This window comes from Polypterus senegalus, chromosome 9 (genome assembly GCF_016835505.1).
Source record: "Polypterus senegalus isolate Bchr_013 chromosome 9, ASM1683550v1, whole genome shotgun sequence".
Classification (NCBI taxonomy): Eukaryota; Metazoa; Chordata; class Cladistia; order Polypteriformes; family Polypteridae; genus Polypterus; species Polypterus senegalus.
In genome coordinates this window covers 69,862,478-70,000,737 of record NC_053162.1, presented here as the reverse complement: position 1 = coordinate 70,000,737, position 138,260 = coordinate 69,862,478, and the positions used below count along the sequence as shown (strand labels likewise).

General features: G+C 36.8%; 3 protein-coding genes across 3 annotated transcripts; all 3 read right to left on the bottom strand.

The window, feature by feature from the left end:
* Positions 1-22,526: 22,526 nt before the first annotated feature.
* katnb1 (katanin p80 (WD repeat containing) subunit B 1) lies at positions 22,527-68,167 on the bottom strand. Its single transcript, XM_039763213.1, has 20 exons — positions 67,787-68,167; positions 65,277-65,488; positions 62,965-63,095; positions 55,681-55,798; positions 55,223-55,323; positions 53,745-53,786; positions 52,265-52,348; positions 49,149-49,264; positions 44,949-45,020; positions 39,558-39,708; positions 38,295-38,482; positions 36,221-36,372; positions 35,882-35,932; positions 33,517-33,581; positions 28,991-29,176; positions 28,739-28,888; positions 28,429-28,505; positions 24,306-24,380; positions 24,051-24,167; positions 22,527-23,967 (listed from the first exon to the last, which is right to left on the bottom strand). Exons 2-20 carry the CDS (start codon positions 65,314-65,316, stop codon positions 23,835-23,837), a joined length of 2,049 nt encoding a protein of 682 aa, XP_039619147.1. The 5' UTR covers positions 65,317-65,488; positions 67,787-68,167; the 3' UTR covers positions 22,527-23,834.
* A 7,883-nt stretch (positions 68,168-76,050) lies between these two features.
* On the bottom strand, positions 76,051-89,440 carry tmem208 (transmembrane protein 208). The gene is made up of 6 exons (XM_039763212.1): positions 89,300-89,440; positions 88,103-88,198; positions 86,762-86,821; positions 85,411-85,547; positions 83,073-83,157; positions 76,051-78,290 (listed from the first exon to the last, which is right to left on the bottom strand). The coding sequence occupies exons 1-6, from the start codon at positions 89,303-89,305 to the stop codon at positions 78,150-78,152; spliced, it is 525 nt and encodes a 174-aa protein (XP_039619146.1). The 5' UTR covers positions 89,306-89,440; the 3' UTR covers positions 76,051-78,149.
* A 7,473-nt stretch (positions 89,441-96,913) lies between these two features.
* Positions 96,914-127,325, bottom strand: cngb1a (cyclic nucleotide gated channel subunit beta 1a). Its single transcript, XM_039762459.1, has 14 exons — positions 127,226-127,325; positions 125,076-125,284; positions 121,398-121,448; positions 121,119-121,205; positions 117,952-118,016; positions 113,635-113,757; positions 110,859-111,000; positions 110,607-110,766; positions 109,053-109,150; positions 108,890-108,973; positions 108,121-108,239; positions 106,033-106,179; positions 103,091-103,271; positions 96,914-96,992 (listed from the first exon to the last, which is right to left on the bottom strand). Exons 1-13 carry the CDS (start codon positions 127,308-127,310, stop codon positions 103,115-103,117), a joined length of 1,527 nt encoding a protein of 508 aa, XP_039618393.1. The 5' UTR covers positions 127,311-127,325; the 3' UTR covers positions 96,914-96,992; positions 103,091-103,114.
* Between the last annotated feature and the right edge of the window lie 10,935 nt (positions 127,326-138,260).

Sequence of the window (138,260 nt, the reverse complement as noted above, 5' to 3'; positions counted from 1 at the left end):
GTTTGAAAAAGTCTATGGTCAAAAGCCAGCAAAATCGTTAAACCAAAATACCAATGCCCAATGGTGAAATCAAATATCAAAGCTGAGAATCGCAAGCAAAGTTCTAACACCCCCCAGATTTATTTGGATAGCTAAATACAATACAATACAATTTATTTTTGTATAGCCCAAAATCAAACAGGAAGTGCCGCAATGGGCTTTAACAGGCCCTGCCTCTTGACAGCCCCCCAGCCTTGACTCTCTGAGAAGACAAGGAAAAAACTCCCAAAAAAACCTTGTAGGGAAAAATGGAAGAAACCTTGGGAAGGCAGTTCAAAGAGAGACCCCTTTCCAGGTAGGTTGGGCGTGCAGTGGGTGTCAAAAGAAGGGGGTCAATACAATACAATACACAGAACAGAACAAATCCTTAATACAGCAAAAAAATAAAAATTTTATAAGTACGGAGCAGAATTTAACAGTAGATGATATCACATAATAAGATTTGGATATTTTTAGAGTCCTGGAGACCTCATCCATCAAGCCGCCTCCCCCATTTGGCCATTCCACGGCTAAAACAGTGCTGGGCCAGCCAATCAGATGAAAGGATCCCTCTATCCCATGATTCCTGCTATTAAATATATTAAATATGCTGCAAATATTGATCACAATATCGAGAAACCTGGACACCGAGAGGAGTGTGACCATCTTTTACAGGTGTGGAGCAATGACATAATCCTATACATAGTCAGCAACTATAAACAATATGGCTGATGCAAAATGCAAAAATACACAAAACGACAATGCCTTTGGTTTACGAAAAAAAATAAAACTACAGTCCAAGAAATAAACATAAAAATAAAAAAATATTCATCAGTTGAATACAGAACTGAACTGAAATCTGTACTTGTCAAAACCCCAAATCAAGACACATTTAGTTAAATGCTGCTTAAGAATTTGACCTAGGATGCTTGAATACTAGCATACCTCACATTAACTGATGCTGAAACTACAAATCCATCCATCCATCCATTTTCTAACCCGCTGAATCCGAATACAGGGTCACGGGTGTCTGCTGGAGCCAATCCCAGCCAACACAGGGCACAAGTCAGGGACCAATCCCGGGCAGGGTGCCAAACCACCGCAGGACACACACAAACACACCAAGCACACACTATGGCCAATTTAGAATCACCACTCCACCTAACCTGCATGTCTTTGGATTGTGGGAGGAAACCCACACAGACACGGGGAGAACATGCAAACTCCACGCAGGGAGGACCCGGGAAGCAAACCCAGGTCTCCTAACTGCGAGGCAGCAGCGCTACCACTGTGCCACCGTGCTGCCCACTACAAATCCTCTGTTAGATTAATTTGTTACTTTTACAAATGTGGCGTACATTGGTGATTATGCCCCTGATCGATACAAATGGAACAAAATAGCCACTGGAAGATCTTCCAACCAGTACGTTGACCATTGTTGTCATGTAGATTGGGAGACAGTAGTAGTAAATTGAAGAATAAATCAATTGAAATGGAACCAGATGAAACCAAGAAACAATCTATGCAATTACACATACACACACACACATATATGTATATATATATGTTACATAGTGCCTGCCAAATACAGTCAATTCTTGATTATCCATCACTCAGTTAACCATCAGTCTCTGTTAACTGTAAGGGACAAAAAAAAAAGCATTGAGCAGGCCATCACCTACCTATTACTGTACTATTACTGCTGTGCTGTACGCTGCAAACTGTGCACATTAGAAAAACTCTCCCTTGTGCTAGCACATAGTGGTCTTCCCCAATATCACGTATCATGATGCATTTTGAAATCACAGTGTCAGTTACGTACCTCTTTAATAGTTTTAATAGTTTCACAGCTTTTCTCTTTTGTTGTAATTAATCTAGAATGCGTGTGATGTTGGAATTGTCACAAAAAAACTTAATTATTAAACATTTATGAAACAGCAAAAGTCTCTCAAGTATTGCTTCAGTTTTCTGAGTAGGAAGAACAACAGTGAACAATAAAAAGTGTGATGCCGACAAAACTGAAAAACGTGTTGAAAATAAAAAAAAACACTGGCAGTAATGTCATTCTGTATTAAAGTTCATGTTCTTCTGTATTGTAATTTCCTTTTTAAATTCTGTTATTTTATGTTTTGTTAGTATATTGTGGCATGTAGGCAGCTTGAGATGCGTTGTGTGGGAGCAAAAAAGGTGGAATGAGTGCTGTAAGTGATGGGACTGGATGAAGGGCTTCTGTTCCATAAGGGTGGGTACACCTCTTAAGAGATGAGTGACAGGAGAAGTTAGGAGAACAGGAAGATGAGGCGGAAGGAAGTTTTGAGTAGGGACTCAGGAGTGTTTGCAGTATAGAGAAGTAATGTGAGTGGCAGGAGGTAGATAGATAGATAGATAGGTAAACTGATTGGTAGGGAAAGCTTTCTTTTATTGTTTTGGAGGAGAGCACCGTAACCTAGATAACGGAGTATAAGACAGGACACTGTTTGTTACGGAAAGAAAACTCTAGTACCTCTGAGCTGTATTTGCTTTTTACGCTGGCTGTTACAATATTATATGAATTAGTCCATTTTTTAATACTGTATTTTGTTAATTTAATTTTGTTTTGTAAATAAATATGACTATTCACTAAACACATTTAATGTAAAGTATATTATTTTCAAGATAGCAGTTCTCTTATCCGTCTTTTCTCTTATACGTCACAGCCTCGGTCCCGACCTACCCTGTATGACGGATAATCAATGTTTTACTGTAATACAAAGAGTAAGTGAGACGTGTTTCACCCTACTTGGGGCTATCAGATGTATGCAGCTTTGCTTTTAGGGATCAAATCTCGGACGTCAGCGCCTGAGGCAATGCCTCAGTCGTTGCACCACAGCAGCTGGTTCACTTACTTGACAGGGTGTTGATTGGAGTATTATATCCATAAATCTGAATCACAATCTGATTATTTGGGTGGTCACAAGCGTTACCTGGTGATTCAGACCTATGGATATACACACACATACACACTCACATGTAGTAGTGAAACAGGACAAACTTTAAAAACTAATAAACAAACAGGTATCGCTAGCTAAGCAGAAGAAAGGTACACTCCAATACGTAGCCAGAGGTAGACTGATTCTAATGGAAGCTGGCCTGTGAGTGAGGAGGGCCCCTCTCAGCTCCCCACTATTGACGTCACACCTCCCTCTCCCCTCTGCCCGCAGCCTCTCAGATTAGCGCAGATATATCGCTCCTGCAAGCGAACTATAACACTTAGCAGAATGACAGAGTCACAAAATTAACCAGAATGTTCAACCAAATTATAAAAAAAAAGATCTAAATCCGTTAAGTAGTTCTCTTGTGAAAAGCGGACAGGCATACAGACAGATGATGGATTTTATATATATAGAGATATACATACATACAAAATAGAATGTCTGTCTGTTTGAACTTCACATTATTTCTCATGTAGTCTACCTTAGAATATATTCTAATATTTTCAACATATAAATATCCAAAAAAAAAAAAAAAGTGAGACAACATCATAAAAAGTTACCATTTTCACTGGACCTGGAGATCTGTACTTTTATCAATAGTAACAAAAGTCTTTTGAGGCAGAGGGAGTGGAGGAAGGTGTGTGTGCTGCTTGACTCTCATTTGTCTCTCAGTATTTTATGACTGTGGTGCATTCTGCACTCTCTATTATATTTCACTATTATTACTGATTTGCAAATTTTTCTTGATGCAAAATGAATTGCATTTCTTGAAATTTACTTACTCTTACTCCTAATTTTACTCTTAGTTTTTCTTACTCTTAATTTTACAGTCACATTTTACAATGGCTTAATAAGATCAAAAGCACTACTAGGTTCTAATTAATACTAAAAAAAAGTTGTTTCTGCTATTTTGAGGAGGTCATAACTGTCAGATCTGCTTTTTATTTATTTTATGCATATAAGGTACATTTAATCACTGGTCCCAGCGAAGCCAGGTAGAAAAGCTAGTTGTATCAATATAACTGATGTGGAATGTGGCCCAGACACAGACAGACGGACAACGGTTTGTCACCCCGCACACACATGTTTATTATATACAATATTTACAAGTTTATCAGTCCGTGCACAAACCCAGTGCTTTCAGCAACGATTCCCCAAAATCCAGGCCTTACAGTCCAGTGCCTGTCTTCTGGCCGCCTCCACTCCTCTCTCACCAGACTCCAGTCTACTTCCACCCGACTCTTGACTCCGAGTGAATGGAGGCAGCCCCTTTTATAGCTCCAGCTGCTCCCCGGCACTCCTCCACGGACACTCCCCTGTGTGGCGGAAGTGCCAGCTGCGCACCCGGAAGCCCTCCGGGTGTTGCCAGTCTTCTTCCCCCCAGCACTTCCTGGTGTGGCGGACCAGGGCTCTTCAGGCACCGGGGCGCCCCCTGGTAGTGACCACTGACCCCTACAGGGTTGAGCTTCCAAGCTCTGCACCTGTGGTCCCCAGTGCAACCAGGGCGGTTGCCCCCTCATGGTCTGAAGGAGGTGTAAGCCCTCCTCTGGCCCTCCTGGGCATCCTGGCTGGGTACCACCCCCAGCTGTCCGCCTCAACACTGTACAGCAAAACCCAATCGTTTTCTGAGACAGATGTCATAATGGACACAGTAAATGAAGTTTCACCTTTGCAGGCCAGTTTCCCATGGTCTATATTAGCTGGCATTCTTGGGAGGTTCTACATTTCTGTAGATGGTAGTAAGAACAATCAATGTTACCCCTGTCAAGGAGATGCTTCCTCATGCTCCTATGGTTCATCCCTTTCCAGTTAATATCTTTTTATGAGCGTGGTGAATACAATGGTAACCAATCTTAATCATTGCCTTCCTGAGTATGTTGATCATTTTCATAGCTGGATAATAAACAGTCCCTGTTTTGATAAACAAACCAGGAGAGAACAAGCAAATATTTACCTACATGACTAAATATCGCTATTGCTTTGCTCTTCTCTTTTTTGTACTCCTGTCTTTTTTTTTCACATATCCATTACAGGAAAACCTAATAGAACATAACATTTTTGCACCACTTCTAATGAAGGATTTTAAGAAATGAACATGCAGTATTAGTTCAAGTTGTCTGTCCTTTTTTACTTATTGTGTCATATTATTTTAGATAAAATAATCAGAGTGCCACAGCTTTGTACAATAGTGTATTTTGTTATTAGAGCATATTGCAGTGATTATCACTGCCGACAAATGGATACAGAAACCTGGATATACATTCTGTACCTGGGGTCTTTTTTATAAAGCTTGTGTGTGCACAAAAAGAATCTTGAAATGAAACTTGACAGGGAATGTGTGTATATTTACAGCAGCTTTGACCTGTGCATAGTAGGGAAATGCAGCACAATCAGATAAATGGCGACTTGCATGCATCATTCATCTCACTTACCTGTTATCGAAATGTGTGTTAAAGTGAATATTAAAGCTCAGATTTAATGAATATGATGCAGAGTGTATTTTAGTTCCATTTCAAGAGGACTAATGCTGTGTATTTGAACTGAAGAAACTTTTTGTTTTGTTTCATGACTTCAGACTACCTGCTGTCACTTCTCTGGGCACTGGTCGGCAGGTCAGGAGTATCTCAGCCAAGTTTCACTCCATCATGAACTCTGTGCTGGAAGCCTTTAACCGACCGATGAAGTGCTACAAACAGTTTTTATATGGCATGGGTGCATATACGTATAACATATTCTAACCAATATTCTGTAAAAATACAACTCACACCAGAATCAATTTTCCTAATGTAAATTTTAAAACACTCCTATTACAATAAGGATACCTAACAAGAATGAAGCTGCTTTTGTTAACTGTAAGCAGTGACATTCTATCAACATACAAGTCATCTATGATGTTAAGATAAGATTCACAATTATCAGGACTGCTTTGGATGCCATTCACAGATTGAAATCAGAGAGCGAAGATATGTTTTTTTGCCTCCTCCCATTACACGCACACTCTGCTGGTGACTAATAACTGGACCTTTTTTTTATTTCAGGCATTGTCAATGTCAATATCAATTTATTTATATAGCACATTTAAAACAACATAGGAATGCTGTGGCCATGTGCTTTACAATAATAGAATAAAAGAAAAACATACAATTAACATGAATAGCATAAACAGAAATAAAATAAATGAGCATAAATAAAATAAATAATAAATTGAAGTCAGATTACATAATCACAATGAAGAAACCATCAGTATGCAAGTGAATATAAATGAGTCTTTAATCTTGTTTTGAACAGTTCAATTGTAGACGACTCCTTTATGTGATGAGGTAAAGAGTTCCACATGCGAGGAGCAGCAGCTGTAAAAGCCCTGTCCCCCTTGGTTTTACACTTAGTATGAGGGACAACAAGAGACAACTGACCAGAAGATCTAAGCACTCTAGATGGCTGGTGTAAAACACACAATTCAGATAAATAGGCAGGAACAAGCCTAGGGAAAGATTTAAAAAGCTAGTAATAAGATTTTAAAAACAATTTGAAAACTGACAGGCAGCCAGTGTAAAGAAGCTAATATTGAAGAAACAGAATCAGACTTTCTTCACCCAACCAGAAAGCGAGCAGCAGCATTCTGGACCAACTGTAACCTGCGTATCTGGGATTTGAATACAACGAGTTGCAGTAATCAAGGTGAGAAAAGATAAAAGCATGAGTAGTTTTCTCAAGATCCCTAGAAAATAAAAAAGGCTTGATCTTACCTAAAAGACGAAGCTGGAAAAAGCAACTCTTAAGTACAGAATTAATCTGTTTCTCAAAAGAGAGGTTACTGTCAAAAATAACACCAAGATTGCGGATTTGAGGTTTGCAAAAAAGAGCTGAGAAGTCCAAGGCCAATTTGTGCTTTAGCTGATGGACACACTATAAGCACCTCCATTTTATTTTGATTCAGATCAAGAAAATTATTAGCCATCCTGGATCTTAGTTCAAAAAGACAGTTGTGCAGTTGATTCATTGCAGAGTTGCAGACGGGAATATAAACCTCTGTATCATCAGCATAGCAATGAAAAGAAATGTTAAATGTTCTTAGTAATAGCTCCAACAGGGTGAAGGTATATAGAGAATAACATAGGACCCAAAATGTGACTGGAGCTCATGGCATTAACAGCAACAGTAACATGTTGCCATTCAAAATATTTGTACTTCTTGCTGACACACTTAGGCTACCAAATAAAGGTTCTTTTTGTGCCTCTAATGTAGTATGGAGAATTGTTTATCTCACACTACTGGATATGATAAGTGGCTGTACTATCAGCCAGTAAAGGTCTGCAATATCGTGATTGCATATGTATGAGGTTGACTAGCATGGTTCATATATGGCTGTTTCAGAATAGAACCAGGTAGGATTTGAGGCACATTCACAAACACACATTTACAAGAAGACTGTGATTTATAAAGGGGAAATTGCATAGAAATGTGTGTATGCCAGTTTTAATAAATCAGATTTTTTTGGCAAATGCATTTGCCTGTTTCATGTCATAGGCGTATTTTCTTGCTTGAAATCATCTAATGTTTTATTAACGAGGCCTCTGGTCTTTGCCTGTGTGGAGTTGGCATGTTCTTGCCTTATATGCACAGGTTTATGCTGGGTCTCCAGTTTTCTTCCCATATCCCCAAAGATATGCATGCTATGTTAATTGCTCACTGGGCAAACAAGTGGACATACAGCAGACTAGCTTCCCATGCTACCAAGGTAAAGTCCAGGAGTGCACTCTTAAAAGTAAAGATTCCAGAGTAGTTCTTCAGAATGATGCCATAGGGGTACCTTTTCTGGTTCTCAAAAGACCCATCCACATAATGGATCTAGAAAGAATCTTTCCTTATTTAGATCCTTAATAGACTCCACACAGTAAATAACAATGAATAGATGTTAAATGATATGTGAAATGCCACTAAATCATGATTTTAAAAGGACTGTTGCTGCATACAATAACACAGGCTAAATCCAGATTTTCTTATTCTGTTAATGTCTTGCTAGGCAGCCTACCATATATTAAAGATTTCAGTTTTTTTTCAATATATTAGAAAGTTTTTCAAAGCACAAAGAACCAACTTCAACCCTTACCATAACAAAATGGTGTTTCGTCAAACAATAGTTCAACAAGGAACCACAAAACCATAAAATGCCATTAAAGAATCCTTATTTTTAAGTGTGTGGATTAAGTGAATTTGAGAACATTATGTATTACTAATAGAGCATGAAGAAAAAAATAAAAGAGGCACAAATGCTATTAGTTCCTTCCAGGACCCTCTTGAACCTACAACCGCTTGTATCATAGTCGGGCAGATGAGGACACATACATCCAGACAATGGGTAGGTGCATAAAGTGATTAATGCTTTTATTTAATATCCAAAATCTTGATTTTTTTTAATTTTGTGTTTTTTTTTTCTCCTTTCTATTCATTTTGCTGTAAATAATTGTATCTGTTATTATTATTTGTTTAATTCAGGAGCATGCCTTTGTAATGTTCTATTTTTTGAAAATAAAATTAAGGAAAAAAAAAGAAATGTGCACCTGGTCAGCCAAACACCAAAAAGGCAGGGAAGGGCTAAAGTTCATTAATGGATGCACACATGAGCGTGTCTGTGAAGACTATGCTGATTCATCCTAAGCCAGTCTTCCTTTCCATTCCCCTAGTGGTGATCATTGTTTACCTGAATGATTCTGACATTTATAGTCCCATAACTTCACCGAAATCAGTTCATTAAGTTCTTTCTGAATCTTAATCTGGTATTTTACCCTTACTTAACTTCTTCTGCTTAAGACCTCTTTGTATTTCTTCACTGCAGCTCTGCCTTGCCTCAATAGTTCTGTTTGTGCTTAACTGTGCATCATATTTTTATATGTGTTCTATTGGAATGATCTGACAGACCTGCACACATATTTACAAAACAATAACCAGGGGTAAACATTCCAATTTTATTTGATAATTTCATTTGGCTCAATTAACAATGTAAATATATGGATGAACATGCAGTATGCAATGACTGATTGAAAAAGGTTTAAAGACTGTATCTGTCATTTCACTTATGAATTTCCCTTGAGTTTGAGGACCCTTTGTTTTTCAAAGTACATTCCTTCAGACATACGTTTCTATAAGGGCAATAAAAAATTGACAAAGGTAGAAAAATGTCATCAACTTCTGAATAATTGTAGTAGTTTTCATCAAAAAATAATTTTAATGTAGTAAATGAATCATCAACTCACAGCTAAAAAAGAACCGAAGAGCTAAATTATTTAGCATGATAATTTAAGGAATAAACAGAGACCAGTACCAGTGTATATTTACAACACATTGAATCCCCCGCTACCAACACACACGAATTCATAAATTTCAAAACATATCAGTCATCGACAGGAGAACCTTCCAAAAGTAAATACAATTTTGCAGAATAATTTTCATGGCGTTGGGGATGTGATTTTAGAGGCATTCTCTGCCTTATTATAAATGCATTCTATTCGTGAGTGTTCGTCTTGTACTGTTTCTGTGCCTTTTGATTACTCAACTTTAGTGTATTACTTGAAACCAACATCTGAATCATCGATTGTTTTCTTCTTCTCCTTATTATTCTTTACACTTATATAACGCTTTTCTTATACCTCAGAGCGCCCTCAACACTAACAGTAGATCTTCGTACTGGGAGACAGCAGTACTACCACTGCGCCACCTTCGTGGATTTGCGAGCTGGGTTACAAAAGTATGTTGTTCGTCAACAATTAAACGTACAAGGTCATTGGTTCCCTGCAATATTTGTAAACAAATAAATAAATGTATAAAATAGATCTGAAAACACAACAGTATTTAGGGTTTCTCACCTGATCACAGATTTCATATTTCCTTTTAATCCAAGCAGCTCTAAAGGTGACAATTTTCAAGTGAGAATTGAGGGGGAAAAGCTGCTGGTACATAAAAGTCACTCGTTCCCCAAGTGATTTATAACATTTATCTTATCTAAGGATGTTGAAATAAGGTGCTTTGTTTGTAAATATCCTGGAAGGCAAAACCTATCTGACCAAAAATAACATAACTAAATATATATGCTTCCTTCCATGCTAATTATCAGAGATAAATTGATACTTCCAGGATTTCTGCTTGTATCATGTAGGTAAATACATAAAACAATGCAAGTAGTGTTTGGACATGCCTATATTATATATAAACTAAATTGAAATTGAAAAAAAAAAGAGAAAATAAAGTTCTAAACCATAGTTGTAATTATTACCGGAGAATTTTGACTTTTCACTTTTTAAATACACTAACGTCGTGTTGTATTTGCCCTGCCGCGTCAACTGTAGTGTGGCGTGATTGCCAGTTGGGATGAAATTCCCACGTTTATACTGCGCGCGAGCTAATAGCTCTTGACTGCGCAGGCTGCACCTGTTTTTGTCGAGGTATGCAAAATAACACGCCGTCGCCCCGCCCCCTGCACTTGTGCTTTTATCCCAATTGGTCCGCAGGGAGTTTATGCTAATCAGCACTGATCCTTTCTGCACCTGAGTCGTTTTTACTCTGCTGGAGTATATGAAGCCAAGGCATGCAAGAAATATCCGCTACTGATTCATCCTCCTACCCATCTGATTTCAACCGGCAGGCCTGTTCCGTGATTTCAATAACATGGGCTCTTTCAGCGGACAGAAAACGAAGCGAGAGACAACAGAATAAAAAAATGTCAAGGTCTTTTCCTGTAAAGAAGCACCTGAATTAGAAAAAGCCAAATTATACCTGGATGCGCAAAAAGGAGGTAAGGATTGATTTAAGGGTGGTTCATTTCAAGCTGAATGCGTCAAATTTAAAGTGACAACTTTCTGAATGACGACTGAGCTTATACTCAAACTCTCAGTGGAAGAAATCCACATCATTCTCGCCGACACACTGAAAAAATCAGGTCGCTGTTTTACCGTTACAGTGGGACGTCTTGTTTTACTTTAGCTTTTTGTAGTTTTACTATATAATCTTCTTTTTAAAAAATTCTGAATTAAAAAAAAAAAATTCTGATGCATAATGCAAACGCTGCAGTTCAGCAGGTGCCAAATCTCTCCACAAAAGCTGGTCTCACCGGGGCAGCTTGCTTTGGGATTCTCAAGGGCTCTGTTAACTGAGCTGAAGAGGCTGATCCGCAGCTATTTGGGGGCCTTTTTCCACATATAACGCTGGGAGAAACACGTTTTGTACACATTTCGTTCATTGTGCTTGCTTTATTTTTTCTGAAAAATTATTTTAAAATAGGAAACAGCAGAAAACCCTCCCTGATTTACAGAAGGGACGCTTTAATAAAGGCTACTAATTACTATAGTATAGTTCAGGGAGCTCGACATAATTTACGTTTGATTCTGCCAATGGCTATGTCTTTGGGAAAATTCTCACTATTAAAAAGAAAAAGAAGTCTAATAAAAAAAAAAGGAGAGAGACAAGGCATTTTGTAGAGATTTATAAAATTGGTCCTTATTAGGTATTTCTTTTTATAGACAAGAAAACCTTTGCCACAAATCATAATTGGTCATCTGGTTAAAGCCATTCATATCATCTGTGTATTTTCTATGATTTTCATAAAATTCTTAAATGAAAAAAGCCAAATTTTAACCATCTATGTGTTAACAATAGTGCTCCGTTATTACTAAATTTAAATCTTTTTCCACCCTCAAGGGAGTCCCAATACACAACACTGAATGTACATATCAAGCAATAGACTGGACGTTTTTTTTTTTTGCCAATGCTAAATCAATGTTGCTCAAAGTATTTTTTACTATTTTGAATAAATGGTTAGTCTCATAAGAGTCCCTCCCTCTTCTATCCTTACCAGGAATAATGTTATGCTGTGAATGCGGGGTATGTGCACAATGGCACTATGGTCAGTGACAAGTCCAGATCTATTAAGTAAGTGGTCAACACACATCTTAATCTGTGCAAGGAAACGCATGCATTACATTCATTACATGCTTTTTAATTATATATATATATATATATATATATATATATATATATATATATATATACTGCTCAAAAGAATTAAATGAACACTTTTAATCAGAGTATAGCATAAAGTCAATGAAACTTATGGGATATTAATCTGGTCAGTTAAGTAGCAGAGGGGTTGTTAATCAGTTTCAGCTGCTGTGGTGTTAATGAAATTAACAACAGATGCACTAGAGGGGCAACAATGAGATGACCCTAAAACAGGAATGGTTTAACAGGTGGAGGCCACTGACATTTTTCCCTCCTCATCTTTTCTGACTGTTTCTTCACTAGTTTTGCATTTGGCTACAGTCAGTGTCACTACTGGTAGCATGAGGCGATACCTGGACCCTACAGAGGTTGCACAGGTAGTCCAACTTCTCCAGGATGGCACATCAATACGTGTCATTGCCAGAAGATTTGCTGTGTCTCCCTCCACAGTCTCAAGGGCATGGAGGAGATTCTAGGAGACAAGCAGTTACTCTAGGAGAGCTGGAGAGGGCCATAGAAGGTCCATAACCCATCAGCAGGACCAGTATCTGCTCCTTTGGGCAAGGAGGAACAGGATGAGCACTGCCAGAGCCCTACAAAATGACCTCCAGCAGGCCACTGGTGTGAATGTCTCTGACCAAACAACCAGAAAGACTTCATGAGGGTGACCCAAGGGCCCCATGTCCTCTAATGGGCCCTGAGCTCACTGCCCAGCAGCATGCAGTTTGATTGGCATTCGCCATAGAATACCAGAATTGGCAGATGCACCACTGGTGCCCTGTGCTTTTTACAGATGAGAGCAGGTTCACCCTGAGCACGTGACAGAAGTGAAAGGGTCTGGAGAAACCATGGAGAACATTTTGCTGCCTGTAACATCATTCAGCATGAGCAGTTTGGTGGTGGGTTAATGATTGTCTGGGGAGGCATATCCATGGAGGGTCACACAGACCGCTACAGGCTTGACAAAGGCACCTTGGCTGCCATTAGGTATCAGGATGAAATCCTTGGACCCATTGTCAGACCCTATGCTGGTACAGTGGCTCCTGGTGCACGACAATTCCTGGCCTCATGTGGTGAGAGTATGCAGGCAGTTCTGGAGGATGAAGGAATTGATACCATTGACTGGCCACCACACTTTCCTGACCTAAATCCAATAGAACACCTCTGGGACATTATGTTTTGGTCCATCCAATGCCACCAGGTTGCACCTCAGACTGTCCAGGAGCTCGGTGATGCCCTGGTCCAGATCTGGGAGGAGATCCCCCACAACACCATCTGTCATCTCATTAGAAGCATGCACCGATGTTGTCAGGCATGTATACAAGAACACAGGGGCCATACAAAGTGCTGCGTACAATTTTGAGTTGCTGCAATTAAATTTTGGCAAAATGGACTAGCCTGCCACATAATTTTTTCACTCTGATTTTTGGGGCGTCTTTGAATTCAGGGCTCTGTAGGTTGATCATTTTCATTTCCATCAAACGATGTGGCATCCTTTCATTCCTAACACATTACCCAGTCTATATCAGTATAGATATCCAGGAGGATTTCTTTTTCCCATTGAGATCTGATGTGTTTTCAAAGTGTTCCTTTAATTTTTTGAATAGTTTATATATATATATATATATATATATATATATATATATATATATATATATATATGTAGGGCCAGGGTGGTATATTCCAATAAGTGTCCTCAAGTAGGCTCTTTTGTAGGTTAAACCTTTAAATACTATTCCACACAAAACATTAATCCTAATGTTACAAACTTTGGGTACCTATTCGGGTATAAATTACATTGTGACCTGAGTAGCTGAAAGGAATCACTCAATATATATAAAGACAGAAAACTCAAGCAGAGAAAACTCATGACAGTATAAGGTATGGAGTAAGGCAGCGTCATCTCTGCTGCACCATGAGCAGCACTGAAGGATGCCCCCGTGACCAGTGGTCTCAGTAATGTATACAAAAGAATGTGAGCACTAGCAACTCATGCTCGATATTTGACAGAAGGTGAGGGTGTATGTGAGTGAGTCCTGTAATGACCGGGCCATCCAATTCAGTTTGGGGTTTTCCGCCTTGTACCTGATGGTGCAGAGAAAGCTCCAGTCCTTGTGACTAATTGGATTAAGTCAGTGGGAGAACACAATGTTATGTAAATCAGGGTTGGGGCTGTGATTGATTGTACAAGAAACATCATTACCAAGGGCCAAAAGTGAAGACTTCAGCTGCTTGTTAAGGTTGAGGACACTCCTGCTGATACATTCATTTTTCTTCCAGAAACACTTTTCCAAAGACCTTTGAAAGATCTCTAATCGCTCACATTTCATACGCTGTTCCCACCAAATACTGCTGGCATTGAATCCATGAATGCCCAGGCGCGGAGCCCATGTGTCTCCACAGGCTCAAATCACAAGTGACATGCAGGTCCATTATGCAGACCCAGCTAGAGCTGATCAACCTGCTGACTCTTGGCAGCATTTCAAAGTAGGCAGTGCTGCTCTCCGAGATACTCTTAGCAATCTGAACTGTGCTACAGAACCGTTTAAAGAGAACTGTAGACTCCCAGGGCCCATCCCACCATCGGAGCATAGAGATCTTCACATCAGTGTCCAGGGCAAATTTCAATGCTTTGACTGCCATAAGGCTTATTATTGGTCTGGCCAAACGCTGACAGCTACAGTGTGAGTGGCATTGTCTCAAGTATTTCAACTGTAAGTATTGTGACAAGGAGTATGTCAGCCTGGGTGCACTGAAGATGCACATCCGCACACACACACTGCCATGTGTGTGTAAGCTCTGTGGTAAGGCCTTCTCTCGACCCTGGCTATTGCAAGGACATATTGGCACCCACACAGGTAAGATTTTGTAGCTTATTATAATAACCTGCAATGTATCCTTTACAGACTTGTTTCTGATTTTAATGTGATGTCTAGTGAAGAGTACTTTTGTAAATATAATGAACATTCAGGAAACATTGAGTACTTTTGAAAAAATTAAATGTTAACACAGAGTAGTGGCATGATGATTTCTGCCACCTTGGAGCATGCAGACCCTGCTTTAAATTCTGAACAACATAGTGTTACTATGTGACCAGCCTGCAGAACGAGGTTCAAAATACCTGCAACTGCCAAAAATATCTATCAAAGAAAAATTATATAGCTGTATATTTTATAGAGTCCATTAAAAGAAGCAAAATGAATGCCACAGTTTAATGAGCCCTTGAATTGTTTTCATGTTCAATGATAAACATTGCAAAGCTGGCAATGAATGGTGACTTTTAACACCAATGTCTACAATGACACATTCAAACATTTGTACAGAAACTCTGCCGAGGGTGGTTGAGGGTACAACTATTGCCTATCAGATACTGTTTTAATGTAATTAGATATGTTGTTAAATAATTTAATTTGTTTCCTTGAGTTCTGAGGTCATACTAAGTAGGTATGACAGATATAGACTGACCAATGTCAGCTGATAAATGTAGTTATCCATCCACTCATTTATCAAACCTATTTAATCCAAGTCAGGAAGTAAGGGTTGGAGCCTAACCCAATACAGCAAGAATCAACTCCTGATGGGATATCAGTCTGACCAGTAGCTGTGAGCAGATGAACATAACAGTTCTATCACTTCTTCACATGGTCTCCCCGCAGCTTGATGCCCTTCTTATATCATTCCACTTCTTTCTTAATTCCTTGGGAGAAGAAACTTTTCGTTTGCCCACTTAGCCTCTTCATTAGAGGTGAACCTGCAATCATGTGGAGCCTCTAAGTGGACTGAAGATGTGATAGTCACATGGTGCTAGGTCATGCCTGTAATGGGGATCTGGAGGACATTCAAACAGCTGTTGCATTGTCTCCACCACTGTGGCCGCTACATGAGGACAGGCATCCTCGTGGAACAGCAAAACTGTTTTTGATGCATTCCTCTTCTTTTGCTAGAAATAGCAGGCTTCATGAACTCTCTAAGCATAGCACAGTACATAGCACTGGTCAGTGACAGTCCTGGAAAAGCACCAAAGTAGGATCCTTCATGTCTCAAAACAAAGTTATCATATTTTTTTTGGTGGAGCACTGAAGTTTGAAGTTCTTCTTTACTGGAGAAGACGGGTGTTTCCACAGCATGCTTTGTCTCCTTTTTTCCAGCTCACAATGATGGACCCATTTGTCATCTCTAGTGACAATCCACTCCAAAACACTCGGATCTTCTTCATAATGTTTCAGGAATTTGGTCACAACCTCCACACACTGTTGCCTGTACAAATCAGTAAGCTGCTTAAGTGCCCCAAGCCATCATGCACTATGGCATGTGCACATCCATAGCTGATATCGAAATGTGCAGCAACAGTAGGCAACATAATCAGTCAGTCTTCTTTGATGAAGATATTTGTCACATCAATGATGTTGATGGGTGACCAGACTAAGCTTTGTCAGTTAAATTTGTTCTTTCCACTTTAAACCTTTCTACAAATTCATAAACCTTTCATTGAGTCATGCGGTTTTAACTTCACTGAATTTCAGCAGGTTTCACTCCCTGTGCCCAAAGAAATCTCACTAAGGCACGTTGTTCAACAAAGGTGCAATCACACAGAGGAGTGTCCATGGCTTTGACTAGACCAATGACAGAGTGCTGTGCTGTGTGTGTTCTATCTACCCATAAGCCCCTGCAAATGTGTTGTATTCCATCAGCTCCTATAAATTGTGGTTACCATGTAATTTTGACATTGCCTTTGCTTTTTGATTTACTCTCATACATAAACCAGTTACTCCCTGTGTCTCCAGGAGTGTCATTTCCATTCAATGGTCCCACAAAATGTAGCTCTTGTAGACTGGATAACTTAACGTATACAAAGCCGGATACTTTATGGAAAGCTGCTCTCAATATGTGATCTTTTCTAGTGTTTCAGCTACAAGTGTTTAAACTGTCAAGAGGGTTGTACTTCACAAGCCCTAAAATCAAGTGGCTCTCCACTGGATGACGGCCTGCTGCATGTACTCCATGTGTGCGGTGACCTAAAAATGATACTTTGTTTTTATGTAACTAATATTGTAGCTACCATTTATTAGTGTGTATCTTTAAGATTTTATGAGGTCCTGCACAAACCTCCTCAAAAGATTTTTAGGCTGGGTCGTCATTCTTTCTTCCCTTGTCGTCTTTTTTTTTTTTTTCTTTTACTCCAAGCTGTTTTATTGTTCTTCAGACACTGCTGAGTCATAGTGATGTATCCAAGCTTCACCCCCATATTCTTAAATGACTCCTTCTCTGAATCATTACCTCAAGGTTCTATTTAGAACACTAGATGTGGTAACGATTCATTCCAGTATATACAGCCTTTCTCCATCGTTTGGATGTAAAGTCACCAAATTAAGTCAGATATCTCAAATACAGCGATGTAGTTACAACAATGTCAGACGTGCTCACTGAACCTCTGAATGATTTCTCATTCATGTTACAGAATTCTCTTCACTTTTCACAGAACTAATACATGGAAAAATGACGGCACAAAGTGCAGATTTCGCCCGACAGTTATCTGTGTACAGTCTTCTCGTCTTCTGAAGCTAAAGAAATCGGCAGCAGCTGCAATGGCTCGTCTACTCTCTGGGACAATGCAGAGATACAAAGCTATTGCCTTGCAATGCAGTATGAAACTACACAAACAAAAAGGGGCACACATTTATTAGGCTGTCGTACACACAAAAAGAGGCTCGAACCAGTCATGCGTATGCAACCTCCCAAGAAAATGTCAGAATTTATAAAAGAAAACTTGACAGGGGAACAGCCGTGTATATTTACGGCAACTTGGACCCATGTTTACACAACTGGGAAATGGCGACACCTTTGATCAAGTAGGGAAATGCAGCTCAATCAGATAAATGATGACTCGCATGCATCATTCATATCACTTACCTGTTACTGTAATGTGTGTTGACATGGCAAACATATTAAAGCACAAATGTGATGAATATCATGCACACTGTATTTTGGTTCCATTTCAAGAGGACCAATACTGCGTATTCTTGTTTTGTTTCAAGAGTTCAGACTACCTGCTGTCACTTCTCTGGGTACTGGCCGACAGGTCAGCAGTATCTCAGCCAAGCTTCACTTTATAATGAACTCTGTGCTGGAAGCCTTTAACCAACCAACAAAGTGCTACGTCAGGTTTTTATATGGTGTAGGTGCATATACAGTACAGGCCAAAAGTTTGGACACACCTCCTCATTCAATGTGTTTTCTTTATTTTCATGACCATTTACATTGGTAGATTCTCACTGAAGGCATCAAAACTATGAATGAACACATATGGAGTTATGTACTTAACAAAAAAAGGTGAAATAACTGAAAACATGTTTTATATTGTAGTTTCTTCAAAATAGCCACCCTTTGCTCTGATTACTGCTTTGCACACTCTTGGCATTCTCTCGATGAGCTTCAACAGGTAGTCACCTGAAATGGCTTTCACTTCACAGGTGTGCCTTATCAGGGTTATTTAGTGGAATTTCTTGCTTTATCAATGGGGTTGGGACCAGCAGTTGTGTTGTGCAGAAGTCGGGTTAGTTGGACGATCATTTATTTTTCGACAGGACAATGACCCCAAACACACCTCCAGGCTGTGTAAGGGCTATTTGACCAAGAAGGAGAGTGATGGTGATGGAGTGCTGTAAATGGTCATGAAAATAAAGAAAACACATTGAATGAGGAGGTGTGTCCAAACTTTTCGCCTGTACTGTACGTATAACATAGTATGTTGAAAAACAATATAAAAAGGCAATCTGCATCAGTGTCCATTTTCTTCACATGCATTTTAATAAACTCATATTGTAATAAGGGCACCTAGAGAGAATGAAGCTGCTTGTGTTAACTGTAAGCATTGATATTCTATTACAGTGGTGCTTGAAAGTTTGTGAACCCTTTAGAATTTTCTATATTTCTGAATAAATATGACCTAAATCATCATCAGATTTTCACTTGAGTCCTAAAAGTAGATAAAGAGAAACCAGTTAAACAAATGAGACAAAAATATTATACTTGGGTCATTTATTTATTGAGGAAAATGATCGAATATTACATATTTGTGAGTGGCAAAAGTATGTGAACCTCTAGGATTAGCAGTTAGTTTGAATTTTGAAATTAGAGTCAGGTGTTTTCAATCAATGGGATGACAATCAGGTGTGAGTGAGCACCCAGTGTTATGTAATGAACAGGGATCTATCAAAGTCTGCTCTTCACAACACATTTGTGGAAGTGTATCATGGCACGAACAAAGGAGGTTTCTGAGGACCTCAGAAAAAGAGTTGTTGATGCTCATCAGGCTGGAAAAGGTTACAAAACCATCTCTAAAGAGTTTGGACTCCACCAATCCACAGTAAGACAGATTGTGTACAAATGGAGAAAATTCAAGACCAGTGTTGCCCTCCCCAGGAGTGGTTGACCAACAAAGATCACTCCAACAGCAAGGCTGTAATACTCGGCGAGGTCACAAAGGACCCCAGGGTAACTTCAAAGCAACTGAAGACCACTCTCATATTGGCTAATGTTCATGAGTCCACCATCAGGAGAACACTGAACAACAATGGTGTGCATGGCAGGGTTGCAAGGAGAAAGCCACTGCTCTCCAAAAAACAAAATTGCTGCTCGTCTGCAGTTTGCTAAAGATCATGTGGACAAACCAGAAGGCTATTGGAAGAATGTTCTGTGGACGGATGAGACCAAAATAGAACTTTTTGGCTTAGGTCAAAAGCATTATGTTTGGAGAATGGAAAACACTGCATTCCAGCATAAGAACCTTATCCCATCTGTGAAACACGGTGGTGGTAATATCATGGTTTGGGTCTGTTTTGCTGCATCTGGGCCAGCTTGCCTTCATTGATGGAACAATGAATTCTGAATTATATCAGAAAATTCTAAAGGAAAATGTCAGAAAATATGTCCATGAACTGAATCTCAAGAGAAGGTGGGTCATGCAGCAAGACAACGACCCTAAGCACACAAGTCGTTCTAAAAAAGAATGGCTAAAGAAGAATAAAGTTAATGTTTTGGAATGGCCAAGTGAAAGTCCTGATCTTAATCCAATCAAAATGTTGTGGAAGGACCTGAAGCGAGCAGTTAATGTGAGGAAACCCACCAACATCCCAGAGTTGAAGCTATTCTGTACGGAGGAATAGGCTAAAATTCCTCCAAGCCGGTGTGCAGGAATGATCAAAAGTTACCGGAAATGTTTAGTTGCAGTTATTGCTGCAAAGGGAGAGGGAGAAAGGGGGGTGGTCACACCAGATACTGAAAGCAAAGGTTCACATACTTTTGCCACTCACAAATATGTAATATTCGATAATTTTCCTTAAATAAATAAATGACCAAGTATAATATTTTTGTCTCATTCGTTTAACTGGTTTCTCTTTATCTACTTTTAGGACTTGAGTGAAAATCTGATGATGATTTAGGTCATATTTATGCAGAAATATAGAAAATTCTAAAGGGTTCACAAACTTTCAAGCACCACGGTAACATACAAGTCATCTGCGATGCTAAGATAAGACTCACAATTATCAGGATTGCTTGCACAACGAATGACACATAAAAAGGCATCTTCAGTTGTAGATGCCATTTACAGATCAAAATCAGATAGCGAAGATGTGTATTTTTGCCTCCTCCCATTATACGCACACTCTCCTGATGACTAACGACGGGGACTTTTTTATTTCAGGCATGGTGTGACTAGAGCTCATGGCATTTACAGCATCCATAACATGTTGCCATTCAATATATTTGTGTTTGTTGCCATTTCGTGCCTCTAATTTAGTGACAAGAACTTCTACCTCACAGTACTGGCTGCGTCAGGTGGCTGAACTGGTTGTTCCTCTTCCTAAGCAAGTCTAAAAAAAAACTGCACAAACCTGAAAAATGACTACAGTGCAGCTCACATGTGGCTCACCAAACAAGCAAGACCAATCAAAAACTCTGAAATGCCAAAGCCGTCTGACCACGTAGATTAATGTTCCAACACGGATTTTGGATTTAATATCTTCTCATTTATAATGCTTTGTGTATACACAAAATGAGGCTTGAAACGTCCCACACAAATGTCAGGATTTATAAAAGAAAACATGATGGGGGAGTGCAGGCATATTTACGGCAACACTGACCCATGCATATGCAACACTTCAGAGAAACTGGGGAATGACGTCACCCTTGAACAAGTAGGGAGATGCAGGCAAATCAGATAAATGACGACTTGCATGCATAATAATTCATATCACATGGCTGTAGTAATGCACATTTAACAAACATATTACACCTCAGAAGTAATGAATATGAAGTACAGACTGTATTTTAGTTCCTTTATAAAAAGGCCAATGCTACGTATTTGCACTGAAGAGCTTTTTTGTTTTTTCGTCAGTGTCTATCAGCTTCCTGCCTTCACAGGGTACTGGCAGACACGTCAGAAATATCTCAGCTGAGCTTCACTCCATCATGCTAGCTGTGCTGCAAGTCATTAACTGACTGGCGAGGTGCTGCATCCAGTTTTGGTGTGATGCGGGTCCTCATACATGAAACATAACACATTATTGCCAACAAAAGTCAATTTGCAGCAGTGTCCAGTTCTAACATAATTGGAGCAACTTATTGCACTCATATTGCAATAAGGGCACCGGACGATAATGAAGCCGCATTTGTTTACTGTGAGCAGTGATATTCCATTAATGAACAAGTCATGTGTGATGCCAAAGTGAGACTAACAAACGTTATGGTCGCAGTGGCCCAGGTCAACCCGGGATACATTTATTTTGAGGCCAAGTAGCATTGGCAGATGTGACGGTGCTCTGTATGTGGCGAGTGGATTATTGGTAAGGTAACTGGCTGAACCATCAGCTTTTTATATGGCCTTTACTGTTCATTGTAACTGGAGCAATGTCATTACTATGTTGTACTGGGCAACTGTGGTTACCCACTCAGACACTGGAAGCTTATGCCTTTCCTGGACCCCCCAGAACACTATAATGAGCTACTTTTGACTGCAGGTGGTGGGGTCTCTATGCATCAAGTGTGGGGCTGCTCTACCAGCCAATGAAGTTTTGTAGCATCAAGACTGCATACGTGTGAGGCTGATTAGCATGCTCCATACATGGATGTTCCAGGTTGGCACTTGAGGTGCATGAACTTGCTCATATTTACAAAGCAATTGTGATTTATAAACTGTAAATTGCGTTGAAATGTGCATGCACCAGGTTTTTTAAAAATTAGATTTTTTTTGGCATATGCATTTTCCTTTTTATTTATTTTTTTTAACTTTTTCTTTCCATGCAAATATTTTCACACAATTTTACCTCTTGCTAAATCCTCATTACAACCTCATATAGAGAAAGTTGGGAAAAAAAACCCAAAAAAACAAAACTGAAGCCTAAAAGAAGATTTGCCACTTGGACTAAAATGGCTGAATGACTAAAACCAAATGTCAGTCTAAAACAAGAACTGAATGATTAGTTGAATGATTTGATCATAGTGGCATAAAGGATGGATTTTAGAGAATAATTCTGTAGCACTAACTTGACCAAAACAATTTATTTATTAATTACAACAAATATAATGGATTAGTCCCAGTCCGACTTCATTTCATATGTCACATGTACACAAACCAAACATGGCAAAATAACATAAAAGTGCAGAATCAGGAAGTCTTCAGATCAGGAGTCATTTCAAAATGATAGAAGACATGGTACAAAATAAAATCTGGAATGTTTTACTGATACAGTGAAAACTCTCCTGAATCACTGTTCTAGAAAAATAATGGCATACTAGGTATTAAAAAATATGTACATAATTTTGGAAACAAAAACTTCTTATTGAAGTTCTTGTTGTTAGTGATGAATGTTTCACTTGTCATGCATTGCAAGGCACAAAGTGTTTTGAGGAGGTACAGAAGGAGAAATGTCAATTTTAAACAAAATCATACATTTGTCAAAATACCTGAAGCAAGTATTACAAAATGGCAAAATAAACATGTGGTGAAAATCTTTTTCCAAGCAAAGATTTGTGTTAAATTAAAAAAAAAAAAAACAACAAAACTTTCAAATTAAACCATTTAGATATTCCGGTGTCTGAAGCAAATCATTCCAGAAAAGAACAGCAGCACCAGAAAGCAGCTGAGCAGCCCACTAATGCAAACAAAGTGGCCAAATTTCATTGGTTTCTACATTCGGGAGTCACTTGAAAAAAAGAATTCTCAATTCCGGGCACTTTTTTTTGGTTTAATGTGAAATAAAAAGTATAAATGTGTTTTTATGTAAGGTACTTAAGGTGCATTAGGCCACATAAGACATTATGATCCGTCCTTCCAACCAAAGAGAGGGTTCCCAGAATAATTCATCCTTTCTTCAATACCAGCAAACTTCATTTACTTTGTTAAAAAATCATCAACCCCACATGATTAGTTTGTGTGTACAGTACAGTGCTCTGTTAGAGAAAAATGCTTTAGTTAGAGAAATCCAAAAGCCAATTTTGGGTAACAAAAAAGAAAAAGCCCACAAACTTTTGTCCAGCAAAGGCTGCATTACTACAATATGGAGCTGTGAACCTTAATTCTTAAATATAAAACCTACTAGGGTTCTCAGTCCAGTGGGAAAACAGGGTATCTACTCTCAAAACCACTCAAAATGAGTGTACAAGAGAAACAATGTACAATTCTATTATATTCCTTTAAAACCAGGAACAGATATTCTTCAATACATAACCACTTAAACACGAGTGCCTCATAAGACCACCTTCAGTCTCTTCATTCCAAAAGCTGTCTTGGAGGAGTTGGCTTGATTTAAAGTTTATGCACAGAGGGCACAATTACTGCCCTCAAAGTCGTCATCACTCCAGTGAAGCCATGAGAAGCTGAAGCTCTCGAAAGGCACTGCCGTGACGTCCCACTAACCCTGCTTTGCTTTTAACAACGTTGCTGAGATTCTTCAACTGCTTGTAACATGCCTTGCACTTCTGATGCCTGTGTAAAGCAAAAAAAAAAAAAAAGACACATTAAAAATTAAAATGTTAAAGTATGCCAAAGATAAGGATTAAAGTACTTGCCTTTCTTCCCGGGTGATATCTACTCCGACTGAAGGAAGTGCTGCAAGATTGTCTGTTATTAAAGGCAAAAATCGCTGTAGGATAAGCTTTAGAGAAGTACATCCTGTCTGAACATAACTGAGGGGAAAAAGGAAAGGACACTTAAGTATCCCAGATAACCCGACTTGTATTTTAAAACCACTTTGTGTATGAGAGGATTGGACATTAGCATTATTTAATTACTTACATTGTCATCATTTTAAGAAACTCATTTACCTTTCATATTTGCTCTGCAGCAGTTTTTCAATCTGAGGAAGGATAGAAGTACAAAGGTCCAGCTTCCATAGGCATCTATGAAAGATTTGAGCTCATTTTAATATACAGATTTTTGCTGTAGGACACCAAAGACTCAAGACAATGTTGCAAAATAAAAAAAAAGTAAATGCAGATAGTCATATTACAAAAATGCTGCAGTGCTTGTTTTAATTCACCAAGTTTTATTTTATTACATATTTGTGCCTCATTTAAATATAACCAGATTTGCTCTAATAAATTAACAGCACTGCTAGCTGACTGAATCTAATGAACCAGTGTATGTGGGAACACATCAGCTCATTTTTCTCTGCTGACTGTAACTTCTACAAGATTCTTAAATTTCATTATTCCTACCATCATGCATAATTTTAACTCTTAAGAGCCATTCACTGGTATGTTTTAAGCCCCTATTACTAACTTTTTGGACTTACATTTTTAATCAGGTATTCCAGGTATTGGGTAGTGACCACTGCATGAGTCCTGTTTATTCCCCCCTCATACTAATTTACTTTGATCTTAATGCAGTACACATTTACAAGAAGAGGCAGACATGGCTTTTCTTGTTTATGAAACTCAAAAGTTATGGAGTGGACAAAACAAATATAATGACAATTTTTTAAGTCGTTTATTGAATCCATTGTTACGTTTTCTTTTATTATAGGTTTGGTAACCTCGACATTAAGACTACCAACTTCTCAACACTGTAAAAACTAGCAGTAAAATGACTGGTTTGCAGCAGACCTTGTCACGGGACAAACTAGTTCAAAAAAAGGGTGAAACTGGACGGTGTGTCTGCCTGGGGGGTTGTCAACCAGGAGAGGTTTCCTCATGTGGCGGGTATGGCAACACACTGTATACCAGTGCAAGCTCCCCAAACCGAGCTGACCGGACCTCAGCCCCCACATGAAATTTCCTCTCCAGTGCTTTTGCTGCTGCCTTGACAAAGGTGCTTGTTCTTTTTAAGCTGACAAGTGCTAATGCTGCTACATTAAATGAAAATCATAATGCAAAATTAAGAATCCATTTCAAAAATAGCCCGTGTAGTTTTATTACATAAAAATGGTTTTACTAGTGAGTGAATTTTTATCATAACATAAAATTAATGTAAGAATTGCATTTCTTAATGGTAAAATAACCAGTAAATTACCAAAATACAGAATGTGTAAGTAGAGATACTTCACAACAAAAGCTGCTAACTACTCATTTGACTTAAATATTAGTTTTTTTTTTTAATTATTCATAAAATGATTGTGCGTTTCTGGAAAAAAAATAGTTCTTTAAATTCAGAATTAATCAGTGCAGACATTTCTTTACGTCTTAATCATATAATGTACTAGGGCTGGGTCAATGGTCTATGATACCATACATCAACAGCTGGACGGACACTTTTTTGACTGACTGCAAGTATTTGCAGAATTTTTCTCATAGTGTAAAACTGCAGTTGTCACTTTTTTCTTAATTTTGCTTGTCTCACAAGAATGCGGTCAGGCATTCATATTTCAGCAGGAGGCACGAGCTTGGATGGTTAAGCAGGAGTGCACTGTATTTGAGTGAAGACAGCCCAATTACTGCATCATGCACAATGTTTAATTAGAAAGAGCTGCTATGGCATTCACATACTCCAAGTGTTTGAAGCAGGCCAATACCAGCACCCCTCAAACCTTCAAGGGGACTCCTTAAGTGACCAACTCAGCATTTTTTTTTTGACACTGGCCAATGCAAAGGTTAGCAGCCAGTGGAGTTCAGCCTATGTAAATTAAAACCACTGAAAGAAACCAAGAGATGAGCTGAATGGACTCCCTGCAAACAATGATGTTCATAGGAGAGGGCCCTCCCTGAGCGTCTCTCTATGCAAAGGGAAAAAGGGGTTGAAAATGGGAACAGAAGAAGGCTGCAGGACTTGCAAGGGTCAACAAGTAATGAACAGGATTGAAAAGAGCAAAAGTGCACAAGTCACGATAGTAAGACACCTTTGGATGCCAAATGAAACACCAGAGCAGCACTCAGGGTGTTTGCCATGGCCATAACAAAGTAGAAGCGGCAGTCAGGGAAATAAATAGTTATAGCTTTTTTTTTCTCTTTCTACTATAACATTGCTTAAAAACACTTTTTTTATTGTAACCTTAAGGAAAAAACCTTTCAGCTTGTTATTATTTCCACAATCCATGTTGTCTTCCTTTCTCCTCTGTCCACACAGAGGGTCATTACAACAGGAATGTTAACTGTACTGTGAACATGAGATAATAAATCAAATAAACGGATTACACTATATATCAAAGCAGTGACTTACATTTAAAAAAAAGAAAAGAAAAAAAAGACTGCCATTGTTCTCCAGCAAACACATCATACATTAGAAGCACACAATACCAATTAAGACTTAGGTTTATACAGCATGCCATTTGCACACATAAGAAAAGGCAAAATATGTGCTATGGCCAAACCATGAACAAACACGAAATACAATATACTACTTTTTTGTTCAAAAATTTAAAAAAACAACTGAAGACATTGTGTTTGAGTGAGTAAAAGTAATTACTTTGAGAAAAAAAATATATAAATAAATAAAAAAAAAAACTCTACTTTTTCCCGTTAGAAAGACAAACTTTCCTGTTTGGTACACATTTACTCAAATACAATTTTAAAATTTATTCTCAATAAGTCATCATTGCAAAAAGGAAATCACTTTTGAATCATTGTAATAACATTACCGAATACAGTAATCCCTCGCTATATCGCGCTTCGACTTTCGCAGATTCATTCTATCGCAGATTTTAAATGTAAGCATATCTAAATATATATCACGGATTTTTCGCTGGTTCGCGGATTTCTGCGATATTTGCATTCTTTTAATTGTGAGAAAGAAGAAAGAAGATCTCTGTCTTGTCATGGAGCACAGTTTAAACTTTTGACTAAAGGGTGTTATTTCATGTCTAGAGGGCTCTAATGTAAAAAGTGTGGGAGAGTTTATAAGGGCTTAAAATATATAAAAATAACCATACAAACATATGGTTTCTACTTCGTGGATTTTCATCTATCGCGCGGGTTCTGGAATGCAACTCCCGCGATCGAGGAGGGATTACTGTACTCCTATGTGTGCTGGGTGGCAGCAATCTATGAGACAGGTAACAATATTGTTCTTATTGACTTATCCCACTTTTACTATATGCGGAAAACAACACTTTCAATTGTGCTTTTACAGACAGATTTACTGGGATTACAATATTTCAAGGCACAGCTAACAGACCAATAAACCACATATAGCATTGGCTTTTTATCTAATTCCAATTACAAACAGCCTCAAATAAATAACTTCCTTAACAGACCTGCCATCCCAAAATTCCAGAATCAGGGTATAAAAATACTTGATGAATCATTTAACACTTTCTTAAATTGAAAGTGCCATAAAATCATCAGAGAGTGGAAAATGATCTGATACAAATGGCTTACTCCGCTAAATACTATAAAGTCACAAACTTAACATATATGCATTTTTGTCTATTGAACAAGGATGCTGCAGTTTTGGAAAAAATCTAAAATGTAAAAGGCAAAATTGATATGTTACTGGCCAGTTATGATGTAAATTGTTAATTTTATCAAGTGTTGCGGACCAAAGAACTTTTTCGTTAATTCACAAAAGACTATATTCACCTCTCCAAGAGTGTGACTTGCACTGCAAGAGAAATTACCAGATATTAATACATCTAGGCTAAATATTTTACTTTTGACCTGACTTCAGATGTATCTATCAGGTAAGGAACTATTACAGAAGGAATAATATTGTATATCCATTATTATTTTACATGTAGGGCAGTTATATATTGTTCCTATTCCCCCAAAATAACTATAATAATTCAAATAAAAATTTTGAAATGAGTGATATGTCACTTTGTATCAACTGGTCCCGGTTAGTAGGTGCACCTTTATTTACAAACTGTTCCAAGTATATTTTTATTTTGAACCATAGTTGTGGTGCACAGTGCAAAATGTAGTTTCCAGATGGTGACATTTTTTATACTAACAAAGTAAAAAAAGTTAACCAAAAAACATCTGAAAATAGCTAAAGTATACACATTTTTGTACTTACGGTTTCAAGTTGATGATATTCAGCATGTCTACCACAACTGACAGGTCATTGATGGTTACTGCTGAATCCAAAGAATTCTGGAGCAGAACAGAAACACATTTTTGATTAAAACTATAAAATGAAACAAATTTCTTCAACAAACAAAAACATTTAAGGGTTCTATAATGTACATTATCAGGCAAGAACATACAGCAAATTTAAATCTAGAAAAATTACCAATATATTCATCTTACAAACTATTATTAATAATTCAGAATTAATTCTTGATTGCCATGTACACGGCTCTATGAAAGGAGAAATATGTACTTACCTTTATATCACCACTACTCCATACAGTTCTCACAGTGTCAAGATTTTTATATCTGCTTGTAAGGACTACACACATTGTTTCATGGCCTTTTCGGATCTGGGATAAGGCATCATCATCACTCAAGGCAAGCTGATTATTATTTTTTGCTGGCTAGAACAAAATAATCCAGACAGTGATAAATGTCCTTATCGCTACAAATACTCACAACTGGTTTTCGGTAAGTAATTTTTGAGATACTGAGCAATAACATACAGGTAAAAAATCTGTTGCCTTTAATCCAATTGGCTCATTTCTAGATGCAGGAATGACAGCTGGTTCCACTTTGCTTGGAGCTGACACAGCTACAGGTTGTGCACGGCTGGTTGGCGGAACAATTGTAGGCTCCACTCTATTCACAGGTGTAGATGAAGCAACAGGGGGCATTTTCAACTGATCCAACTAAAACAAAAGTTATGAACTACATTATCATTTACAGCAAAAACTAACTATACATATCTCTGTAATTCACCTAATGTATCAAAAACCCTAATAAAATATGATGCATTTTTAAAATTCTGCTTTGCATAAGGTTTTGGCAAAAATGCTTTCTTCTCTAATGGCCATGCTGTGGTACAGATACTGGAATGTCATAAAAATCATTAGAGTTTTTCCTTCTTGTAGGGTTATCCTATGCAAACTGATATAAGGGGATAGAATGGACTAAGAACAATGAAGAAACAGAAGAACTTAGGGGCTGGATGACCCACGAAAGCAAGATTTAAGAAACCAAAAGTGAAATCTATAAAAGGGTACAAAACCCACTGGGTTATAGACATAAGCAGATCTAAGCGGTCTATACCTTGTCAAACCAAAGTTGCTCTTGGAGTGTTGAACATTACTGTCAAGAAAGGAGCTGGAACTAGTGGGGTGGAGATCCACTGATTATCAAATGGTTTGGTTGAGTACAGAAATGTGCTTGTAGTATTTTAGCTACAAGCTTACAATAATGATCTTAAATTAAATATGAGTGAATTAAAGTGATTGTGCATATTTTGGCACAATAACTTCCTTTCAAAAATGGTAAAAAGTAAAGTGTTGGAAAGGAAGGCAGTTGGCTGCCCCAGGTTTCTAGGGACACTTTAAAAAAAAAAACAAAAAAAAACACACACCTTATACTGGCATAACATCTCTCATAATAACTTGTTTCTTGAAACTACAAGAAAACTGCTGGTCTGTTATATGAATATTATTGTTGACAACTGAATTAGTGTGCAGAAATGTTTATATCTAAATATTTGAAACATCTTATATTTTCTCTGTATTATAATAAGTTTTATAAGGTAGCAACTATCCCTGGCATACAACACCAACAAGGTATTATGTACAAAATTTTACATAATGTATATATCACAATTACTTATACAGTGTACCCTAGGGGGTGGTGTGATAGTGGCAAAAAGTATATATCAGTATTTTTGGGACTTTGATGATAACAATTATTAGAGAATATTTTGCATTGAAATGTTTCTGTAAAAGTCTTATTGATCAAACTTGGTCTTGTTAATAGGATATTAATTGTAGCTTACTAATGACATTAATGGAAACAACAGTTAAGAAAAACAGGTCTTATTTATTTACTTAAAACTGAAGTAAAAAAATGCAAAAATAGTAAAATCACCAGTCCAAAAAAAAAAAAAAACACAAAACTGTAAAATTGTACTGAGGAAACTTCAAGTTTTGTGACAGAAACACCAGTCTGTTCACAGCATTTGGCTCCAGAGCACCATTGTTACATGCTACAACATTTTCTCCAGTGCTGAAAGCCCTCTCAGAAGGGCTACTTAAGGCAGGGATACAGTGCATCTGGAAAGTATTCACAGCGCATCACTTTTTCCACATTTTGTTATGTTACAGGTGCATCCTGTTTCCCTTGATCATCCTTGAGATGTTTCTGCAGCTTAATTGGAGTCCACCTGTGGTAAATTCAGTTGATTGGACATGATTTGGAAAGGCACACACCTGTCTATATAAGGTCCCACAGTTGACAGTTCACGTCAGAGCATAAACCAAACATGAAGTCAAAGGAATTGTCTGTAGACCTCCGAGACAGGATTGTCTCGAGGCGCAAATCTGGGGAAGGTTACAGAAAAATTTCTGCTGCTTTGAAGGTTCCAATGAGCACAGTGGCCTTCATCATCCGTAAGTGGAAGAAGTTCAAAACCACCAGGACTCTTCCTAGAGCTGGCCGGCCATCTAAACTGAGCGATCGGGGGAGAAGGGCCTTAGTCAGGAAGGTGACCAAGAACCCGATGGTCACTCTGTCAGAGCTCCAGAGGTCCTCTGTGGAGAGAGGAGAACCTTCCAGAAGGACAACCATCTCTGCAGCAATCCACCAATCAGGCCTGTATGGTAAAGTGGCCAGACGAAAGCCACTCCTTAGTAAAAGGCACATGGCAGCCCGCCTGGAGTTTGCCAAAAGGTTCCTGAAGGACTCTCAGACCATGAGAAACAAAATTCTCTGGTCTGATGAGACAAAGATTGAACTCTTTGGTGTGAATGCCAGGCGTCACGTTTGGAGGAAACCAGGCACCGCTCATCACCAGGCCAATACCATCCCTACAGAGAAACATGGTGGTGGCAGCATCATGCTGTGGGGATGTTTTTCAGTAGCTGGAACTGGGAGACTAGGCAGGATAAAGGGAAAGATGACTGCAGCAATGTACAGAGACATCCTGGATTAAAACCTGCTCCAGAGCGCTCTTGACCTCAGACTGGGGCGACGGTTCATCTTTCAGCAGGACAACGACCCTAAGCACACAGCCAAGATATCAAAAGAGTGGCTTCAGGACAACTCTGTGAATGTCCTTGAGTGGCCCAGCCAGAGCCCAGACTTGAATCCGATTGTACATCTCTGGAGAGATCTTAAAATGGCTGTGCACTGACGCTTCCCATCCAACCTGATGGAGCTTGAGAGGTGCTGCAAAGAGGAATGGGCGAAATTGGCCAAGGATAGGTGAGCCAAGCTTGTGGCATCATATTCACAAAGACTTGAGGCTCTTATTGCTGCCAAAGTTGCATCGACAAAGTATTGAGCAAAGGCTGTGAATACTTATGTACATGTGATTTCTCAGTTTTTTTATTTTTAATAAATTTGCAAAAACCTCAAGTAAACTTTTTTCACATTGTCATTATGGGGTGTTGTGTGTAGGATTCTGAGGAAAAAAAATGAATTTAATCTATTTTAGAATAAGGCTGTAACATAAAATGTGGAAAAAGTAATGCGCTGTGAATACTTTCTGGATGCACTGTACACTGGCACTTTTTTGCAAATTTCCTTAATTTGGGGAGATTTGTTTTCCACCTTTTAAATGGATTGACATCACTGTCTACCTCAGGTATAATCAAGTAAGTAGCTTTTGATCTTGTTTTCAATAGAAGTGTGCAGAGAATCATCTTATCTGAATTGCCATTTTTTTTAAAATTGATGCCCAGACTTTTTTTTATTTTTTGTTCCCTCTCTTGTGTCATCACCTGCTCCAACTTCTGCAGCCATAGGGGTGGTATGGAGCGGGGGGCAAAGACAAAAGGATCTGTAAGAGTTTTTTAAAAAAATGAAAGGAAAAAATGTGGTTTGGAATTGAGGACCCCCAACAAAGACTGCCTGTGAAATAAAACAAGCCCAATAATATACTTTTTACAGAAATAAAAATAATCCATTTTAAAAAATTATGAAATTTACGCACACTCAGTAGTCTATTTACCCTGTTGCATAAGACTGAATGTGTGGATTCTCAAGGTGTGTTTTTGATTGTTTTTTTGCAAAGTGAGTGACATACTCAATTTCATCTTGCAAATTGTTAAAACAATATTATCTTAGACAATGTATATCACACACACCTAGTATACTCAATATCTCTGGACCGTTTTTGTGTGTAAAACAGTAAACACAAGAACAACACTGAATTCCAGACCGATTCTAGATGACAAAAAAATTTGAAATGAGAATTCTCCAGGACAGTATCTGGAATAACATTTGTCGACTGGAGTATTCATGGCTCCCCAATAAATCTCTACAGACTAACACAACATTATGGATCACCCTGATGTGGGTAAAAGAGAAATCTGGTCTTCACTGCTTAGCCTGTAACCACTACGATCTTCACCAGGGCAAAGTGGTATCGAAAATTAGATTAATCTGTTATATTGTGTATTAAACCAGGATATCCCAATTTAATGAACACGAAAGTACATATTTGCAGAAAAGTTAACAGCACAATGCAAACATATTCTTAAATAAAATTTCGGGCACATGCTACACTCCATAAATACACATTTTCCACACAGTTAAACATTTTGGTAATATACTAGTATATGAACCAAAAACTGGCACCACTGAGAGGTTTCTTAATTCTAGCGCCTTAGAACAGAAAAAATATTGCCAATGTATTATAGAATATGAAAATGTAAAACCACTACCCAACTGTAATTGGGAAAGGCAATTTTAATTTATTACAGTGTATAAAGAAAGCAAATGGAAATTCTAAAGCTTTTGGCTGCCTTCTTTATGTACCTATTCTCAATGTGGTTGTTCTGGATTGTTTACTTGGGGAAAATAACATCCATCTAAGAATAATTAACATGGAACAAATCAACTAATCACAGTAAGCCATATGGGAGGATATAAAATGGCTATATATTTTAAAACACAAACAAAAAAAACCCTTTTGTTTAATTTATACCAAATGTATATGCCCTGTCCTAGTTTTGTAGAGATAAAGCACCAATATAAAGCTACTTACTTTTATTTTCTCTGGTACAGGAGTCTGTGCATCTAAAGGAGTGCTGGGTTTAATTGTAAAACTCTCTAAAATAAAATAAAAAAACAAACAAAAAAAACCAAAATGTACTCAATGATAAAAAATAAAAATTAAAAGGTCTTACAAGCAGTATTATTGGCAGTATGTTTTATTTTTATAATGTAGTCCCTAAAATAAATACACTAAGCTTGACCCCTAAATACCCCCACTTTCCCTGGATATTTACATATGAGCAATAACTAATTCATTATTAAGAAGATGACATTAATAAGAGAAAACCTGGAACATAAAACTGTGTTGTCTTTATCAAATCGTTTAGAGTTAATTCTTCCACTTATTCAATTCAAACTTACTTTTTTTGTGATCATCTACCAGCAAGATGAATATATTAATAAAATGCAATACTCTTATGAACTGCTGAAAAATAGTTTCTTGCCAATAAAGGAGTAGGAGATAAATTATACAGCCACACTTAATTAAAAATAACTGGGCCATGGGAAGTGGATGTCTTCTAGTAATATTACATGCACCCATAATGACTTACTCTGGAACAATTTAGATTGGCCAATTACCATTTTAGGGATGCAACAGGAAACCTGAGAAGCCACTGAAAACCCAAGTAATGTAAATTGTGGAAACAATCAACATTAATTTTGTGTTTTTTCTTGAAAAGTAAAGCAAAATGACACCATTTATTGGCTAACTAAAAAGATTACAATATGCAAGCTTTTGAGGCAACACAAGCCCCTTCTTCAGGCAAGATGTAATCTCCTTTAGCAATGCTGCAAATGCTCTAAAGCTGGGATGCCCTAAGTTTCTGGTCTAATATGCTGAAAGGTAATTTGCTGTACTGGTGGAAGCCCAGATTGGGAAAGAGGTGGGTGGAACTATGACAGTAGACAACATCTGTTTTCCATGTGCTGTAGACAAAATAAGCTACTAAACTTTTCATCATACCATAACCAAGCTAAATAACCAACAGAACAAATGACAATTTACAATGAAACACTAGCAGCTCTTATTTTCATTCTCTAGACTACACAATTGAAAAAGTATTTAATTTTGCTGCTCTGACATTCCATATATCTTTATTATGGAATAAACAGTAGCCACTGAAAAAACATTTAAATTAACCCTGCCATGGCAACGTGCATGACTACAATATCTTTAAAAACACTGTGTTCTTTTTTCAAATGCTCCATTAATTTGAGTCACAGAGGTTAACTTCTGCCCTAAATTAGTGTGATACTGCAGTTGGAGAAGTCAGATATAAGGGGTATCTCCAATGTTGGAAATGCTCTTAAAAATGGATATTTTACACTATTAAAATGTAAACAGGAGGGAAAAAGGACATGTTACAACTTTATCTTATTTCAGATCAAAAAGGAAGAAGCTTGCTGCAGTAGATATTTGAATATTTTAGTACAAAGCAGCAGTTTATTCAAGGAACCCAACACTGAGTCAGCTCTCATCATGTGTCACTGTTAAAGGGTAAAATTTAACTGACAGTTACATTGAAAGTGATAAGTGATCTAAAAATCAAACAACCAAAAAGTATGGATTTCATTTTTTTAGTGTACGTGACTATATAGTACAGTCTCTAGCAAAGGTTTCATTTAAGTAGCTCTTAATTGATACTTGGGAGTATGTATTCTGATGGGAGTCTGACCTGACTCAACACTTTGTATAGCTAAGATTCAATTTTAGTGCTAATTGGGGGGGTGGGGCTTTGACTTAACTTGGGTATTTCTTTAAATTAAAAAAAAATACTCTCAGGGTAATAAGATTCAATTGCAAACTGGATGAGAATAGATGGCTTTCAAAGACCAACAGATGTAATGTATTCTGCTTAAATTCTTGAAATTATGATATATTAGGGAAAAGTCTTCAACAATACTCCGATAAAGCAATTAAAAAATATTTATACCAAATATAGACAAGTTATAGACAAGTTCTAAAGTTCTACAGAGAAAGCTTATCTTCAAGGATTGAAGAGGCCACAGTTTAGACAGACCAGCTGAAGGATGGATGTGTTTACTATTGTATAGTACTTACTATATATTAATCTACTTGCTGTATTTGTATATTGTCTTTGATATTAAAAATGATAACATGAACATTTTACTAGCCTTATTGCTTCACCACTACAACTGTACCTACATATATTTACCAAACTGAATTACATTTATCTTCAAGTTGAAATATTAAGGTTTTTATTTACAGAGCTTTGCCGACAACACGCATAAAGATGTAATATTCACTGCAAGACAGTTAAGACTATGGTTAATTTAGTTCTGTAAAATCTAATAAAGGACAAGGGTTCAGCCTGAATTGTTTTAATACTCACCATCCTCTGGTGGGGCAGGGAATGGCTCACTTTTCTTTGGAGGTGTTCGAGCTAAGAATTAAAAAAATAAAATCATATATAAAAACACACACACACATATTATTCATATTCATTCATTTATATATATTATATATATATATATATATATATATATATATATATATATATATATATATATATATATATATTTATTATTCAAACATATTTCCATAGTCTCTAAAGGACAAATGATATTATAATAGGAACAAAATACAAAACAAAGGAATAAAGACAATCAAACAGTAAGTCTGGTCAAAAATGCTACACGATTTGCTGAGATTAGTTGAAAATACTGTTTACAGATTGCATTCTTTGGCTGGAAGATCTCTTTATAGTCTTCTGGATTGCGAATCTCTGCTGTGGATTCCTTCTCATCTTTGTCTTCTTCGCTACTAGGACTCTGTCTATCTCCTTCAGGACTCTTTCGATCGCTCTCAGAGTTCTGTTTAACCCTAAATACAAAAAAAAACCAGAGGAAATCATACAGGAATTAAATAAATAAGACTGATACACTTGTCTGAGTGTACTACACTGGCCATCGATGTCACACTGACCATTCAGATGAACATAGTAATTCTATCATTTAGCACTGTGTTTATTAAATAAAACTTAAAAGCTTTGTAAAGTTCTAAATTAAAAAAACAAAAAACGTAAACAGTAACTTTGTATCCATTTAGTTAACTTGTTTGGTACAATTAACGGTTTCAGGGTGTCAGTCAATATGTGGAATACTGGGCAAAAAAAAAAAAAAGAAAAGAAAAAAAAGTTACATTAAATCAGTGCAGGATCCATTCCATACATAGCTCATTTATTAATTGAGCCTGCGTTATCTTATACAAGGTTGAGGCGTTTGGTAAGATGAAAAGTCAGTAGCTTAATTGTTTTGGTTTAAATATTGCTGTTTTTTTTTGTAAAAAAATATTTTTATGGAATGTTGTGCGATTTCAAAAAAATAAAAAAATATTGCTGTTTGTGTTTTGAGTTTTTATTTATTTGCTTTCACACTGCTAATTTTCAAAGCAAACTCTTCTCAAACATACATGTATAAAGTATATAATCAAATTCATCCTCCCAGAGCTATGTGATTAACAACAGCAGGAAAGCGGAACATGCAAAGCTTTCATTTATTACTAAAATGAAATTGTTTATCATATTTACAACATGATCTTTAACACCATGCAAAAGTAATACTGTGACGATGCGGGTTTGCTCCATGCTCCCATCTTGCGTTCGGGGAGCCCTGAATCCGTCACCTTCGGTAATGTTACTGATGAACTCAGCAGTAAGGCATAACAATGGAGCAAGGGGATGGTGTAATAGTGGAAAGTGCTTTTGTTAAAATCAGCAAAACAACAATCAAAAACAAAGTGTTCAAATGAAGAAGTGAAGTGCATTGAAAAAGTAATTAAATAAATAATCCATAAAATAGTTGCAGAGTGGAGGTTAAAAAATCCAATAAAATAGAAAAAACAACAATCCTTTAAAACGAGGTTAAAACAATGGTGAAAGCTGTCTCTTTAAAAACAAGCCGGTGTCTTCTTTTATCTGGCGACTCCCCCTGCTTCTCCCATCAGGCTTCTCAACAGAGGAGTCGCCCTTCCTGCAGCTGACCTTACTACTGTCCAGTTGCCTTCCATTCCTTGGCTTCGTACAGCTACCTTACCGGACCGAGACTTGGGTTCCTCAACGGTCAGGTCGCTGACACTGAGGCTCACTTTCGCAAGACTCTTTGTTCGATTAGCTGGAGCGACCGCTTCCTTCTGCCCCACCGAGTGTCTGCCAAACACCCCTGCTAGGGCTCACTGTCCAGCTGCCTGCCTGCGAGCACATGCTCGCTCTTGCTCGCACCGGTTCTCTCTCCATACTACTTCCTGCTCTCCTGCAACCTCCGGCTGTTTTTCTCTTACTCTTCTCCCCTTAGCCGCCTTGCGCTTCTATTTATGAAGAGGACGTGGCAGCTGTGGGAAATCAGCAGCCCCGGGAACAATCACGGATGCGGATGGTTTCGCACCTGTGTACTTAGGTGAGAAACGGTCACATCATGAATCACCCTGGGAACCGCTTTAGCCACACAATCACCACGCCCCCTCGCTAAGCTGCGAGTGTGGCGATTATTTATATAAAAAGTGGCCTCTTGACATGAGCTGTGGACCCACTATACCACCAATACCAACTGCAAATTAATGTCACTTTTGCAGTGTGTGGGCACTGACCAGTTAATCAGTGCATCATTATTAAGACATACTGATTGAATAGAATGCAACTGAGTTTTACAGGAAAACGGAAAAAGAATTAAATCTCTTTAAAATACTGAATCATCAAATTATTATTGCTATTATTAAAAATTTGTCACAAGAGAGTCTTTACTACATACCTTTGGGGTTTGCTACAAGTGGTAAGTGGTCGGTCATAATTTCGCCTGATAGTAGTGCCTTTGGAATATGGCTCACTGAGAGGTTTATCATCAAGAAGCAAACCTTGAATCATAGAACCAGACTTCTTTACTCGGCTCAGATCCACAACAAACGAGGACACATTTGTCAGATTAAATGACACGCCAATCTAGAGAAATCAAAGAAAATTATCATGTTGAAAATTAAACTTCCTAAAGATAATTTAGATTTTACTTGAAAAAGGCAGTCTTCTACCACAGAAAAAACTGGTGATTAATATCTCACAGAAAATTGCAGTTACGTTTTTGTAACCTAACTGGCAACATTTATTTCAATCAATACCTATCAACTTCAGGACATTATATTAAATCTGATTATTTCAAAAGAAGTACTCAGGTTTTAATTTATTTATAATCTTAAGAATAGAAAAAACAGTAAGAGGAAAACACATTTCAAGCAAATCCTTACATTTAAGTTTACACTACAAATTTTGACAGATTTCCTTTAATGTAACATATATGCACAGCTTTATTTATGTATTACCTTTATGTTAACTTTGATGCCTATATTAGAAATAATTATGAACAACCCAGTCCTATTAATAAGTGGATATACTGACAGAGACATGCAACTATGAGCATTAAAATTTACAAAAACACTCAACTATTGTTTTATAAAATGCTATTTAAATTCTTAATTAAGAAAATACAATGAATACAATTTTTAATCATTCAATGTATACCTGCCAAAGTTTAATCTAGCAGAGGAAAATATCTTCTGTAATATGGAAACCAATAAGCAGTTAGGAGACTGGGGGGGGGTTGCCTTTCTTAGAAAAACCAATACTTTCAAGTTACATTATGAAAATATCCTAAATTATAATGGCAGGTTTCAGGATGTATGTATAGACAGTAGACAGGAAGCAATCTACAATCTAATTCATGTACTGAAAAAAATGTACTATATAAGACAATACAAATGAATGAAAACTTTTAAAGATTATTCTGTATTTCTGATACTGATCATTCATTTTCTAAAAAATTATAAAATCACTTTCAAGCAGTTTGAGCAAATCAAAGCAAATCTTTCTTCAGCCTTTTACCAATTCAACTTGACCTCTTTTTTTGTAACTTAAAAACACAATTTTTAAACTTTGCCTTTTTTGGTGAATTCAAATATCTCAACATTAATTTCCAACCAAGAGTACATAAAGTAGACTAAGCAAGTAACAGAAATGAACATACCAGCTGGTTACTACAGATAGCTAGGTCAGCTACCTTGCCCCAAGTTACTGACACCACATCAAAACATCTATCTGGCTCCCAACCATATACCCTGAGAGAATCCTGGGAGCCACTATACAAGCAACATCCATCTGGATTAAATGCAATGCACCTGGTAGAGAGAAACAAACCGGATAAGAAAATGCTAAAGAAGGTAGAAAAAAAATAATAATAATAAGTAAAATAATAATACAGTGCATATCTGAGTTTTTTTTTTTTAAATTACAGGTAGTCGTCAACCTACAACCTATGCATCTTGTGACCATTCAACAAATGACCGCTACAGAGTCTAACTGGCAAATTACAGTTTTTGCCCTTCCAGCTGTGTATGCCATGGCTTGTTCTTCTTGATCTGAATTTATTACATGCAGCAGTTTCGAATATGTTCAGTTACAGGAAAAAAGGCAATTGACCTGGACACAAAAATGAAGGTGATCATGCAGTATGAGGGAGGAAAGAAAGCTAATGTGATCGCATGTGACCTTAAGTTATCCCATTGTAACCAGTTTGCACAAAACGTGCTGTACACACAACATAGTCTGTCTTGAGAGGCGGTGCTACTTCTCTAAATTTATAAATAATAATGCTGGTAATCCAAGAGTTTTATTCTCTAGTATTGAACATTTGCTAAACCCAGGTCACTCAATGGAATACATCCAAAAACCCTCCAGTGAAACTTGAGGCTTTTGCTATATTTTTTACTCACAAAATAAATGATATTAGAAATAATACGGTACATCCCCCCCAATACTGATCCTATTAAACCTGGTATTCCATTTTAAGCAAATTCTTTCACCAGAATGGATTTACCCGATCTATATGGAATAATTTCTCAATTGAAACCCAATTGACCCAGCTTGAACCAATACCAACAAGCTTTTTCAAAGAAGTATCAGATGTGCTAATTGATAGTGTGCTTAACATAGTAAATTCATCATCAGATACGAGGGTCTTCCCAGATTGTCTTAAGACTGCTGTTGTTAAGCCCATGCTCAAGAAAAATAATCTTGACTCCTCCGTTTTTGACAACTTTAGACCAATTTTTAACCTGCCTTACGCAGCTAAATGGTCACTTGAATAAACATGCTATTCTTGCTAAGTTTCAGTCGGGTTTTGGAACAAATCACAGAACAGAAACTGCACTGGTTAAAGTTGTAAATGACTTGCGAGTTAATGCTTATCTGTTCTATTTCTCTTGGATCCGAGTGTCGCATTTGATACCATTGATCACAATATTCTTATAAATCACCTTACTCAGTGGGTAGGCGACTCTGGCAATGTCTTAAATTGGTTAGAGAGTCTTACTTAACCAGTAGAAAATTATTTGTTAGTTGAGGTAATTATACTTCAAATACACATGATATTTGATATGGTGATCCACTAGGATCTATCCTGGGTCCACTGCCTGTTTTGATCTACATGCTTCCATTAGGTCAGATTATCTCTGGGCATAACGTGAGCTACCATAGCTATGCTGGTGACACACAACTGTATTTATCAATTAGTGCCTGATGACCCTGAATCTCTTGGTTCACTGACCCAATGTCTTGCTTGTGTTTCTGAGTGGATGAGTAATATTTCTTAAACTAAATAAGGAGAAAACAGAAATCTTAATTACTGGTAAAAATGGACACAGTAAGGGTATTAGAAATAAACTTGACCCATTAGGCAAGTCAAGACAGAGGTAAAGAATTTAGGGGTAATTATTGACTCTGACTTAAGTTCTAAATCACATCAGATTACCAGCACAGCATGTTTTAACCTAAGAAAAACAGCAAAAGTCAGATCCCTTATAACTCTGCAAGATGCTGAAAAATTAGTTCATGCTTTTGTTTTTAAGTCGACTACGTTACTGTAATGCGCTCCTTTCAGGACTACTCAAAAAAGACAATCAGCTGCAATTAGTGCAGAATGCAGCTGTGAGAATCTTAACTAAGAAAATCCGAGCACAACTCTCCAGTTTTGATGTCATTACATTGATTACCCTTGCCATTTAGAACTGACTTTAAAGTACTGCTTATGGTTTACAACCCTTAAATAATTTCGCTCCATCCTACATTTCGAAATGCTTGTCACCTTACACTCCAAATTGTACCCTTAGATCTTCAAATGAATGTCTGCTTAGATGAACTTAAATGAAGTGGTGAGGCAGCCTTCTGCTGTTATGCACCTAAAATCTGGAATAGCTTACCGATAGAAATTAGCCAGGCTAATACGGTGGAGCACTTAAACGTTGTTTTTAGCAGTTTTTTTAATGTAGCACAGTTCCATACAAATGATATACACTGCCTGGCCAAAAAAAAAAGTCGCCACATGGATTTAACTAAGCAAATAGGTACGAGCCTCCTATTGGATAATTACTGCATGAGCGATTATCTTTCAGCTGGCAACACATTATTTAACCCCAACTGGTGCAATGAGTTGCTTTTCATTTCTTAAACAACCATGTCGAAAGACACATCTCGTGGTCGTGGAAAAGATGTTAGTCTGTTTGAGAAGGGTCAAATCATTGGCATGCATCAAGCAGAGAAAACACCTAAGGAGATTGCAGAAACTACTAAAATTGGGTTAAGAACTGTCCAACGCATTATTACAAACTGGAAGGATAGTGGGGACCCATCGTCTTCGAGAATGAAATGTGGACGCAAAAAATCCTGAATGATCGTGATCGGCGATCACTTAAACGTTTGGTGAAATCAAATCGAAGAAAAACAACAGTAGAAATCAGATCTATGTTTAATAGTGAAAGTAAGAGCATTTCCACACACACAATGCGAAGGGAACTCAAGGGATTGGGACTGAACAGCTGTGTAGCCGTAAGAAAACCACTAATCAGTGAGGCAAACCGGAAAAAAAGGCTTCAATTTGCTAGAGAGCATAACGATTGGACTCTGGAGCAATGGAAGAAGGTCATGTGGTCTAATGAGTTCAGATTTACCCTGTTCCAGAGTGATGGGCGCATCAGGGTAAGAAGAGAGGCAGATGAAGTGATGCACCCATCATGCCTAGTGCCTATTGTACAAGCCTGTGGGGGCAGTGCTATGATCTGTGGTTGCTGCAGTTGGTCAGGTCTAGGTTCAGCAACAGTATGTGCTCCAAGAATGAGGTCAGCTGACTACCTGAATATACTGAATGACCAGGTTATTCCATCAATGGATTTTTTTCTTCCTTGATGGCACGGGCATATTCCAAGATGACAATGCCAGGATTCATCGGGCTCAAATTGTGAAAGAGTGATTCAGGGAGCATGAGGCATCATTTTAACACATGGATTGGCCACCACAGAGTCCAGACCTGAACCCCATTGAGAATCTTTGGGATGTGCTGGAAAAGGCTTTGCGCAGCGGTCAGACTCTATCATCATCAATGCAAGATCTTGGTGAAAAATGAATGCAACACTGGATGGAACTAAATCTTGTGACATTGCAGAAGCTTATCGAAACAATGCCACAGCGAATGCGTGCCGTAATCAAAGCTAAAGGCGGTCCAACCAAATATTAGAGTGTGTGACCTTTTTTTTTGGTGGCGACTTTTTTTTTTGGCCAGGCAGTGTAGCTTAAAGTGCTTTACAAGATGAAGAAAAGTGGTGAAAAGTCAAGCAAAATGACACCTTTTATTGGCTAACTAAAAAGATTACAATATGCAAGCTTCTGAGGCAACTCAAACCCCTTCTTCAGGTAAGACATCTGTACTAATCCCTATGTTCTCTGCTGTTCTTTTTCTGTGGTGGCAATCTACACAACCGCCACTTGATCAGGGAACCATGCAGTCCCTACATTGAAAGATTGAAGGCCAGATTGTCCACATGACCATCACCACCAAATTCTTTCACATGAAGCCTGAAAACCATGAGGACTGATTTATGTTAGGTAGAATGCCCAGTTGGGCCTGGGCAGTATCATGGGGTTGGAACCCTGCAGATTTTGATTTTTTTTTTCCCTCCAGCTTGTCCTTCCGGCCATTGGACCAGGGGATTGGGCGGGGGAATGCACTCATTGATTTCAAGCGAAAGAAGTCGTGCAAATGAATATGAATAATATTGCATCAGTGCCACAATGTTTTCCAAAATGTACTGTACAGGTCATAAAATAAGTTATTCCAAATATCATATATACTGATGTCTCTGTTTTTTTTGTCAGTGCGGGTTTGATATCATGGACCATAAGGTGCATACTAATTCAGTGTGAGCAGGAACACTCAACTGAATAAAAAAAAAAATCAAACATTTCTAGTTCCATTGTCTCAAAACACCACTCACATCTACAGTTATTTCCAGTTTCAGATAAAAAGTAACCATGTCAGATTTGAGGCAGAGGGAGGTGATGGGCGATGCGTGGGTTCACTGGTGTTGTATCATGATCGTGACTGAGAGAATAAAGTGAAGGGAAAAAAAAAAAAAAAAACCCTGCTAACTTTTACAAGTGCTATAAATTTACACTGGCTGTTACAGACACAAAATCAAATGTATGTTTTTATTGTATAATGTTAACAATAAAAGCAGCTCACTACACAAAATGGTAAATTTGTCGGGGAGCAGGTTTCGAACTCATGACCTCCGGATTATAATTCAGCTGATTTTACCGCTGCACCACAGAAGCTGACGTATTGTACTGGCACAATATTTGGCCATCAGCCTTCACACATTATACAGTTCATATGTACATTGTCTTATTTATTACTAAAACATGTTTTAACAATGTGTTTACATAGATTGTTGTAGACACAAAACATATATCAAATGATTTCCCCTTACAATTCTGGGTAGCTCATTCCTAGATAATCAATCAAGGCAGGAACTGCGAGAACTTCTTGCCCATTCTGAGGAGATGGGGGGAGGGAATGGTATAGCAGGCTGCTTGCTGCTTGGGCTTATCAACACATTTAGAAGACAAAATATGCTGACAGAGAGGTGCGAAGGGATTTACGGTGGGAAAGGATTTGTGAAGCTATTAAAGGTTCGGTACCCATGTGAGCAACAGTAATAATGAAATAATGAATTCACCATAAAAAAGTGAAAATCTACACAATGTGCCAAGAAAGATTATAAAAAAAAAAGGACATAAAACAAACAATGTGAATTAGGGGACTTACTAAAGAGGTTTGAATACATATACCAGTCCATTGTGTGTCCAGATCAGCTTATGACTGTTCTGTTGAAACTGAACATGGTCGTAAGTCGATGACTACCTGTATTATATTAATAGCTAAAAATAATATATTACCACTCAAATCAATCAATTGTAAGGGCTAACAGCACACAAGCATTAGAAATCCTAAACAGTTTTAAAAATACAAAAAAAAAAACAAAAAAAAACAAAAAAAAACACAACAAACAATCAACAGCAAACATACTTTATAGGACCCGTTTCCACTTCTGTAGATCCAATCATCTGAAACTTTTCAAGGTCCCAAAACTTGACTGTCCTGTAAAAATTGAAAAAAAAAATATGTTGGATAGATAATTTACGATAAATAAAAATCAACCTTTGGTAAAACTATATATCTACCAATTAATTTACCAAATCCTCTTTATGCAATTTTATAATCAGTCATGCTAAATAAAAACATCATTTTAGGGCTGAGTGTTTTCAATGGGTCTAAAATGCACAATTTTCATTAAAAAGTAATATCTAATACAAGTAGCCTACATACAAGTAATATGTGGTCAGATTAAGCTTTTAACCCTACATTCATTTGCCCTAATATGTTTAATCTCCACTTAAATGCCAATTAGGTAAATAACTCACAGAAAATGCACTTTAACATTATTGAACACATTGATCCAACTATTGTTTTTTTATCTAAAAGACTACTGCAGAATCTCAGATAATTAGCTTTATTAATCTAACAGTTTTAGTCAGATGTGTCAATGAATGAGATGACAATAACATACAAATTGAGTGGTTCTTACACTTTGCCCCCAAATAGTCCACAATCCACAAATGCAGATATTGATGTCAGCAGCTAAAACTGTTGTTGATCAAAATTGTCAAGGCATGCAGAAGTGAAAAGAAATTCAACCTTGCTATTATTTCCATGATGCCGGGTGCCGGCAAAACTTGCTACTTAAGCAAGTTAGAGAACATTTTAGACAATCGCAACAAACTCCAGAGTAACAGTTAAGGTAAGCTCATCCTGCATTGAATTACTGTACATTGAAAGAAACATTAAAATTAACAGTATTATGCTGGGAGGATAAAAAGATGGAAAAAGTGCCCACCAAAACGAATGTTGTTGTCTACCTTAAATCTAATACAGGTCACTTGAGTGATCCAGGAGATTACTAAAAGAAAGTTTGCAAGACAAATGAGACAAAGCAGCAATTCTTGGTACTAAATGAAAAATGTAAATATAGAACAAAATATATTATTTAAAAGAAATTTGGTATATTGGAAGAGCCAACAGAGATTCTTTACTCAAGTCAACTCATATTGTGACACAACCTGAAACAAGCAGATTATGTAACATGATGTGCATAAGCAACCAATATGCATGCAATATTTTGTTAAAATCATTCTTTGCTAAAAGATGCGACAACTGCTGAATCTAACTTAATATTTTTTCAAACACATACTGTACACTATCTATGGGATCAATGTGTTCAATGTAATATGTATATTAAAATCAAGTCTTTTTTTGCCTAAATTACTATACAGAGGGTCCTCGGGTTACAACGTCTCGACATACAACATTTCAAGTTTACAACACTCACTCCCATAAAAACTTTAAAAAAATTGAGAAGTGAGTGTTTCAGTTTACATCGTTAGTGTTGTACTTTCAGACTATGTGGGCAAACTAGTTTGGTTGCACGTAGCGGAAGAATACACAGTAACGAGGCGTACGAGTGAGGGAGTTGGCGAACTACTGTAGTTTGGTTGCGCGTGGAGGAAGTGCTCTGTTTGGCAACTTTTTGGCCCTTATCATGGCTCCTAAACGAAAGTCAGTCTTCAGATGGTAGTGCTTCAAAGAAGAGGAAAGCCATCACGAAATTAGACATTGTAAAGAAATTAGAAGGAATAAAGGTAAGAAATTTTTTAACACTCATTTTTTGTAATTTTTTCTGTTACTACAGTACAGTATACCGTATTTTTCGGACCATAAGATGCACCTGACCATAAGACACACCCAGTTTTTAGAGCAGGAACACAAGAAAAAAATATTCTGAACCAAATAGTACTGGTATACTAAAATATTTATTAAAATATAGCAAAATACAGTAATATTTAACAGCATAAACTCAACAGTGGTGTTAAGAACCATCATCACTTCCATTAACAAATGAGGAAAGACTTAGAGCCTCAAGCACTTTTCTAGTTTTCTGGAAACCCCAAAAAATCATCACTACTAGTGTCAGAATTTATGAAGCTCAGTTGCTCACAATCACTTATGTCACTTTCTTCGCTATCTTCATATACGATATCTTCAGTTCCATCTAAGACATTGCTAATGCCACATTTTTTGAATGATCATGCAAGAATTTCCTCCTACACTGCCTGCCATGATGTTTTAACCCATTCACAAACTTGAGTGATAGTTGGCCTCTTCATTCGTCCAGTAGGAGTCAGTTCATGATTCCCAGCAGCCAGCCATTTGTTCCACTCTTCCCTCATAAAAACTTTAAATGGTTTGTTGATTGAAATGGCGAGAGGATGCAACTGGCTGGTAAGACCCCCAGGAATTACAGCTAGAGGTGTCTTCACCTCTTTAAATCTGTTTGAACTGTTAAAGCTACTAATAAAGCAGATTTTTTCAGAAGCTCTCCAGGACGTTAGGACCACACTTTTTCAATCCATACTTTCATTCCATTTCCGTCGATCCATCCTTTTTCATGAACATGTACAACAACTCTTTGTGGAATAACATCTTTTGGAAAGGTTTTCCTTTTGAAAATTAGCATCGGTGGCAATTTGGTAACGTCAGCACGGCAGGACAACACAGCAGTGTAATGTGTTTTCTCATGTCCTGAGGTTTTCATGGTTATTGTTTTGACAACTCTGAGGTCAACTGTCTTATTAGATGGCACATCAAAGGTTAGCGGGACTTCATCCATATTCCCAATCTGGTCCATTGGAATATCATTTTTTTCCTAGCATTAATTACAAATTTATGAAAACACAAAATCTTCGATTCATATTCTTGTGGCATTTTTTGTGCAATTCTAGTTTCTAATCTGTAGGACCATGATGGTGAGCCAGTAAAATCCTTAATGCCTTTCTCTACAGCAATGCGTTTGGCTTCATAGATGATCATTTTTGTAGAAACTGAGAAGCCCATATTCCGGTGACGTGTGATCCATTCTTTCATGTACATTTCTAACTGTGGCCATTTTGCAACAAGCCCACGCAAAGTGTGCTAACCGGTAGTTTTACCAAGTTTTTGCAGCTGATCCTCCAGTTTCCTCCACTCTCTTATCATTTTTACAGTTGGAGGTGGCCCAAAATGTCTCTCCGCTGCTCTGTTTCCATGTTCTTTTGCATATTTTACTACCTCCAGTTTAAATGGAATTTTATACGCTAATCTTTTTGTCTTTGACATTGTGTACCGTTAGAGAATTGGTGTTTTTCTGAGGAAAATACAGTAATGAAAGAACTGTCAGTTGTTATGAGAGACATATTACCGTACACATCAGTAATTTCACTCATATCGCTTGGCTATGCACATGGGTTACCGTAAGTCTTAATCCATGCATCGCCAAGCGGTACTACTATTAAAAGGGCACCAACCAGCCTGACAGGCAGGGCTTTGCATGGCATCACAGTCTCGGGCCTTGCTGTACAGCATTCGGACCCTCATTTCCCCTCCCCCTCCCCCCACTGAGTAAAAAAAAGTGTGTCTTATGGTCCGAAAAATATGGTATTTATGACTTTTTCCTTTTTCTGTGGCTTAAATGCGTTATGTTCTAGATTATGATTTTGTAAATATGTTAGGATAGGTAAGTGACTTAGGCAGGGGTGTGTTTCAACTTATACCAAAATTCGGGTTACATCACTGTTGTAGGAATAGAACTGTGTTGTAACCCAAGGACCCCTGTAATATAGAAAAATGCAACAGATGAACAAAATTTTCCCTCACTACTATATTTTATGAAAAACAATGTAAAAAAAAAGAAAAAGATGAATGTATAGGCAGAATTAAATAAGACTGAAAAATATAAACTATCACATTAATAAAATAAAGAAAAAGCATACAACACTTCTTAAAAAGAGAAATAAACCATATATCAGCCTACAATGCAACAGTTTGATATTACCTTAGTTATTAAAACTTGCTTAGATTTATTATTAAAACAGATAATCATAGAGTTAAAACAAACAAGACAAAAACAAAACTAATATGTCAAAAAACAGCAATAATTTAATTTTAATAATTAACAAAAAGGTATCAGAATGAAGTATATGATCACTTTTAGAAATAAGGTAATCTACAAAATACTGTTGAGACTTAAATATTGCTAAAAAATAAATACATTTAACTACAATTAAACGGCAGTTAGCAAAAAAATAAATAAATAAATAGACAAATAAATAAATGAATACTTCAATATTGACTCACCTGTCAGAACTACCTGATGCCAACAAATACTCATTAGGATGGAATTCTACAACGTTTACAGGCCCAGTGTGCGCTGTAAATTCTGTAATCATCTTTCCAGCTGTTAAATCCCAAAGCTATAAATAATGGAATCAACATTTTATTTAAGACAAATAGTTCTACAGTTTAACACTATAGGTGAGTGATCATGTACTTAAACCAGAAGTAATGAGTGAGGCAACATTAGGGCACATGTTAACAACCTCAGCTAAACAGAGTTACAAAATACTGGAAAAAAATATGATATATAGTAAGAAATTTCCAGTACAATCATTGCACTTTAACACTATAACCTATTCAAAATTATACTGGGTTACAGGCAGTCAATGTGCCATACTCGGACAGAGAGAGAGGAGAAAACAAAAAAATCCAACACCATACCACAAAAGTTCAAAATGAAAAATGCAAACCCCAGTAACTAGCAGAAATAAAGTACTGTCAAAGGGTACATCTCCTTGACGTATTGTAGCTCAGGCCAGAGCATCTTGGCTACTAGTTGCTGTTGGTTTATTAGTATTATATTGTAGATTTTTCTAGCAGTCAAAAGCCTCGAATTATGAAGCTGAAATTTCTCAGCAAGGTTAATATTAATATAAGCCTGGTAATTACTGTAAATAACATGAGGATGGACTGGCTTTGGTTTTAAGTCCACATACAGTCTTAATATTTCTACCCTAGACAAATGCAAACATGTAGATCTGTGGTCAGAGGTACAAGAAAATTGGTTGGTCTACGACCTTCAAAGTGGTGTAGTGGTTAAGGGCTTTGGACTTCAGACAAATCCCGCTACTAACACTGTGTGACTATGAGCAAGTCACTTGGCCTGCCTGTGGTCCAACTGGAAAACCAAAAGAAATGTAATAAATTTAATCATAAGTGCTGTAAGTCGCCTTGGATAAAGGTGTCAGACAAACAAGTAAACATAAATGTAAATATAAATAATGGCTTGATTAATGGTCCACAGCTAAAACGTTGAGGATGGAATGAAGCCGCTCATACAGTGCATCCGGAAAGTATTCACAGCGCATCGCTTTTTCCACATTTTGTTATGTTACAGCTTTATTACAAAATGGATTAAATTAATTTTTTTCCTCAGGATTCTACACATAACACCCCATAATGACAACGTGAAAAAAGTTTACTTGGGGTTTTTGCAAATTTATTAAAAATTAAAAAACTGAGAAATCACATGTACATAAGTATTCATAGCCTTTGCTCAATACTTTGTCGATGCACCTTTGGCAGCAATTAGAGCCTCAAGTCTTTTTGAATATGATGCCACAAGCTTGGCACACCTATCCTTGGCCAGTTTCGCCCATTCCTCTTTGCAGCACCTCTCACGCTCCATCAGGTTGGATGGGAAGCATTGGTGCACAGCCATTTTAAGATCTCTCCAGAGATGTTCAATCGGATTCAAGTCTGGGCTCTGGCTGGGCCACTCAAGGACATTCACAGAGTTGTCCTGAAGCCACTTCTTTGATATCTTGGCTGTGTGCTTAGGGTCGTTGTACTGCTAAAAGATGAACCGTCGCCCCAGTCTGAGGTCAAGAGCGCTCTGGAGCAGGTTTTCATCCAGGATGTCTCTGTACATTGCTGCAGTCATCTTTCCCTTTATCCTGACTAGTCTCCCAGTTCCTGCCGCTGAAAAACATCCCCACAGCATGATGCTGCTACCACCATGCTTCACTGTAGGGATGGTATTGGCCTGGTGATGAGCGGTGCCTGGTTTCCTCCAAATGTGACGCCTGGCATTCACACCAAAGAGTTCAATCTTTGCCTCATCAGACCAGACAATTTTGTTTCTCATGGTCGGAGAGTCCTTCAGGTGCCTTTTGGCAAACTCCAGGCGGGCTGCCATGTGCCTTTTACTAAGGAGTGGCTTCCGTCTGGTCACTCTACCATACTACCTGATTGGTGGATTGCTGCAGAGATGGTTGTCCTTCTGGAAGGTTCTCCTCTCTCCACAGAGGACCTCTGACAGAGTGACCATCGGGTTCTTGGTCACCTCCCTGACTAAGGCCCTTATCCCCCGATCGCTCAGTTTAGATGGCTGGCCAGCTCTAGGAAGAGTCCTGGTGGTTTCGAACTTCTTCCACTTACGGATGATTGAGGCCACTGTGCTCATTGGGACCTTCAAAGCAGCAGAAATATTTCTGTAACCTTCCCCAGATTTGTGCCTCGATACAATCCTGTCTTGGAGGTCTACAGGCAATTCCTTTGACTTCATGCTTGGTTTGTGCTCTGACATGAACTGTCAACTGTGGGACCTTATATAGACAGGTGTGTGCCTTTCCAAATCCTGTCCAATCTACTGAATTTACCACAGGTGGACTCCAATTAAGCTGCAGAAACATCTCAAGGATGATCAGGGGAAACAGGATGCACCTGAGCTCAATTTTGAGCTTCATGGCAAAGGCTGTGAATTCTTATGTACATGTGCTTTCTCAGCTTTTTTATTTTTAATAAATTTACAAAAATCTCAAGTAAACTTTTTTCATGTTGTCATTATGGGGTGTTGTGTGTAAAATTCTGAGGAAAAAATGAGTTTAATCCATTTTAGAATAAGGCTGTAACATAACAAAATGTGGAAAAAGTGATGCGCTGGGAATACTTTCCGGATGCACTGTACAATCAAAATATCCGCAGTACCTGAAAAATTTTACTTAGGAAGATTAGATAAAAACTGAAAGCAATTATAAAGGACTGATCATTATTAACAATAGAAAATATTTCACTGCTACCTGCTAAGTAAGTAAAAGTCATAGCTTAATAAATTAAAAGGTTTACTTTTATAAAAGCAAAACTTTTGAATAAAGAAACAAATGTTTCTGCATGTGTATATTATTCAAATGACCATTTTTAAATATATGTTCAAGCTTTTGTGTGGCAATGTAGGCATTTTCTTTAATTATCCATATTGCATTTACTTCCATCAGCCTTGGTACATGAACATTTCAATGATAAAAAAAAAAAAAATGCAATTATATAAGGTCATTTATATATGCATTTTAAAAACATTCATGAAGTGTTTGTAACCACAATTTCATGCAAGATAATGTGTATTATATATCGCATACCTTTACTGTACTGTCATCACTAGCTGATGCCAACCATTTTCCATCAGGACTAAAGCAAAGACACCTTACTGCTTGCATGTGGCCCTAAAGAAAAGTAGAATTAGCAGATTAACAAAGGCTATGTTTGGCTTAAACATCAGCAACCAAAAGACTGAAACTCTAATGAATCGCTTAATTTTTAAGATTGTAAACGGAATCCTCTAGTATGTTATATCTGATAACCTCAAATTAGATCCTATTATCTTCAAATGACCTAAGTTTACCATTTTTGTCATGTTTTACACAGAAAACTTGTCCATCACAAGTCTCACAGTCTCTACACAAAAACTGGGAAAACATACTACTTTATTAAAAAAAGAACTTTGTGTTAACACAGTCTTCCCATTAAATAAAAAAAAACACACCCACCCCCAAATGAACTGGAGACAAGCAAGAGTGAATTTTTGTTTAAAACTGGTGGATTTGACACAGCACAGAGTTGTCACATTTCTAAAACAATCCATTAACTCATGAAGGCAATACTCAAAGTAGGGACAGTGATTTTGACCTGCAAAGAACAGAGGTGCTCCCATTAATTTGAATCGACAGAGAGCAATCTTCCAATTACTGAACTGTTATGTTCATGAAAATATGAATTGCAAAATATGCATTCGACGTAAAAGATGTGTCACACCCTGACAAAAGGAGGTGAAAAGGAATTCCATTAAGAGAGCCGATAAACGAAGAGCCACAGGAGATGCAGAATTCAGTACTCAACAAATCTACTTAACAACATCAGTAAAAGCGTGCAGGAGGCTGCAAAGCATTCACCATCTTATGACATGTCTAACATCACTGCATAATTAGAAATGCAAACATGTCATGTCAGAATAGCAGCATAATTTTAACACATGGTATATCCAAGTACAGTGATGCAATAGTCAAAATGGCAGAAAGATTATCGTAGCAGACAGAAGTATTTCTCAAACCGTCTCTTCTGTCACAGTGCTCATTAAATTATACAAATTAATCATTAAGCTTAAGTTACCTTGTGCTACTAAACTCCTGAACAAGTAACAATTTTAGCTTTTTATTTCCTCTTACCATTGAGTCTTCTGTTTAGTTTCTTTTGCTCTCTCCCTGAATCCAGCACAAACTTCATGGGCTGGAAGAACTGGGGCATATGTTTAGTCAGAAGCCCTGTTCATGTAAGCCTTGGCTACTCAGGATTTCACTACTATTCACTGCAAACCTTTTAATAGGGTGTCTCCAGTTGTGCGTTCGTTTGAGAATCACATCCAGCCCCACGAGACTAGACTACATGATGCAGTGAATGTGTGCACTCTCAAGGCATGGTTTTGATTCTTTTTTGCAAAGTGACTAACATACTTGATAATGTGACCTTGCATAACAATATCAAACACCCCTACTATTCTCTTGTCTCAAAAGCAAATAGGCCGTTTTCAACAGTATTATAAATTGGTAACCAGATTAAATTTACCTTGTAGCTAAACACACAGCCTTTTCTTCTGACATCCCATAGCTGGAAAAAAAATTACAACAGTTATTGTGCTTAAAATATGACGCTATCTTCAGTTTTACTTCCTGGTTACAAGACTACAAGTTTGTGCACACAGCGTATATCAATACTCCAAAAGCCAAGTGATAACAAATAAACCATGAAGCAGAGTCAATCATTATTATATGGTGCCATTAATCAACAGCAAAATGCAAGTAGGTTGATTCATCCACCACGCCATACCTAATTAATTTAATACAAACAAAACCAAGCATAACAAATACAAATGCATATGTACAGTAGCTGTTTTTCCAACTGATCTGTCCAATAAATTAGATATTCTGGTAAGTCAGTCTGCCAGTGCTAAAGCATCCAATTATTAAGAGGACTTTTTTTGTGAGAAGATGAGAAAACAAATATTGGAGGCAGAGAAAGCAAACTTTAAAGTATTTTAAAAGTGGATTAATGCTTCATTGAAAAGTTATTCAATCATGTCTGTCAATTTCCACTACAATCTTTATCCATTAATTTCATATGTGTATGTGTTACATTACAGAGTCACAGCAAAATATGACCTAGTATTAATCAGGCACAACAGCAAGAAGTAGTGCTTGATCAGAAGCATGTTCACTGTGGGGCACAATGACATTGATCACAATTTACTGTTACACACTCAGTGCCAACTCAGATTGTCCAATAAACAACAAGCATTTCTTTTGGCTGTGGCAGGACAATGGAATTTTCAGAGGATGACCCATGGAGAAAACGCAAATTTAACATCTACAGGAACCAGGCTTAAATTTCAAACCATTACCAGGTGTCAAAGGCTACAGAGCTAACCGCTGTTCTGAAATGCCAATGCCGTTTTGTCAGCAAATATATTTTGTGCAAAATAATTAAATGAAAGAGTTTCTAATTCTAAGAATAGAATGGTGTTTGTTAAATACTCATTTTTTTCTCTTCTTGGTTGTTTTCTTCACACAAGAGAAATTAATAAAAAAAAATCAATAACAAAGAGGGCTACATAGGTACTTGTAGTCCACAGCTTGGGAAGGTGGGGTAGATTATGGTTAATTCATTTCCATCTTATAATGAAATGGAACTCTGCCTTAGCAGAGCTGGACAAAAGAGGATTCCTAACACTATAGAATAGGAACAGTAACTAGCGAAGAAGCTAAAAGAAACTCAAATGTACTGACTGCAAAAAAAATGTATTGTTCGAGAAGCAAATGCTTTGTTGAGTAAATGTCCATATTTTCAATAGTCAATAAGGTCAGCAGAGCAGTTCCTGCGAACAAAATGCATAAAAGTATACATAAAGTGATGTTTCAGCTTATATTGTCCTACTCAGTCATGATGCTTTTTACATACTTGGTCACCAGAATCTGGAAGTTAATAATTTACATTTGAAGCACATGAACTAGACCTTGTTATTCATCTGATAGTGAATGAATGCCTACCTTGATATTAGTGTCCATAGAACCAGAGGCCACATACTCCCCAAATGGGTGAAAATCAAGACTGCAAATATTAGCTTTATGACCCATCAAGGTTCGCAGAACTAAATTATAAAAAAGGTTAAGATTTCTTAGTAAAAAGCGAGTTAACACAATAGCTTAAACATAACAGAGTAAATATGATTGTATAATATGCATTAGTTAATTGCTGATAAGTAATTAAAATTACATTCATCTGACATTTATATCAAAATGGTCTTGATATATACATAAATAAGACCATTAGAATCATTTAGGGAAAAAAAAAAAAACACAGTAAATATCCCTTGTTATGTGTAGGTTTAATGTAAAACAAAATGCAGTATAGAAAATGAACAGTATACTTCATTTAGATGTTTTGCTTACCAAGAATATATCATGTTATGTGATTTATTTAATAAAATGACAAAAATGTGACTCACTTTTAGCTGCTTCAAGGTCCCATACTCTTAGAGAACCAGACTGTGACCCAGCTACAACTTGCTCTTCTGTGCTGCTAAACTGGATGCATTCCACAGGGTTATTATGGCCTGTAAGGCTCTGTTTTGAGAGAGAGAGAGAGAGAGAGAGAGAGATATACACACAAACTTTAATATTCACTAATTTCTACAGTAAACCCATTAAAATAATGTGTTAATTTTTATTTGACATTTTGTAAATGGAAACAATATGAAAATTGTGACTCTGTCTTATCTTTAATCTCCATTTTTAGATGATCCTGTTAAGTCTAGAGGAAGAGTTCTCATATACTTTTAAACTTAGCATCACTTTTAAGTACACATTCTTCAGGATCCTGCCCAAGAAAATATGTTGCCATTAACATTAATTGATATTTAAGTGTCAATGCAGAACTTATTGCTGCAATACAGTATGAGCCATTAAAACTGCTTTAATTTGAAAACCATCATAATAATGACTCCTTTTTATTGATTATATTCATTAATGTGTCTGCTAGGCTTATCCATCAGAGGCAAATTTTGCATGCAACGTGGTAGGGGTGAAAATAGTAGTCTTAAGTAAATACCAGCATGAAGCATATGGGGGTTTAATGTGCATGGAGAGAATTCTCTCTGCTTACTCATTATGTAGTTTGTCGCAATAGGTCCGGAAAGTTTGCAGCAATGAGTACAAGTGGCAGCCAGAGTAAAGGCTTGAAAATCAGTTACTGTATCAGCCTGTGATTTAGTAATGAACTTGGCACATTTAGTATAAATGCCAATGCCTTTGGCTACTCAAGTCTAAATCCTTATATATATATATGCCTAAAAGGACCGGAAGGGGGCAAGAATAGCTTCCAGGCCATGAGGGGGCAACCGCCCTGGAATAGGAAAGGACCACGAGAAAAGATTATAACCCATTGGGACCCATGGCCACCGCCAGAGGGCGCCTTAAACCTTGTGGGACCTGGAAATAGTTACTTCCGCCACACTCGACAAGATGGCGGAGGAACCTGCCAGGGACGCCTGGAGTGCTTCCGGTGCAAAGGGCAGCACTTCCGCCACACCAGGAAGTGCTGCTGGATGGACGTCATCAGCCACCTGGAGCACATCCGGGCAGGAATAAAAGGGGCCGACTTCCAGCAATCGGGGAGCTAGAGTCTGGAGAGGGAGCAGGACGAAACTCCCAGGAGGAGATTGGCGGCTAAGGGCTGAGAGAAAGAAAGTTCATTTTGGGTGATTATTGCTGTGTGCTTTGTGTCATGTTAGAAACTGTCTTTATTTATGTTAAATAAACGTGTGGCTTTTTAAAAGATGTGGTCTCCGGGCAAGTCTCACAATTTTATTTATATATATATATATATATATATATATATAAAAACACACACATTAAGCTGATAAAAATGTTCTTAACCAGTTGTACAAAGGATGTGTGACTGAAAAAATATATAGTTCTTTATAATAGTTCCTTTATGAATCCAGCGTATTTAGGTATTTGAACCAAGTATCTTATGTAAGCCGATTCATCCATCTGCAATACATTTTTATCACTGGTCACTTACTTAAAATGCATTATACCGATGCAGAAAATCTGATGTCACATAATCAATTTCAGTAAATCAAGAGGCAAAGGTCTTCTCGTCAACTACTGGGCTTATTAATCTTTTTGCCTTTATTGTTTGTCTTACTGGATTTATTCATTGAGTAAATACCCATGTATGTGGCTTTGAGAACCTTCTTGGTATTAGCTGTATACTGGTCTGCCTAAACAGTAAAGACAGCACTATTATCTATACTAATAAAAGGCAAAGCCCTCACTGACTGACTGACTGATCAATAATTCTCCAACTTCCCGTGTAGGTAGAAGGCTGAAATTTGGCAGGCTCATTCCTTACAGCTTACTTACAAAAGTTAAGCAGATTTCATTTCAAAATTCTACACGGTCGACAACGTCCGTCCATGTTAAACTTTCTTATTTATGGCCCCATCTTCACGAAATTTGGTAGGTGGCTTCCCTGCGCTAACCGAAACCGATGTATGTACTTATTTTGGTGGTATGACGCCACTATCGGCCTCCATATTGAACTTTCCAACGTCACTAATTCTCCAACTTCCCGTGTAGGTAGAAGGCTGAAATTTGGCAGGCTCATTCCTTACAGCTCACTTACAAAAGTACGTTGTTGGCTGGCTGCCTGCCTTTATAAGGCCGTCCGTCGCTCCGGTCTCTTCATTCCCTTCTTTGCTTCAACATGGTATTCACGTTTTCCTGCTGATAACTGCAGCCTTTTTTATTTAATCCATGGCTTCTCCGCGGTTTTCTTGTTCGTTTATTACGATTGTAGTTATTGTATAGGTATTTTAGACTTAGTTTACATTGTACCGAGTGGTTTGTATGCCTGGAGATGGCGCCTGCCTTTTCCATTCTCTGTGTTACATATTGCACGGCCATATAAGGCTTACTCTTGATATCCAGAGGAACATTGTGTCTTATGTATTGAATGACTGGGACAGGTTCAAGGTGTGGACTGATGACGGTACAGGAGATAATTATACTACACAGGAGCACTATAAGAGTGAAATGCTTAAGCCCTTTACCTATGGTTGTGCATGCGAGTTGATGGCTGACGCTGAATTGTTCGGTTGTCGCTTTCAAGTGTACCGAAAATGCCAAATATTTTACACCTTTCGACAACCGCCAATGCCTCTTAAACATCTTAGATTCACAGTTGACGATTTCAGTAGTAGACACTTTGATGTTTATGAATGTTTAAACTCTCAAAAGCTGGATGTGAAGTTATCGATGAAACCGGTTGTATGTTTACAACGCTTGACAGATGCCAAATGTCACTACAAAACAAAAAAAGTCCTGCAAATACTAACGTAATTGAAACAAACCATGAAACTCACACCGATTATGACAGCAGCAATCCAAGCTGTGAGATTTGAGACAAGATTACTTTTCACATGGCCAACTGTACGTTGCATGCTCAAGAGTAAGCTCAGCACACAGCTTGGTCATATTACAACCGGAGGGCCGAACTGACAATGTGGTATACAAAGAGATCCTTAACAAATAATTATTGGTATATTTTCCCTCAGTTTAAAAAGGTTTAATTTTCTTCTTAATAAAAATTTTAAGGCAGTACTTTGCCGCTGCAAAGCACGGGTATTTTGCTAGTAAAAAATAAAAGCACTTTGTTAATGTTCACAGTCTATAATTGTTCAGGCTAACAAGTTAACACCAGTTAAATATATTATCTTGCCATATATATGTCTGCTTGGAACAGTTTTCTCTCTAATATATTACTGGGTAGTTTGACTACAGCACAGTGCTGAATTGTCCATTGTTGTCTACACAAGTCAAAATTAAGCAACTGCTAGTTCTCATTATTGTGTTTCACAGTTTATATTGGGTTCTTTTCTACTTGCTTCTTCAATAGTCCATTCCCCCTGGAAAAGAAATTAATCACCTATAAATTATAACCTATTAAAGTGGAGTACTTTTTACTAATGTCAGAGCCAAGAGAAATGCTGCATTGCAAGTGTCCCCAACTACTTCTGTTTGTGGGGCCGAATACAAACAATAACATAAACCAAAGGCCAGTACGTTGGCCTGAGTTTGTTTCATAGACATTGTAGATTGCTATAATAATATTGCAATAAAAACTATTACTACTAAGTGTAAGTAAGTAGGTAGGCCAAACTGCGGTACTTTGACAAAGTGACAGGTGACGGGGCAGGTTGAAACAAGAGACCTAAAAGGCAGGGTAGTGCTGTGACAATGAAAAGGGCCTGATCCAGGTCTACATTGAAAGTCTGTTCCTCTTTTTCCTTTTGATAATGTTCAACGAAGAAAATGATTATTCACAGATACAGGTGGAGGTAAACATTATGAAGAGCAGCATTACAATCACTCCTGTATATATGAATTTGGGAACATTGTTTATCTAGATACCACTCACACCGTTCTTGCTTTTTCTTTAAGGAAAGGTGATATTTCTAAGATTTCCAGTTGAAGAGATGTTTAATCAAGGTATGCAGGTAGACATTTGGCCTCAGCAGTTCACTGACCATCTGCAGAAACAAAGAATGACTGTCGAAGAAACAGGATATAATGCGCGATTCTGAGGCTCTCAATCTAGTCCTTGAAATGTTCTATCAGTCTTTGCATTAGTATTTTCATCAGTAAATTCTCAAATGTTTGTTTTTTACTTAATGTTACTGCAGCTAATGAAAATACAACCCTTCCCTGTAAATTGTGATCAAAATGAAGTCAACTAAGTGGAAACAACAGTTATTTCCTTGCATCTGTGACACAAAAATACACACATGCCATTTCTTTGCTATGATTCAGAAAATTCAGAAAGGTCGTGGGCCTTTTGGCTCTGAAGTCTGCCTAAAAAGGAAAAACAATTCATCTCATTGTTCACTCACATTCTTCAGCACTTAGCTTTGCAAAGCAAGCACATACCTTTATGCAGCAACAGTCTGCAATATTCTGCTGACCTTCCCTCTAGCATGACTCTGAGAAGGTAATACTGCAGACAGGAACTCTCAGAAAAGACAATCATCATCACTGTGTTAATGATGTTTTTCACTGTTCTCACACTATCTGGCACAGAACACAGGATTGTGATTGATGCAGTGAAATGCCATTAGTGCAGAGTTAACAGCAGCTAGCCTTCTTATCAGTCTCTTTTTCTCTCAGTGACAATAGACATGATTTGGCCCTAGTCAAACCCCTCCACAACTGGGTAAGTTCATTAAAAGTATTTTTGCCAGTTACAATCTGATCCATGCATTGGAAGCAAACAAATCATCTCTGCCTTAAAATTCTCTCCTTTAAATAATTCTCACAAAAACAGACACCTGTTTTAAGTCAATCCTGTTCACAAGGCAATCAATGCTTAGTGACAAGAAATATGCTTTCAGTGAGCACAGAATAAAGTTCTCCACCAAAACCTTCACTCTTTTCACTGCACTATTGCTTGATAATGATACTTTGTTTTGGCAGTTCCACTACCATTTTACTTGGTGACTTAAATGGTGACTTCCCTTGCCTCCTGAGAGCATTTTTCAATGTTCGTCATAAAATACAGTATATTTCAAGTTCAGGCAATATCAGGTCAGTTTTTTCATCTCTGAGGTGTTCTCAGACATGTCAACTGTACCTGTGAAAAGATTTCTGTTGATAACACAAAGCACCAAATAGTTACAGCATTTGGCACCCCTCCCAGGTAATGATGGCCAATATATACTGTATATATCATATAAAATGTATATAAAATATTTATATAAAATATAAATAACTTCTCACACAGGCACACACACATATATTTATTATATATGTGCACACATATCCCCAAAAGAAATATCTCACATTTCCTTTTCTCATCTTTGGCAGTATCCTTTTTCAGACATGGGCATGTAATATATCGTAAATGTCTCCAATACAGCTTTTAAATGGTATAATGCATGTGACGGCCTGACCTACTGAGTCAGAGCCACCTTACCGGAAACGCCAGATCAGTGGTGCCACCCTAGTATATCCACCTGCTTTTTAACGGTGAACATTTTGCTAACGCTTCATCCCACCAGGACAAGCTTGAGCTACGTTTATTTAGCACAGGCTGCTGCAAATTTTGATACATGTCTATATTCTCTGTTGCTTTCTTTAGTTATACGAGACAACAAACGAAAATTCACACACGAATGTTGGGCTCAATGAGTCAGTATGCAATGTCAGGGTAAACCCTTTGTTCAAAAATTGGCTATGACTGGTGACGTTGGAAACGTCATAATCTCCACTATCCAATGGTACGAGTTTTGCAATGGCATGACCCACACACCCAAGAATCACCAGGTGGTTCAAGCCAGTAATGGAGGCTGTATTTATGGGTTATGTTGATTCGCTCAAGAATTCTTCATTGCACATAAACGTGTGAGGGCTTGTTTTGTTCAGGAGAACCTGATGTTAAGTGTTGATACGTTACCTGTATATTTTTAATGTTGCTTTGTGAGGATATACGCAAGAGCTATCCGGTTCTTGGCATGTGATTGCCATTTGCTCTATCATTGTGGGGGCGCAGGGCATTGGTTGAAATCTACTGCTTGAGACCTTGATTGATGTAGAACACTTGGGTATTCCTTGCACAGAAAAATGTATTTTTTTTGACAACTTTGCATGATGCTGCACATGCATGATTTCATGCTAGATTAAAAGTAAACTGTGCACACCCATGGCTTTCAAATTAGGTATTGTTAATCTTGGTGTGTGGTGTAGCTTGTCTGTATGATGCACCAAAAGGTGTTTTAAAACATTTTTTGAACCCTTGTTAGCCCAGTACCGGGCTGCTTAGGGTTTAGGAGGATAACTTATTTCACCATACCAATTTACAATTATTTATCAATTTGGAATCTGCGTCGTTTTTTTGTTTTTTAATTGATTTTATCGTCTTCTGCCTCCTCCTTCTGCTACGTTCAACAAAACAAAAAAGAAAATGCCACTTAGTTCCAACATATTGTGTTGATATGCTTTTAAGAATGGTGGAAACAGAATAATCATATGGTACAATCAAATCTGAACTTTTTTCATTGCAACTTGCAGGCATTGTAAATGAGCAGGGAAGTGGCTGTGGCGTTTTCCAGGTACTTTAAAAAAATAGTTAAATTCTATAGGCATAGCCAACAAGTCGGCTTAACATTCATATATTCTGGTAAAATAAAGCAAGATCGGTTTGTCCAGTCAGAAAAGAATACTTTATCCGGCAAATTTGGGCTGTAGGCTACCCTATGACATTCCACTGCCATACTGTGCTAGCTTGTGAAATAACTGTCAATTTTGTCCATGAATAAAACTATGATGTTCATAAATCCTCTCTCACTGGTATGTATGAATCACATTGGACTGGCTCAGAGTAAATTTCAAGTGCAGTATAATGCGGGAATACGGGACAGTCACATTAATATTCAAATGTTTTTAAAATCTTAAAATGCAAAACTAAATTCAAGCTTTCTAATTTCTCTAGAGGGATTTACATTACCCTAAACTTTTAAGTTTTTTTTTTTTTTTTTGATTGTGGTCTAATGTGATTATATTTTCAAAACTTTCCAGATAGATCCTATTTATATGTTTGGGCTGGAAATCATACATTGTCATCAGTAAAATGGAATCCCTCAACCCCCCAAACTTTCTTTTGGAAATGTGTGTTTCTAAGGAAAAAACACTCCAAATAAAAGATTATCAACAAGGCAAAAAATATGGATTACCATTATACAGTTGGGCTTATTGATTGCCCAGATGTTCACTCGACAATCTTCCCCACCAGTTGCCAATAGACGCCCAGATGTCTTCCCCAAAACCAATGATGAAACATTGCTTGAATGAGCAACTATCTCCTCTGAAAGAATAAATAATAGAAAAAATGTATAGGTCCATTCTAATAAAACAATCCCCCAAACCTACGGTCTACACATAATAACCAAAAGGTGTACATTCAAGAATGCTGTCCAATATTCATAGAAACTGTAAAATAACAAGAAGAAAATTTAATTCATTCAAAATCTACTGTGCTATCATGTCAACCTTATGGTATACTATAACTTACATTATGGAAAACAATACCACATTATCAGAGTACAGTACATAAACACCAAACACTATTAATATTATGTATTTTGATGACCTTGTTAAATTTAAAAAAACAAAAGAAACAAATCTTCAGTGAAATTCATATATAAAACTGCTAAGTAGGATCTTGGGCTACACATTGCCTCTAATCCTATCATTTTTAATAACACAAGGATTTATGTATTGGTTCTTTACATAAGGGACATTACAGGACTGCTGATGTTTTCTGTTCTTTCTTACAATTTTGTGCAGCTCAAGCGCATTTAGGTGCTTTTACAACTTGTTTTAAGCAAAGTGGACTGAGACCCTTGAGATGACAACAGTTCTTTGCGAAGTGAAATGAAGATGTTTCATTATTTACAGCTATAGTGTGAAAGTCATGTAATATGAGATCCAAAGGAGCAGAATTCAGAATATGTGGACAAACAAAAAAAACAAAAACAAAAGGAACTTGACTCTTCTTCACTTTGATGTAGTTCTTTCATAATGAGAAAACTGGAGCAGTATTGGGCCCCCTCTAGAATCCTCTGGCAAGTAATCTGACCTCACTACTGTTAAAATATACTATGTGCCAAACAACCTTAACCAGACAACACTAGTTCATTAAAAAACAAGGGATGCTCCAACCAGGGTTTTTAATCTCAATACTGATCACCAATCTCATATTACTTAGTCTGCAGATTACAATACTTCTTTTTTTCCTTTATCCTTTCAAAAAACTTTTTACACTAATCTACTACATAACCAGACAAACAGAAGTTATGTCCTATATTAAAGTGTATTTTTATAATTAAACTATAGACCACTGCATTTATAATCGAGCACATCTGTCTCGACTAAAACTCTCCAAAATGTTTCCAGGGCGTGATCCAACCTGTGAACGTTGCAACCGTTCCAGGCTCACTGGGTCACATGTTCAGGGTCTGTACCAAATTAACATTATTGTGGACAAAAATTTTTAATTACCTCTCAGACAGCCTTGGACTTACAATCCCTCCTAACCCATTAACAACTGTGTTTGGGGTTCTTCCAGAGGGGCTTAAAGAGGAGAAAGACAAACAAATAGTGATTGCATTCACTACACTTTTGGCACGCAGACTTATTCTGATAAACTGGAAGAACCCAAACTCTCCTCTTTTAAGTCAGTGGGAAACCGATGTGTTATACTATTTGAAACTGGAAAAAATCAAATACTCAGAGGATCCGTACAGACTTTTTTCAAAACATGTCAGGATCTAATCAGTAATATTTTAAAATAAGTTCATGAAGCACAGAGAATTTATTAATTTAGGTATGTTTACAAGCCTTAAATTTTATGCCGTTTAGCTTGCTCTCTCTCTCTCAGGGGTGGGGATCGATCTGTTCTTAACTTAATTTTTCTATTTGTAAAAACTTGATTGCTTTGTATGGATTCCAATAAAATTAATAAAATAAAAAAAACTATAGACCACAGGTGTTATTATTTGTTTATTAACAAAATGAAATTCTGTAGTGTTATTGTTCAATGACAATAAAATACTAAAATAAACAATTTCTTTAAAATACACTAACTAATAAAATATGAACAAAAACATTATGCATAATACATATGGCATAAAAGAAAATGAATAATCTTAATAAATAGGCCATGGATTTAAAACATTTAAGTTTTAGGGAAAAAAACTGGCAGTCATAAAATGAGCTAAATACTTTGCTTAATACAACAATAAACAAACATTTTAATGATGTGTTCCTAGATAAATCAAACTATACAGTACACAGTACATGTTACAAACATGCCATTTTCTGCCAGCAATTATATGTGCTTATTAAACAACGTTAATGGCCAACTATTAGCAATAAAGTGACAACATTTATAGAATGGCAAATGACAAACTGCTTCCAGAACTTGAGATTTAAAAAAAAAAAAAAATTAATTAATAATAATAATAATAATAATAATAATACTCACGAAGTTTCCAAGATTTCTTAGTTGTGCTGCTACTCGCCATCCTAGGAAAGGATTTTTTGGGAGACCTATTTCAGTCTTCTAAATATAATTTGAATAATTTAAAGTAAAAAATAAAATAGCAAGCTTCTCTTTGCAAAGGGAGGAAGGAGTAAAGGGGTTGGGTGTGTTCAGTCTTCTTTCATTCCAAGCACATGAACAGCTCAATACTTATTCTGTTAAAAAAAAAAAAACTATATTTAACAAACACACATACATTATTAGAGACAGATTAGCTCACTATAACATGTCTCCATTAGACAACATAGTTTGTTAACAACAACAGGCTTAACAACCTATACTCTGTCATGTATAACAGACCAGTCAGGTGAACCAGATTCTGACTGAATGGAACCCAGTAGTGTCCAATGCTGTGAAAAACACCAATGGAATAAAGAACAAAAATTCTCACTTAACTTGTGTTGCATATTCCACATGTCTCCTATTCATTCAGAATCTGTGTTATATACTTTCTCTGCAGTAACAAGAGATTTAAATATTTTCTTGGCCATCGCTACAAACTACATGGGTTAAGTAACATTTAAAAAATAGATATAATTTTTAGATAGAATATTCCTTTGAACATTTCTTTGGAATGATACTCATGCCTCTCATGTCATTCACTACCAACCGACCACTTTTATCATCAATCATCTTCACGTTACTTGAATGCACCCTTTCTCTCCACACTGTTGGACTTCACAGGAACAGTGCCATCAGGCATCTCCTCCATATCATTCTTTCCTCTAAACTTGCCCTCCTCTTCCTTAATAGCATTCCACAAATTTACACTTGTGTTGTATGTTCCATTTTCACTGGCCATATTCTTATACAAGATGAATAAGGTATTTTATGTCACTATGGATGACACATGCACACACCTTCCAAGCATGTCAACCTGGGTAACTGCACATTCTGCAACTTGGTTTACATTTGTCGCCTCAATTGAAATAGTGACCTTCATTAAATTCTTGACAAAAAAATTACTGGGTCACTGGAGACACTTATACTTACTACATATAAATTTATTGGCATGAAAGTTATATTATTTCATGCTTTAAAGTGATTTTTAAAATGTGCTTTAAAATCATTTCAAACGAAAATAAACCTTAGTTTTATTGTATACTTTAGGAGACAATGTTTACTAGTCACACCATCAGCACCAAAGAAACAATAGACTTACATTAATATACTGTAACTACAATGTCCATCCATCATCCAACCCGCTATATCCTAACTACAGGGTCACGGGGGTCTGCTGGAGCCAATCCCAGCCAACACAGGGCACAAGGCAGGAAACTAACCCCGGGCAGTGCCCACCGCAGGGCACACACACACTAGGGACAATTTAGGATAGCCAATGCACCTAACCTGCATCTCTTTGGACTGTGGGAAGAAACCCATGCACACACGGGAAGAACATGCAAATTCTACGCGAACCCAGGTCTCCTAACTGCGAGGCAGCACCGCTACCACTGCGCCACCGTGCCGCCCCTGTAACTAGAATGTATAACGCAAAATACATGCAGGCACAGTTAAAACATCTTTCCCCATCTATATTTCAGAAAACTGAAATTTCCATTGCCAGTATTTATTCATCTTTGGAATCTGTTTATATTCGGCGTCCCTAAAAGTTAAACTTTTCCATCCTCTAGAATTTATATTATCGAGCACTTAACATGAGCGGAACTGGGATATTTTCTTTATCTTTTTGACGAGTCATTTCAGATTGCACGTCCGTCGGGTTATTATGTTTATTTACAATACGCTATAATATTGGGGACTTCGTCCAAGTCTTTCCAGGAAAGAAACGACTCTGCCATTGGCATGTGGACACAACTGGGAGCACACATTCAAAGTTTTTAAATTACAACGTAAAAAAATGTATCAATAATTTCTATACTCTCCAGCACATTGTAAAAGGGCAAACTTTAATAAATGCCCCATACACATTAATGTGGATTAAGGGTGTATCCGGTTTAAAGCTACGTATCTTGTTTCCTGAACAGATCAGGAACAGCAAAATGAAAAAGAGGCACAATCGAAGGATTACATACCAACAATGATGCGGCTGGACTGACAATTATTGTTTTCATATCTTGCCCTTACGATGCTTTAAACAGAAATACAGTTCTCAGTTTAAGTAACAATCAATAATCATTTGAGGACAACAGGGACTCAAACCTACTATTATTCCTGAACGCTGGAATTAACGACATCACAATTATAACTAACTAGTACCGCGATAAAAGCTCCCCTTGGTTACAAATAAAGAACATCTATACATTTTGCAAAACATCACGAACACAAAAGATGACAGCCGGACACAAACGACTCTACGTTAGTAACGGACTACTGAACAAACGCATTACAAAAGCTGCAACCCATAAGGCAAATTCGTTTCTTTAAACAGATTTGAAAGGAGTGTATACCGTACATGCGTGCAATATTAAGTTCTAAAACTAGTCGGTTACCTTTCCGCTCGAAACGTTGGAATTTTCAACAGGTCTTGACAAGGATAAAAGCTTTTCAGTAAAAAAAAAAAACAGAATCACATATGTGTCCGAGTAAAATTAATGTACAAATAGTAGTATGGCCTGTAGTGCTTGTCACACTTTTCTCCATCGGCAGACTTTATTGGTCTTCACTAAGCAACGGTTATGTTTTTCATGCTCGCTCTCCGAACTCTTCTTTTGATGCAGACAGAATCTTCTCCTCTACACTGCAAGACTCAGTCTTTTTATGTCCTTAATACGTCCAGCTAATGTTTCGTATAAAATGCTTTCCCTGACTCTTTTTCATTACGAATACTTCGTGTTGTCGCACAGCAGTCGTACCCTTTCACCGTAGCAACCAAATGAGCCAATCAGAAGAACGGATGCTGAAGCAACCGGATTCGCGCAAGCGCATTAACACCTACTCGAGGCGGCTATTTTGAAAACAAGGCTGAAAGTAACAAAGTGTGGAACTTTTGTTTGAACCCACTAGTGAATTCGGTGCAGGATGAGATAATGAAAGCAATACAGCAGGAGGTATTTGCAGTACCTAAAATATAGTGGATGGAACATTTGTATTCATTAAAGGATACATTAAACACTGGCAAAATAAGAAATTAAGGCGGGCAATAGGAAATTCAATGTAAGAAATGCATTTAACATTAACTCAGTATAACTGCAAAATGGTATAAACAAAGATGTTTCCTAAATGAATTTAAAGAATTAATTTAAAAAATGCACAAAAAATATCCAATTCAGTAATATTTAACAGCATAACGACATAGGTTATATCAATTCAATGTTCAATGTTAAATAAGCAAAATGTTTCTTTTGTCAGCATACCGGTGTGTATGTGTTTCCTTTAGAAAATTAATTACTGTATAAACAGGTAACATGACAGAAAGCTGCGATTCAAGGCAATGGTGGCAAGGCATCTAATATGAAGATGAGCAGCAAAGAAACAGACAGTATAATTTAAGACTATTTATTTACGACTTCTGTAAAGTGGGGACAAATGGGAATTGGACACATTTCAATATGCATTAGGAAGGCTGGGGCTGAAAAAATTAAAAAGTGAAAAATGCATTGAAAGGAATACTATATTTGATATACAATACTGAAATGGGGTAGCTTATTGAGCAGTGATTTTAAATCCTAGGGTGGACATGTTTGGGTTTTATCTGTCTACTATTGTTATCTCCCACATCTCCAAGATATACTGTACAAGTAAATTTACTCCAGAATGAATGAATGTGTCTGTCCTGCAATATCTTGTCATCCATTTACATTTTTGGCTGATGCCTTTATTCAAGTTAATGATACAATTGTTTACATTTCTTTTGGTTTTCCAATTGGAGCACAGGCAGGTCAGGTGACTTGCTCATGGTCACACAGTGTCAGTGGTGGGATTTGAACCCACAACACCAGGGTTTGAAATCCAAAGCCTTAATTATTACACCACCATCCAATTCATAGCTCTTTCAAAACGTATGGTAAACTCTACTTGAATAAAAAGGCAGCTGTCTACAACCCTATATTGTAAAAAACATACTTAGAAAATGGGCAGCTATGTAGAGAAAATGGGAAAGAATACTGTCTAATACAGAAAAGAAAAATTAGGTAAATAGTATAAGTATGGATTTTTTTTCATTATTGTGTTTAATTATTTGTTTATTTATTTTAATGCTTTTATTACCAAAAGAAAGGTAAATATTAAGGTATAGCTCCAGTCATTTCAGTTGATGTGAAGGTAAATTACATTTGTATATAACTTGGAATGTGATTGGTTAAATGTGCACATATTTATAAGCCCCAATGTAAAACATCTGAACACTTAATGCAAATAAATGATTGAATATATTTATGTTTTTTTTCATAAAACAAATCTTTTGGTTTTCATATAAATATTCTCCTAAAGGTAAAGCAATATCTCACATTAATTTGTTGATTTCCACCTTTACAGAAACAAAAGCTGAAATGTCAGTAACATTGCACAGACTTTTGTATCTGTATTTGTTGTTTCTCTTTTGTCATTTGTTAGAAAACATGAAACCAACCAATCAATATTTTATGTATTTCCATTTAAAAGGATGCACCATCATAATAAACTTTATAGAGTAAATAACATCATAATATAATACTCAGTTTACAGACTCATGAGTTAAATAAAATTAAATCTTCTAGTACATTTGTAGTCAGGTATAAATCTAAATATAGATTAAAAACTACAAAACAGTAGCAGAAGCACATACATAACTATTCAACATTTGCACATATGAGCATGTACAATACATACCTCATGAATACTACCAGAACTTTGTAAAGTCTGGTTAAAATCTAATGGAAATTAGGGTAGCAGAAAGTCAGGATATTAGAAGATCTTACCAACTGGCAGAGGAGGAAATCCTCTAAGATGTTCATAGTTTTTGAGCTAAGCAAAGTTACAATTAAGTTGACCAGGAAAATATGGCTGCCTTTCGTCTCATGGATATCCCACAGTATCAAGTACTGGAATTTAAAATTGCACCATAATATAATGATCTGGTGAAAATTCCCAGCTAAACTGATAACTTGTTACATTGAAAGGACCACCTGACTTAAATAGCCCCAAATGTAAATCTGTTCATTAGCTTGAATGCTGGCTAAAAATAAAATTATTTCAAAGGGATATGTGATAATAACTGCAGTGGTTATGGTTTTTAAAATACACGCATGAATTAATATTATGATATCTTGCTTACTTAGAAAACACTACATTTTCAGATCAGCTGAATCCATACTACCACAGACGGCCTTTCTGTATTGTGGTATATACAGGTATGCTTGGTTTAATCACATTAGGTGTTTCTGTTGCTGAACAGAAGACTTACTAACATTTTGCATGCCTTTATCCAACTATCCTCTGCTTAATCTAATACAGGAATGCTGGGTGCTGGAGCCCATCTCAGCAACAATGGGCACACGGCAGGATTAATCTTTTGAGAAGCACCAGTCAATCCCAGGTTGCACTCATGGTCACACAGTCGCACACTTTGAATAGGTCAATTTAACCTTATCCAAAACCCAATAAACAGGGACTCATGGATAATGCTTTGTGTAGAATTTACACTAAAACATGGAGTACAGATAGAACTAGAAATGTGCGTACGCACAAAAAAATTCAGATGCATAAAGCAAAGCTCTACACAATTTCCCTTTATAAATCCCAATCAATGTGAATTTTAATGCACATGCACAAGCCTACAGTCCCACACCAACTCCTCCCAAAATTTTGCCAATTTGAATATGCAAATCAATATAAATAGCCCCTTCCGTTTAGTGTTTTGTTAAAAGGCAAAAGCACGTGGAAAACAGAAAAATTTCAGTGGATGCAAAATGGAGGTCCTGCTCAGTGAAGTGGAGGCAAGGGAAAAAAACATTATTTGGTGGCTTAAGCAGTGGAATAAGCAACAAAGTCCCACAGTGCCCAAAATAAAAAAAAAGGTCAGATATCAAGGTCGAGGTGAAAAGGAGAGTTGCTGCCCACCCTTTGAGTGTCAACACCACTGGAGGAGGTAGCAGAATTCTGGGGCTCACACCGTTTGAACAACGAGTTGCTGCAATTATTGGTAAGACACTTATAACCAGCATTTTACCAGCAGGTGAGGGGGCTATGACATCACCACTGGTGAAGGTGAGTTCACATTTTTTTTTTTTTTACCATTATTCCTAAGTGTGTAAATAATTTGCATGTTTAATAAAGCAAAAAAGTAGGCAATAGATGTGGTGTTACTGTTTATTTTTTTTCAGACAATATTACAAAAGGTGACCCCAATGCCAGGGATGTGACTCCAGGCGACCATGTGCTGACGGATGCTGTTCTGGAGTCACAAAATGTAATAGTGGATGCTGTAAGAGATGTGGCCAATGAACTAAGGAAAATAAATGCTGTACCAAAAATTAAATTATTAGTTAAAAAAATGCTGTTTTCATATTCTGCTAATTACATTTTAATGATGCTGTAATGCTGTCCAATTTGGTTGATCATTTGGTGGATCTGGGCCAGGCTCATCATACCGTATCTCTTCAGGCTTGAGAAAGCCATGATTGTGTGCCATATTATGCAGCACTCCACCAGTCTTATCCAGGCAGCATCAATTGCCCTTAAGTTGCCCTATAATACTTTCTTCCACTGCCTGAGCTCAAGAGTGGAGGTCATTATAATGTCACTGTTAATTCAGTCAGTGCGTTGGTGAGCAGGGTATCCGCTGTAACCTAAGTAATTGTGTTATATGGGTACATCATACAGATAACCTACAATTTTTACCAAAGAGATAAAACTAAATGTCCTATCTTACCGAGAAGCCAGCCATTACACACAACATCATTTTCAAGTTTGTTCCCAACACTACTATTATTTAGAATGAATTATGAGATGAGCCAGGCCATCTCTCCACATTAATAAGATGTATTTTCACATCACAGATAATCTGCACAATAATAGAGTGGAAATACTTTCTGTTTAATTAAGCAAATTTATTCTCTGAAGGCACCTTTATAGCAGTTTGAGTGCAGATGACCATTACGATTACATTTGGAAAAACGGATGTTGCTGCGAATTGCGCTTTGAGGTTTGCCCATTCAGCTAGTGTATTGAAATCTTATATATCTGGATGACAAGAGGATACCATCCCATACAGCTGGCATGGCACGACTCAGTGATGGTTATGAAATACCCGATTGGTCAGCCAGTTCGCACTGTGGCTAAAAACCTGAAGGTGGAAAGAACTTGCAAAGGAGCAGGTAGAGCAAAATTCCCAAAAATTCTGTCTTTATAAAACCAGTGCCAGTTCAACACACAGTTCCAAGTGGATAGTTCATGGAAATCAAAATCAACTCAGAAGCCAGTCATCATCATGGAACAAGAAATCAGTATAATCTCTAAATACGCACTCTCTTCTAATTCTTCTATTTGTGATGTCTTCTAACAACACTAAAGCAGCCATGGTAATTGGAATAGTTTGGCCATTCTGTGCAGCATTATGTTGTTACAAATTGATTTCAATCAAGTGCTTTAAATTTGTAAATGATATGCAATTAACTTCAGTGTATTTGATAGGGATGTAAATGTAAAAAAGAAAGGGAAACCACACAGAAACAGTAGCATTGCTTTGATGCTGGGTACTGTCCTTTTACAAAACCGAGCAGAAATGTGTATAGGCATGCTCTGAGGCTGCTGTGAAAATGTGCGTATTGCTACACCAAATTTAGTTTTTACACATTTCAACATGAGTGTGGAAACGGACATACAAAACATTTTTGTGTCTTTGCACTATTTTATACACAAGGCCACAGGTCAACAGCTGAAACCAGTGTTGCATAGATTTATAAAACCATTCATCCTTTTTGACATCTATAGTGAAACTTTTCGATCTGAACTGTAAAGTTCTAAGCCTAAAGCAGTAGCATGTTCAAGTTGGGGAACCTCCCTAGTACAATTTAGATTATATAATTAATTCAACAGTGAGACTCTTAACTGTGGAAGGAAATCACAACTTTTGAAGGACAAAAGAGAAAGCCTGTACACACCCAGAGAAGGTTACCCATGCAAGAATCACACGAAAAAAGGTAACAGAATCATACAATATATACAACATATATTACAAAAATGTCACTAGAAAAAATTTAAATAGCTTCAAACATTCGTAGGCTGAACAAAATGTACCAGTCCTGTTTGTAAAATAGTGCCTACAAGATGGATTCAATCTTGGAAGTTCTGACATTTAATTATTATACAACATTAAATCATAGTGTATTTAATTTGGCTTTTTTGACACTCACCAACAGAAAAGAACTCTTTAATGTCAACATAAAAACAGATTTGTACAAAGTGGTCTAAATGAAATACAAAAATAAAACACAAAATAATTGATTGAATAAATATTTACAGCCTTGGATCTGTGCGGAAAGGTCTGTATTAGCTTTGCACATTTGAACACTGCAATTATCTTCCATTCTTCTTTGCAAAATTACTCAAGCTCTGTTGGGTTACATGGGGATCATGAGTAAACAACCTTTTTCAAATTTTTCCACAAATGCTAAATTGGATGAGGTCTTGACTGACCTGGTTACCCTAGTACTATAGCATTGTTGTTTTGTTCTTGTGTACATTTGACTTTATGCTTGGGATTGTCTTCTTGCTGGAGAACACATTTTCTCCCAGGTGCAGGTTTGAGTCTTGAGTTTTTCTGCATTTGTTTCTCCCTCTACCCTCACAAGCCTTCCACAACTTGCTGCAGAGAAACCTCCCCACTGTATAATGCAGCCACCTTCATGCTTATTGGAGGGTCCATTTTGTTTTCATCTCACAATATACTATAGTTGACTTTGGTCTCCCATGGCTTACCTCAAATTTAAGAGAGTCTGGAGCATGAGAATCATACAAGCCAATAACTCTGAGGCCATTCCCACAATCTTTGAGGCCTGTCCAAAAACCAGCACTCCTAGCAATATAACACAAGTAGCATAGCCCTAGGTACACATACAGTATATACACACAAAAATATACACAAGAATTGGAAATATCTACTGTACTCCAACTGGAGAGATCAATACAAATACTGACTTTCAAAAACACTATCTTTACCTTAACCACTCTATAAACAAGCAACTTAGGTCTAACAGAACCCTTATTCGGGGCAGTCTAAGCGTAAAAAAATCAAACCTAACAAACTCAGTGAGTGGATGGAGAAGGAAATGAAGTCAAAACAAAAGACTGCAAAGCAGGGTTAGAGAGTGTGTAAGTGTTTCCTTGTGGATGGCTTGAGTGGGGGCTTTGGCTTTCCAACAACATTTAAAAGATAGCCAAGATGCCATGCACATTTTTTTTTTAACAGTGGCTTTCTCTTTACCACTCTCACATAAAGCTGTGGGTGGTGAAGATCCAAAGCAACAAGTTGTTGTCTCTCAGCGCTCATCTGCTGTAACTTGTAACTTCTTCATTGTTATTGTTGGCCTCCCTCACTAGTAATCTTTTTTTTAATTTACAGCTATGCTGTATTATTTCCATTTCTTAATGATTCATTTATCAGGATTCCAAGGGATATGTAGTGACTATGATATTTTCTTGTATCCATCCCTTGACTTGTGCTTTTCAGTCACCTTTTCTTTGAGGTGCTTGGAGTTTTCATTTTTGTCCTCATTGTGTAGGTTAGGCCAAAATGCTGATTCACCACAAGTTGGCCCATCTAGGTTCAGGTGCAGGTATACACAATCAACTGAAATCCCCTAACTACAGACAGGGTATCTCCATTGAACTAATTATGTGACTTCTAAAACCAACCGGCTGCACCAGTGATAATACAGGTGTGTCATATTAATACTTAAGCAAATTATTTTATGTTTTATATTTGTAATAAATGTAGACTTCTTTGCAGTGATCTGTTTCCACCTTTACATTCAAGTGTCTTTTTAGTGTCAAAAACACCAAATTAAATCTACTGTAATTTAATGTTGTATAAAAAGTAAAATGTGAAAAATTCCAAGAGAGTGAATATTGCACAGTATATTGCTTGCATTTTTTAAAAATCCTATGATTATAGTAAATAAAAATAATGATACAATACACAATAAAGTGTAAACTTAAGAAAAAGTACAATTAAATACTGTTTTCATAATGATTATTCTTTCCTGCAACTCTAAAATACAGCACAATACGAGTATTTTATATATTAATTTATTCAATACTTTCAGACAAATCCGAGATAGAAATCTCACGTGCTACTGCTTACATGAATACACAAAATTGGAATACTGACAGGTTAAGTTACTTTCTCAGGATCACAAAGTACATTTTTGACAATTTTGATTTATAGCGTAGTCTTCACCAACAGGTCTAATGTTACGGAATCATATTCCCTTCCAATTACAGACATAGTGCATTGAAATTTAAAAAAAATTTCTCCTGCCTGGTTTCTAATAGTAGGTTCTAATTATGAGAAAAGATTTCTTGATTTTAATATATCTCCAAATTTAATTTAATCCACACTGAACATTAAGCAACCAACTCAGCTTGAATCTCTGAATGATCTCCTGTTGCTTGGAAAACTTAATATTTTCTTAACTCACATTGAAGCTTTCAAATGGTAAACATTTAAGTTTAGATGAGAGAAAGTAAATATACTTACAAATAACTCTGTTGGACAGTAAAATAAATTCACTTAAATTTACTTAAACACAATTAAATGCAAGAAATACTTTGCAAATACAATAAAATATACTTTATTAAACAAAGCTGAAATGCAGAACATTGGTAAACCTTTCCTTCTATATTTGGCATAATTATATTAAAAATGACTATACATCTTTCCTACCTTTCCCACATTGTTTATTTGCTATATAAGACAGGAAGATATGCAGTTTAGAAAAATCTTAATATGTGTTTCATAAATAAATTGTGAATATTACTAAACCAAGTAATAAAACTAATCTGATTAAAGCAAGAGTTTTTCTTTGTAAAAACAGGATACTTGCGAAAACACAAAGTAACATACAAGTGAGTAATATAATGTAAAGATATACTATACAGTACTCTAAATTCTATTTAGGCATGCTATGTATGATTGAGCTTCAAGCTAATATAAATAATATATGTCGACTTGAAACCAAGGAACACCTCTGTAAATCTTACTTGAAAAATGGACAATCTAGAGTGAAGTTCAGGGTTTAAAATTTTCAGTCGGGGGATAAAAAATATGCCAAATGCAACAATAATAAAACAAAGATAGAAACAGTAATAACTAGAATTTGGATTTAAACTAAATTATCTTGTGTTTTGTACATACTAATAACTCTTTAATGTAATACATACATACATATATCGTAAGGCACCACATAAGGAGTATAAATGAGTTTATTGTTTCATAAAAGATCTGACCCACTGTGTACACTGAATGCAAATAAAAGTGTGTAACAAGCAGCACGGTGTATAAATACACAAACACATTGACTAACTTTTGAAAAAATTGTTAATAGTTTATATTGTTGATTGTTTCATATGATTAAATCAAAATTGTATAAAAACACCAAAACACCACATTTTGATTGCACATATACAATACATTATAAGCATTACTAATAAATATCTTGGGTGGGAAATGGTTACTAGAGCCTATGATAATTAACACTGAGAACAAATTGGGGTACAGGGCAACTGTATGTACAAAACAACAACGTAAATGATTCACTATCCTTGAATTGTGGAGACCAGAGTCACAGTGGAGGAAAACACTAGAGTAACAGGTTACCTTCACAAAAAAAAGTCATGCTCTGTAATGAAACATAACTCAAACATTAAAAAGTTCAGAAGCAGTAGTACTAACTCCCAGGCTATCTTAGTTGTTTCTATAATTTACTAACTCAGTTTCTGTGTTAATTTACCTGTTTATTAGCTCTATGCTGATACAGCACTTCTTGTACTTTTCTCTCTTCCTGTTGAATAGAAAGACTGATCCCATTTCACATACAGTCCCAGAGTAAGTAACATTTCCTGAATTTGTAAGAACTGAATCATGATACTTTTCACTTTTTGTAAACATATGACAAATATAATATCTGCTTTGCCTATCATATATTCTATACATAAGTTCATCTGCCCTTATCTAAAAAAGACAAATATCTTCTTTATATTTAAGTTATTAAAATCAAAGGACGTTTCTGACGTTTTCACATTTCAGTGCAAAATACTTTATATATTACACTTTGATGACAGACAACAGTTTGTAATTTTGATTTTGAAAGTTATTATTTAGGCATTAACTTATTATGAATAATACTTCCTATAATGAAGGTGTGGACAAAATATTAGAGCTCATAATGAGGTGTTAAGATGTCATATATGTATCTATTTATCAGAATCATTGTGACATGAGTATTCATATTAAAACTCTTGACAGTATTACTGTTAACATAATGCCAGAGTTACAAACAAGAGTTTTTGCAATTACTTGCAAAGTGGATGTGATATACAATTATAAGAAGAGATCATTTTAAGGAAACTAAAAAAAAAAAAACCACACACACACTTTGAGGGATTACCTGTATTAGCTCTGGATTTTTAAGACATAATCACATTTTTGAATATGCAATAAACAATGAAAAAAAATGAGGATTCAAATTATCTCCTTCCAGTTTAATGTTCCAAATATGCCCAAAAATATTTTCCCAAACCGAAGACTTTTAATGAGCTTATCATTTGGCAACTGCAAAGAAGTGAAAGGAAAAAAACAGCCCTCCAAGAGAGGTGGACAACAAATAAGTTAAAGTATAGAAAAGGGGACTTTTACATAAAAAAGCTAAACCCAGTTTAAAATTTTCTCATTTGTCGTCTTTCTTGTCTTCGTTGCCTTTTCTCATTTACTTCTTCATTTCCTGCAGAAGATCGTTCAGCTGAAAACCAAGGTCCTAACAAATTAATCCAGAGGAGATACAAAGCCCGAGCTGGACCCTGTCAACAACAAAAATAGACATTTGTAAATATCAAACATTATAATATTACTCCAGAAAAGAAACAATAATAAAATGTTTAGCTCATTGTCAATAACAAATGCAATTATTAAGTACTGTGTCTTGTAGCAGTAAATTTCTCCAGAATGTATTATGCTGAATAATACTGTTTTCTTTTTTCATCCACCAGTATACCATGCTGAAAACAAATGATATGCTTGGCTCTCAATAGTTTAAAATACCATACCATACCGTGTTCTAATGCCCACTTAATCCTGAGCAGAGTCGCAGAGGGCTGGTGCCTATCACAAGGTCATCACGATGTGAACACACTCATGCACACACCACACATCTACATGTCTTTGGACTGTGAGGGGAAACTGGAACACCCAGAGGAAACCCATGCAGACAAGGTGAGAACATACAAACTCCTCTCAGGCAGGATCCAGGACATGAACCCTGTTGTCTTTATTGTAAGGCAGCAGCACTAGCACTATGCCACTGTCCTGGCCAGTTTAAAATACATACATATACAAACTCCTCACTGCTACTTCGTGGGTTTAAAGTAAGGTGGGAAACCTGGCTCACTAGATGTTTATTTCTATTTAATTACTGCCACATATTAATCTTTATGACTATTGTATTTAACTTTCTACTCAGATAAGCAGAAAATGGCTTTGCAAGAGTAATACTCTTCTTAAAAGCTGCTGTTTAACTGTCCTCACTGTTAGGCCAAGAAAGCTTAATTAATAAATAATACTAATTTCATCCTCTAGTCACACTCTTTTGCCTTCTTTGAACAAAAGTCCATCATTCTGATTCCTAGAAAAATAACTGCTATAAATAGGCAAAGGTGCTTACACCACCTCCATACAAATCTCTATATTGCTTGTGATGGATGGGCACCCCAGCTGGGATCAAACCAATTTCCTTGCCTGGCCAAAAGGCCATCATAATGGGTGGTTAGATGCAAGGGATTCCCTGTTACAGCCAGGAAGTTGGCATACCATGGCAACTGGGAGGACAGATGGATGAACTGGCCTGACCTGGCTGGGAGGTCAGCCTTAAAAGACTGTATTCCCACAAAACCCCCCTTCCCAACCGAAATCAACCCCCAAGAGCACTAGTGTGGCACCATTCCTGGGCTGGTGTACTTATAAACACATCCCCAGGGCATGCAAAGTACTGTAACTGTGTTGGAGCCCTACTGGCTTCTGTGGGTGCTGCCAGGTGAAACTACAAGAAATGGTTGTTTCTACTTTGGGGACTTTCGTTTGACCTGGACGTGCTTTCTCCATGCAGAATTCTGGCATTGGAAGTATCATTTGGGGAGCTAGAATCTGGAGGAAGAGGACAAAATTTGCCTGGAAAAGAGTGGTGGAGGATAAAAAGAATAAAAATTGTGACTCGTTTTGAGAAAGAAAAAAAAAAAACCTGTGAAAGGTATTGTTTATATAAAAAAAAAGAACAATTGTTTCAATGCAGGACTGCTGCCCGTGTGGTTATGTCTGAGGTTTGGGGTGAGAGTTGAGGTACCCCCTATTTGTTACACTGCTTTATTAAACTATCTGTTTTTTCTGCACTTTTTTGTCATGCCGCAGACTTGAAATCTTTCAAGCAGGTAATTCTCACCATAAATCAGTTTTTTGACATATAACTTTCAGCCTTGAATCCACCCCCAAGAACTTGTTGGGTGCTAGAAGCAGCTTGGGTTCAGAAGAAGAGGTATTAATACTACACTATTATCTGTCAAGAGAGAAACAGTGTCCTGTGTGTTATGAAGAGGGTGTGACGATTCCCATGCATGCTTTTCAAATAGGAAATTCAAGTTCAATTCCTTCCGATTATATTTAATTTTTACTTAAGCATTTTCCTCACTATTACCATCTTTGAAGTTGGAAAATATTTCAAAAGGTTTGTTGTACGTACTTTTTATAACATCACTAATGAGTACCACCAAAAATTATTGTCACTTTCTGAAAATTTTAAATAATGCAAGGGAAGAAAAACATAGAATTGAGACAGAATCAGTATTCTTTTAGACATTTTAATTAACAAAGAAATTGGTGAGACATTTGGTTTTTAGTGTGTTATTACAAAGCTATAGAGACTGTTGGCAGCTTTACAAGATTTTAAGTGACTTCCTCAAGATACCACTGAACCTCTAGAGCAGACGGTAGATTGGAAAGGTAGTGCAGATAGATCACGTAGCATTCAAAAAAAATGTTTTTAAATGTTACTCTATCATATATCCTCCCAATGGCATTTGCCACTTGATTGATATATAGGGCTGACAGTCTGAGATCTCTTTTCTTCTAACACACTGGTCATCCCGCACGCACAATCAAACACGCGAGCTACTGCAAAACTCTGGCTATCTAAGTGATCTAGTTAGCCTTCCAATTAATATCGACTAAAGAAAGGATTTAAAAAAAAAATTGGTTATGGGCTGGATGTGGAATTGGAAGAGGATTTTTTCTCTCACAATGTCACAATCGAAGTATGTTTGTCTGATCTGTCAATCTGTCATTGCTATTCCAAAGAAGGAAAATGTGGAAAGGCACTTTCGAACTGTTCATAAAAACTACAAAACTGACTTCCTTCCGAAAAGTGATCTGAGAAAGAGAAAGGAAAGGAGAGGGAACTAAAACAGCAGTAAATCGGACAGCCGTCATTTTTCACTCGGCTGAATTTAAAAGCAAAGGCAGACACACCAAAGCATCGTTCCGGGTGAGTCAAACGATCATTAAGCATAAGAAGTCCTTCCAAGATGATAGATGATAAAAGATGCCTTCGTTGAGGCAGATGGCTAGGGAGAAATTCCTGCTGAGATTTCAAGACCCCTGGCCGGAGAAAAAGGAGTTTCTCCTTGTCATTAAACATGCAGCATACAAGCAACTTAATAACGATCAACGGCCACTAGACTTGGCATTTTTTTTCTGATCTGACCAACATGTTGAATGAGCTTAATTTACAGCTGCAAGGAAAAGAGAACACCATGATTAGCTCAGCTAATGCTTTCAAACGAAAAATGCAACATCTGTACTCAAAGCTGCAGCGCCTTGATTTGGGGAACATCCAAAAAAACCTCGCGTCAGAGCTGGGGATGCAATGGAAGGTGTGTGTGCAACATGATAGCACACGCTACAGAGCAGATTGAAAATTGTCTGTCAGACTATCTAATGGAAAAAAAGTAACAATTCGAGTGTTGCCCAATGTAGCAGAGTAAGAGTAGTGTTCCTTCTTCACAAATGTACTCATGTAAAAGTAAAAAGTATGGTGCAGTAAAACTATTTTTACATTTAAAACTTTTTTAAAAAGTTACTCAAGTAAATGTAACTCGTTACTACCCACCTCTGATACTCTGTATATTATACAGTGACAGAAAAGTAATGAGACTGATTTTTTATTTACCAAAGTTTTTATTTTTTTCAAACATCAATGTTATCCCCTTCAAAATAGTTCCCTTGGGCAGCTACACACCGATGGAGACGTTGTTCCCACTGTTGGTAGCAGCGCTGGAAGTCTTCAACCGGTATGGTCTTCAGCATGTCCGCTACACTCTTTTGGATGTTTTCTAGTCCCGAAATGACGTCCTTTGAGGACATTTTTCAGTTTAGGAAAAAGGAAAAAGTCACACGGACTGAGGTCAGGTGAATAAGGGGGCTGGGGAACCACAGGAATGCCTTTTGAGGTCAAAAATTCTGTTATGGAGAGGGCAGTGTGACATGGGGCGTTGTCATGATGGAGCATCCATTTGTCTGCAATGTCTGGTCTCACACGAATGACCCTTTTCCTGAGCCTTTCAAAGACGTCTTTATAAAAAACTTGGTTGACAGTTTGTCCTGGAGGAACAAATTCTTTGTGGATGATTCCCCTTTTGTCAAAAAAACAAATCAGCATTGATTTGATCTTCGATTTGCTCATTCGAGCTTTCTTTGGTCGAGGAGAGTTTGCAGTGTGCCACTCCTGACTTTGCCTCTTGGTCTCAGGATCACACTTGCCGATTCTCCAAGCTTAACAAAATTTAATGGCACAACGTTGCTCCAAATTCCGCTGTTCCATTTTGCGTGACGCATAACCAAAAACACAACTTCGCTAATAGCAGTCACAAAAATCACGTAGTTAACAGAAGGAGTTGAAACTCGCACTGAGCTATGGGAGGGTACTGATACACGTGCTCTATCAAGGACAACAGCGCAGTGTTGCCAGATCGCTTGCAGTGTTGCCAGTCTCATTACTTTTCTGCCACACCTCGTATATAGCATTTTTAACCTCTACTGACATCTTGAATATAAGCATTTGTGACTGTGTCTAATTAACTGGGATGATAACTACATCATTATTATTGTAAAAATAGAAGAGGTGGAATATTGTCCTTCTGAAGATTTAAAAAGCTGTTGTTAAGAAACATATAAATAATGAATATCTGATCATTTATGAAATAATAACTTTCTTACTTGGCAATAACTGTGGCAATAACTATTTTTTATAATTTCTATAAGTAGCTTTGTGCATCTTATATTCAATGCATTCTAGCTGCAGAATTTGGGGACAGTAGCTGGCTCTCTGTTGCAATTATAGGTGCACTTGAGCTTGAGTTCCTAGTATGTAGCAGTAACATGTTAACAGAAACTAATCTGTTTAAAGATTACCTATACATTTTCTTATAGTATGCCACATTTCCTATACAGTAGATGATAAAAGTTCAATGGTCATTTTCTGAATTTATTAATAGCATAAAGTAATCTAGAGGTCTATTAAACATAACAAATATACTCACCAAAAGCCAAAGATACCAGAAATACATGGATATAGAAGTCAAAACTTGTACTATTGCAGTGAGTAAAATCACATCTTTCAAATGTCTGAAAAATATATAAAACATATCTTTCTGATTATATTGTCTCCAAAACTGTACCTACACAAATTTGACACAAAAAAGCAACACAGTACATTTGAAAAATTTCATTTCAACTCTAAGCACTCTATCACCCTGACATGAAGGACCATATTTTAAGCCTGTAATATAGCTGAGCTCTCTAACTTGAACTTGGTATAGGCCTATGAAACTCAGTAAGAGACTGGACTTTGGATTTATGAACACAGACTGCCTAATTATAAAGATAAACAGAAAACAGACTTTTGAAACAGTGTGGCTTTGCAAAACGTGAACGGCTACTAAATAATACCACAACCATTTTATTCAACATTTTTTAAAGTTTATCAAATAGTTAAAAACCATTAAATAAAAATTGCTTTGTAAAAGATGCAATGCAAGTGCATAAAATTAAAAAAAAACAAACAAAAAAAGAAAGAAAAAAAAAAAAAAAACTTTGAATACTTTTACTTCATGATAGGATTGACCACATTAAGGAAATTTAGACATGACTGTTTGTGTTAAAAAGTAGTATCAGATAAGTTATTATGGTACAGTGAAGGGAGACATGTGCCCCATTTCATAGTACAATATCTTTTATAACTGGAGGCGACTTGATACTCTGCACTTAAAACTGTGAATAAATAGACTGCAGATGCAAAAATCTCTAATTATAAAATGCTAAGGGCTGTTCATCTGTCACAAACCAATAGGCCTTGAACCTTGATCTTAATCAAATGCTTATGACACAACACGTGCAATGGTAGCAAAAAAAACTGGAGGTGCTGCCTAACTTGCAGACATAATTGAGCCTTGAGTGTTTTTTATGATAAGCTGTGGGGTGTGTATGCCATAGCTGACAGGAGAAACACAGCAGCAAACATTGTCACGAGCCATGGCAGACAAGAAAAGAGCATATGCGCGAGTTCTTACCATGGCTGACAGGAAAAGAACAGCGGTGATATCTGCAGTTGTATATATATGAGGAACAACTCCACAATAGGAAAAGCACATTGCCGCAGCCACAAAAATCTCACAAGTAGTGTTGTGGGCAATGTGTTATAAGTAACAAGCCTTGTGTAGTCCGATTACTTTTTAAAGTAATGAATAACATAATAAAATAATTATTTTATTGAATTAAAAATACCCACATTATTATTATCTTAGTAGTACTAGGTATAAGACTAGAAACACGTGTTTTGTTATGCTGATCCTTTGTAAGGCTCAATTGTACAGCTAATCAGAAAAGAATGTGCTGCGTCAAGTCCAGTAACAGAAACATATTAATAAAAAAAAATGTTAGTGTAGTTCTAATCCAGCCATCTTCTATAGGTATGTTGAAACTGTATGATTAAGTGGCTCAGGTCGGGGATGTAAAAAGACAATGGTTGTTATTACTTCATAGCACTGGAAGAACTCGATGTATTTATAAAACATAAAGAAGATTATCACAGGTTTTGTGCTTAATTTCATATTCAAGATTGTCAATGTTGACAACATTTAACTCTTTTTGCACAGTTTAATGATGTTGGAGCATTTTGGCAAAGGAGAACTACAGAAATGTACTTGCAGAGGTTTTTAAGAATCCAGATTTCTGCCTTAACCAGGTTACTCACCTTATCTAGGTTGTGTGTGTATGCATGTAAATGCACTGACTAAGAACCACAAAATAAGGAAATCTCTGTCAACTTCAGATTCAATGACATTAATTTAAATACTAAAACAGATCTCACTAGACATTGAGATGTACATCCTAATGCAAATCATGTCAAAATATTACACAAAGAAAAGAATACCCAATATTTACAACCTAAATTAGGTCCATGCATACTGAAATATATCAATTTCAATATGTTATACTAACAGGAAGTTAATGGAAATGAAATGTATGCACACAAGTTTGTTACATTCTAAAAGATTACAAAGAAGAAATCAAGCTAAGGAAAAAGGAGACAACTAAGTGTGAATTTTTATTCAGACCCTCAGTTTTTCATTACATGTAGCAGGCTGAAGTTGGAAATCCATGTCATTATGCACTCTTATTACATTACAATAAAACAAAGACATGTGCCTAAAATATATATCCCATTTTGGAAAGTCACCCAATTTTTGAAAAGCCCTAACCACTTGATCAATTTCTTTCCTTACTGCACAAATTGGCACTGTGCTTTACACTTACATTTTGGGCGCTGTCCGAGAGCATTTTCTGCTCACCTATAAATATGGTTGATTGAACACTCACTCTGCCAGTCCTTGCTCCATATTAAGGTCTATTCCTCCATCCAAGAGAGAGCCATCCTCTGAAAACACTGGTTTCGCCATGGCTGACATGGACCGATAGCTTCCAACATAAACTGCTAAAGCAAGCAACAGCCAGCTCTAACAAAGGAAGAAGACAAAAAATATCACTATATGTAAGCATTTGCATGTCATACTAGAACAGAGGCAAAAGGATGCTTTGTTAAACTTGAAATAAAAATCCAGCTTTTCTTATAGACTTAATGCCACTAAACAAATTAGTATACATCTTTTTCCTACTTAATCTGAAAAATAATTGTGCTAAAAACCCTGAAAAAACATTTGTATATTTGTAAATGTTAATTATATGGGAAAACTCAACAATTCTCAACATTTACACGATCTGGGAACCAATTAAATTGCTTATGCCTCCAATATATATTTTCATACCAGACCAACTTAAAACTGTGTAGCTAAGGAACCTATCTAATTCTGAAGGTATAATTCTTATCTACATACCACAGTGAAACATTGGAGGGCACTGATGCCCCACAATACTTGAATTGCCTTTTGACCCCAGACTGCAGTGCTATATGCATGTTCTCTCCAGGTTTAAATAGGTTTCCTGCTGGGTTCTCTAATTTCTTCTCACAGCCAAAAGACATGGTCTTGTGCCATCTGGCATATCAAATTACTGTGAAATCAGCGTGAGCATTTCACAAAAGTGACATACAGCTAGTTGAGATCTACACAACAAAAATATGTTATGATAACGTCAGTGTGACCTTATGGAAGGAGGGCTTCTGGAATCTCATGCTGTGGAGGGTGAGACTGTCCAAGAGCATACAAGATGCACATCTTGTAATTCACTGCGCCACCATGCACAATGGTGAGTGTAAGACAGCAAAAGAATGGGAGCCACACCTCTCCTTCTTTCTCATGCCACTGTATGCAAGAGTGAATGTGACAGACTTAGAGTACTGGAGGCATGTGTTTTGCTATATCTGATACCTTCCACCATGATATTTCTGAAAGCAAGAGTATGGCAGGCAAGCATCATACTCTGTTTTCCAGTGCATGCTGCAGGACACAAGACTGAGTGAAAGTATTAGAGGACTTTGCATCTAATATAAATAAAACATGTCACTGTGTGGAGTGCCAAACTTAAGCTTTTCATCGTCTTTCTTCATTGTGGTGCTGCCGGCTTACTTAAAACTGAATTCCTTTAAGTTTAATCTAAGCATGTTAAAATTATATGGTACTTACAACTTCTTATTTATTTTAAACCACAGAGAAAAAACAAATTGTACAGTTGTTCTGTAAGAACAAATACAGTATGATCATGTCTAACTTACCCAAGTCCAGAATGTAGATGAGGTGTAAAAGATGACAAGGTTTACTACACCATATATCGCCTGTAATTTAAAAAATAAAATCATTAAATAATAATAAAGTAGGTTAAGACTGAAAACACTATAATTAGTACAGTATACTTCTGTTGTATTCTTAAATGGATACTCCACTTAAAAAATTTGTATTTTTTTTTAATATATCACTTAACCCATTTGTATTTTTTTAATATGTCACTTATACCATGTACTTTGTAGTGATAGCCAAAAAAAAATTTTTAGTCTTATGTTTTCATGCGGAACGGAAAGAAAGAGGTTCATGATATAATAGAAAGTAATAGTGACCAGTGCTATACAATGGCAAACAATGTGAAAAAACGGCAACAGAAAAAAAAAAAAAAAAAAAAACACTCAAGGTACTCATGTCACACAATCCACAAGTCTGTCATCTAGTTCACTGCTCAAAACAATAAATTAAAATACTGTTAAATACTTATTTCTGGAATTATCAGTGCGCATATAAACATGAAACCTAAGGCCAGGTGGGAATGATGTTCTGAAATGAAGATGGGACTATTGACCAACAAATGAGAGGATTGCAGGTCAGCAATTCAAAAATGTCTTTCCCATTGGGCTTCAGGCTTCCCGTTTACAAGCATACTTATAATGATGGATGTTTCGAGCATTTGACTTGATAATGAACATGCGGATTATACAATGCTTTTCACATCATTTGCAATTGTTGAATGGCATTGGTTGCTATTGCTTTCTGTTAGACTATAAACTCCTTTCTTTCCATTCTGAATGAAAACATGAGAGTATTTTTTTCCCCTCAGTCACCACTACAAAGTATATGGGGTAAGTAACATATACAAAAAAAAAACACTGCTGGGTGGAGAATTCCTTTAAGTGCATTTTTTCCGACTTTAACATTTATGAGTCACAAATGGTACAGGCAATGTGTGACAAATGTTTATGGATAACAGATATAACTGCAGCTTACATAACTTTCTTCATATATGTTATATACCTTACTGTGGCAGAAGAAAAAACATAAAGATCAAGAAAAACCTATTCACAGTTTAGCAAGGAAACAAAACATAGTATATGGATATAAAAGAAAGTGAAAAAGATGCAGTAAACTTACTTTATGAAATAAGACTTTAAATATTAATAAAGGAGATGTCATTTCCATGTTTATTCAAATGAACAAAATATACAACTTAAATGCTACATTAACAATAATTGTCCCCATGTAGAACATCAGTTTCTCAAGTACAAATATAAAATATAGATTTAATAAAGTATTGAACATGTGTATTAAAAATCAAAACATGTTTCACTTACATTGGCACCTAAAATAATCCTCATGTAAAACTTGAGGGTATCAGCATTTTCTTCAAAGATTTGTTTCTTGCCTTTAGTTCCAACCTTCCCTTTGGGCTACAATAAAAAATACAAACATTTGACTACATCTGATCTATTTGGTCAGCTACTCTAGCAGATGATATTACAGGAGTTAATGTCCAAAGTATCCTTATCTTAAGGTTTTAGCAGCATATTCAGTTTACATTATTATATTTATATTGTGTATGTAGCACATTTATAAGAAGATTTTACATGAACACATCCATATCCTCAACCTATGGGTCATGTCATTTTCTAAACTGCTTAATCCAGACCAAAATCACGGGGTATGCTGGATTATAACCCAGGCAGCACAGGGCGCAAGGCAGGGACAAATCCTGGACAAGGTGCCAGCCCATTGCAGGGCGAACACGTACATTCCAGCCAAACACACACTAGGGCCAATTTACCTAACCTACGCGTCTAAGGACAATCAGAGCAAACCCACGCACACACGGGGAGACTATGCCAACTGGTGTCCTTACTTGTCACAAACCCTGGTCTCCTTCCTGCTAGGCAGCAGCGGTACAATTGCGCCATCGTGCTGCCCTCTCTACCTGTTTACCATCAGAACATCAACATCAATCAATAAGGTGGAGGAGTTGCATGTATTGAAATCATATCATATTTGGGTGGTCTCACAAAATAACATTTAAAAGCACCGTCAGAACGTGCAGAATCATTTAGGCATTAACATACAAGCATGCATACAGCATATTAGTCTCACATCCAAGACATTCATACTACACCGATTTGAATACACTAAAGTATTATTTTTAACGAAATTGAATAGATTAATTGAACATAGAGACTGATTGCGTTGCAAATACTGATTAAATAAAGCAGCAATACAGCACTACTTATAGAAATTCTTTTTAACTTCAATGACAGCTACTATAACATTAAAAACAACGTTTCTATATTGATGATGTTAAACACAAGGAGCAGCCGATACATGCTTCAAAGGTCTGTATTGAGTTTTAGTCATCTCAGCCGTAGTTACATGCAAAGCAAACTTCACAGTGTGGCATATTCTGTCATTTTTCTTCAGCAATCACTAGACACCTACTTTTTCGACATCTAAGTTTCGATCTATAAGAAATACATGTAGTCATTAAAATGAAACAATTCCCCTACCGCCATGTAGAATGGTACTGCTGTCTTTAAATAACCATTAAAGATAGAAAATTCAAAGACGATCAAGACGAGCTAATTTGCTAGCTCCTAAGGGTCATATCGATTTAACACATCAGCAGTCTCAAACGACTACTTCCGGCTGTCACGAGGATCTTCCGGTAGAGAGTGCAAAAGACGAACAAGAGACGACTAAGTCCATATTGCCATCTGGCGGCAACGCCTCGCTACTGCAAAAACTATACTTATTTAAGGCAAGTGAAGAGAGACTTCTGAAAGCATTTTCTGAAAACTTTTAATCTTACTGCGGTTGTGTATTTCATATTAATTCTGTGTTTCATGGTCATTATTGTCACGTGTACAGAGTACAGTGAAATTCTTACATGAATGTGCTCATGGCTTGATTCACCAACAGGGTAACTTGGGTGGCACCCTGGAAACTTGCCGGCAAAGGTGCCTTAGCATATACTACATTTTCATCAACCCGCTATCCAGAAGCCACCCCTACCCCACTGATTCTCACAATTATAAGCCTGTCCAATGAAAGCAACATAAAAAGCTTTGAGAAGTAAAATATGAGTGGGTAGGTCACGAACAGAGCGTTTCATAAGTCACTTTTATTAGACTATATATTTGCTACTTAAGAGAAAAATACAAAGTGTTTTTACAAAGTGCACAGTGGTGCAGAGAAAGGAAAAATTTAAATGTTATGTAGTTTCTATATATATATAATCCTAAATGTGCAATGATTTTATGTGATGTTTTTATGTCACTTTTTTGTCACGCTTTAAATCAGACTTATTTTAAAACCTACATATATATATGTTTGGTATAATTCTTTTCAGAATGTATTAAACTTTAATGTGATGCTTCTAGATTCTTATTCCATTTTTAGATTACAAACTAAAAAATATCAAGAACTCACATCCCGCGAGACGAGACTTTGTGCCAAGAGATTTAACCATGCCCACGGCCGGTAATAAAAGACAAAGAGTAGGACAGCTGCTGTACAGGCTTTTAAATGTTCGAAGCGCAGAGCAAGGTGGAGATCACACGGCACAGCAGCAGCTGCAGCAGCAATCCAGCAACTGAACAAACTGTATTTGTTTCCTATTGTATCACCTTTTAAGAGGGGGTTTTGGAGGAGAGACCGTGTCTCCTTGGGGTACATTCAGTCTCTCTCTTCACAATGCGAGTGGCAGAGACGTGAAGTGGCTGGCGAATAGCGCAGTCTTGGGGTATTGGCGAAGCAAGTACGGGGCGAACCCCCTAGTATATATATATATATATATATATAAATATATGTATACATATGTATACAGTATATATATATATATATATATATATATATATATATATATATATATATATATATATATATATATATATATATATATATGTATACACATTTATGTTCTTCTGAAATACTGAGCTCCAGGGCCGGATTAAGATGAAATTGGGCCTGATGCTGCAGCACAAAAAAGGCCTATTTTTTTTCAGCATTGGTGCATTTGCATTCAACACTCACCGTACATGCGCACTCAGACCAACCAAGGAGCCTTAACTGCTTGCGATGCAACCAGCCAGCCTTTATTGAACATGAATAATAATAACGATGTAGTATCGTAACAACTCGAGATTAACATCAAACTATATAACATCAACACTCAATAGCAATTGTCTGAAAAGTGCACTTAATGCAGAAAACCTAACAAAGAAATACACAAAATTTAGCTATTCTCTTACGAAACAGAGTAAGAAAAAATGAATTTGAAGAGACATTGGGTCAAAGTGACTCAGTTCAGGCTCTTGAGGGTAAAAATTTGCCCACGATTTAAAATTCATAACAGACCAGAATCCTGTCGAGGATTTTAAAAATTCTAAACATCCATGCCGGGCCTGCGGGCCGGCTTTTAGTTTTACATTTACAGATAACCATTTAAATAGACATTGATTTTTACTGTACAACTAACTTTCAAGGTGAAAAATGTACTACGTGGCACTTACTGAACAATAATAACGTGGCAAGAATCTCCAAGATATTGCAAAAAACGCAGCTAAATTACTAAGTAAGCTGTTTAACGTAAAATTGATAGCATTAACTTGAAATCTTCGGTTAACAATAAACACAACAACGTTATAGTTATGTCACAGCTCAAAGAACAATAGTAACTGTATAATAAGTAATGCTGTGTCTAGGCGTCCGAAAGTCGAACTCCAAATTTTATTCTAATAATTATTTTGAGGTTAATATAGCAAAGGAAAACTGTTCAGCTTCTGGAAAATTCTCGTCTGTTTTCATCTGGGCCTATTTCATTAATGGGCCTAATGCTGCAGCATCAATAGCACCCACCTTAATCCGGCCCAGCTGTGCTCTGTGAATAAAAGTTCTTACATATGGGCTCATGAGTTCATACTGCTTTCTCACAATAGTTGTTACTCCTTGTTTGTTGTTTGTTTTTTTTTTATGTACTGCAGTCTGTTCAGTTTGTTTTTTTTTCTACAAGAGCGGATTCCTAGCTGCAATACACCTTATAATACCATCTCTTTTAAGACTGCTTTGTGAAGTGATATGCTTTGGTGCATACTTCACCATTTCCAAGCTTCTTCTTGAGGTGCCCCAGTATTTGTGATTACCATAAATTGCACCTCTAACACATCTGATATGACTAATCATGTGGTTGCTAGAATTTATAAAATACAATAAATGACTGGTGTGGCCCTCAGTTGTATTAGGTGGATTAGAAAATCTTGTGATATTTTATTATTTGATTCTTTAAAAATTATTCTGAGAAATCTGATTACAAAAGCAGTCCATCCAATAGATTGTTTCATATGCAAAACATTACACATTCATATCCATATATACAGTACTGTACAGTATAGTAGGTTTAATGGTAAACATTAGCACCAGCTGTTACAGAAATGTGCTTTCTTTACTCAAATCTTCATTTTACAATTTTATGATTACATTTTTTTATGCGTGTAGTCAAGATGTTCCCATATATGTTGGTCCAATGCTGGGCTCTAAATCATAACAAAACTGAGAGTCTTTGAAATATGCACATATGTACATTTGCTAAAGTGGATGACTATGACTTTTCAAAATGTGCCTTTAATATTATAAATACAGGCAGGATGGTGGGACAAATGTTGGTGATGCCGCCTTACACATCAAGCTTTGAATTCTACATTTGTAGGATTTATTTCCATGCACCCAAAAAATTACGTTTTATAGTTTTTGTAGATTTTGAATATTCTCACTGTGTCTTTGTGGGTTTTCTCTCCACATCCCCAAATATGTGTGAATTTAACTGATAGCTATACCTTATGTATGCCCTATGTGTGTATGACAGTGGGCTGTGGGATGGACTGGCAGCCTTCTCGGATTCGTTAATACCTCGTGGTGGTGCTGCCAGAGTTAGCTCTACCCATCCTCATGACTCTGAATTTGATTAAGTCCAATTGACAATCTCATGTTAATATAAAGACCACTATTTTTTTTTGTCACTTAGAACAGAATTTCAGTTTCCCATTAGGGCTCCATCCCCTACAACTGTGTAAAGAATTAAGAGAGGTCAAAAGCAATTGAATGGATGTACAAATTAAATCTGTTATAGATAATGATTTATTTACATGCATCAAAATATACTTGCTTTTATATATGCTCTTGGCAATTTCAATTATAGTGTTAATATACATTTAATTGTATCTACTCTTGAATGTTTACATAAAACAGATGTTCCAAAAGCATATTTATAAATTCTACCCAACACTATGAAAAAGTTCCATAAGAGGTTAGTACAACTGGTTCTAGCCACAAGTCCACTATTTATTGTTTTTATAAAGGGGTATATAATTTCAAAAAACAATGCCTCTTGACTGCTTTCTTCCATGGAGGTCTGAAGCTTCAATTCACATGAGTCTGTCTTTCTATATCAGCAGTTTACCATATCACAAACCCGTGAATTCAGCTGGCAGCACAGGTATGACTTACTTTGTCACAAATGCCATATTTAAAAATAAAACTGTTTCAAATATCCAAAAAGTTCTGCCTTTGTGTTCTTTTGTAATCCATGAAACTTAACCAAAGTTGCATTTTTTTGGAACCTGCTTTATTCATTTTAGAGTTTTGGGTATGTGAGTCCTGTTTTAGCACCATTAGGTTGTGGCTAGAGGAATCAACTAGTTTATACTAGAAAATCATACAAAAAAATTGTTGAGAATCAGGAAATGTGTGGATAAGTGCTGAAGGTAATATAATAATAAATAGTGTTTATTTGAAAAATGCTATCTGCACTTTGCTATGATGAATTCTTGGTATCTTTCCTTTTCAATACTGTTACTCTGCTAGGACCTTAAAGACATTTAAACTTGATATATTGTGATTTGGTAATGCTCCCTCCCATCTCCAGTAGTTTGGATTCACAGTTCAGGTCAGTGACTATCTGTGTGAACATTTCTGTGGTTATGTGGATTTTTACATAGGTTCCCCATTTTTTTTCCCCACATTCCAAAATTGCATTCAGGTCCTAAATTGGGATCTTGAGGTGGTTTATGGTGGTGGGGGGTTTTGGGGTGACAACACCCTCTATCAGTGCTGCTCCCAAACCCTCCTCTTCTCTCCTCCTCAAAATCTTTAAATTGGCTCAGTGTGAGTTAGTGTCTCTTGCTGTGGACTAGTGCATCATCAGGTGTTGGTTTCTGTCTTGCTTCCATAATAGATTTCTGCTCCAGATTAATCAAGACTGGATCAAAAGGATACATTAATGAATAGAGGAATAATGTAAACTCAAATATTCCTTCACTCACCTTAAAAAACTTACTTATTCTATAAAGGGGGCATCCTTAAATACAGGAGCAACCCAAAATCTGCACAGCAGACCAGAGTTTGGGCCAATATCTTAAAATAATTTTAAGTGTGATCAATTTTTTTAAACATAATGAGAATTCAATAGTTTTGACAGACCACTGGTCAATTTTAATATTTAAATCTTTGTTTATTTAAGTTAGGACTGGGTGGCATAGTGAATCGGTGTCTGTTCACAGCTGTAGGAACCACCTCTTACACAATTACATATCACAGAGTTAAATGACTGAATAAGAAACAACATTTAAAAATGAATACTGGTGCATATTAACTGGCCATGAAATGGATATAATCCAGAATGTGTGATGTGATACCTGACAGAACAGCAGGAAATCGTTTTTATTTTCATGTGAGGCTGACATGCAAAAGCACACAGGTCAAGCATTATTACATGGAGATACAATATGTCAGAAATAAAAATTAAAACAAAAGCATATTAATAAAGTGTACAAATGAAAACCAAAAGTTGTAGCTTAACACCACTTTGTAGCCAAATGTTTCTGAAAGTGGAAAATAGGCTTCCTTTTACCAGCTGCCATGTTCAATAATGCTGAAATACAAAGAAGGTAAAATTGTGGAGTGTCAAGAAACACTTCATCATCTAGTAATAAATAGCAATGACACTTACTTTATATAAAAAAATATGTTTTCAGTATGTAAAATGGTTCAAGAAAATTAGTTACAAATGAAGAAATTCAGTATTTTTTTGTGGAGCTGCTCACCACATACCCATTGTTCTGTCCATATCTGATTAATGGTAATTACTGGAGTGAGTCAGACGTGAAGACTGAACCAACAACCTTGCTCTCTAAATCTCCAGGCCATCACTGCCTAAGATGCCTTGGATGGAGTCTGTATTGATGCTGTTAGATCAAACATTCAATGCTATATTCAGCACTTAGTACAAAAGGCAACATCTCGTTTGAAGCTGTTGGATGACTTTATGATAAACCGTTGTCAAAACATTACTGAAAAAGGCAAAAAACAAAATCCATCACACTACCATGTGCAAGGAGAGATATTAGCTGCTTACATTCATATCTTCCAATGTTATCTAGTTCAGATACTCATTTTTTTACCATATTTTTAATGGTATGATTTGATCTAAACACATTGCAATGTGCTATCTATCCATCCATTATTTGTAGTACTTACCCTGTGTATTGCATTCAGTTTACCTACATACCAAAGCTGCAGGAAGTTGAAATATGTTTTGCAAACTTTTGAATTTCCTGTCTTATAGTCTATATTTTCTAACCATATAGTATTTTCTTGAGGACTGTGGTACATTAATATGCTGTTCCAAAAAAGAAAGGCCAGTATGTTTAATTTCCTTAGGTTTGTCAAATAATTTCTTGGCTTGAAGACATGAGCATCAAGCTTGGAAATATCCAATATCTTTTCCATTGTAGGAGGTGGCTATAAAACATGATACCTTCCTGGAGCCAGTGAGAGATGGAACTTCAATGTTTAATTTACATTGATGGTACAGAAAAATGAGCTTTGTATAAAATAAGTCTTCAGCCCAAAATGCAGTAATAATTTTTTCCCATTTGAATAGATGCACGGGTGAGCTATATCACTCTGCAATATATTTGTTTAGGAGTTTTAAAAACTCAGCCCTGGAATACCTCTGTTGGGTTTTATAGCATCCAATTTATTCCTGACATCAAAAGAATGACTGGTTTAATTACACATGGTCATTAGTTAGAAAGAACTGAATTGTATGGAATATGCTTTGCAACAGCAAAAACAACAATATATTTTAAATAGGTCTCTTTACATGGTTATATAATCCAAAGCACTGAACAAGCAACTTAAAACAATCATGAAAAGAAACTTACAAAAAAAAAATAAAAACATCACACATCAAATGTCTAGGCAAATGTGCATGACTGCAGTCAGAAGAAATAACAAAGTCTAGCTCTGCAATCTCAGTATAACTCATCTGTTCTTTCCGTGACCCATACTAACAGTTGGAAAGTACAGTAATTTAAACAATGGTGGTAAATACACACAGAAGACTTTTACACCAATGATGAATAAATTACATTCCCAATTTTAAGATTTTCCCAGCTTAAATTACAATATCTCCAACCTCTTGATTATGGTTTCCAGGTAGACACCCTACAATTAACACTTGTTTCTGTCCACTGCTAATTGACTCTTTAAAGCTTTCATTTTCTGGAAATAAGAAAATGACAAATATAGACAACATCCAAATTAAGATCAAGTACAATGTGAAGAATAGATTGACAGTTAATCAAAGACAGGGAGAGACAGCAATATCAATTTCTCAGTTAATAAAACTGCCTTTCTTGTCTAACCTGTTCTTTAAAGATTGAGGGTAGAAATTAGCCACCTAATGAGAAATGTTAATATAACATGAAAATAATCATCCATAGGGATGCTCCAAGCTTGAAAGGTAACACACAAATCCATCAGGTGCAGCTGAAATATCGATCATTTTCTCTTACAATGCCATCATATGTGGCTCAATTCCAACATTAGGTAATGAAAGACACTGCATAACCACCTGTTACTGTTACCACCATTACTGTTAAGTGTTAATTCAGGACTCTGAAAACCCTTTCCCAAAATAAATATTTGTTTTTAATACTCTATATTTCTTTACTTATAGCTTGGGTGCCTTTGGTTTTCTCAGTAGTCTCTTCTAGGGTCCATATTTGCTCCTGTGTGGATGTCAGATGGATTAGCATGAAACTGGACAACAAAGTCACATTGTGATCTTCAACTTCAACATTTTGTTCTAGGAATGGGCTTGTAAACTGGTTTGGTGGGAGGCACTGGCTGAGAGGTGACATGCTGTGAATGAAACAAAGTTGCACATCTAATTAAGGAAATCAAATAGCAATGAAGTATACAGTCACATGTACAGAATACAGTGAAATTCGTTTTTGCAGATAATAATTAACATGCAGAATGTCACCACTTTCCTGCACTTTGGATACTGAGTTTAACTACCTGACCTTGAAATGTCTGTCTTTCTTACCTGAAAAATCTTGACACATAGTTTCCATTGATATTTTTTCAGTATATTGGTGCAAATATATAGTGAAACATATATAGTTAAACACATTGTGAAAATGACTATTTGTATCTATGCTGTATACAGTATAATTATGTATATTGTCACAGCTGAAATAATCAAAAGCCTAGCACCCACTAATGAAAAGGGGAGTCAATTATACAGTAACTTGTCTATAATACAGTAGTGCACAGATACTACTATACTATACTACAGATATACTATACTTATGTATGCATATATGGTAAGTACTGAGTAATTACAAATTAAGTATAATGGAATATTAAATATCAAAAGTAAGCAAAGAAAGAAGAAAAATTTTAATTAACCAGAATGTGTTAGTTGCTATGCTAGGCATTAGATGAAAAAATGAAAAAGCAAGAAACAAAATACTCTCAGTGGATGAAATTAGGAGTAAAATTTGCAATTGAAATAAAATGTATGGAGACATAAAAATATTCAGGTGATATTAAAATAAAATTCTGCGACTTAAGAGGTTTGATGGTCTGAGCTAATCTGAAAATTTGGATTTGATTACAAAAAAATAAAAGATAAGGCCTGCCAATATGGCAGTGATGGCCCATGAACCCCTGGGCACCCATGGGACAGAAATCAATTGTCAACATCATCTCCATTTAGGCTCTCCATTTAGGGAGAATATGTTTCATTTTTCAAAATAACTTTAAAATATTTGCATTCAATATCAATACTGTGTCTTAATAATGAACGTCCCAGTGTATGATATACAAACAAATTACATATTATTGACATCTCTTTTGTGATATCTACACACACAAGATACATACATCAGATGAGCATCAATTTGCAAGGTCTGGGTTGATATGGATAACACTGGACTATAAAAAAAATGCTTTTTTCACTCCTGTCAAAACTTTTATGTGTTCTTTATAGATTGGAGGGTGCTGAATCGAAATCTGATAACAGAATTGCTCTGTCACATCCTGTGTTTCAGAGATGAATATTTAAAATGCAAAAAAAAAAAATGCAGAAAAAAACTCAAAAAGTAGTCACTTGGTAGTTTTTTCTTCTTATAATTCTCTGAAGGTATTTCACATTGGAATGACCAACAGATGTCTGCTAACATAGATTCATTCCACTTTCCACTATAACATCTTTCCACCTGAGTGAGGTTCTGATGAATCCTCTCTCCATGTTCTTGGGGCAAAATCTCAATGAGAGTGTAGAAAATGGATTTTTATAAACATGTTGCCTACAATTGCTAAGCAGGAGGAGAGAAGCTCCTCAACTAGTTCCTCGTAGTTTTCTGCCTATGCATTCCCAAGAATATTGTGGCATAAGCTTTTTACTTTTCTTCAATAAAGGAAGGGTATTGTGGCCTCTAGGGGCCGTTACAACACCCCAGACCTCAGACACAACTACACGCACAACAGTCCAGGTACAATTAAAGATGTTTAATAGCAGTAATACCTTCTTATAACAGTTTCTGTCCCACTCCCTTGCCCACATCTGACTCCGATTCCAGCTGAGCCTTAACCCCTGAGTCGAGTGGAGGGCTTGCTTTTAAACCCAGACCCTGGGAGTACTTACAGTGCTCAATGCACTACCTCTGGGAAGCACTTCTGTGTCAGACATGACTCCAATAGTACTTGTGCTGTTAGTATTCTACAGCTTCACCTGGCTGCCCCCCCAAAACCCGGCAGGGGAGATCCATTGGACCACAACTCCCATGCTCCCCCACAGCTGTCCAGACTAGGACCCTTCAGACAGAATGCTGCCACCCGGTGTACAGGGGGATGCTCTGTCCATAGTAAGCAGTCCACTCACTGTCCCTGCATCCCTGGTACACCAGCCCAGTCAGTGTGTCTGTTGCTGGGATGCCAGCCCTGGTGTAGCTGCTGCTGCAGCATCTTCTTGTGCCCGTGTTCTGGCATGGAAGGGGAATATCTCCAAACCTTAGTGATCCTTCTTTGCCCATGGCTTCCTGGCTAGGTAAGTGAGTAGGACCCATCCCGGCAGGGAAGCTCGTGGTTCCCTCACTGTGTGTATCACTTTACTGTTTGCTTACCTGATATCTGGTCAAGACAATGGATGGATCATTTTGACCATGCATATTTCTGTAGAAACCATCTAAACTACAAATACCTCTGTTCTGGACAATAAAAATGCATCTTTCTAACTTATAAATATATATTCCTGACTATTTTGAAGGAATAAGAGAGAGAAAAAAAAACTGAGAGCAAACACTTAGTTTTGGACTGTTTCTACTTCAACTAACATTAAAAATGAGGAAGGGTGCCACTTTTCAGCTCAAAATAATATTGTGAGCATACAAAATACTAACAACAAAAAACAAAGGCGTTGTTTATATTTTTTTAAAATAAAGAATTTTTTACAAGACAGTGTTTTTCCTTGAATCCTATATCTTGTGGAAATGGTTTATGGTTGAAAAATGGCAATTTCAGAAAAGGATTCAGCACACCTAAATCTAAAAGTACACCAATTATTTTGTGTGGAAGGATTTTAGTACAGACCAGTATAGTCAGTCTTTCATGTGTCATACTATATGCCGGTATTTATTTATTTTTTTTTATTTAATTTTTATTTATTAATTTTATTACAATCAATACATAGCAATCAAGTTTTTACAAAAAAAGAATTATGCTAAGAACAGATCGATCCCCACCCTTGAGAGAGAGAGCAAGCCAAACGGTGTAAAATTTAAGGCTTGTAAAAATACCTAAATTAATAAATTCTCTGTGCTTTATAAACTTATTTTAAAATATTACTGATTAGATCCTGCCATGTTTTGAAAAAAGTCTGTACAGATCCTCTAACTGAGTATTTGATTTTTCCAATTTTAAATAATATAACACATCAGTTTCCCACTGACTTAAAAGAGGAGAGTTTGGGTTCTTCCAGTTTATCAGAATAAGTCTGCGTGCCAACAGTGTAGTGAATGCAATCACAATTTGTTTGTCTTCTCCACTTTAAGCCCTCTGGAAGAACCCCAAACACAGCTGTTAATGGTTTAGGAGGGATTATGAGTCCAAGGCTGTCTGAGAGGTAATTAAAAATATTTGTCCAGAATAATGCTAATTTGGTGCAGGCCCAGAACATGTGACCCAGTGAGGCTGGGGCTTGGTTGCAACGTTTGCAGGTTGGATCATGCCCTGGAAACATTTTGGAGAGTTTTAGTCGAGACAGATGTGCTGAATATATAATTTTGAGTTGTATAATTGTATGCTTTGCGCATATGGAGCTCGAGTGAATTCTCTGCATTGCTACTTTCCACTCCTTTTCTGATATATTAATTGAGAGGTCATTTTCCCAGTGTCCTCTTGGATCTTTGAAAGGAAGGGATTGTAAAATGATTTTGTATATTGTAGAGATGGAGTCTAAGTCCTTGAGATTGAGCAATATTTTTTCCAGCGTGGTCTGTTTAACAAAGTTCCTGATTTGAAGATAGTGAAAGAAATTTGTAGCTGGAATGTTAAATTTGGAATGTAATTGTTCATAGGATGCAAAGACGTTGTCTATATAAAGATCTCTAAGCAAGTTAATTCCAAATTTTTTCCAGATATTAAAAACTGCATATGTTTGTGAAGGTTGAAAGAGGTGGTTCTTTTGCAGGTGCCACAGAAAGAAGCTTCTCCGTCTTAAAATGCTTTCTACATTGGTTCCAGATTCTAAGTGAGTGGAGCACAATTGGGTTATTAGTGTATTGCCGATAACGTGTGTTTATTGGAGCAGAGCAGGAATACAAAGAAGTACTGCAGGATTTTACTTCTATTGCGGTCCATGCCTGTGTATGTTCTTCTATTTGTGTCCAGGTTCTTATCGCCTGTATATTTGCCCCAGTAATAAAACTGGAAGTTAGGTAGAGCCATGCCGCCTTCTGCCTTTTGTCTTTGTAGGGTCGCTCTTTTGATGCGTGGATGTTTAGAATTCCAAATAAATGAGGTTATTGTTGAATCTAATTGCTTAAAGAATGATTTATTAATGTATATTGGTATGTTTTGAAATAAAAAAAGGAGCTTAGGAAGAATATTCATCTTAACAGTGTTAATTCTTCCAGCTAGTGTGAGATGAAGGGTTGACCATCTATGCAAGTCTTGTTTAATTTTTTCCATGCAGACGACGAAATTTTGTTGATATAGAGCTTTATGTTTACTTGTGATGTTTACCCCGAGGTATTTAAACTGTTCTGCAATGATAAAAGGTAGGGTGTCTAATCTAATATTATATGCTTGAGAATTCACCGGAAAGAGTACACTTTTATTCAGATTAATTCTGAGACCAGAGAGCTTTTGAAATTCTGTGAGTGCTGCTAAGACTGCAGGCACAGAATTTTCTGGGTCCGATATATACAGTACCATGTCATCTGCATATAATGAGATTTTCTGTTCCAGTCCTTCTCTGCTAATCCCCTTTATCTGATCAGTATTTCGACAATGTATTGCCAGTGGTTCAATGGCAATTGCAAACAGCAGTGGTGACAAAGGGCATCCTTGTCTTGTGCCACGCTCTAGTTTAAAGTAGTCTGAGCAAATGTTATTGATGCAAACTGAAGCTTCTGGGTTAGTATACAGTAATTTAATCCATGCACAAATGTTCGGGCCAAACCCAAACTTCTCCAAAATAGTAAAAAGGTATTTCCATTCAATCATGTCGAATGCTTTTTCTGCATCCAATGATAATAATATTTCTGGGGTGTTTGATTTAGTTGGTGAGTATATTACATTAAACAGGCGTCGAAGATTTGAAGATAAGTGTCGGCCCCTAATAAATCCAGTTTGGTCTTGTGATATTACTGAGGGGAGCACTTTCTCCATCCTTCTAGCTATGATTTTAGAGAGTATTTTAACGTCGTTATTCAGAAGTGAAATTGGTCTGTATGATGCACATTGTAATAAGTCCTTATTTTGTTTTGGAAAGACAGTGATTAGTGCTTGGCGAAAGGTTTGTGGAAGAGATTGGTTATCTCTGGCTTCTGTAAATGTTGCTAATAGGAGGGAGCTAGCTGAGCGGAGAATTTCTTGTAAAACTCTGCAGGGTAGCCGTCAGGGCCTGCTGCTTTTCCACCTTGGAGTGACTTTATAGCATCCAGTAATTCTGATAATGACAGAGGTTTATCGAGTTCCTCCACACTAAAAGCGTCAATTTGTGGTATCTGTAATGTATCCAGAAATGCATTAGATTGTATATTGTCTTCTTTAAACTCAGTAGTATATAGGGATTTATAGTAGTCTCTAAAAGTGTACATTATATTTTTGTGTTCGATGATTTTATCTCCGTTCGTGTTAGTGATTACCGAGATTGCGTATGCACATCTTGCTTGTGAATTTGTTGCGCTAAAAGCTTATTAGCTTTCTCTCCATGTTCATAATAATGATGTCTGGATTTGTAAATTAGTTGTTCAGTTTCTTTAGTTGTCAAGAGGTTTAATTCTGAATGTAGAGCCTGCCTCCTCTTATGTAGAGTCTCGCTTGGTAGTCTGGCATGTTCTTCATCTATTTTAGTAATTTCGCTTTTTATCTCTGCTACTTTCTTCGCTTCGGATTTATTTCTGTGGGAAAGATATGAGATAATCTGTCCTCTTAAGAAGGCCTTAAGAGTTTCCCAGAGTATTCCTGCAGAGATCTCAGGGGATGTATTTGTCTCTAGAAAGAATTTGATTTGTTTGGATATAAATTCAGTACAATTCTCGTCAGCTAATAGAAGCGGATTGAGGCCATCTGCGGGGTGAGTGTATGGGGCTTAGTAATTTCATGCCGGTATTTTTAATGCAAATTACAACCATTTCTATTGACTGACTACTTAAATGAGCACAGAATGTTTAAATATGAGTAAACATTTTGTTTTTTAAACTTTTGTGACTTAGAGCTGCATTTACCTGTAAAGAGCTGTGCATCTGTAACTACGGCTGAATTCGAGAAAAGAATCCTTTCATTCCAGATTTCTTGGTGATGACCTCTGCTATCTGGAGAAGTTTTGGAGAATCAGTTTTTGGAGGGATCAAATATTTTGACCCTTTAGCTGCCACTTTGCTTTTTTCATCTTTATTCAGCATCTTTCTAAGAAATAAAATACAATGAACTGAATGATATGTTAAAGGGGAAACAGAAAATAACACACAACACTTCGTTATTTGTCTTTTGTTCTGATTTTAGTGTCATCTACCAGCATTTCTAAAAAGGTACATTTCTTTATTGAAAATGATATAAATCATCTTCTAAAATGTTCTGAACAAAGGCATCCATCCATCATGTTTCCAAAGCTACCATTTCTATGTGTAGTTGGTGCTAATCACAGTAACATCAAGAACAAGGGTAGACAACAATCCTAGACAGGGTTCCAGTTCAGTGCAGGACACACTTGCACTTGCGGTTTGTAATTGCTGGTTAACGCAACACAAGAAAGTGAGAAATGAGAAAAAAGCAGAGCACCCTGAGAAAATTCACATTGTCATGTGACGAACATGCAAACCCCTAAACCCAGGTTAAAAATCAATCCCAGGTCAGAGGTGTTGTGAAATAGAAACCCTATTCACTATGCTATCCAACACATCATATGACATCTTTAACTAATTACACTGGTACAGAGTATTTAGAACGTTAGTACAATCTAGATGAGCACAGGCCTATTCAACCCAGCAAAACTCACCAGCCCTATCCACTTAATTCTTAAAAAATAGCATCAAGTCAAGTTTTGTAAAATCTCTAAGGTGCTAGTGTCTACTTGGTAGCTTAATTCACGTGTCTATGGTTCTCTGTGTGAAGAAAAACCTTCTAATGTTTGTACAAATTGCACCATTAACAAGTTCTTGTTCAACTCATTTTTAAATAACAGTCTTGATTCCCAGGGTCAGTCTGTTTCTTATTCTGTTCAAAATGCAGGCAATCACTGAAGTATTGTGGCATCCTCTTTAATAAAACCCCTGTGTGCGTCCAGGTGTCCGTGTGTGTGTCTTTTGGTGAAGTGCGCGAGGCTCAGTGCGACACGCACGACCAGCATCGTGGACGCACACACACTGGAAGCTGGGCACACAGTGAATGGCGTAGCCGCGCATGATAAGCAAATAAAGGACAGCATTGCTGGGGAGCGTGCTGATCGGGTAGTCGCGGTGACACACATAAAATCCATTGCTGGGGAGACGCCACGCATACTGCCCCATGCATTTTTACTAGCTACCTATCTACTAACAACATGCCACCAAAAAAAAGGACACGTCAAGTAGGACAAAAGACACAGACACAGTCACTGTTGTCAGTGTTGTAGATGGTCCTGAACAAGAGTGTTTACAAAAAATATTGTCTATAATGAAATTTTATTGAAAAATTTCCTGAGATAAAAAATAAAAACATTTTCCTAAATATCTTCTTCATATATTGTGTATTACAGATTGTTATAAAGTTTTACACTAAGGCAATATTAATTATACTTACTGTATTGTCATATACGTTTCTATTTTTAATATTATTTTACTTTTACTTTAGGCTTCTTGCAAAAATATTTTTAACAAAAAAATTAAGACAACAAACAGAATGAGGTCAAGGTCCCTTGCAATTTAATATAGACTGTTCCTAATAATGTTTATGCAATACTGTTCTAGCGCCCATTATTAGGCTTAATGTCTAGTCATAGAAATAAAACATAAAAGTAAAATGGTGGCACAAATGTATTTTTGTGTACTATACAAAAAATATCCTCAATTACACCTTTTTGTACTTTAGAGAGACAAGTCTGCTGTCGCAGAAGTATTAGGAGAATGGCAATACACATTTCATATATTGAGAAAAAACACTTAAGTGAATGCATTAAAATAAACTATATATAGTTAACATATACTGTATAATTAAAATACAGTCATCTCCAGGAAGAGGAATAGCTTCAGTGACAGACTGAGGAGATCGTTCCTCCCCCACACTATGTGACTCTTCAATTCCACCTGGGGGAGTAAATGCTAACATTATTCAAAGTTATTGTTTGCTTTTATATACATTTTTTATTACTCTTTAATTTAATATTGTTTTTTGTATCAGTATAATGCTGCTGGATTATGTGAATTTCCCCTTGGGATTAATAAAGTATCTATCTATCTATCTATCTATCTATCTATCTATCTATCTATCTATCTATCTATCTATCTATCTATCTATCTATCTATCTATCTATCTATCTATCTATCTATCTATCTATCTATCTATCTAAAGTTAAATGAGTCTGGTTTTGAATCCCTAGTGGCCTCACTGCATGTATGGATTTTTCTATTGCTACTCCAGATTTCCAGCTACTCCCATATCATATCTGCATCCAGCCCTGCAAAGTATGTCCTCCAACTTACAGGGAAAACTTGGGGGTCAGCAGCAGGGTTGGCGGTCCAGTCACTATCAAAAACCTCACACTGTTCAAGTGTGGTACTGAGGTGTCACCCGTTGCATGGTTGCATTCAGATCCCAATCCAGGTGGTTCGTGGTGTGGTGGGTGAGGCAACGCACTATCAGCGCATGCTCCCAACCAACCAACCACATCATAAAGATGTGTATTAGCCTGACTGAAGGCTCCAAACTGGCCTAGTGTAGGTGTGTGCATAATTGTGAACTGGTATGAACTGCCACCCTCTAGGACTGGTTTCCGCTTTGCACAAAATGCTTTTAGGATGGGCTCCTGCATTGACAACTGTGAAGTAAACTAAGCAGGTTAGAAAACTGGATGAATGCATGGACAAAAGAGCAAACAGAGAGGCATATCAGCTATCATTAATAACCATAAAAACCAAGTCATATCTTAGCATTGATACTTGCATTAGCGAAAAGGAATTCTGCTTATACTAACTTGGCCTTTTTGCGTAGCAGCTTCTGTGACTCTGGGTAATGAATTAATATTTCATTTAAGTCTTTTTTGTCCAAGATGAAGAGATTGGCAAATCCATGGGCCACCACATTAGCTGTTCGCCTGTTTCCACCACCAACAGCAAGCAAGCTGTAACAGAGTTGCAAATTTTAAAGAAACCGAATCATGAAACAGCACAGCTTTACAAAAATATTTAGTGATTCACAAAAATACACCCAAGGTCCACTTGGAAACTCTGGAGATTCTTGTGGGCTGGTTAATACTGATATTATGGAGTCTTATGTAAAGAAGGGAGCAGGTTAAAAGTGTCAAATAAAAAGAAGAGTGAGACCAACTTCAAAACTACCCACCAGCCATTCAGGAAATACTACTGTATTTTAGGGGGGAAAATACAGTAATTCAGGTAACTGTGGCAAAGATTAAATGATGACGATAACATATTTGGTTATAAATTTCTTACTGTACATTTCTGACATTCCTGTAGCCATTGTTTTTTTCTCACTGTGTAGATAAGAAGGGTAGAATGTCTTTAAAACAATTGTTTGTCTGTGTATGCATTTGTATTAATTCTTTCATAGCAAGATGTCTTCACTAAGTTCTTTGTAATATATTCATTTTTGTTAGTAATTTGAAATGCTAAATGCACAGAAAATATTAGCATAGGCCAGAAAATTACAATTAAAGACCACCTCACAAAGGTAAGCATTTCTACTCACTTATTTTGATTTAGGTATACAGGCCATGAAAACATGTCAATGCAGCTTCTTTCTTATATCAGTCATTATGATCACTCAATGATCACTTTCATTTACCTGAGTCTCACCCTAGACCTCCAGTTACCCACACCCCAATAAAACCCAAATTTTGTGTCACTTTTTAAGGACTTATAGTTCATTTGCTATATTAAATTATGTATACTAATATGTGGGAATGGCAAGCAGTATATGTTGGGCTGTTTGGTTTAATCTGATTAAATGTGTGACTGCAAAACCAAGGAAAATTCCAAGAAAAAATGTGGTGATAAAGTTCCTTCCATAATTAGGTTAGATGCTTAGTTCTAGGAGTTTGCATGTTCTCCCCGTGTCTGCATGGGTTTCCTCAGGGTGCTCCGATTTACTCCCACAGTCCAAAGACATGCAGGTTAGGTACATTGGCGATCCTAAATTGTCCCTAGTGTGTGTGTGTGTGTGTGTGTGTTCTGCAGTGGTCTGGCGCCCTGCCCGGGATTTGTTCCTGCCCTTGTGCTCCAGCAGACCCCTGTGACCCTGTGTTAGGATATAGAGGGTTGGATATTAACTGACTGCTTAGTTCTGGATTGCAACGTCTTCTATCCAAGGCTTTTTAATTGATACAAGTACTTCTCTTTTGTTTGCAATGTCTTCTGAATAGATAACACCATTTTGGGATTCCATAGCTAGGATATGAAGTGCCCATTTTGGGATTCCGTAGCTAGGATATGAAGTGCCATTGCTGGAGCTGTGGTTCCAGGAAGTCACATATGAAGATGTTACTAACGTGACACTTAAAAAGCTGATGCTGATAGAAGTGGCGTCCAAGAATGCTTATCAGTCTCAGTTCAAAGATTCATGGCTGAAATTTGTGCAAAGTTCCCTTTGCCAGTTACTGACTCGAAAAGTGAAATGGAACCAGTTTTTTACATTTTAAAAGTGCAATTAATTTAGAATGATATGTAGAATTATGCTTTTCCCTTGAAAATTTTAGCTATGTGTTGATCAATGTTAAAAATGCCAGTACAGTTTTGTACTCTAATGCAGTAAGATGAAAAGATTTGAGAGCATAAATAGTTTTTGTGCATATCATATAAAAATGCAGACTATTTTGCAAATTACATGTAACTGAGAGTTCTTACCTCAAGGGACACTTACAGTACATTTCCCAATGTAGAGAATTCTGTTTTAGCTTTCTGTTTTCCATTAAGCATTCTGTTTAGTGCGTAAAGTTGTCTCTGAGCACAATCCCTACAGAACTACTCCCTGTTCACTTTTCTGACTGGTACTGTTATGATCCAGACAATCATATTTATTCTAGAACAAACTACAGAGCACCCACCTGATTTCCCCAAAGACAGATCCAGCCCGCAGTGTTACAAAGACAGTCTTTCCCTCTGGACCACCCAATACTTGCACTTCCCCTGCCTTGATGATATACATTTCTCTTCCAATTTCTCCCTGTAAAACAACAGCAGAAAAGAATCTTTTTTTTTTCTTTTAATAAAAGTGACATTAATCTTTAAAATCTTTCTGTTTACAGGATCCTTCTTAACATCAGACTCTATCTTACTATATTATGATATTCAGTGTTTGTTTTGGCTGGTACATTTACAGATTCAGTGTTCTGAGTGTAGAGATTATGCTCAGTCATTAGAGTTGTGTGGAGTTTGTATTTGAGAATGGTGTTATATTTTTGCTTTGCGTCAGTAACCTCAGACCCTTCTTATTATCAGAGACTGTCTTATTACATTTACAATATTGTAGAACTGCTCTGTGTTTGCAAGTGCCAACTCAATGGCTTATTGCTCATTTAATTGTTCTTTTAGGTAGTTCACTATCATTAGAAGGCCTGCTTGCTTTAGCCACATTAGAATAGCAGTTGTGTGATTGAGGCAGGCTCCACTGCAGCTGGAATTGAAGTCGTTCAATTAAATATGGACTCACTGCGATGTCCTCCCCAGCTGATGCAAGAATTGGTGCCATTAAACTATTCCCTTTCTATGTATAGAGAGTAATGTAAAGACTGTTTGCCACAAGTATATAGTGATGAAACACCTCACCAGTGGTTTTGATCAACATTAGCAATACAAGCAGTGACTATAAAGCACCTTTTTGCAAACATAGTCCCCTGGTAGGTACACTACAGACTTCAGTCTTTTCAGCATGTCATAAATCATTTGAAGATCACAGCCCTGAAAAAGAAAAGATAATCAAATGATGCAAATCATTTAAGGATATATCAAATATATATAAGTTATTACCAGAACCCACCTGAAAGAGTGGCACCTTGCTGACAATACTGTAATTAACATCCACTGCAATATCCAGTCTCATCTTGTCAGGCAATTGTATAAGTAGTTCCTGTTCGTCTGAATGGAAACCATATTAAGTTAAGGATTTATTGTTGCATTAAATCTAATTAATCATAGTTGTAATTGGATAATTGAAAGACATTGATTTGCAGATACAGATTCATTCACTACCCTAGTGAAACTAGAAATTCTTTTGGAAAATGTGCTATAGATATATTTGTTTTATATGAAATTAGTATATTAGGTTCAATTAATTCTTTGTACTGCGGTGGTCTGGCACCCTTCCTGGTTTTTGTTCCTGCCTTGCGCCCTGTGTTGGCTGTGATTGGCTCCAGCAGACCCTCGTGACCCTGTGTTAGGATATAGCAGGTTGGAAGATGACTGACTGACTGACTAATTCTTCATATTAGTGAAGTTTAGAACATTACTGCATTGTCTGAGACCAGTATTGCTTAATACTGAACAGTTATTAAAACCACAGTTAAGTGATATTTGGGCTCCTGTATGTCATTGCTCCATCCTGAATGCTGTGAGAGGTACATTTACAGTGATTCAGGCTAAGGAGCCTGAGATGAATGATTCTGTGTGTGTTTACAGGAGTGTAGATGTGTTTGGTGGAATAAAGGCCCAGGTAAGTGGCTGATGGCTTTTAGGTGAGACAGCAAGAGGAGACTAGTGTTGTAATTTATTTATAAATGATAAAAACTGAAAGAATGTCTGTTTTCAGACAAGACATTGACTAAGTCAACTATCTAATTATTGCCTTCAATTAACATAATTAACAAAGGAACAGACAGCTAATCTCTCACTTGGAGGGTCTGGGCTTAAATTGCATAACTCTGTTAGGTTTAATGAATCTCAGAGTGTAGTACACCATAAACAAACAAATAAAAAAACTGCACTTTGTGCTAATGTGTCTTCATATGGGGATTCAAAAGTGGAGATTTACATTCACTGCTATCATCTAATCATCTAATATTTGCTGCTGAAGTTTTCATAGACATTAGGAAAATAAAAGAAGATACAGCAGACTAAAATGACATGCTATGAAACAATACTGGAAAAGTAAAAAATAAAAATATGTTTTAAATCAAAAATAACATTAAATATCTACTTTACAAGATTTACTTTTTGTAGTTATCAACTTATAATGTATAATGGGTAGTCATGACAAATATTCTCAACTCATAGTATTCTGTAACTAGCACTTATTATAATTAATTAAAAAAACTTCTGCTGTTGTGACTGTAAAATATATTATAGTTAATGAGAAGGTCTACATACACATTGATAAGGAAGCAGAGAGTAATGCAGTATGGTCCAAATTCTATTGGATTGGTGACACCAGTGGAGCTGTCCCACACTCTTCATTACACTGTAAGTACCATCATCATTGCCATTTGAAACACCAGCTATGAACAGCTCAAATATTTCATTAAGAATACTTTTACCTGACAAGAACATTTGAGAAACACATTTCATCTACTTGAGTTCTGACAGAAAACCTCCTTACCCAACATGCCTTGGGACTCCCATGTATATTCATACCAGGTTTTAACACGATTCTGAACATCTCTGGGAATTTTATAATTGTTCATGTAGTTGATAGTAGTGTCCATGCAGGATCTGTAATAGTTTTTGCCAGCAGTTGCAGCCCCAATCACATCCCTCATCTAATCATGAAAACAACAAACAAAGGAAAACATTAAACATTCTTAACTGCTTGGCAGAAAAGACCACACAAAGGAAAAGGTGGACTGAGTACCTGTCCTATCATGATAGAGAAGGCAAAGACTCCACTGAAATAGTTTAGAAGCTGGAAGACAATCTCAAAGAGTGTTTCAGGATCAGGCAGTCCTCCAATGGTGATCAGAGTTTTCACAGCAAAGTAGTAGCAATGAATATAGCTGGAATTAAAAAAAAACAAACAATCATAATAGATTATTATAGACTCCATTCGGAGCTACTTCCATTCGGAGCTACTTCCTCCCTTGTGCTCACATAGGCTCTTGCCCCTGCAACACTGAGTTAGATTAAGTATGTTTAATAATGGGTGGATGGGTCTCATCAGTATTGATTTAACATTAAAACTAATTTACAAATTACTTGGCATCGAGCTATCATTGCAGCAAATGTGTAATTTAACATGGATAAAGTCAGGCTTATAAGTGAAAAGTTCTCTCAGCTATCCTGGTTTGTCATTAGAGGGGACAATTTGTAAATGATCAAGACTTACATTTAAGGTGACTGATGTGCTGCCATCGAATAATTTTGCATTATTGTTGCCTGAATATCTTTGATATCTAGCTATTTGTAGTTTCATGGTTTATGTCTTGATTTCTAAGTTCTGTTATCCACCAGTTAACCAGAGTGTATGCCAGATTTTATATACTCAATGTACATTATACATATTTGATTGTATAAAATAGTGCACTGTAAACAGATTTTAACAACTTGTAGTGACTGATTAATGGTTGAAAAAAGATGAATAATAATAATGGAGTGTGAGAAGATAGCTTAGTTGATTGCTTGTGTCATCATTATAGAACAACTGTAATCTCATGTTGTACCCATGGCTAAAACTACTTTCATGGACTAATAGAGGGGGTCCTGAGAGAAATGAATCTACACAGCATACAAAGACAGTAAGTTTGGACTGAATTCAGAGAACACAGCAGTAAAACAAATTTGATGTCAGCAGGTAGGAATCAAGTTAGAGTATAGCAATGCAGAATGATGACCAAATTAAAAAGACAGGAGAACGTCACAATTTCAGAAACTAGCAAGACTGAACTCACAGTGAAATGATAGAATGTTAAAGACGCACTTCCTTCTAAACTGGTGATTAGACAACAGAAGAGCACCACTTAATATCAGAGGCAGCATCAAAGTTGCAGTAGGGTTTTGAGATGGTATCTGAAAACAGGCATGACTTATCATTACTGAGAGCCTGCTTATAGTTTGACAGATTTGTTTCTGTCAGACAGAGGTAGCCTGGATGTTGCATCCTGTAGTTTTGAGCCAACATTGTTGATGGTGTCTATCAGTGTTCTTACTGGTAATATGCAAAACAAAGTTTGTTTCTCTGTGTGGTTTGAAATTTCTCATTTGGCTAATGTTGTCTGAATTAAAATGTGCTTCCCTGAAAGAGATTATTCAGCATACCAGAAACAGGGAGACAAGACTATATTATATTAGAAATCCAAAGATAGCGGAAATAAGTATGTCTCCAGATCTGAATCTTCCAGATTTTTGAAACTACATTATATGTTAGGGTGAAACCTGTTCTGGCAGTATCCAGTATAAGGCAGGAACTAACCCTGAGGTGCCATTGCAGAACACGGTCACACATAGGCAGAGGCTCCCTGACTCCGGACCAGTTTAGAGTGCCTAGTTGATGAAACAAATACATCTTTGGAGAGTCAAAGGAAAAATCGATATATTTGGAGAAATGTCCGTGCAAACTCCATTCTCAATCACTGCAACTTATTCAGATATTTTTTTTTCTAATTCTTGAATGGCCTCAATCGAATTAACAGTCAATGGGTGGCTAAAGTAAAACCCATTAGCATCAAGTCTAAGGCAGGACACAAACCAGAATTAGCCTCCAGAGCTCATATATTCACAAACAGGAATAACTTTTATACATGTTTTTGGAATATGTGATAAAGACCCACTAAGGCAAGGGGAAAGCATTCAAATTCCTCATGGACTACAGATGTGCAAGAGATTTAAATCTAAGGTGCTTAATCTGGAGGTAGAAGTGATAAACACTGTGCCACCAGGTCACCATCTTCAGATATTTGTTACATCCAGTCTTTAAATTAGCGTGCACAATACATTGAACCTTAGAGCTGATTGTCTAATTATTCTTAATATTCTGTTTTCCTTTTTCGTGAATGAATAAGCACCAGTTTTGTATAAAATGGCAGTACAGGTTTATAATGTTTCACATGACTACACTTGTACTGCTTATCTTAGGTCAAATTACTTATTTCTGAAAATGCATATCTTTTATGATGACAGGATACTGGTGTGAATGATTTACTATTAATAGGAAATTTCCTGCTTTAGAATAACCTTTTTGAATTTGGTGACCTAGCTACAACAGAGGACATTAAAATCATAACATTATCAAAACACAAAATCCAATTCAGGGTCAAAGGGGACCACAATATGTTTTGATGTATTTGAATTTAAATCAATATAATAGTGAAACATTTTTAGAGTTATTTAGGTAATTTTTAGAGTAAGATGAAGTGTTGTCAAAATTCAGAATCCACATATCAAAGATTCTTTTGAAATAAATAGAAGTATGTCAGATCAAACTTAATTCAGAGCTGAAACTGGCAAAAGGCAAAACAAAAACACATAAGCAGATTCAGTTATTGGGTGGATGAACAGAAAATGTCCCAAAGAGAATTTCTAATAAAGGGGCTCAGACCACTGTGTGAAAGGATTGTAGACTTAAAATGAGAGCAGTATACATTTATAGGGATAAGGACAATTCATTAGTCTCTTGCAGTATCATCATATCATACCTGTTTCCGAACCCAGAGTACACCCACTTCGTTGATCCAATCCCTTCATAGTCAGATGCCCAGTAATAAAGGCAGGAATTGCAGTGTAGAGAGTACAATAAATATCCTGTTGTCCTGATGACTCTGAAATACAGGGATAAGAAAATCATTCAACTGAAGTGAACGTTTTATCCACTGCAACTTGAAAAAAAATAGCTGGATAGTTCAGTAGGCTGTAGAATTTGTGTACACCAGCTTTAAGATCAGCTTTAATCTCTCAAGGAAAATGAAACCTGGCAACATTTTGGGAATACTACCCACCACTTCTTTTTCCAGCCTTTTGCTTGTTGGCCATCTGATACTGTCCAGAGATCAAATGTTATTCTGTTTTCTCAAACCCTGCTTAATGTTAAATATCATGTGTATCAATCTTTTAGTGTATCATTGGATTGAGAATTAAAGCAGAAGATTAAAGTAATCACTGGGATACTGTATCAACTCCCCATTAGAGCAAAATGTACCCAATCTAAGATTTACTCTCACAACCTAGATACGAAGTGACCAAAACTGTATTTATGCCAGCACAAGGCTACTATATAGGGCGGTTAGGAAACAGATACACAACATGGAGTGTACTTGACAGAGACAATGTGAGGTTGAAGAATTAAAACACTCTTCAGACTGAAAATGAACTTCAGGATTTATTTGCTTTATGTTGCTAATGTGTCACAGAGCACACAACCCCAAGGAAGGGAGAACTCACAAACACTCCAAATCACCCATTAATAATTTACTGATCCCACCTATTCCACTGTAGGGTCACAGAGAAACATAACCTACCCCAGCACCAACAAAAATGGGACAGCATGCAATTCCATTTTAAGGCCCACTCACATATACAGCTGCATCAGGCCAGTTTAGAGTAGCAAATTAACCTGACACGTTGTCTTTGGGAAGTGGGAAAAGACTGGAGTGCCCCCACAGAAAAAAAAAAACACCTATAAAGAGCATAGGGTAAATAAGCAAACTCCACCCAGTGTCCAGGCCAACAGTGAGACAGCAATACTACCCACTGTTTTACCGTGCTTGCCTTTAAAATTTCCAGTAATATACATAAATTCTTCCTCTACAAATATAGACTGATTGACAAACTATTTAAATCTAGCACTGTATGGCATTTTTCAATTTTCTACCTTGCCTCTATGAGTTTTGTAAACTACTTTTGTGTGGCTGATTGTCTGGGCGCCAGTGTTTCCACCCACATCCCAAAGATGTGTAGGTCAGGCTGACATTAAATTGGAGTGATGTGACAAAGTGTGGGTGTGTGCATTAATGTACCCTGTGATGCCTCCCATCCAGTTCTTATCTTGTGCTTGAAGCTGCTAGGATAGGCTACTGCTCCCCATAAACCTACAATGACAAAGAACAGCTTTGGAATACAGGTGGATGGATAGTAAATATTGGCTGGCATATTACACATACATACTGTATCCGCCCAAATTTAAAGTAAAGTAGGATACGTTCAGAATTATTCTTATACTATAGTATAAAATCAGGTGGAAAGACCATTACCTATATTCACTGTTAGATTAAACAGAGCCTTTCAAGTGTTTGATGTCCATTGTTTTTTAATGTAGCAATTTGTGCATAGAGTACAAGTCCTAACCTAACCCACAATGAATGGTCAGCACACCAATGTACGTCATCCTGATATCCATCCATCCATTATCCAACCCAGGTCGCGGGGGTCTGCTGGAGCCAATCCCAGCCAACACGGGGCGCAAGGCAGGAAACAAGCCCTGGGACGTGCACACACACACACCAGGGACAATTTAGAATCGCCAATGCACCTAACCTGCATGTCTTTGGACTGTAGAAGGAAATAGGAGTACCTGGAGGAAGCCCATGCAAACACAGGGAGAACATGCAAACTCCATCCAGGGAGGACCCGGGAAGCGACCCCGGGTCTCCTAACTGCGAGGCAGCAGCGCTACCACTGCGCCACCATGCCGCCCCATCCTCATACACAGTACACATATTCTATTGACAAAACTGACTCTCTCTAGGCTTTGCTTGGAGAAAAATAACACATTCACTCAAAAGGTTTCAAGTGCTATGAAACAGCAAAAATACCTTGTGCTTTATAAACTAGCTTAAAATGAACTGTAAAAAAAGTGTTAGTTTTTTCATGTACTTACGGTAACAATGAGTAAACCAACAAATACTATCAGATGTTCACAGATTTTCACAAATGTGTTTAAGCCTTTTAATGTTGGAATGATTTAAGAACATTTATGTTAGTCTTTTGGAACTGAAACCCGTAAAGATTTTTTTTTTCATTTTTCTGTCCTGAAGGCCATCTGACCTTATCACCAGTCTCTTTAGAGACGTACTTCATGGCATCGTATATTAGAATGCTACCCTTCTACTGATTATATATCTATGTTTTATAAAATCACATGTATTTATTTATTTACTTTTATTTGTTACTTATTCATTAATATTCTCATCCATCCATCTGTTATCCAACCCGCTATATCCTAACACAGGGTCATGGGGATCTGCTGGAGCCAGTCCCAGCCAACACAGGGTGCAAGGCAGGAAACAAACCCCGGGCAGGATGCCAGCCCACCGCAGGGCTTAATATTCTCACCTAGTCTTATTTGTTTTTCCTTTTCTTGTAACTTTCTCTTTGACATCATGTTAAGCACTTTGAGCCAAATTCTTTGTGTGAAAGTGAAATAGAAATAAATGTTATGTTTGTCACGTGATATTCAACTTTATTTAGTGTTAAAGCTGCTGTATGTCATGTCACATTATCATGCATGGATTTTTACATATTGCAGTTTCAGGATAGCATTTGGTCTAAATTCATGATAAACAGGACTATAAATATGACAGTGGGAACTATAATAATTAAATTCACCATAGTGGCCATGAAATACAGAATTTGAAATGGTACTTAAAAGTATTTTAGAGAGAAACAGAGAGAGGTTGATGTCTTGATTGTAGATATGATCCAGAGTAATCAGGAGCAAGTCAGAACAAAATCAAGTACAAGGTTACTGACACAATAATCATAAATATACTGTATATTCTCAATTTCGGGCTAATATAGTGAAGTGCATAGCATCATCCCAACTACGAGTTAGGATGTCCAAGGGCCTAGTCGCAGCATGCTTATCTTCAATTGGTACAAGACTACATTAGCATGAGATAGTAGAACATGACTTTGCAATAAAATACTAATTGGTCATTGAAAATCTAATTAAAGTCATAAGTTTCTATATTTATTAACTAAACAATATGAAAGTATTGTACTGTTGGTGATTTCTGAGCTTTACAATCGAGTAGCTAAGTCTTCAAATGTTCAACAAATTGCTCCCATGTGTCAGGTGAAATATGTATGAATTTTTTTGAAATATGAGAAAATTGTACAAATTACTTCTTATTATAGTTAATTCAAACATTATTCAGTTATTCAATCCCAAATTTTCAAAATTTCCTCATATGACAAACTTTCACTGTTATATATCCAAGGGGATTTATTATGACAGTGTTTCTGCGGGCACACTGTGGCTACAGGTTTTTGTTCCAACCAGCTTCTGTTTTTACTTGGACTTCTGGGTTAATTAAGTGTTATTTCCCAAGTTCTGCATGGGAACAATATAGAAATTAGAAAACTAGGTTTGGTAAAAATAAAAACATATATATACAGGTATATATATTAAAATGTACCAAGCAGTTATATGGGAATAGTGTATTTTTTTCTTTTTAACAATATTTTCATCTTGATTTTCATTCTACTTTTCTTGGCATTCTAATTGTTTAATTAATCCATTATTTACTAATTAGTGGGTCTGATGCTAAAGTAGTTGCAGCCTTTGATTAATCAGTGTTGCCAGTGTGTCTACTCTGCTCATTTTTAATTGTGATTAATAAGATACAACGAAAGGAGAAAACTGCACATAGAAAGGGCAAAATATAATGAAATCAACAAAAGAGAGTTAAGCATTTAAATCTATAGCAAAAGCAGAAATATTTCTAAATGTCTTATAAATGTAAAAATCATGTTGCTGTGCTTTTCTGATTGCAGAATAAAAGAAAAATAATACCAGCTAATTAAATGAGAATGTCACTGATTAGGAATCTGGTTGGAACAAAAACCTGCAGCCACGGTGGGCCCCAAGGACCGAGGTTGGGAAACACTGTATTATGAGACAAGCATACATGGTGTCAACTGCTTTTTTCCAGGTTTCTATGACCTTGTACCTTAAAAAGTGTGAAAATACATTTTAAATATAAATCAAGGCTTCCTCACAGGCATACAATGCTTACCTGTAAATGTATGCTTTGCTAAGTATTGCTTCTAGCCGGTCATTAAACTCAAAGAAGGCCATATACTGTGGAAAATTAGAAAATATACATTAAATATTTCAGAAAGGAACAACAATCATGAAAAAAAAAAATCTTTTGGCTCTTTATAAACATTGACATACTAAACTGCTTGTTAATGTAATAAATTAAAAAGCACTTTTCACTTATCCCAACAAATATACAAAGTGGCCAAGCCACAATAGGGGCAAGTCAAAACCCATCAGTCACTCCGTTTTTGTGTCTCCGAGCAAGTCATTCAGATTTCAATGTGCCCTTTGCAAAAACATACAGAAACAGTTACATTGTGCATTTGTAATCTGCCAGTTATTTGCCATTTACTTCATCAAAGTAAATGTGTTACTCATCAATAAATGCAACAGAGACAGATATTTATTATTATCAGGGGCATAATTAGCTTGTCAATATGCTTTTTGTGCACAAATAAAAAAAGTTGACTTACAATGGCTTACAGTAAGCTGATGATGATATGCATATTGTAACAATATAAAAGTAGAATTAATTAGATTTTGATTATTTTTGTATCGATTCACTGCTAGTTAATTTCTATGTTCTCCTTATAGCAATGGGAAGTGAAACACAAATCAGGCTTGATGAACTTGTCTCATTTCATATAAATTTCCATATTTGAAAAGCAAATGTGGATTTTTTTCATTTCAATTTTCTTTTATTTTACATTAGACAGTGTTAGAGATGCTTCCTGATCATATTGAATGCCAATAAATTAAGCAGAAAACAGACTTCAGATAAAGGACAGTTTATCAACCTCATGTGTGTATACTGTAGAATATTAGTAAACACTTGTCTTCAAGAAACAGAATGTTGAGTAAACTTATTGGTTTGGTCTTTATGTGTAAATGCCATAACACTTGAAATCATACAAAATGGTTTGTAATCAGTACCTTGTAGGTGATGTTTGTTGATGCATAGTATAAATATAGACAGATTTCTTCCTGAGCTACCATCTATATTTTATGTCTTTTTCTTTTTTTTCCTAGGAAAACAGATCCACTTAGTTCACTCCTAATCTTAGACATTGTAAAATCTTGAATAAATTGGAGATAAGAAAATCAAAACTGGCAACCAGATTAACATTAAAAATATTATATTTTTAAATGCATACAATTTTTTATTTGCCTGTCACTGATGGGTAGTGTTTATTAGCACAGCTGAAGCAAAAAAAAAAAAAAATCAGTTAACTGGGTCAAGAAAAGGAAGATTCCTTTAGTTTTGGAAACTACAAATGTGTTTATTCAAAATTAGCAAAGTTCTGCAACTTTTAGTTTGCTTCATAGGACAGTTCTGGCAATAATGTGACACATTCTCAAATAATTCCACAAGCCAAATGTCTTGCAAAAATAGAGAAAACATTCTATTACAAAGAAAAGAAAAGTTCTTGCTTAAGGAAATTTCTGTTTAAGGCTTATTTATCTTGTTTCATTTCTCTCTAAGTTTGGTCATGTGGTGGGCGACAGGTGATGCCTCAGCACCACACCAGTTCTGATCCCCAACAGGCCTGACCCTATTGGCTCACTGATGGTTAACAAATACTTTTTTTGTTTACCTCCTCTTTGCTCGATCAGCTGCTGGTTTGCTGCTGCTGCGTGCTGCATGATCTGCATCTCGTGCGGCGCTTCAAACATTTATAAACCTGTACAGCAGCTGTCCTTTTGTCTCACTGACTTGTCTCTCTTCTCCTCCAGACATCCTCAAACACTATTTGATCTCTTTTCGCTGCTCCGTTATTTCACAGAGTATTATTTCCATTTGTTTGCACTAATGTGATCTTTACTATCATTTTTTTCAGACTTTCGAATTTTCCTACTTCCATTATTTCTAACCTGCTCTGTTTTGCACCAAAGTTTTTGAATTCTTTATGGCATTCTACTTTGTCTTTTTCCGGCCCCGGGTGCTTTATTTTTTGCATTCTTTTCTCTCCAATGCTTTTGATCCTTTTTTTGATGCACTGCTCTTTCTTCTTCACTTAGTCATTGATGTGTCATCTAGAACGTATACAATTTATAAGCGCTGAGAGCACAGGAAGTGTGTCTGCCAAAAGTACTTAAACAACTGAGAGGTTAGATGACCGTGGTCTTGTTTGAAAATAGTTGTTAAGTAGAATGGGACATGTAAAAGTCACCATCTCATGGGACTTGCTTCCAAAGGTTGTAAGTATGACGTGACTTGACTGTCTCTCCGTCTCCCTTCAAAAGATCTCTCTTCAAAAGATCACGTCTTGTTGCAGGAAAAAAAGTCTTGTCTCGTCCCAAGATTTTTTTTATAATAGAGAGATATGCATATGTGTTTTGTTCTGTATTTAAGGAGCTCTAACAGTTTGAAAGCACATAATTCCTTTTGATGGTCCTTCGTATACAGTGTGGTTTGTGGATTGTATAAGCACAGGGGTCAATATAGAAAGCATGAAGAAATTTGAAAAAAGATGACAATTGTGAGGGCGGCACGGTGGCACAGTGGTAGTGCTGCTGCCTCACAGTAAGGAGACCTGGGTTCGCTCCGGTTTCCTCCCACAGTCCAAAGAATGCAGGTTAGGTGCATTGCCGATCCTAAACTGTCCCTAGTGTGGGCTTGGTGTGTGGATGTGTGTGTGTCTGTGTCCTGTGGTGGGCTGGTGCCCTGTCCAGCATTTGTTCCTGCCTTGCGCCCTGTGCTGGCTATGATTGGCTCTAGCAGACCCCCATGATCCTGTGTTAGGATATAGTAGGTTGAAAAATGACTGACTGACAATTGTGGATTTTCTAAAACTGGAAAATAAATAGACAGTTCTACTGTAGTTTTGATAGAGAGGTTGTTACAAACAGATCCAGTTGCCATCACCATACATCAAGTGTGTGCTGACAGCAGACACCTAATGGTGCATATGGAGTTACTGTTGTCGAGAGCTGTTGTGCACAGGGCCTGATTTCCCAGTGGCTCACATTTACTTGTTTGTAGTATTTGTTAAGATTTGCAGTTGCTTTTGTTAAATTTAGACAAATATAGATTTTCCTGTGCCAGAACATGCTTAATAATGTTATAGTTCAGTTCCTGAGAACCCACATAAACATCACAAGCTCACCTGAAATAAATATTTTACTCATGCTTTAACTTACTTTCAATAATCGCGGTGTTCGCAGAAGAGGGTTATATCCAAGTTTGAAGTACAGCAAATCCAGTGGTATGAGAGATATCAAATCCATCTGAAATGCAGAACAACACTGGCTCATAAATAATTTGGAATGACAATTAGACTTTTAAAACAAACTAATTTCATTGCATTTTGTTTATTTGTTATGCCTAAACAGCTACTGAATTTACTGCACACAGCTACAATAATTTCAATTAAGTGTTAGCAAAGTAGCATCTGCAAAAAGGAATTAAATTTCTCTCACCCTAAATTTTAAGGATTTCCTATAATTTTCTTTCATGTCCTTCTTGTCAGTCTAAAAAACAATGAAAACAACTAAATTTTACAAGATGCATTTTTGAAGCTGAGCTAAGAGTTTTAATTGAAAGTACAAATCAAGCCTCTTTTGTTTTTTTATAGCATTTTCTAGCAGGTTGACTTTGTACACATCAATGAGAGCAGAGCTTTAAGTACAGAAGAGGCAGCTGTTTGTTCAGAGATTTTATAAAAAATCTCCAGGTGTGTGTATTGTATTGTATTAGAGGTCAGCTCTGAACCAGCTCTGGACAAAAGAACATTTGGTTTTAGGTGGTGGAACATTAGTAAGAGAGTTTCAGGTCTAGTCTGTAACAAATTCTGCTTAGAAGGTTAATGCAAAAATATTTTTATGTATTTCTGAAGACATATACAGTAAATAGTGTTTCTTCCTCATATGCACTCCTATCCCAGCTAAAGAGATTGGGCAATAGTCATAGCCCTGATGTTCCATGTCAAACTCTTGAAATTGCATGTGATTATTTTTATGAGGTGAGTACATGACAACTAAGGATACATAGTTTGTAAAATTCAATGAATGTTAACAAATATATTATGTTTAGGAGACACCGTTATTCAAGGGGACTTACAAGATCAGAGTATGCTACATTTGCTCACATTTTTTTACAACGGGGGGCCAGGCAGGTCAAGTGAAGTACTTACTGTCACACATTGAATCAAAGGAGGGGACAGAATGGGCAAGTTTTTGGTTTAAAGCCCAGCAGCCCCCTATTCTTTAAGCCATAACATCTGACATGTGTTGTTAGAGACGATGCACCAGAAATACTTGAGTTTATTACTTTTCTAATGCTCAGTCTTATTGCTTTTCTTATTCATTTTTAAATTGTAACTTTCTCAAAATGAAACAAACATAGAATTATGATATTTTGCAAAAAAAAAAAAAGAATAACAAGGGAATGATTGAATAGGAATTAAAAAGCAAGATTGCTTTGTTTAAACAATGTAATTATAAAGTAGTAAATTATATTGCAGTGTTCTACACAAAATCAGTAATTATTATTAAATAAAAGCATAGAATGTGTTATGCTGATGGTTGTATTAATGCTTTTATAATGTTTTTCTATAATTTTTAATATGTGGAGATTATTATAATTCCTAACTGAACAGCTTGCAAATTTTATTATGTGTTAGTATGCTGTGTATCCCTAACATTTTGTCATTCTGAATGATCTTTGAGAGAAGACTGTAGGAGATTTAGAATAGCGTTCAGCAGCTCCAACAGCGTACATTTTATTCCCATTTGTGAATTTATTTGTTCATCTTTTTTTAGAAAAATGTGTTGCATGTCAGTTTATTAAACCATGCTATTCATCATAAAAACAGAGACTCTTTACATACCCAGACAGTTGATACTGAAACATTTTTGTCTATAGTGTTTTACATAAAAATGTCTATATGAGAGTTGCATATTGGTGCAGTTGTTAGCACCGTTGCCATATACTGTAGATCTAGCATTTTGGATTAAAATCTTACACCTAATTATTTTTGTGTGGAGTTTGTATGTTCTTGTTGTGTCTGCATGTTTTTATCTGAGTGGTGTGCTTATCTTTTCAAATCCCAAAGACATGTATATTATTTAGACTTTGGATAATAAACAGGCCTCATGTAGATGTACGTGTGACTGGGCTCTAGGATGGGCTGATTCTTGCCTTGTGGGTAACATTACTGGTACAAACTCCAGTCCGTATAACCATGAAATTGAATAAATAGGTTTGAGAAGGTTATGGTTGTATTTATTTAACTTGTTGGTTGTAAGATCATTGGGTTTGCATAAAGAGTCATACCATATCATACACGCAAATTTTAGGAGTGTGGAACACTTGTAAGCATAGAGAAACAAATAGGGAACACTGAGGGATTGACATATTGGTATCCAGTAGCTCTTTCAGTTAATACCATCATGAAAAGGTTATCAGTTTCCAAAAACCATTGTCATCCCGTTTTTCATAAGAAACTGCCACACATCCAATGCTGTGTGGATGGGAGCGTTGTTGTGATGCAGAAGCCATTTGCTTGATCGCCACAATCAGGCGATCATAATCTGGTCATTTTCTCTGCACTGCATCATGCAGTCACTTGAGCACTTTAAGGACTCCACTTGGCCAAATGATGCAGAGAGCAGTCTAATACACACATCATTTAAAGCAGTTTGTTCTAGCAGATGTTATAGTGAGTGTCATTTAGGGTCAAGGGTATAAAGGTCAGCTCCATATTGTTTCTTGTATCTGAGACTAGATTACTTTACTTGAATTGTGCATTGCTTTAGATCTTTTGGCTCCTTTTCCAGATTTCTTGCTTTACATTTTTCATTTTGCTTTTTGGTTTCTGTATTAGGCTTTAATAAAAGATTGGACTCACATTTTGGTTACAAACTTCACTTGGTTTCTGACTCAGGTTTTATCTCCCAACCTTTAATCAAAATCCAAAAAATTTTCTGCCTTTCTCTGAAGACAGTGTGGTGGACGGTCGGGGCACCTCCACGCTGGGAGGATCAGGAGAGCCAGCCTATCCAGAGTGTTACCTCCCCCGGAGCACTAGATGGCAGCCTCCTCTGGGTTGCAGCCCTGCGTAGGACTCCTGCAGGGCTTCATAGGAGTTGGAGATTGGTGCAGCCCTGTTGGGATCCATGGGCGCTGCCAGGGGTTGCTGTAGCTGCTGCTGAGCTCTACAGAGCAGCTCTTCTGCCACAAACTAAAATGCAAGTAACTGCCTTACAGACGGCCAGTAATCTGCCGACTACACCAGATGTAAAGGCCAACCTTGAAACAGACAGGCATAGGACATAGTTATAATAACACACATGATTTATTTTTCTTTTCCCTTGTGGAAAACTCCTTCATCGCTGTCCACAAGTCTAACACACAGTCCCAAAGCACACTTCTTTTTCTTTTTCTTTCTTTTTCTACTCTTTTTCTTTTTCCTTCACTCTTCCCTGGCAAGCATTGTCCTCCTCCTCCTGACTCTTGCTCCTGGAGTAGTGGCTGCCGGCTCCTTTAATAACGCACCCGGAAGTGCTCCAGGTGCCTATTTCCGGGAGCACCTCCGTGTGTGGCAGAAGAGCTGCCCTGTAAGGCTCAGCAGCAGCTACAGCACCCCCTGGGGGCACCCATGGATCCCAAAAGGGCTGCACCAAACTCCAACTCCAATGAAGCCCTGCGGGAGTCCTAGGCACTACTGCAACCCAGGGGGTTGCCGTATATAGTGCTGCGGGGGAGGTAACGCTCTGGATATATGTCTTCTTTTAAATATTACAGTATAGTTTTGTTTTACTGAAATGTTTGTTTAAGTATCAAATTATAAAACGTGTGTAATGCGCATCACAGATTACACTTTGGGGTGACAGCAAATAAAAATGAATGAAAGGGAAAACATAATCCAAGACATATAGAAGAATTACAGACAAGAGTGGAGAAAATGCTAGATCAAGTGTAAAAATTAGTTTTCATTTACAGCTAGTTAAATGACAGAGAGATTAATTACTTTAGAATAGTGGAAGATTTAGAGTCATCTAAAAGAATAAAAGGATATGAAAATGATGAGAACAATAAGAAGAAACGAAATTCATCCAGGAAGTTTTCAAATGGGCCATGCTGGCACAGATACTCACAATAATATCCCCACCACGTACAAATTGCAGTCGTGCTTGGAAGATGAGTATATCAACGATATATATGAAGTCACACAGGAAGTCCACAGCAAGCCAAAGGTGGATGTTATCTGGTGTCTGGTAGGGAAAGGCCCACCTTACAGGAATTAACCAAAGGTTCCAGTTCCAGGCCATTGCAACAAAGAAAAGCCATAGGATGTAAATAAGATCTGCGATGGAAAAAACATCAATATAAAAAACTAAATGAAAAATAAAAACAGATTAAACCCATGTGTGAGTCAATTTGCGATAATTAAAATGTGTAAATCTAAAAAAATGTCAACTTACTACCTTCATATTTTCATTATTTTTTTCTTGATGAGCTCCAGTGCCACAAATAGAACTGTTAAAATACAGCCAGTATACATTCCCTGCATTACATTATTTTTCTTTTTAACTATTGTGAATTTTTTTTTTTTTAATATTTTCTGCTAATAGTGTTTGTGTTTATTTATTGTATAGAATCTATGCTTTGTGCCTTCATTTCTTCTATTTTACGAGTGGAACCTCAGGAGATAGAGGCACCCTGGCTTCACTGTTGCTCAGACTTCTCTCTGCTTTTATATTGAGGTAGGAAAGAGGATTCCAACAGTGTTTAATTTATCTTTTGAGAGTTTATTGTGAGTATTGATTTTCTTCGTTTTGATGGTTCTCATTTTTACTTTTATCCTTAGATTTTGCTTATTTGATTCTATTTCATATTTGTTTGCCTTGAGTTTTCTTTTAGGAGTGTTCTTGTCTCTGTTATTTCGCCTTTTTGGTGTTTTTTTTGTTATTGTTTTCAATACAATCCTCAAATTATAAAGGCTGTTGTTGAAATTAGTCTCATCTATACAGTTCTTCTCCTCAGAGGATCATTTTTGTATAGTTTGGAACCATTTAAAGTATAGTTTTGAACTTTTAGAACCAGGGCTATGTGTACATGTACAGCCCAAAGACTGTCTGTGGTAGTTGGTGCCTGGCTGACTTGGGAGAGGCAATGCTTGGGCAGGATGGTGAGAGTCTCAGCCTGCCCTGTGAAACATTTCAGGCCTCACTCCCTTCCACCATGTTTGCATCTCCAATTTATAACAGGAGCAAGCCTGCAGAGAAGAAGAGATACCCTCAAAGTCCAGAGTCCAATTAGTTACTAATGCTGACAGAGTTCTTCTTTGGCTCTGCTGGCATCTAAGATGTGCTTCTACATTCATGTCCTGGTATTCCAGTGAGAATGTGCTGCCTGAATGAAGCAAATCCAATTACAGTTACTGCCTCTGGTGGGATGCTGTCCATTGGCATTAACGGCTGCTTTAAGCCCTCTTTAGCATCCTGGGGACACATACTATCATAGCTCGTCATGCAAAAGTGTGCATCAACTTCACTCCAACCCAGCATCTTGGGCAAGGCCACATCATACCATTGCTTTTTATAATTTGACATGTGTCTGCTACCATTCTAATGTGAATGTCCAGCTTTAACAGGCCCTTTATTTCAAACTCTAAATAAAAGTCAAATATTAAAAGATGACTGCAAATTTCTCAAAAATGGCTTTTACTATTTTAAAATCACTTCTGTTTTTGGCCAGTGCCTCAAGACTCACTGGAGCAAAGGAAACCTCCACATATGATTTGATTCGTCTTGATATCTAATTGAGCTTTTTGGAGTTTCTCTCCTAAGTTTGAATCCCTAAACCTCAAAAAAAAAATCCCTTTTTATTTTTTGGACAATATTTTGTGAGGAAATTACACCCTTATGATAAAGAGCAAACTAATAGGTGTCATCAGCAAAAATGGTCAGAAAAGTGACACATCAAATGACCCAAGGGATTCATCCCTTAATGGCATATGAAGGGTCAAACTTATTTCTTTTAATAAAATGCTGAAAAAAAAATGGGGATCAGTAATATAGGCATATGGAGTGTTGTTTTAAGCTATTTCAAGGTTGCTAATCACAAACATGGTAATATTTTCATTATATGATTCTTTCCCAGTGGTCCTAGCTCTCATACAACCATTCCCAGAAGATTAAAATGACAAATTTCAAACATAAGCGTGTGGGGTGTTACTTTAGTGATGAACTTTTGGTACGTACTGTATTTCTTTTCTTGGTGTATCAGAAAACAGTCAGCTTACTGGTAAGAGGGTCAATGCTGTCTGGGAAGCGCCAATCCTTCACTCGCCTCATCCAGGGCATAGTCTTGAACTTGCAGCAGAGCATTTCACAATAATGCTCATCCTCATCTTGTGCTTCCCCTGTTGTCTGCTGCTTCTGTTCCTCTGGCTTTGGAGGAGGAGGGGGAGGTGGGGCCGGTGCTGCTGAGGCAGCTTTTGTTGGAGCTGTGAACAGATGTTAGCAGATTTACACAAGTGACAAACCATCTAAATCAGGGTAGGAACCCTCCTTAAGGAGAGGATTCATGGCAGTGATGTACAATGTATTAGCTAAATGCTGCTTGAAACATTTAGGCAAATATTTTTAAATTATATCCACTTGTGCAATTAGTGTTAAGAATTGTATTAAGTTAAAACTTTAAATTCCATTTCAGGAAGAGTATATAATAAAATGTATGAAGTACATGCAGCATATCTATATGCTAGGGTCAGTTATTTTTTCAACAGCACAAAAACAAGTAGATATTTTATAGTTTCACAGTGTACTATTTTGGTGAAGATTTAATCCAAAGTAATTTACAAATCACATGTACACTGAGACAAATAAATGGCAAACTTCACAATCACAAAGGCAAAGACTTTGCAAAGCACATTTCATCAAGATATATTTAATATAAATAAATATATCTGCAATTTCCTTTGAGATTAATAAAGTTTTTATCTTAAAGTACATTTTTGGATGCATGTTGTAGAAACAAAAAAATCACATCAAATATGTCAGCTCAAAAGGAGAACTGACTCATTATGTATGAAAAGCCTTTAGCCTTCATTTTCTGAAAAAACTTCTAGGGGAGCGGCAACCTGGGAAGAAATTGTACAAAAATATCTACTCACATGCGGAGGGGCTCTCATCTTCTGAGGATGTGTCAGGGTCTATTAGTTTTTCTTTCACTTTTTCTGTCCTGTCTTTGAACAGCCTGACAAGCTCCTGTAGGCGCTCAGTAACGATTGCACTGGATTGGCTGGTCACAGACGGTGGTCTGTCTTTATCCCTACAAATTAACATTCAGGTTTAAAGGTGACAGAGATCAGGATTATGCATATTATTTATATATTTGTTTTTTAAAATGAAAAATAAGGCACTGATTTAGGTGGATAAGTAGATATGTTAGAAATGGGCAAATACAATATGAAATGTAACTGATACAGGTTTTGCCCTTAACTGCTGCTATTCCTTCTTGGCCATCTTAGCGGAGCCCTGAACCTCATACTCTGTGTTTCACAGGTGAATTGAGACACAAATGAACTAATTGGATGAGCTAAAGAACATTTGTAGAACTAGTGACTTGATTGGCTTGAGTCTGTGTTAGTCTGAGTTAGTATGGTCACTGTTCCTTAACCAGACAGATAATCTCAGAATAAAAGAAAAATATCTCTCTATTATAAAACAAAATCTTGGAAGGCTTGGAAGGAGACGATACGTGATCTTCTCGGAAGACAATTTGAGTCCCACAAGACAAGGCAATGAGACAAAAGCTGCTGTACAGGCTTTTAAATGATCGACGCACAGCACAGCAAACAGAACACGCAGCTCAGCAGCAGCAGCAGAAAGACAGCAGCTGATCAGACTGCATCACATCAGCATGCATTCAGGTGCCCCTCCCCCTCCTTGGCAATGCGAGTGGCAGAGACGCTAAGTGGCTAGAGCACAGCGTGCCCGTGTGGGGTGCGGGGGGTTATTATGGGAGGGTTGTGGGTGAGCAAAGCGAGCAGGGGGCAAAGCCCCCTAGTTAGATATATAATAACAAATAGGTACTTGGAGGAAAAAAGTGAATGGAGACAATCATAATTTGACTTCATATTATTTTAGACATAACAGGAAAATGGGAATTAACAGACTATGGTGAGCTGCCTGGCCTTGTCACAGCTACACTTTTTTATGCTTTTATATTAATAAGAGAACACTTTTGAAATAAGAAATACTTGTTGATAGGCTATCTGGAAAATAAGCCTTTCACTTCACATAATAATGGAAGATAAATTCTGATTATTTCCATTACACCTATGTAGACACTATAAAAATATCTCTTGAACAAGTAACACATCTTAAGAAGAGTAAGGAGTTTACTTGGAAATGTAAAGAAAATCTACTTTGTGATCCACACACCAAAAAATATTCAACTTAAAAAGTTTTTGTTGCTCAGTGTCACTGCCTCACTCCTTTATTGTCCCGAGCTCCTTTCCTAGCCCAGTCACTGAGATACCTTTACATTCCCTCAATATTGTGTGGGTTTCCTTTGAGCACTTCAGTTTCCTCCTATATCATATAGTTGGCATTGTTATTTGATTAGTATCAGTGTGGCTGTGTGTCCTGTGATGGACTATCATCAGATTCAGGGTTGATTTCTGCCTAGAGATTGCATAATCAAATTCATAAAATGGATCTGATTTGCTTTCAAATATCAGACTCTGTATGGCTATAGATTAATGTGATGCAACCACATAGAAAAGTGATCTAGTTGTGGCACTTGGTTGAAAGGCGGATGGTAGGTGGCAGGTGGTTTGCATCAGTGTTTCAGTTAAGGGAGCGCATCTGGCTGTTTAGGATGGGATATTTTTAAAATGTACATTTTTTTTTCGTTAACATAGCCCATTTTCTCTGTTGTGCTTGTTTCAAACACCAAAGTAACCTGTGTGTCACTGACCATTGCATATGACAGTAAACAAGATGAATGCATGCTGCTAGGGTTGCAGGAAGACAGTGTCTTAGTGGACAATGCTGGGCACAAATCAGAGACCCTATATGAGACACCAGTCCACTTATACTTGGCTAGTGTATGCTTCCCACCTTTGGGGTGTGGGAAAAATCTGGATTACCTGAAGAAGAGTCGATCAGAAGTGGTGAGAACATGGAAAAGACACATAGACAGTGACTTAGCTCTTTGGAGTTGTGTGGCTGCATTGGTAACTAGTGCACTGTTCATGATTAGTATAGAATAATACTTAATAACTAAAAAAAAGGCAGACTGCGTTGTATATTTTATTATTAAATAGACCACCTCTCTTGAATCATATAAATTAGTGCATGCCATTAAGTAAATGCTTAAGACACTCACCCATCATCAGCTACGGGGCTTAACTGAGTAGGTGTATCATGGTGTATGGTCTCATCAGTTTTGCTTTCTCCTTGGGAATGCACCTTCTTCCTGTTTAAAGAGAATATTAGCCTGTAAATACAGTCAGGAATCCTATCTAAATGGCTTGCCAATAGCTCATTTAACATCTGTCTGTCCATCTACTGTCTTTACTGGCTTAATTTTGATTAGATCTCTGACAGCCAGAGCAAATATTTTTGATTAATTATTGTTAGCACTAATTATTCATCTGGGATGACCTTAAGGTGAATGGTACAGTTTGAAAAAATATCACTATAACCTATCATCTACTGGTTTTCCTAAAACTGCTTATTTTAATTCAGTGTCTTAGGGATCTGGAAGCTACAGTATAATGGTAGAATCAGGAAGAAGGTAGAAATCTTGAACAGGCAGTCAGTCCTTCACAAGTCACACTAACACACATGCTGACAGGCTGCCACTGTGCCTCTAGCTATTATTATTTTTTGGAAAGTTAGCCAAGTCTAAAATACTCAAAATAAAATTGGTTATATTCTAAGCTTTATAAAATCTACTTATGGGCAACAAACACAGGAAGATACTCAAGACAGGATACAGTGTGCTGTAAGCATAAGCAAAGCTTGGCTGTTTTAACTTAAAAATTCTTACTCTTTGTCTGGGGATGAGCTGCTTTTCCAGAAATAAAATGAAAAAAAAAAAACATAAGAAGAGAAAACAAATGGTCACATTTTTCTATACAGTATGCACATTAAATTAATTATTTAGGTGTGTTCGCTTATAATGTGAAAAGCGCCTACTGCTATAGCCATATGTGTCTGTCTGTCTGTCTGCACATAAAATAACTCGGCTCACAGTGAACTGGTTTCGTTAAAATGTGGCCAACCTATTCTTCACGGAAATTTGTCTGGACAGTTCACTTTTCATTCAGATATCTTGAATACAGCTAACTGTAACCATTTTAACATTTCAAAATTTCTATGTAAAAGAAATGATAAATTTAAGAAGTAATCTATCTTACAATTGAAAAACATCCCATGAGATATCAACTATGAATTAGTTTCCTGTGTCAATTTTACCTTCAGAACAAAAAACAAAGTTTATTTTAATTCTTTTAATTCAAAGGTCACTCCTTGTAGTAAAATCCACACAATAAATTAATTACTTTCCACGATTGTAAAACCATTTAAAGAATGTGGCTTTACCATACAGAGGTTTTTACAGAGGTGATAGGTGGTTATTCCAAGCCTATGCACAGATGAATGTGTGTTTTCATTTATTCCAGTTTTACATAACAGTATCTTCCTTTGTGATCTCACCTTCGAGCAACCATTTGAACTTTTGGCACAGTCAATGTCTTGCTTTTGCAAGGTGAAGTTGAGGTGATGGCATGGGGGATTTGGCCACATTCTTGGACCCCAGTGGAATCTACCTTAGAATTGACATCTTCTACGTTTACAGCAGGGTGAGGGCTCACTTTAGAAGTTCCTAAGATAAAAATAGATGTATCATCATCAAGATGCATGTTTTTTTGATAATACCACATTTTTCTAACACTTGTCATAATTTTATGGACAAGATTTTTATTTATAACTAACGAGAAGACACTAAACGCGTATGAAATCATTCTATCCAGAATTTTGCTTTATCTCTACTTTAGGAACTGTCAGCCCCTCACAGCACATTATTGGTCCACCACCAGGCTCCATCCTAATGCCATTGTATAAATGTTTGACAGCCACTACTGCTATCAGTAGCTGCTGTAGAAATGCCCCATCTTAATGAACAGAAAGGAGAAAGTTGATAATACTGAAGAGGAACCATCCAATTCCCTAAATCAGGACTCATTTAGGCACAATGCTGATGTCAATTCCAAATTAACACCAGAATAGAAACACGAAAAGACATCTGGAAAGTTTTAAACATTTGTAGTCCTTTCTAGTGTTATTTTTATTTTATGTTTTTTTGAAAAAACAGAATTAATCACACATTCAGTATTTCAGCACACAACAGAAGAATCTGTCACAGAACAAAATTTACACAAAAAAACACAACATGAGACAGTAACACATGTTTACGGCACATCAAGTTACAGCACAGCACGAGATATGAAAAACACTCCAGGATAATCTTCACCTCGGGGCCGACTGGAGAAGCTGGGCCTCACCCCACCTGGCATCTGGCTTTAAAAGGGTAGCAGGCAGCCAACGGAAGGGTGATAACTAAAGACGCTGAGGATTTCTAGTGTGCTGCTGGCAGCTGAGAGCTTAGAGCTGTGGGGATGCTAGGAGGATTCATGCACTAGATGATCTAACTTCAGGTCTGGGTTTGGATTAAGCATAATGAAGGCAGCTCAGGCACTTTGGAATGTGGGGTCTGGGGAGAGTCATGAGGCAACGCTTCAGTTTGGAGCAGCTCAAAAATGATGACACTAAAAATGAGAAAACAGGAAAATTTACAGTAGTGTAGGTCTTTACAGTAAAACTAAAAACCTAAGAAACGAATGATGAACCTTCAATGCTTGGCTGCTAAATAGATTCATGTTCTGTTGTACCTTTTAAGAATCATTTTGAATTCATAATTACTCAAGTACTACTTTTCAGATACTTAACACACGGAAAATTGTACATTTATTACTATTATTATTATTATTAGACAGTTGCATTTTCCTGTTTAATGGTTGTCCAGTTTAATGTTTTTCTTTAATGACAACACGTCACTACTCTTCCCACATTATTCCAGTTGTTCCCAGAAACAGTAGATCAGTTTTTGAACAAATATACATTTTTATAATATTACAAAACCTATAGCTTAAATGACTTACTCTGGTTCATCCAGGAAGTTTCTGAAAGAGAGCGTACAACCTAGAGGTTTTTAATTCCAATATGCTAGTCTTCCATTAGCCTGTATGACTTTTGGCACTCTTTGAAGCCCATGATGTGCTTTGTGTGATATAAGAATGCTTAATAGGAATGCTTCATTATGTTAAAAATTGTAAGAAAGTCAAAGTTGCTTGACATCTGCCTCTCATTCATCTAGTTTGGCAGACACCGATCAGATCCAAAACTTAAACTTTATAGGGCCCTGAATGAAGTGTCAACACTCTGTATTAGGCTTAATATTTCCCTGTTTTTCCTAACCTTTAAAGTTTAAATCAGTCAAAGTTCTTGATAGTAGTATTTTTAAATTCATCATTTAACTAAAGTCAATAGTAGGTTTCTATCAGTAGAAATATTTCTTTTCTAAATGTTCTGATAATTTTGAATATGAAATTATTATAAATAAACACAATGTATGTTGTTCAGTCTATACATAATCCAGGAGAATTTTATGCCTATAACTGATGCATAATGGAACTCTTTACACTTTGTAAGTGCCATGGAGGAAGGATACGCATTATGGCTGGGATGGAGGATGATTTCTTGCCCAGCATGGAGACTGTAATGGAAAGATGATGTGATTTGAGACTTAACCCGCTCAGGGTGCATTACAATCTTCATCCCAACTAGGAAAGAAATTTAATAGATGGATTGAGTGAACCTGGATTTGGGAGAAGTTCATTCCACCACACAGCAGGAGGCAGTGTTCTTCTGGGCTGAACCCAATTAGGACCGTAGGGTGGCATGGGAATTGGAACCACGAAAACACTGAATTTGGGATCCTTAAGTGCCACTAGAGGGCACTGTATGGGGAGGACTGCCCCGGTTTCCACATGACCCAGAATAGCTTTGGTTAATCTGTGCCATGTCACTGGAAGCAGTACCTGCTTCAATTTGAAAGAAGTCCACAGGGTATTCTTGTGTTGTCAGAGTTGGGAGGCAGTGGGTGACACTCAATTATAGGAAGGAAGGAGAGAAGAAATTTTGGCTGATTCTTGATTGGGAATGTGTTGGTAACAAATAAAAATCCTTTGTTTGGACCCAGAGTAGTGTTCGGTGACATTGTGTCTGTGGTTTGTGGCTCAGTAGCACCTTCTTGTGTTAACAAGTTTTTTTTAAATAAGGAATTATAATGCAATCTCATGCACTATATAAACTATGATGCTTTGTTTTAGGATGAGATGCAACAATGCAATCTGATGTGTTGTCAGTGAATTAGCTGACAATGTGAGTGAAACTGTGGAGTGAAAACAATCATTTTATTATATACTGAGAGAAACCACATAGATTAAATAATTTTTGACTGAAGATTCATGTACACACTGTATTGTTGGTAAACCCTGTGAATGTACATGTTGTATGGGCTGTACAGTGTGTAAAGGCTCCTTCATTTCATAAAAGCTCAATGGTTTATACCTAATATTCAGTCTTTCAAGTGTAAAATCTGAACGGAATGCAGTGCTATGTGCTCTTTTTGGTACCAACAAGTGAACAACACTGACAGAATGAACTTTAATGAGCCAATGATTGAGAAGTTAAGGAGAACACAGATATTCAGTTTTGTAATTAAAAAAATAATGGTATGAAATTTTCATTTTCATATTAGAAATTTTTTTCTTAGAGGAGAATAACAAACAAGATGTATAACCACTGCCTTACTGTTGTATAGGTTGGCTACCACTGTTAACAGCTACAAAAAATAAGAATATTAGAAGATTATACATTCCAAAAGCAGCATAATAAGAAATTAGTAATTGGTGCTTAACTTGAAATGTCTGCAATTGTATGATGCTTAAACTACTATAACTTGATTCTACAAACGTGTTATTGTTTTATTGTTTATTGAGGTGTTATCTATGTCCATGGTAAATAACGACTTTACACCCAAAGCTGCTGCACTAGTCTAAAGATCAGGCTCCTGTGACCCTAAAATAGATTAACCAGGTTTAGTAATGGATTATTATTTATAAATCATCCTGTAACATATGTCTCTGTGTTTAGCTGTTTATGTACATCCATTATACTCTTCTGCTGCACTCTGATGCCAATAGAGGATATTTACTTGCCATTATTTAGATGTATGTATCCTCTCAACAAATGATCTAAATAAAGACTCTGCACTCCTCAGCACTGCTAATTGTCAGTAGTATTACAGTATGTCACCTTTGAATTGTTTTTAATATGTGGCTGATCACAGGTTCCATTAGCTGTGGCCTCAGCACCTCTCATTCCACACTTATATGGTATAATACATTAGTGATTGAAATAATTCATCATAAAGGAAGATTACATGTGTCTATATGGTTAGAATTTACAAACAGACATGTAATGAACATATTAATAACCATTCACAAATGATCCCAAAAAGCTTTAGAGAATACATCAGACTTATTTACAGATAAAAATCTTAATAAACCTGAGCTAAATAAAAACAGAATATTAAGACAGAAAGGCAGAGGTATTCAGTGTTAAAAATATCAAGCAGGACATATAGTGCTTTATAAAATATGCAAATAATGCATAATAAAGAACGGAAATAATGCACTTTCTGTACTAACAATTGACACTGTACTATATAGCTATCTGTACAAACAAATCATAAACTGCCATATGAACTACTGTATCATGTGAAAATACATTAATGCATTGTGCACTAAACAAATATATACACTCACCTAAAGGATTATTAGGAACACCATTCTAATACGATGTTTGACCCCCTTTCGCCTTCAGAACTGCCTTAATTCTACGTGGCATTGATTCAACAAGGTGCTGAAAGGATTATTAGGAACACCTGTTCAATTTCTCATTAATGCAATTATCTAATCAACCAATCACATGGCAGTTGTTTCAATGCATTTAGGGGTGTGGTCCTGGTCAAGACAATCTCCTGAACTCCAAACTGAATGTCAGAATGGGAAAGAAAGGTGATTTAAGCAATTTTGAGCGTGGCATGGATGTTGATGCCAGACAGGCCGGTCTGAGTATTTCACAATCTGCTCAGTTACTGGGATTTTCACGCACAACCATTTCTAGGGTTTACAAAGAATGGTGTGAAAAGGGAAAAACATCCAGTATGCGGCAGTCCTGTGGGCAAAAATGCCTTGTTGATGCTAGAGGTCAGAGGAGAATGGGCAGACTGATTCAAGCTGATAGAAGAGCAACTTTGACTGAAATAACCACTCGTTACAACCGAGGTATGCAGCAAAGCATTTGTGAAGCCACAACACGCACAACCTTGAGGCGGATGGGCTACAACAGCAGAAGACCCCACCGGGTACCACTCATCTCCACTACGAATAGGAAAAAGAGGCTCCAATTTGCACGAGCTCACCAAAATTGGACAGTTGAAGACTGGAAAAATGTTGCCTGGTCTGATGAGTCTCGATTTCTGTTGAGACATTCAAATGGTAGAGTCAGAATTTGGCGTAAACAGAATGAGAACATGGATCCATCATGCCTTGTTACCACTGTGCAGGCTGGTGGTGGTGGTGTAATGGTGTGGGGGATATTTTCTTGGCACACTTTAGGCCCCTTAGTGCCAATTGGGCATCGTTTAAATGCCACGGGCTACCTGAGCATTGTTTCTGACCATGTCCATCCCTTCTTGACCACCATGTACCCATCCTCTGATGGTTACTTCCAGCAGGATAATGCACCATGTCACAAAGCTCGAATCATTTCAAATTGGTTTCTTGAACATGACAATGAGTTCACTGTACTAAAATGGCCCCCACAGTCATCAGATCTCAACCCAATAGAGCATCTTTGGGATGTGGTGGAGCGGGAGCTTCGTGCCCTGGATGTGCATCTCACAAATCTCCATCAACTGCAAGATGCTATCCTATCAATATGGGCCACCATTTCTAAAGAATGCTTTCAGCACCTTGTTGAATCAATGCCACGTAGAATTAAGGCAGTTCTGAATGCGAAAGGGGGTCAAACACCGTTTTAGTATGGTGTTCCTAATAATCCTTTAGGTGAGTGTAGTATTTTATATAACTGCTAGAATTTGTCTCTTCTTGTACTTGTCACTGTTTTTTTAATCTTAGATGTACTGCATATACTCAGCATTGTCCATGTTGAAATTTTTTGACAGAAAAGTAATTTTTAGTGAATTTTTCAAATAAATTGTTTAATACAAATAAAGCGTTTATTTCTTTTGGCTTTTTGTTTTTCATTAGCTCTCTACATTGGGTAAATGTGACTTTTTAGTGTTTAAGATTAATATATCCTAATCCTTTCTATGATATTCTGGATTGAATGTATTTTTGATTTTCATGATTTGGTTATAGCAACATGTTTGAATGTTATATTATAATGGTATTTATTGTTATGCATTTACTGTATCTGGAAATTGATAAAAGTTTTACAGTTTGTGTACTATCTATAATCCTTAAAAATAAGACTTACAAAACATTAGGAAAATGGCTATTCATCTCTGTACAGTCTGTGGTGTGCTGGCATGCTGTTCAGGGTTTGTTCCTTACTTTGAGCCCTGTGCTTGCTGGGACAGGCTCCAGCAGACCCCTGCGTCCCTGTTTGGGACACAACGGTATCGAGAATGACTGATCTCTGTACAGTGTAGAATTTTAGGAGCTTGTGATATGTTTGTAAATTACTTGTAAATAGCAGTGCTACATTTTGTCATATTAAGCATTGATTAAGGATTCACAAGCCATATTCTGAATCTGAACTATGCAACATTGCAAGACATACTGTCATCAATATAAACGCAAAAGAAATCATATTAGTATGTCACATCGAACAGAGATAACAAAACACTTTACTTATACTTTGTAAACATAACAACCAAAAGAAGCCTTTTTAAGTCTTGTTATGTAACAGATTGCAACAAATCAACGCATTATAGGTAGTACCAAAGTATAATATGTAATAAAATGATTTTTCTTTAGTAGTGTCATTTACTTTCATATTATATTTTTATACATCAAATTAGTTTTATTTATGATAATAAGTTTGGTGCCATGATGGCAGAACTGTTTTTAACTGCTGTATCACCGCTCCAGGAAACTGCATTTCAGG

Bases quoted from the DNA above. Each gene is read 5' to 3' on its own strand.
- katnb1 (XM_039763213.1), bottom strand. From the start codon at position 65,316: ATGGCGAGTAGCAGCACAACTAAGAAATCTTGGAAACTTC. The intron at 52,349-53,744 runs GTAAATTTAATC...ACTTTTCTTTAG, and splicing joins GCTGTGTGTTTAGCTACAAG to GGCCACATGCAAGCAGTAAG. The intron at 45,021-49,148 runs GTGAGTCAATAT...CAATTTTTACAG, and splicing joins GCATCAGGTAGTTCTGACAG to GACAGTCAAGTTTTGGGACC.
- tmem208 (XM_039763212.1), bottom strand. The intron at 86,822-88,102 runs GTAAGTGAAACA...TTTAAATTACAG, and splicing joins GGATTATTTTAGGTGCCAAT to GCGATATATGGTGTAGTAAA. The intron at 78,291-83,072 runs GTGAGTATATTT...TGTTGTTGACAG, and splicing joins TCTGGTATCTTTGGCTTTTG to GGTCCAGCTCGGGCTTTGTA.
- cngb1a (XM_039762459.1), bottom strand. From the start codon at position 127,310: ATGCTCTGCTGCAAGTTCAAGACTATGCCCTGGATGAGGCGAGTGAAG. The intron at 113,758-117,951 runs GTAAGCATTGTA...CCTGTATTTCAG, and splicing joins AGCAAAGCATACATTTACAG to AGTCATCAGGACAACAGGAT. The intron at 103,272-106,032 runs GTTAGTATAAGC...TTTATTTCTTAG, and splicing joins CTGCTACGCAAAAAGGCCAA to AAAGATGCTGAATAAAGATG.